Below are 144,179 nucleotides of genomic sequence, written 5' to 3' on the forward strand. Positions count from 1 at the left end.
GTATTATACTTGATTACAATATCCAGTATAAAAAACTAGAACATATAATAGCTAGACATTGGCCCATTCTTAAAGGGGACCGGACTCTTGGACCGGTTCTCCCCGATCACCCTCGGTTCATATACCGTAAGGCCCCATCCTTACGCGATTGGGTAGCACCAGGGGTTATTGATCCACCCAAAACAGGGACCAACAGAATATTTGGGTTTCTATCTGGCTTCTACGCATGTGGTAAATGTGCCACATGTAGGAAGGCCAGCAGAAATATCAAAAGGCGGAAGGATTTTGTTTCAAATGTCACACAAAAAAGCTATCAAATTGAAGGTTTGATTACGTGCTCATCAGTGGGGGTGGTCTACATGCTGCAGTGCGATTGTGGCCTCCAGTATGTGGGCCGGACCTCAAGAGCACTACATGTAAGAGTTGGAGAACACATCAGTAACATTAAGCGGGGGGTTAAAAGCCATAGTGTGTCCAGGCATTTTCGCCTTTGCAATCAGAGGGACCCCAAATGCCTCAAATTTTGGGGGATAGAAAAGGTTCCCCGTCAGTGGAGGGGTGGCCATTATATCAGGCAACTCAGCCGTAGAGAATCATTCTGGATCTACGAGACCAAGGTTCTCTCCCCCGCTGGAATGAATGTTGATTTTGATTTGAATTGTTTTATTTCTAATAGATAATTTTAGTTTATCCTTTTGTAATTATAAATTCATTATGTACATGTGATCGCATCTAGTCGATGCCCGTGGTCTGACGTTTTTTTTATATGTTTTATATGGTTTACTATATATTTTATCATATGCGATTTTTTAGCATGATTATATGCGTTTTAAAAAATTAAAATTGCTATTTTCCACATTTGGAATTGATATTAAGCCAGTCAACTCTGCATAAGGATACATATATCTTGGGGTTGTATGTAAGCTGCTTAACATTAGAATTTGTTTATCTATGGAACTATCTGTTTATTGGTCGGCAGTGTCTATCTCTCTTCACTCCTATGGAGGCTGAGTGTGATGCTAATCACTAGTTCAGATGCAGCGGTTGGGACGTGCTGGATTCTTGTCCCTCTTTGATCTGTGTGCCCGCGCCTCTGATTGGTGCCGCCGTTACCATGGCACAGTACATATACAATGCGGGCCGTCATTGCGCATCCCGCCCCACGCTGATGAAGTCCCGCCCATAGGACGTAACGCGTACGGGGGTCAGGAGCGCATGACGTCACCCGCGGCCATTGGCAGATATGATCACAAGCTTTCTAGCCGGATCTGAGTGCCGGTCTCTGTGAGTGTAACATTTTATCATTTTTTATTCAATAAACTGGCTATGGAGAGCACTATGTTTTTTGCCTTTTCTATTACATATGCAACATCTGTTTTCATATGCTGAATGCTGAAATGTGAAGGGGATACCACCATTATTAGGATCGATCCATCCAGGGTATGCTGTTCATGCTGTATGACCTGTTTCAGGTTGAGTATCTAAGGTGAGGGGCCATCCATGTCCGGTGGAGGGATCTTAGTCACCATTCAGATATTTTTGTCACCCTGAGTGTCCACTGGTGGTTCCTGTCTTCCAATTTACTCATCACATCTGATATATGTTGTTTTAAGGACTTTTATTTGTGCAGCACTATTTTTTAGTATTTATGTCATTGAGGTATTGTTGAATTAGCCTTAGTGTCTGCTTGCATTTATTCTTTTGTGTCCGTTGATTAGTCAGTGCTGAATTTATATATATCATTCCAGATGGATCAGCAGACATTCACCTTCAGTGAAGGTGGAGAATCCATAGGGTGTATTCTGGTAGGAGAAGTTAAAGGGGTTGTAAAGTTGTTTTTTTTTTTTTTTTAAAATAACAAACATGTTATACTTACCTTCACTGTGCAGCTCGTTCTGCACAGAGTGGCCCCGAACCTGGTCTTCTGGGGTCCCTCGGTGGCTGTTTCAGCTCCTCCCCGCAAGCATTTACCACCTTCATGCGAGCTCCCTCGCACGGTGGTGAGTGCTTGCGGGCGCGCTCCCGTGATACAGCCGGCGGCTATAGCCGCTCGCTGTATCACTCGGCCCCGCCCCCCGGCGCGCCGCGTCATCGGATGTGATTGACAGCAGCGCGAGCCAATGGCTGCGCTGCTTTCAATCCATCCACTGCAGCCAATCAGCGACCAGGCTGAGCTGCAATGAAGCTGACGAGGACGAGGAGCGAAGATTCGAGGCGTCAGGTAAGTAAAACGGGGGGGCTGGGGGCGGTGGTACTGTCAAAAGTTTTTTCACCTTAATGCATAGAATGCATTAAGGTGAAAAAATTTTTACCTTTACAACCCCTTTAAGGCGAAAGGGGAAGGCCCATCTGTAGGTGATTTCTTTTAGCATTAGTATCAGCAGTAGAGGTTTCAGCGATTGTCGTTTCTGGACCGTAAAGGAGGAAAGGTCCGCAAATATCTGTATTTGATGCTCCCTTATAGTAAGCTTGGTGGTCGATCATGCAGCTCTCATTACCTCTTCTTTAACTGAGTAGTTGTGTAGCTTCACAATAATATCCCTGGGAGGCCATCTCTATATGAAAATTAAGTTTTGAATTACATTTTCTCTCTAAACCTGGCAAAAGAGAGGTTAATGTGAGGAAAGTTGGGGAGGTAACACACACAGAATTGAGGAATGCATCCCTGTTTAACCACCCTGGTAATCCAGGGCCCAATTTGGAGCTTTTTAAAAACCTGGTCCTGAAAGATTTACATAAAAGTCAATTTCATTTTGGATCAGATGTGGATTTTAAATCAGGGATACAGTCCTTATGCAATTGGAAACATTTAATAAGTAGGCCAGCTGACAAGGGAGGGGGTTGGTTCTCCGTAAAAAAGATGACTATTTAGTAGAAATGGATTGCTTACTCTCTGATAGTGACACATATGAAATCCTGAGAAAAGACCCTTTGGTTTTAAGAGGAAATTAAATAAGATCATTGAGACAGGATTTATTAATAGGGTCCTAGATAAAAAGGAGAAAGAATACTTGGTACCTTTGTCAACCCGGAACCCCAATTATTTATTACCTCCCCAAAATACACAAATGTCAGCCTCAACCCCCAGGTAGGCCCATAGTTAATGGCATTGACTGCACGTATGGGAAATACATTAATTTCTGCTTACAACCCTTAGTGAAAGATACACCAGCTTATTTGAGAGACACTACTTATATGATAAACAATGTGTCAAAAATGAGGTTGGAGGATGGGGCACTACTTGTGACGGCAGATGCCTCATCTCTCTACACTATCATACCCCATTAAAAAAGATATGAGGCAGTCAAACATTTTTTGGAAAAAGATGCAAAGATCCCCCCATTCAGAAAGAGTTCATACTGGAATTATTAAAATTCAGGATGGAACATAATTATTTCTTCCTTGGAGGTGAATTTTACTGACAGCGCACCAGTGAAGCCATGGGAGCAAAATTTGCTCCCAGTCTCGCCAATCTATTCATGGTGCTGTGGGAAGAACAGGAATTGTACCAGAATGGGAATGACAATTTATGCTTCTGGTGTCGCTTTATCCACTTCCCACCCGACCACTGCACATATACGGCTGGGTGGGCGCTTCCTCTTTCTGAGTGGATGTTCCTGAACTTCCTTCAGAAGGAGCGGGATCACACAGCTAGTTGCCTGTGCAGCCACATGATCCTGATGCGCTCACTTCCCCCGGACACGCCGCATCTCAGATCGGCAGGAGGGCTCTGTGATTTGCCCTCCTTATCACATGATGGCTGTGTCCAATCACAGCCATCATGTGATGTAAACAGCCTGGGGGGATGTCACAAAAGGTGAGATAGTGCAAGCACGCGCCCATGCAGCGGCACAATCCAGATGTGCCTGTGTCCCCCAGACACAGGGCAACATGCACGGTAGGAGGGCTCTGTGATTGGCCTTCCTGATCACACGATGCGATGGCTGTGTCCAATCACAACCATCATGTAATGTAAGCAGAGAGCCATTGCCAGGAAATCGGCTCTGCTTCTCCTCATACAGAGAGTCAGTAAGGAGGAGAGCGGATCTGGGGATCAGTGTGTATGAGCTGTTTTTTTTTACACACTGATCACCCAGTTAGTGTCCCCAAACAGTGAAAACACCAACACCTGTCTCAGATCTGTCCCAGTAAACACCTGTCCCACATCTGTCCCAGTAAACATCTGTCCCACATCTGTCCCAGTAAACACCTGTCCCACATCTGACCCACATCTGTCCCAGTAAACATCTGTCACACTGAACATCTGCCACACTGAACATCTGTCTGTGATCATCTGGCACATCTGTCACATCTATCCGTAATCATATGCTCACATCTGGCACACATCTGTATGTGATTATCTGCTTACATCTGGCACACATTTGTCTGTGATCATCTGCGCACATGTGGCACAAATCTGTCCGTGATCATCTGTGCACATCTGTCGGTGATTACCTAGCGCACATCTGTCCGTGATCATCTGCACACATCTGGCACACATCTGTCTGTGATCATCTGCGCACATCTGGCAAAAATCTGTCTGTGATCATCTGCGCACATCTTGCGCAAATCTGTTTGTGATTATTTACGCACATCTGGCGCACATCTGTCTGTGATCAGACAGAGTAATGACTGAGTAATTGTCATTGAAAGTGTGGAAGCATGGAAAGCTGAAAATTGGTCTGGGAAGGAAGGGGGTGAAAGTGCCCAGTATTGAAGTGGTTATAGATGACACTTTCTTTATTTGGAAAGGGGATGTTAATTCCCTAAAACAATTAATGGCAGATTTAAATTCAAATACATGGGGTATCAGGTTTACCTATGAATATAATCATTTGGCTATTCATTTCTTAGACCTTATGATATATAGGGAGGGTGATCAGCTTTTTACGAGGAAACAACAATAAATAAGGTTAAAACCGTGCTAGTGTACCAACAAAAGATCAAAAAGCAGCAGCTTAATGTGAGATACACAACAAGGTAAATAAATGAGATAAGCCGCGCTAGAATAGTCCCAATTGATGAATCAGGATAATTGATTGAATAACATGATCATATGTTTCCATAGTTGAAATTGGTGGGTGAAATCCTCATGATAATGACACCACAGTGATCATCTCCAAGAAGTGCACTGCCACCATAAGAAAAACTTGCTTTCCAGATAGCAAGCAAAATCAGGCATGTGGTATTACACTTACATTGATGGGTTTAAAAATTGCGTATAAATACAGAGCTGGCCGGCTTGCAACAAACTCCCGTCCTCCTAGTAAGACAGCATGGTGACGTCAACATATACCCTCCTCCAGACGCATTTCGTCATACGTGACATCATTGATTTAGCTTTTTACGAGGACTAATTTTAAAAGTACTGACCGAAATGGGTTTATACCTCAGGATAACTGTCACCATCCCACATGGCTTAAGGCAATTCCTAAGGGACATGTATTTTTCATGTTTACATACAACAACTTGTGTGTCCCCAAGTTCAGACAAGTACACACTGTCACTGTTCTAACTGTTCTAATAGGAGGACTTTTACTTTTTGATGCAGGCTGGGGTATTGAAATATAGATTTCTCCAGAAAGGATATTCTCGTGAAAGTTTAGAACTGGAGATTAATAATGTATCCAATCTTGAACATCAGACTCTTCTTGCTCCTCAAGTTAATTCTGACAGAATTAACAATCACTTTGAGTGGGCGTTTTTTACCACATTTTCTACCCATCATCATTGGATTAATAAGCTTTTAAAGAAACATTTGCAAAATGTTAAAGGAAGATAGAGTGTTAGGTTGTAGTCTCCCGGATGAACCTAAAGTGATTTTTAGGAAATCCAAAATTTTGAGGAATGTTTTAGCCCTCAATATTGTAGATCTGCCTTTAAAGTCCAAGATGTTTGGGAATTTAACTTTTTTTTTCTGTGTAGGAGGTACGAGGTTTGCAGGAATTACAAAACTGTATGTACAAAGTCTTTTAGTTCCACTACCACTACGAGAGAATATCCAATTAAAGACTTTATTACATGTAGTACTAAAGGGGTCATATATCTCCTAAAATGTACTTGTGGATACCAATATGTTGGCAGGACCACCAGGGCATTAACAGTGCATATTGGTGAACATCTAAACAATATACACAAAGGGTTTGATAAACACAGCTTGTCTAAACACTTTGTCTGTTGCCATAAGAAAACCCCCTCCTCCCTGGAGGTTATTGCTATTAAAAAGTACACTCCACATTGGCATGGAAGTAATCTCAGAAGGGAAATTAAAATTGAGGTAGTTGCGTGCTAATATGGTATGAAATGTGGAACTTAGAAAAACATAATAGTGATAACTTTTTACTGCAGCTGTCACTAATGTGCTCCCACAGAAATCAGTAAAAAACAATATAGGTGTGACAGCACTGTAAAAGTGAAATAAACAATTATAGTGATAAACACTGATATTGCAATAATATGAAAAAAGTCCAAAAACATAAAATGAATGAATCCATGTTGTGCAAAAAAAAACCAAAACAAAAACAAGCTTGTGTGATGTCTTCAGACAACCTTCATGAACGGAGTGCTCCCACCACCTCATGCAATGCTCTCTCACCTCCTTTAAACGGCCCTGCAAGGGGTCAAGCACACCTTGCACCCTGTGCAAACATTCCCTCCCAGGGATCGTCAGAGAATCTTGGTGGCTCAAAGGATGAAAGTAATCAAAAGCAGGTAGGTACTCCTTCCACTGTGCTGCTTCCAACTTTAAATCCACAATGACTACCGGTAGTAGTAAAATGAGAGAAAGTGCCTCCTATGGTGCAGTATCCGAGGGGTTAAAAATTAAACCACTCCACCCCAGCTAGCATTGAACTCACATTTACTGAAATTTTAAAAGCATTAAAAAATATTGAAAAATATGCTCTGATTATTCTGATTGAGCTTGTTAAGAAAGTGCATTAATGTAGTTTCCGTGCCTCTCCAGACTATGAGAACGTCATCAATATATTGTTTGTATAGATGCAGTTCCTTTGGTGTGTCTTCATAAATGGCCTTCTCCTCCCATTGAGCCATGAAAATATTGGCCACACTTGGGGCAAATTTTGCCCCCATGGTGATACCCTTAATCTGTTTGAAATAATTACTGTTATGCCAAAAGTAGATGTGCGACAAACAATATTCTAAATTATTCAACAAAAAAGCCTGTTGTTTCCTTGAAAGTTCACTTAGGTGCTTCAATGCCCATTGGGTCGCTTTAACTGCTTCCTGATGCCCTATAATTGTGTATAGAGAATTGACGTCCGCTGTAGCTAGTATACATGGACCTTCAATTTTGATTTCTTCCAATAATTGAATAAGGTGCTTAGTGTCTCTCAGGTATGCTTTGGTTTTCTGTGCTAATGGTTGCAGATGATAGTCCAAATATTGACCCAGCCTTGCCCCTACTTTGTATGGATTGTATTCCAATGACAATAGGGTGTCCGGGCAGATTCTTATTATCCTTGTGCATCTTGGGGACTGTATATATGATTGGGATTCTGCAGGTACTAGGTATCAAATATCTACTCTCTTTTTTGTTCAGCACACCTTTTTTTATGCCCTTGTCCACAAGATATTCCAATTCATTTTTGTAGCTTCTAGTAGGGTTACTTCTCAATGGAATATAAGTTTCACTATCTTCTAGTTGTCTTTTGAGTTCAGTGTGGTACATATCTTTGGTTTGAATGACTACCCCCCCTTATCTGCTGGTCTAATAACGAGATTTTTTCTCTTCTCTGGACATTTAATTCCAATTTCGATGTCCTTAGCATCCCTTACTTTTTTCAATTGCATACTCTGTAGATCCTGTGCCACCATCTTTTTAAAAACTTCAATGTGACCATTGTCACTCACCGGTGGGTTGAATATGGACTTATTTCACAATGTTGTGTATTGAGAGGTTCCTCCCTTATTCATGGTCTTCTTCTCTAATGGTTGGGAGATCATATATTTTTTGATGTTTAATTTTCTTACATATTTTTGGATGTCCACATATATGTCAAACTTGGTCATATTTCTTTCATGTTGCATATTTTAATCCTCTATTCAAAACAATCGTTTCCTCTCTGGTTAGTGGTACTTCTGTTAAATTAAAAATTCCTTCCCCTAATATTCTTTTTTCCGCTTTCTTCTTGTATCCTGCTCTGCATCCCCTCTTCCTGGAGGACTTCTTCTTGATCTGTCGTCTCTGTCTGTCCGTTTCTGGGTCCGCTCTTGAATTTGCTCCTCTAAAAAATGACTTGGGGTTCTGTTAGCATCCCAATCATCCCTCAGGGGTTCATATCTGTTTTGAGTTTGCAGGGGAGTTCTTCCTTGGTGATAATAGTTCGATTGCTGTTCCTATCTATAATATGTGGGTGGGGGGGTTCTGGTTTGATGTCCATGGTCATGTTGGTTGCCATGCCCCTGGTAACCCGGTTCTGGGCTTCTCCTGTCATTTCTTTGGTTCCCATATTGCTGGTATCCTTGATTTACATAATTGTTGGGTCCTCTGTATGGATAGTAGGGTCTTCCCCCTCTTCCTTGGTTTCCTCCTCTATGTCCTCCTCCTCTATGGTAACCTTGATCATCTCTTTGTCTCCAGGGTCTGATAATTACTTTGTTGTTGGTTGGGTTGGGGACCAGGGCGTCTTGTATCCTGAGAGTTGGTTCCACTTGTGCCATTCGTGACTATTCTAACTTCCTTTTCAGGTGTCGAGCTAGCTGAGGGCAAATCTCCTTCCTTCAGTTTGCTTTGCCATTTAAAAACTGAATTTGTGCTATAAACATTTATATCCTTTTGATATTTTTTCTTTTTACGATTCTTAATTTCTTGGTCTTTAAACTCCAAATCATTATTTAGCTGATTAGCTAAAGCTGAAACTTCTGGTAATTCTTTAAAAGGTTCTAGTGTGGCTTTATGCTCAGCTATCTGTTGCTCTAATTTGCGCATCTTTCTTTGTTTTCTTTTTAATAAAAATTGAAGTACATCTATTCCTTTTCTGTTAAAAAAATTGGAACCACTTATCAATAGATTCCTGATCTAAAAGACCATCATTGATGGGAACATCCCATCTAAGCCTCCTGGGTAGGGATTAGCCGAACACCCCCCAGTTCGGTTCGCAGCAGAACTTGCGAACAGGCAAAAAATTTGTTCGGAAAAATAAATTTTGGTGTGGACAAGAAAGTCCCCAGAAAACAAAAAAGGGAGGAGTCAACCACGGCTTAGGGTATGAAAATGTATAATAGGCTTTATTGAAAATTAGGGTGGGGTAGATGTCATACAAATACAAAGATTTAAAATATATGCAAGGAAAACATTGTGTCCTATTAAACACAGTGCATCTCACTATACCAAACCAAAAAATGTGTTAAAAACATGCTGCAGCAATAAATAAAAATGTAGAGCGCTCATGCAGGCAAAAAGACATAGTCCTCATTAATCCAGGGGGCAGAGAATAGTAGCACAATAATATAGCTTTTAATTTACTGGCTAAATGGTGAAAAAAATCAAATATTGGCATGTATTGAAGAGTGTCAGCATCAGCAATGATAATATAAGGATTAAACCAAATATATCCAGAGCAGGAAAACTCTTCATGCAACTCAGTCAGTCCACATTGCAGAAACTACATGCTTCACAGGAAAATCTCAGTAAGACAATCAAATATTGGCATGTACTGAAGAGTGTCAGCAATGACAATATAAGGATTAAACCAAATGCATCCACAGCAGGAAAACTCTTCATGCAGCTCAGTCAGTCCATATTGCAGAAACTACATGCTTCACAAGTAAGTTAGCACGATAATATAGCTTTAAATTTACTGGCTAAATGATGAAAAATTCTAATATTGGCATGTATTGAAGAGTGTCAGAAATGATAATATAAGGATTAAACCAAATGTATCCACAGCAGGAAAAATCTTCATGCAGCTCAGTCAGTTCATATTGCAGAAACTATATGCTTCACAGGAAAATCTCAGAAAGTCATTAGAAACCTTAGTATACAGGGCTTATTTGTTGGCCAGCAGTCTCAGGTGAAAAAAGAGCATACCGTATATACTCGAGTATAAGCCAAGTTTTTCAGCACATTTTTTTGTGCTGAAAGTGCCCCCCTTGGCTTATACTCAAGTCAAGCACTTTTCTGCAGCAGAAAATTACATTTTCCGAACCAACTTTGGGGCCCCGTATCTTGGGGCCACTTGGTGCTAGGAACCCCATATTTGGTGTGTAAACTCAGGGGAACTACAACATATCCAAAACTGGGGTTCCTAGCATCAAGTGAGCAGAGATACGGGGCCCCAAAGTTGGTTCGGAAAATGTCATTCTCTTCTGCAGAAAAGTGCTTGACATTTTCTGAACCGACTTTGGGGCCCAGTATCTCGGGGCCACTTGGTGCTAGGAACCACTGCTTTTACTGAGTTTGAAGTTCGGGGGACCTATGGCTGCAAATGGGCACAGTGAGGCATGCAAATGGGCACAGTGAGGCTGCAAATGGACATTGTTGACCCACTTTTCCACTTACAGTAGCTGCGCATTTCTCACCCTAGGCTTATACTCGAGTCAATAAGTTTAGGTGCCTCGGCTTATATTCGGGTCGACTTATACTAGAGTATATACAGTACTAATTGTTTAATACATCCAGCTCATTGGCAAACGTCATTTTATCCAACACATTGACTGTCTCTGAGTATAGAGTGGAGGGTCTCTAAATGACATAAATTGCACCCATAAGCTGACCAAAGCAAAAAATAATACTTTCCACAGTTCACCAAACTCTCCTATAGTAATCAGCCTTCCATAGATGGAAGGAGGAGCGGCAGCAGATAGAGAGGCTGGAAATAGATAACAATATAAGTGCCCAGCTGAGCTCTTACTGCTTCAGACGTCAGTCTCTGCGGTCTGTCTGCTGAGCATTCAGTGGCTCTCAGGCCAATCACAGTGTTGCCCAGTGTGTAGATGTGTAGCACCAGGACGCCCTTCCACTCTGTTGTGAACGCTCCAGGAGAAAGTTCCTCATGGTGTGTGGTCACATGATCGGTCAGCTGATTGGTTAGCTTGTTCAGGTGGAGATCCAGTACTCTGTATTCCATTGGTTGTGCATGTAGTAGTCTATAAAGTGCAGTGCCACAAGTGTAAAAATCTCATAGAAAGCCCCCTATATTACCAGTTTAGAGGACATGCTTGAAGACTGCAGTCTGGCCCTGCAAGGGCTTTGTTGATGTTTCGTACACCTCTGTGCACTTCTTCAGAACAATCTGGCCTGGATCAAAGTCTTACCTTAAATAAGAAACCATGTCCAATTAGATCGACCCACGCCAAATGTCTCTTTACTGCCATCTAGTGGTCATATTGCATAATACGGTCTTTTAATAAAAAGGTGCCCATTAAATGCTCCGGAAGAAATTGTTTATAAAACAAGGAAAGACAGCAGTCTTCTACTTCGCCTTACGTCAAACCTTATGCATATTAATCATATTTTATTCAACCTGGCAGGGCGCTCTCTTGTCCCCCCTCTTTTCCTGCGGCCTGCCAGGTTGCGTGCTCGGATAAGGGTCTAGTATGGATTTTTGACGGCCCCCCAAGCCATTTTTTAAAAATTTTGGCGCGGGGTTCCCCCTAAAATCCATACCAGACCTGAAAGGTCTGAAAGGTCTGAAAGGTCTGGTATGGATTTTGAGGGGGACCCCATGCCATTTTTTTTTTAATTTTGGCACGGGGTTCCCCTTAATATCCATACCAGACCTGAAGGGCCTGGTATGAAATTTGGGGGGACCCCCATGCAATTTTTTTGTAGATTTTGGTTAGGGGTTCCCCTTAATATTCATACCAGACCCAAAGGGCCTGGTAATGGACCATGGGGGAATCCTATGCCTTTTTTTCAATTACTTTTATGTGTATTGCCGGGACCGACAATTCATTATAGTCGCAAGTACTTTAAATGACTTTTTTTCCTTTAGAAATGTCATTTTGTGCAGGAACTGTTGTAAACACAGGAAACATGCGCCACTTTACAGGCATACTATAGACACCCCCAGGTATGAAATTTAAAGGAATATTTCACTTTTATTGTTTCACTTTCAGCATTATTAAAATCATTGCTCCTGAAAAAAACGGCCGTTTTAAAACTTTTTTTTGACAATACCATGCATATAATCATTTAAAATTAGCTTTCGAATTTGCCGCGAACACCCCAATTTGTTCGCTATTCGGTGAACAGGCGAACACCCAATGTTCGAGTCAAACTTACGTTCGACTCAAACATCGGGCTCATCCCTACTCCTGGGTACTAGATTTTCCCTAATATACCTATCATGGGTTGTGGTGTCCCACCATGTGTTAATTTTCTTTTCCATTAGGTGTCCTAATTTCCTAAAAGTGCTTTCAATCGTGTCAGATTGATTAGTGTTTTGAGTGTTAAACACTTCATCTAAATTAATCTCCCATGTTTCTATAAATACAAAAACTTCCATAATTGCTGCATAACTTAAGTGTGAGATAAAGAGTACAAATGAAAATTGAGGTCGTTGCGCGCTAATATGGTATGAAATGTGAAACTTAGAAAAACATAAAATAGTGATAACTTTTTACTGCATTTTTTTCATGTGTTCCTGAACTTACAGGTAGTCATTGTGGATTTAAAGTTTGAAGCAGCACAGTGGAAGGAGGACCTACCTGCTTTTGATTACTTTCATCCTTTGAGCCACCAAGATTCTCTGACGATCCCTGGAAGGGAATGTTTGCACAGAGTGCAAGGCGTGTTTGACCCCTTGCAGGGTCATTTAAAGGAGGTGAGCTAGCATTGCATGAGGTGGTGAGAGCATTCCGTTCATGGAAGTTGTCTGAAGACATCACACAAGCTTGTTTTTGTTTTGTTTTTTTTTGCACAACATGGATTCATTCATTTTATGTTTTTGGACTTTTTTCATAATATTGCAATATCAGTGTTTATCACTATAATTGTTTATTTCACTTTTACAGAGCTGTCACACCTATATTGTTTTTTACTGATTTCTGTGGGAGCACATTAGTGACAGCTGCAGTAAAAAGTTATCACTATTATATGTTTTTCTAAGTGACAATTGTCACATTGAAGTTTTTAAAAAGATGGTGGCACAGGATCTACAGAGTACGGAATTGAAAAAAGTAAGGGATGCTAAGGACATCGAAATTGGAATTAAACATCTATAGAATAGAAATAGAAAAATCTTGTTATTAGACCAGCAGATAAAGGGAGGGGGTAGTCATTCAAACCAAAGATGTGTACCACACTGAACTCAAAAGACAACTAGAAGATAGTGAAACTTACATTCCATTGAGAAGTAACCCTACCAGAAGCTACAAAAATGATTTGGAATACCTTGTGTAGGGATGAGCTTCGAATTCGAGTCGAACTCATGTTCGACTCGAACATTGGCTGTTCGCAAGTTCGCCGAACAGCGAACAATTTGGGGTGTTCGCGGCAAATTCGAATGCCGCGGAACACCCTTTAAAAGTCTATGGGAGAAATCAAAAGTGCTAATTTTAAAGGCTTATATGCAAGTTATTGTCATAAAAAGTGTTTGGGGACCTGGGTCCTGCCCCAGGGGACATGGATCAATGCAAAAAAAAGTTTTAAAAATGGCCATTTTTTCAGGAGCAGTGATTTTAATAATGCTTAAAGTCAAACAATAAATGTGTAATATCCCTTTAAATTTCGTAGCTGGGGGGTGTCTATAGTATGCCTGTAAAGGGGCGCATGTTTCCCGCGTTTAGAACAGTCTGACAGCAAAATGACATTTCGAAGGAAAAAACCCATTTAAAACTACTCGCGGCTATTGCATTGCCGACAATACACATAGAAGTTCATTGATAAAAACGGCATGGGAATTCCCCACAGGGGAACCCCGAACCAAAATTTAAAAAAAAAATGACGCGGGAGTCCCCCTAAATTCCATACCAGACCCTTCAGGTCTGGTATGGATTTTAAGGGGAACACTGCGCCAAAAAAAAAAAATGGTGTGGGGTCCCCCCAAAAATCCATACCAGACCCTTATCCGAGCACGCAACCTGGCAGGCCGCAGGAAAAGAGGGGGGGACGAGAGTGTGGCCCCCCTCCTGAACTGTACCAGGCCACATGCCCTCAACATTGGGAGGGTGCTTTGGGGTAGCCCCCAAAACACCTTGTCCCCATGTTGATGAGGACAAGGGCCTCATCCCCGCAACCCTGGCCGGTGGTTGTGGGGTCTGCGGGCGGGGGGGCTTATCGGAATCTGGAAGCCCCCTTTAACAAGGGGACCCCCAGATCCCGGCCCCCCCTGTGTGAAATGGTAAGGGGGTACTTACCCCTACCATTTCACTAAAAAACTGTCAAAAATTTTAAAAATGACAAGAGACAGTTTTTGACAATTCCTTTATTTAAATGCTTCTTCTTTCTTCTATCTTCCTTCATCTTCTTCTTCTGGTTCTTCTGGTTCTTCCTCCGGCGTTCTCATCCAGCATTTCCTCCGCAGCATCTTCTATCTTCTTCTCCTTGGGCCGCTTCCCACCCATGGCATGGGGGGAGGCTCCCGCTCTTCTCTTCATCTTCTTCTTCATCTTCTTCTCTTCTTCCTTCTTCTCTTCTTCTCTTCTTCATTTTCTTCTCTGGGCCGCTCCGCATCCATGCTGGTATGGAGGGAGGCTCCCGCTGTGTGACAGTGTCTCCTCGTCTGACGGTTCTTAAATAATGGGGGGCAGCATTTAAATAAAGGAATTGTCAAAAACTGTCTGTTGACATTTTTAACATTTTTGACAGTTTTTTTGTGAAATGGTAGGGGTTTTTTTAGTGAAAAGGGGTACCCCCTTACCATTTCACCATTTTTACCCCCTTCCAGATTCCGATAAGCCCCCCGCCCGCAGACCCCCACAACCAACGGCCAGGGTTGTGGGGATGAGGCCCTTGTCCTCATCAACATGGGGACAAGGTGTTTTGGGGGCTATCCCAAAGCACCCTCCCAATGTTGAGGGCATGTGGCCTGGTACGGTTCAGGAGGGGGGGCGCACTCTTGTCCCCCCTCTTTTCCTGTGGCCTGCCAGGTTGCGTGCTTGGATAAGGGTCTGGTATGGATTTTTTGGGGGACCCCACAACGTTTTTTTTTTTTTTTGGCGAGGGGTTCCCCTTAAAATCCATACCAGACCTGAAGGGTCTGGTATGGAATTTAGGGGGAACCCCACGTCATTTTTTTTTTCAATTTTGGCCGGGGTTCCCCTTAATATCCATACCAGACCTGAAGGGCCTGGTATGGAATTTAGGGGGACTCCCACATCATTTTCTTTTAAATTTTGGTTCGGGGTTCCCCTGTGGGGAATTCCCATGCCGTTTTTATCAATGAACTTCTATGTGTATTGTCGGCAATGCAATAGCCGCGAGTAGTTTTAAATGGGTTTTTTCCTTCGAAATGTCATTTTGCTGTCAGACTGTTCTAAACACGGGAAACATGCGCCCCTTTACAGGCATACTATAGACACCCCCCAGGTACGAAATTTAAAGGGATATTACACTTTTATTGTTTGACTTTAAGCATTATTAAAATCACTGCTCCCGAAAAAAACGGCCGTTTTTAAAACTTTTTTTTGCATTGATCCATGTCCCCTGGGGCAGGACCCAGGTCCCCAAACACTTTTTATGACAATAATTTGCATATAAGCCTTTAAAATTAGCACTTTTGATTATTCATGTTCGTGTCCCATAGACTTTAACGGTGTTCGCGTGTTCGAACGAACTTTTTTCCTGTTCGCATGTTCTGGTGCGAACCGAACAGGGGGGGTGTTCGGCTCATCCCTAATCTTGTGGACAAGGGCATAGAGAAAGGTGTGCTGAACAAAAAAGAGAGTAGATATTTGATACTTAGTACCTGCAGAATCCCAATCATATATACAGTCCCCAAGATGCACAAGGATAATAAGAATCTGCCCGGACACCCTATTGTCATTGGATTACAATCCATACAAAGTAGCGGCAAGGCTGGGTCAATATTTGGACTATCATCAGCAACCGTTAGCACAGAAAACCAAAGCATACATGAGAGACACTAAGCACCTTATTCAATTATTGGAAGAAATCAAAATCGAAGGTCCATGTATACTAGCTACAGTGGACGTCAATTCTCTATACACAATTATGGGGCATCAGGAAGCGGTTAAAGCGACCCAATGGGCATTGAAGCACCTAAGTGAACTTTCAAGGAAACAACAGGCTTTTTTTGTTCTTTTTTGTTGGAGAGTTTAGAATATTGTTTGTCGCACAACTACTTTTGGCATAACAGTAATTATTTCAAACAGATTAAGGGTATTGGCATGGGGGCAAAATTTGCCCCATGTGTGGCCAATATTTTCATGGCTCAATGGGAGGAGAAGGCCATCTATGAAGACATGCCGAAGGAACTGCATCTATACAATCAATATATTGATGACATTCTCATAGTCTGGAGAGGCACGGAAACTACATTAATACACTTTCTTAAGAAGCTCGATCAGAATAATTAGAGCATATTTTTCAAATGGGAACACGATACAAAGTAAATCCATTTCCTGGATCTCACAATATCAGTGACAGAAGAAAAATTCAAACTAAAACCTTTTTTAAAACGGTGGACAGGAATGGTTATATACCTATGAAAAGTTGCCATTTTGCTCCATGGTTACTAAATGTACTGAAAGGTCAATTTATGAGGCTGAAGAGAAATTGTACCGATGAAGAAGACTACAGAGAACAGGCTGATGTAATCAGCAAAATATTCCTTGAAAAAGGTTACCAAGAAACCCAAATTAATCATCAATTAGTAATGGTGAATGCAATAGATAGGGTCTCTCTAACAAAAGATAAGCCAAAACTAAATATTTTCCAAGACCATATGCCCATTATTCTTAATTATGGAGTACAACACAGAAAAGTAGAAAAGATGTTCAAAAAGCATTGGCCCATACTTACCACAGATAAGCATCTTAAAGAAATATTACCATCTAACCCAAAATTTACATATAGACGAGCTTCAACTTTAAGGGACAAAATCGCTAAGACTGTAGTAGACCCTCCCAAAACACCAGATTTTACTTTCTTATCAGGTGAAGGTTTTTTTTCCGTGCAGACAGTGTTATGCTTGCGTTCAGACTAAAAGATTAAATACCAAAAAGGATACATTTTTAGCCACAGCGACAGGAAGGGAGTACAAAATAAGGGACTGTATTACATGCCGTACTGAGGGTGTAGTTTACTCCCTACAGTGCCCTTGCCAAATTCAGTACATTGGTCGCACAAAGCGACCTATTTGGAAAAGAATTCGGGAACATGTAGAAAATATAATTAAAGGGTATCCCAAGCATAGCATATCCAGGCATTATGCAGCCCACCATAATAAAGACCCCTCCTCCCTCTTATTTTGGGGGATAGAAAAATACCACCCACAATGGAGGGGCACCAAAAAGGTCAAGTCTTTGAGTCAGCGTGAGTCTTTTTGGATATATGAGATTCAAACATTACAGCCATTGGGACACAACATGGAGTTCGACATTAATTGCTTTATAAATGATTTTTAAGGTCATATTTTTTTTTTAAATTACCAGCATTTTTTAAAAAATTACCAGCATTTCTAAAATCGGTATTTTTATATTTTCCTCTATGTTAGAATGTATATATAAGTTTTTTTCACCTGCATATTATCCTGCTTTGTTATTTTAATATAGGGATTATGTACACTTTCGATTGGTGATCCTGTTATACATTGCTGTATCCTATTATATATTATGATCATATTACTAGATGCCGTGTTTAATATTTTTAGCCATTGATGATGCTAAGTATATTTTATTGTTATTGTCTATGTTTTTTTATAATTATCTGGTGAGTTTTATATTCCATTGAAGGTTTTACCTCTACTTTTGATTTTTATGTCCCCTAAATTCAGCCATTTTGTTGAAGCCCTTGTGTGTATATTCAATTTGTGACCGGAAGTAGTTGTGTTATGACCACTTCCAGTTTAACCTGGAAGTGTGTCATAATAGCGCAATGTAAGTTTTTCAATGAGCACTGCTAACATGAAGCCTTACACTGAGCATGTGCAGGCCTCTTTTAAATGCTGCAGCTGTATTCAAACAAGGTAATTGACATTTTTTTATATCTGACACTATAAATGAATCCCGCTATAGCCACACGGCTCATTCCTCCAGATGAAGCCACGTGGGAGGTGGTGAAACTAGTAGAGGTGGAGCCTGGCGGTGGACTACTACTACAACTGAGTGAGACTGTCATGTAATTTTTAATGCTTTTAAAATTTCATTAAATGTGAGTTCAATGCTAGCTGGGGTGGAGTGGTTTCATTTTTAACCCCTCGGATACTGCACCATAGGAGGCACTTTCTCTCATTTTTTTCATGTGTTGCTGAACTTACCGGTAGTCATTTTGGATTTAAAGTTTGAAGCAGCACAGTGGAAGGAGTACCTACCTGCTTTTAATTACTTTCATCCTTTGAGCCACCAAGATTCTCCGACGATCCCTGGGAGGGAATGTTTGCACAGGGTACAAGGCATGTTTGACCCCTTGCGGGGTCGTTTAAAGGAGGTGAGCAAGCATTGCATGAGGTGGTGGGAGCACTCCGTTCATGGAGGTTGTCTGAAGATATCACACAAGCGTGTTTTTTTTTTTTGCACATTGTGGATTCATTCATTTTATGTTTTTGGACTTTTTTCATATTATTGCAAAGGAAGCAGAAGGAAGATATCCAGGTGTGAGACCCGCTGGATATTTGACCTCTGTACTTTCCGTCCTCATTGCCTTAATGTGGAGTGGGACATTAATTCTTTGATAAATAATAGCTAAATATCCCACCTATATACTTGTCATTGATATATACGTTTAATTATTTACTATATATATTCATTTATATTTCCTATTAAAGTTTTTGCAATTTATTCACATAATTTTTCTGAATAGGCTAATGTATATGAGATCAGAATATTGGTTATTAATTGTGTGAATTTATACGTCTCTATAGATAACATTAACCAAGTGACTGATGATTTAATCAATACTCATCATCATTATTTTTTATATAAAACAATTTTACTTTTTTTTTTAAATAAAATATTTTTTAAATTTTTTTACTTTTATTATTATTATTTTATATAATTATATTATATAATTATATTAAAATATTAAATTAACTTTTGTGAAGTAGGAAGCGACCCCCTTATTAGGGTAATTCATTTCTATATGTTGGGGACTTCAAAATGTATGGTTGCACACTTGGATGTGATGTGACCTCGGTTAACATAGTTATGCAATTCACTTCCGATGTCATGGTTGCTTTAAAAATCAGTGCATGACATCCAAGCTCCAGCCTCCATTCCCAGACGTAGCCTGTTAAGAGGAAACTTGTTAGAAGGAGACGGGAGCTGTGACATAATGAGCATCCAAATTTGTTGGTGATCTCCATGTTGGATCATCCTCTCTCTAATGCCTAATATTATTATCTCTGTTGTAAGTGCATATTTTAGCTTAAATAAACCCCCTGTTTTTACATACTATGTGATGAGCCTTCTTTCTGTGTTCCTTATACTGCACACACACCTGAGTGAAGCACACTGATCATCCTGCGTTAGGCAAGCTGTGCTGGGATGCTGTGGAGTACACTTTCAGTGTAGAGTCAGAGTCCAGAGTGAGCGGTGTGTGGACGCTGAGCCGTGAGCTGTCAGATCCATCCATCCATCTTAGAGGTCGGGAGACACACAGAGGATGTGGCCAGGCATTGGGCATTTACTTACCTCATGTGTTTGATGATCTCTTATAATCTAGAGATCATCAGGAGTTGGTAAGAGGCCAATTTAATTTTCATTTGGATTGTTATACTTTATTATTACTGGGAATGGTGGATAGCACATCAAGTTGGTGGAATACCAATGGAATCATTTTTGATACACTTGTTTATTGAACTTTTTATTTATCATCAGTTGATACACTGTGTGTCAAGTACCTGGTGTGAAGAGCCTGGTTTATGCAGAGGAAAGCCTCTCTTGCACCACTGACACAGGGCCCCTGGTAGAGTATACAGGTAGCGCAGGAGTGCAGATTTACACGAGTGCCAGTAAACGTGCTTGCTGTTGGGCTGCTGATTCAGTAGTCTGCCAGATGGCAGCGGGTCACCGTTGGCAGGAACAGACTGGTACTTAAACGAAGAGCAGATCCCAAAGGTAGCTGGACAGGTGCTAGCAACTTGGTAGCTCTAGAGAGGCTGAAACGTAAGCAGTCAGACAATTTCCGCATATGCGTTAGCATGCACTAACAATCCTCCTCTTCTAGGCATTCGGGGAGCAGGGATTCTTCTGCAGCTTTTATTCTGTCTTCTGACAGCCTTCCTGACATGTGGTTGTTAAAAAGTTTTGATAAGAGTTTTCTTTGTTTATGGGACAGCGCAACCTTGTATATTTTCTAATCTTTTTCCATTATCTCCTTGTATCCAAGTAGTGGTAAAAGTGCAGCAGTCTAAACTTATAATTATCGTGCAATTTTCACACATATTTCAATGTTGATGTTTGATTTAAAGGTTTTTTGGTGTGTGTCCTGTTTAAAATGTAACCTTTTGAAAGTCCCTAAATGTTGTGCATAGAGTCACAATAGTTTGTCTTTGTTTTTTACTGTAAATAAATTAATTTTGCAGTGTATTTTTTAATACACATTGTGCTGGTGTCTCTCTCTGGATAAAAATGTGACCTAGTAAAAGTGAGACTGTGCATGGAGTCACTAAAATATGTATGCCTTGCTTCTGTGAAATTATTGCTCAAAACCTCCCAGGTAACTCTCCCTTAAAAACATGGCCCATCAAAGGTGAATTGCCTCAAGTCTGTACAATATATTGCTTTGTTTTTTTTGTTTTGTTTTTTGTCCTGTGCAATACCTTTTAGTTTATATTTTTTATGAATATCTGCCAAGTTTGTCCATCTTAGACTGCATTCTACCTAAAATATTTAAATAGACACTATGTAATTTGTGCGGTATGTCTAGTATTTTTAATTTTGTTTACCAACTTACTACCAACTTACTTTTAATAACATCAAAGTTTTATTAGGCATCCTTACAGCTTGGTAGACATGAGAAAATTGTAAAAGATATGTTCATAGAACATTTTTTAAGATACATCTTTAATAAACAAAGAAATTTCACAAAGACGTGTGTCCTGTATGATGTTTCAGAAACATAGAAAATGTCAGAAATGGAAAGAAAGGAAAAATTCAGAAGAGCTAAGGGAGAAGAGGTTATTTAACAGGTATCAAAGTTGGGCACAGCAGAGAGCTGTGAGAGAAAAGGTTATATAACATAAAATAGAGGTATTTAAAGTTGAACGTTAAAGTAAAGGAAGTCCATTACAGTAGTTTCAATAATCTGTGTATGATTTATTGAGATAATCCAATGCATTGGATCACTCCCGAAATGTGACTAAACTGCATATAGGAACAAAGGGGTTTATACGTAATCTTCAACATGTTGTCTTATTTTGGGCACACATCCAAGAGAAGGGAAATTCCTATCTATCACCAGTTGCTCTGCTCATGCACCTTAAACAGACCTAAAATGTCCTTCATTCATGGATCCATAAAAAACACATAAATAAGTATGAGAAAATATCCTTAGTATTTTTTTCATGTATCTTCATGAAAAACAAGCTAAAAAAGAAGAGAACTCCAGTTCACGAGAAGGCCACTTGGATCTCAAGGCTCCTTCAGAAAAATGTAAAAGTCAGCAGTTACAAATACTGTAAATGCTGACTTTTAATATTAGGACACTTACCTGTACAGAAATACAGCGATGTTCTCACCCGAGCCGATCTTTCAATCCGCTATAGGATGCTACCGACGCCATCTTCACTAAGGAAAACTGTCAGTGAAGCCTTGTGGCTTCACAACTGGCTACCTACTGTGCATGCACGAAGCACGCTGTGCTCTGTGAATGGGCCAGCTGTGGGGGAAGGAGGAGGGGAGCTGAACTTCTGGCTGAGTTTTCTGCTGCAAACTTAGCCCGGCAGTGGGAATGGGTACCTGTCAAAACCAGGTACCCACTCCCCCCAAAAGGTGCCAAATGTGACAGGGAAGGGGGGGAGGCAGACAAGAGGAGCTTCCTCTGTTGTGTGGAGCTCCGCTTTAATTTCAGATATTCATATCTGACTCATATCTGACATTCTGTCAGATATGTGTTATGTCAGAACACTTACAGGTACACTTACAGAGAGGAGGGATAAAGAAAAAAAAGTGAGGGGGAGTTAAAGGGGAGGGAGACAAAGGAGGGTCTGTAAGTGTTCCTCACTTTTGCATGCTGTTTAGTATACCTAGCAATAATCCATGTTAAAGACTCTGTCACAGCTTCAAGCTTAAGCAGCTTAAAAAAGAAGTAAACCCTAAACTTTTTTCTTTTTTTTTACATATTAACATCCAACAATGTATTGATAAGCCTTACACTTTAAAAGGTGACAAAAACAAGGTTTGGAAGTACCTTTTTTATTTTTTATAAAATTTTTTCCTCTTCCTGGTATTGGCGTCACCATCTTTACTAATGATTGCTGGCTCAGGTGCGGACGTAATTTCTACCCTTCCTTTACTTCATGTCGAAATCTCGAGCATGCGCGATCGCATTTAAACCAAGCCTTTATCTAGAACAGCTGCATCCTATGAACGTCTCTGTGCTGCTATAGTTCACTCCCCCTGTGTGACATTGTATACAGTCACAAGGGGAGAAACAGAAAGGAGAGGAGGGCACAGTATTGCAAGGCTTCCTCTGTGCGTTCTCACTGGAAGATAGTGAAGATAGTGAAATGGCACACATAGCGTGACGTTAAAGAAGCTACGGTCTGTGCATGTGCCGGTGAAATCATTACAGTTTGCAGGACGGATTATGAAGAAACAGAAAGAGTAAGTAAAATTTAACAGGCAGCAATCAACTGCCAGTACTATGCAGATTGTAATGAGCTAAAGTGAAAGTGGTGAGTTTACAACCACTTTAATTTCTGGAAGGTCTGAGCTATATTATAGGGTTTCCTTTAACTCTGCAGGGTTCGCCCTTTCCATTTCCCCTTTTTTCGCTTTTCTCCCTCCTTCCTATGCTGATTATAATGGTTTTGGGCTTTTTTCTTATCACATTCGGCTTTTTGATAAAATGTTTTGACTTATATTCTTGTATTTATGTTATGTAATAGGCTTGTATATATTTTGATGTAATTTTTATGTGTTTTTTCATTGTTTATTTTGCTAAGATTTTTTTGGGTCCATTATTGTCAAACCCGATCATTGCCTAAGGGTTCACTAGGAGGCAGCACCCAGTATACATGGGCCCCCCTCAGTGCCTTTTGACACAGTGCTTGGCCTGTAGTTCCCCCTATGTTGTGTAGGTGTTCCATCTTGGGAATAGGAGGGATCTGAGACAGCTATTTACCCTCTCTTGTCTTCCTTCCATCCATCTGCTGCATCAGTTGTCCCTCCTAATGCTCTCACAAGTGAGTGAAGATGAGTGGGGACTTTGCATGCTGTTATCACCCTAGACATCATGACACCACAGGGCAGAAGTGATAAGGATCACACGTAGGGCACCCAAAGTTTGGTTTCCTCCCCCCAAGAATAGCTTTTGTGTCATTTGGGATGGTTTGGCACAAGAGTTTGCACCTGATAATTGGCTGATTTGGAACACATGTGTGTTTAACCCCTTAACCATTGGATATTTATGACCAGGCTGGTTATAATGCTTTTGCTGATTGTATTCCATTTTGGCAACCATTAGAGATGAAAGGCTCCTTTATTTATTGGCAGTCATTTTAACAAAGAGAAATATGTTTGTTACATCTGATTATCCAGCTAGAAATGGCCTTACAATGAAAATTGTAATTCTCTATACAAAATTCATGTTCTTTCACTATCCCGATAGATCCCTATATTTTATATTATACTCTACGGCTTACAAAAGATGGAAGGGTCTCGTGTGATCCTTGTGTATGCCCCTTAGTGCCTTTGCGATAACAGTGGTGATGATTGGACTCTTGCTTTTACTTTTTGTCTGATTATTGTAAGTTAAGCACAGTTGGAAACCATGCTAGAGTGACATGATAACTACTATATTCATTTTACTGTCGTTTGCAAATTATAAGTGATGTGTATTTGTTACATACTGTATATATGGCTTCTCTAAACTCCTGAAGAAAGTTATTATTTAAATGCGTCTGGTTATTCCACATTATCCACTTGCCGACCGCCTCACGATGATATACGTCGGCAGAATGGCACGGGCAGGCAGAATCACGTACCTGTATGTGATCTGCCTCCCGCGGTTGGGGGGTCCGATCGGACCCCCCCGGTGCCCGAGGCGGTCGGCTTTGGTCTGGGAGCGATGAGAGGGGAGGGGGAGACCATCCGTTCGTGGCCCCCCCTCGCGATTGCTCCCAGCCAATGAGAATCTTCCTTTGCTGCTGTATGCTAAACAGCAGCAAAGGAAATGATGTCATCTCTCCTCGGCTCGGTATTTTCCGTTCCGGCGCCGAGGAGAGAAGACATCACTGTGAGTGTAAAACACACACACACTCAGTAGAACATGCCAGGCACACATTACACCCCCGATCCCCGATTTTTTTTTTCTGATTACTGCATGGTGTCAGTTTGTGACAGTGTGGTAGGGCAGTTAGTATTAGCCCCCTTTAGGTCTAGGATACCCCCTAACCCCCCCTAATAAAGTTTTAACCCCTTGATCACCCCCCATCGCCAGTATCACTAAGTGATCGTTTTTCTGATCGCTGTATTAGTGTCACTGGTGATGCTAGTTAGGGAGCTAAATATTTAGGTTCGCCGTCAACGTTTTATAGCGTCAGGGACCCCCATATATTATCTAATAAATGTTTTAACCCCTTGATTGCCCCCTAGTTAACCTTTTCACCACTGATCACCGTATAAGTGTTACGGGTGACGCTGGTTAGTTTGTTTATTTTTTATAGTGTCAGGGCACCCGCCGTTTATTACCTAATAAAGGTTTAGCCCCCTGATCACCCGGCGGTGATATGCGTCGCCCCAGGCAGCGTCAGATTAGCGCCAGTACCGCTAACACCCACGCACGCAGCATACGCCTCCCTTAGTGGTATAGTATCTGAACGGATCAATATCTGATCTGATCAGATCTATACTAGTGTCCCCAGCAGTTTAGGGTTCCCAAAAACGTAGTGTTAGCGGGATCAGCCCAGATACCTGCTAGCACCTGCGTTTTGCCCCTCTGCCCGGCCCAGCCCAGCCCACTCAAGTGCGGTATCGATCGATCACTGTCACTTACAAAACACTAAACGCATAACTGCAGTGTTCGCAGAGTCAGGCCTGATCCCTGCGATCGCTAACAGTTTTTTTGGTAGCATTTTGGTGAACTGGCAAGCACCAGCCCCAGGCAGCGTCAGGTTAGTGCCAGTACCGCTAACACCCACGCACGCACCGTACACCTCCCTTAGTGGTATAGTATCTGAACAGATCAATATCTGATCCGATCAGATTTATACTAGCGTCCCCAGCAGTTTAGGGTTCCCAAAAACGCAGTGTTAGTGGGATCAGCCCAGATACCTGCTAGCACCTGCGTTTTGCCCCTCTGCCCGGCCCAGCCCAGCCCACCCAAGTGCAGTATCAATCAATGACTGTCACTTACAAAACACTAAACGCATAACTGCAGCGTTCGCAGAGTCAGGCCTGATCCCTGCGATCGCTAACAGTTTTTTTGGTAGCATTTTGGTGAACTGGCAAGCACCAGTGGCCTAGTACACCCCGGTCGTAGTCAAACCAGCACTGCAGTAACACTTGGTGATGTGGCGGTCCCATAAGTGCAGTTCAAGCTGGCGAGGTGGCAAGCACAAGTAGTGTCCCGCTGCCACCAAGAAGACAAACACAGGCCCGTCGTGCCCATAATGCCCTTCCTGCTGCATTCGCCAATCCTAATTGGGAACCCACCGCTTCTGCAGCACCCGTACTTCTCCCATTCACATCCCCAACGAAATGCAGTCGGCTGCATGAGAGGCATTTTTATGTCCTCCCGAGTACCCCTACCCAATGAACCCCCCCAAAAAAGATGTTGTGTCTGCAGCAAGCGCGTATATAGGTGTGACACCCGCTATTATTGTCCCTCCTGTCCTGACAATCCTGGTCTTTGCATTGGTGAATGTTTTGAACGCTACCATACACTAGTTGAGTATTAGCGCAGGGTACAGCATTGCACAGACTAGGCACACTTTCACAGGGTCTCCCAATATGCCATCGCATTTTGAGAGACCTGAACCTAGAACCGGTTACAATTATAAAAGTTAATTACAAAAAAAGTGTAAAAAAAAATATATATATATATATAAAAAAAAAAATAATAGTTGTCGTTTCATTGTTCTCTCTCTCTCTATTCTCTCTCTATTGTTCGGCTCTTTTTTACTGTATTCTATTCTGCAATGTTTTATTGTTATTATGTTTTATCACGTTTGCTTTTCAGGTATGCAATTTTTTATACTTTACCGTTTACTGTGTTTTATTGCTAACCATTTTTTTGTCTTCAGGTACGCCATTCACGACTTTGAGTGGTTATACCAGAATGATGCCTGCAGGTTTAGGTATCATCTTGGTATCATTCTTTTCAGCCAGCGGTCAGCTTTCATGTAAAAGCAATCCTAGTGGCTAATTAGCCTCTAGACTGCTTTTACAAGCAGTGGGAGGGAATGCCCCCCCCATCGTCTTCTGTGTTTTTCTATGGCTCTCCTGTCTCAACAGGGAACCTGAGAATGCAGCCGGCGGTGATTCAGCCAGCTGACCATAGAGTTGATCAGAGACCAGAGTGGCTCCAAACATCTCTCTGGCCTAAGAAACCGGAAGCTACAAGCATTTCATGACTTAGATTTCGCCGGATGTAAACAGCACCATTGGGAAATTGGGAAAGCATTTTATCACACCAATGTTGGTGTGGTCAGATGCTTTGAGGGCAGAGGAGAGATCTAGGGTCTAATAGACCCCAATTTTTTTAAAAAAAGAGTACCTATCACTACCTATTGCTATCATAGGGGATATTTACATTCCCTGAGATAACAATAAAAATGATTAAAAAAAATGAAAGGAACAGTTTAAAAATAAGATAAAAAAGCAAAAAAATAATAAAGAAAAAAAAAAAAAGCACCCCTGTCCCCCCCTGCTCTCGCGCTAAGGTGAACGCAAGCGTCGGTCTGGCGTCAAATGTAAACAGCAATTGCACCATGCATGTGAGGTATCACCACGAAGGTCAGATCGAGGGCAGTAATTTTAGCAGTAGACCTCCTCTGTAAATCTAAACTGGTAACCTGTAAAGGCTTTTAAAGGCTTTTAAAAATGTATTTATTTTGTTGCCACTGCACGTTTGTGCGCAATTTTAAAGCATGTCATGTTTGGTATCCATGTACTCGGCCTAAGATCATCTTTTTTATTTCATCAAACATTTGGGCAATATAGTGTGTTTTAGTGCATTAAAATTTAAAAAAGTGTGTTTTTTCCCCAAAAAATGCGTTTGAAAAATCGCTGCGCAAATACTGTGTGAAAAAAAAAAATGAAACACCCACCATTTTAATCTGTAGGGCATTTGCTTTAAAAAAATATATAATGTTTGGGGGTTCAAAGTAATTTTCTTGCAAAAAAAAAAATTTTTTTCATGTAAACAAAAAGTGTCAGAAAGGGCTTTGTCTTCAAGTGGTTAGAAGAGTGGGTGATGTGTGACATAAGCTTCTAAATGTTGTGCATAAAATGCCAGGACAGTTCAAACCCCCCCCCAAATGACCCCATTTTGGAAAGTAGACACCCCAAGGAAATTGCTGAGAGGCATGTTGAGCCCATTGAATATTAATTTTTTTTGTCCCAAGTGATTGAATAATGAAAAAAAAAAAAAAAAAATTACAAAAAGTTGTCACTAAATGATATATTGCTCACACAGGCCATGGGCATATGTGGAATTGCACCCCAAAAATACATTCAGCTGCTTCTCCTGAGTACGGGGATACCACATGTGTGAGACTTTTTGGGAGCCTAGCCGCGTACGGGGCCCTGAAAACCAATCACTGCCTTCAGGATTTCTAAGGGCGTAAATTTTTGATTTCACTCCTCACTACCTATCACAGTTTTGAAGGCCATAAAATGCCCAGATGGCACAAACCCCCCCCAAATGACCCTTATTTTGGAAAGTAGATACCCCAAGCTTTTTGCTGAGAGGCATGTTGAGTCCATGGAATATTTTATATTGTGACACAAGTTGCAGGAAAAAGACAATTTTTTTTTTTGCACAAAGTTGTCACTAAATTATATATTGCTCAAACATGCCATGGGAATATGTGAAATTACACCCCAAAATACATTCTGTTGCTTCTCCTGAGTACGGGGATACCATGTGTGAGACTTTTTGGGAGCCTAGCCACGTATGGGACCCCGAAAACCAATCACCGCCATCAGGCTTTCTAAGGGTGTACATTTTTTTTTTTTAAATTGTTTATTTATATGTAGAACCCGGCCCACATGGACCAACAAGTTACACAGTATCACATTTATAACATATTTTGTACAGAGTGACAAGAAAAAATATACATTGTGCATTGCAGATGCTCATTTCCGTGAAATCTTCTAACAATAACAGATATATCTTGTAGAAACCGCTGCCCTAAGGGATATGCACTCTTGCATTTTAACTTAACTGTTTTTATGATGTATTATTGTCCACAGGTTTGGTCCTTTTTTCTTTAAAAAAGAATTAGGAAAAGTATATAATAAAGAATAAGATAATAGCAGAGAGAGGAAGGTATGAAAGGGAGAATAGAAGGGAATAGAAATAAGGGATTAGAGGGGTGAGGGTTTGAGGGTCGGGGGGTTAGAAACCCACGAACATGGAGCGTCATGTGTTCTGAATTTGTCAGAGAGCTGAAATCTCAGCCTGGGAGGTATCGGTTGTGCGTTGTGAATTTTGCGATCATGGGGCGTCGTCTGTCCGTCTTAGTGCCTGGCCTGCAGATGAGTAGATGAACATGGTCCATAATTGCCAGGTCTTAGAGAATGTTTCTTCTCTGTATTGTGCCGTCAGGATGAGGTCTTCCATTTTCCTTATTTATTCTACTTTCTCCAGCCACATATCAATAGTCGGCGGGAGAGGTGATTTCCAACAAAGTGGAATGCAAGCTTTGGCCGCATCCAGTAGATGGCGTATCACCGACTTCTTGTAAATTCTGTCGGGGGTGTCTGTAGCGTGCAGCAAAAAGAGTGCAGGGTCGTCGGTTATTGTCCTGTCAGTAAAATTTTGTACTATTTCTCGTATCACTTTCCAGAAGTGTGCTAATTTGGGACAAGTCCAGAAGATGTGCAAGAGGGTTCCCTTTTCCCTCTGACAGCGCCAGCAAATTTCTGATGTCGTAGGGAAAATTTTATTCAGTAATGCTGGGGTTCTATACCATCGGGAAAGTATTTTATAGTTTGTTTCTTGGATCTTGGCGCAAATAGATGATTTGTGCGTGAATCCAATAATATGTTGTCTCTTTATGGTGTTAAACCTACAATCTAGTTCTATTTCCCATTTCAGGGGGAATAGGGGGGAATATTTATGAGATTGTAGGCCAGTGATAACGTGTGTGGTAAAGCTCCCGTCTCTGTAAGGAGTGTCTCCAGGGTCGTAGGAATTCGATTGTTTTCCACGGGTGGGTGCGGAATAGAGTTAAGGAAATGTCGCAACTGGAGTGTTCGCATAAAGTCCAGTCGGAATAAGCCATTTGGATCAGAGAGTTCTCTATGTGTTCGCCAACGTCCCCCATTGCTATAGTGGGATGCTAGGTGAATTCCCGCCTCTCCAAGTTTCTGGAAGATCCCATCTTCTAGTCCCGGTTTGAACAAAGGGTTGCCTATTACGGGATATAGAGGTGAATTTTGGGATGTGAGAGTCGTCTGGGAAAATAAATGTGAGCATATTCGTGCCGTGTTTCCTATCAGCGGATGGCGTCTGAGATCTGTAGGTATGCCCTTATAACACCATGGAATGCCCCCCAGTGGAATATTAGTCTGGGATTGCTCTATCTGAGTCCACATCTTGGTCTCTTGATGGCGACACCAGTCAATGAGCCTTCCTAAGTGTATCGCGTGATAATATGCACGGATGTTTGGTAGTCTCCGTCTTTTTTGGGGAGTACTAGCAGTTTTTTAGAGAGTCTAGGTCTTTTCTTTGCCCAAACAAAGTCTGTAAAGGCCGATTGTACCCACCTAAAAGAGATAGAAGGGATGTGTATGGGGAGAGCCTGCATTAGATATAGAATTTTTGGTAATATGGACATCTTCAAAATATTGCATCGGCCTAGCCAGGAATGGAGACCAGTTTGCCAGTTGGTCAGAAGCGTTTTGATTTTTGCTAACAATGGGGGGAAGTTGAGTGCGTATACTTGGGATAAAGATGAAGGGATATATGTACCTAAATATTTTAGGGCTTTACTCGTCCACTTCAGCTTGAAGCTGGATTGGAGATGCAGAAGTTGTGTAGGTGGAATCCCCACCCCCATCGCCCCTGATTTTGCAAAGTTGATTTTTAGGTGAGAGAGTGCGCCATAGACAGTAAATTCTTTTAATAAATTTGGGAGTGAGAGTATCGGGTTTGATAACGAAAACATCAAATCATCCGCATAGGCGGAGACTTTATGTTGGGATTGGTTGATAGATACCCCAATTATGTCCGGGTTTAGTCTTACATGGCACAGGAAGGGTTCTAGAGACAGTGCGAAGAGAAGAGGTGAGAGTGGGCATCCCTGGCGCGTGCCGTTCGCAATTGCGAAAGTATTCAAAGATACTCCATTAACCCTGACTTTTGCGGACGGCATGGTATAAATTGCAGAGATCCAGTTCAGCATATTACTTCCCAGGCCTATATGTCTTAAAGTAGCAAACATAAATGACCAGTTTACCCGGTCGAATGCCTTCTCGGCATCTGTACTAAGGAAGACCGTCGGTGTGTTAGTTGTGATGGTTTTATTGAGTAAGTTCAAGACTTTAGTAGTGTTGTCTCTTGCTTCCCTCGATGGGACAAAGCCCACTTGGTCGAGATGTATCAGACTAGGTATCTGTTGCTGTAATCTGGTGGCCAGTATCTTGGTAAATAGTTTTAAGTCTGTGTTCAGGAGGGATATTGGACGGTAACTCCCGCACTGCGTCGGAGCTTTACCTTCTTTGGGGATCACTGTTATTTGGGCTTGTAATGTGTCATGGTGTAGCGTATTACCTTTGCCTAAGTCATTAAAAAGTTTGAGCAAATGTTGTCCTAGTGACTGAGTAAGGTCTTATAGTACTGAATGGTCAATCCGTCCGGTCCTGGAGATTTTTCTTTTTTAGCATTTTTTATCGCCAGTTGTATTTCTGATAACGTTATGGGTTCGTCAAGAAGGTCTCGCGTCGTGGACTGTAGAGTAGGCATATGAGAATTTGTTATATAGTCCGTTATATGTTCGGTGGGGGGGTGCTGTCATTTGTAGATTATATAGTGTCTTGTAGTAAGACATAAATTCTTGTGTAATCTGCTGGGGTATTGTCTTCTTCTGTCCCGTAGGGCTGTATATGTGTGGGATATATGACGTTGTTTTCTGTGCTTTTAGCGATTGTGCGAGTAGTCTACTGCATTTAGTACCCGATTCGTAAATTCTCTTTCAGGAAATTTGGAGTGCCGCCTTCGCTTTATAGTGTAAGAGGTCTGTAATCTGTGTACATATCATGTCCAGTTCACTTCCCCTCGCTCTGGTCGGTGTCTGTTTGTGGTCTTTTTCCAAGCTACGTAGCTTAGCTAGCAGTGCTGTTAATTGTGCAGTTCTTTGTTTTTTCAACCGTGCTCCATGCTTTATTAGCACCCCACGGATCACCGCCTTATGTGCTTCCCAAATCAGACCCCCGTCTCCATCAGCTGAAGTATTAATGTGAAAGTACTGTGTGATTTCTTTAGTCACGTCCGCAACTACATCTGGATTTTGTAAGAGGCTTTCATTAAGTCTCCACGGGTTCCTTTGTCCCCTAAAAAAGTCAGCTATAGCATATTGCATTGAGACCGGGACATGGTCTGACCATGTGGTAGACCCAATTGCTGAACCTTTGACAGTGTGTAATTGGTTTTGAGGGATTAGGAAAAGGTCTATGCGTGAATACGCTTGATGAGGGCAGGAGAAAAAGGTGTAATCTCTTTCGCCCGGGTGAAAAAGACGCCAGACGTCTACTAGTTGTGATGCGTGGAGTGCAGAATGTATCTTCTTACGTGTACCTCTGGTAACTGATGAGGACCCTGTAGAGGTGTCCTCTGTGGGAAGTAGGGGGATTTTAAAATCACCCCCAATGATGAGTTGGCCTTCAGCAAATTTTTGGAGCGAGTCTAATTGTCTCTTCACAAAAGAGTCTTGTTGAACATTTGGGGCATAAAAGTTAGCGATGGTCACCTTAGCGCCACCTATGAGTCCCTTTAAAAACATAAATCTCCCTATCGTGTCTGTCTTTATGTCTGTCAAGGTCCACGGGATTTTTGCTGAAATCTGAACAGAGACCCCCCTAGATTTGGCTACTGAATGGGTAGAATGGTATACTGTCGGGTAGTGTCTGTTTTTAAGTATCGGTAGTTTGTTGTCTTTAAAGTGTGTCTCCTGTAGCAGCACAATGTCTGCTTTCATTCGCTTCATATCGTTTAATAACATGCATCTCTTCTCAGGGACATTGAGCCCTTTCACATTAAGAGTGATCACATTTAGTACCTCCATGTTCGTGGGCGAATTAGAGGAGGGGGGGAGGAAAGGATTAAGTAGAGTGAGAGAAGGTGTAGTAAATATAGAAGAGATAATTAGAAAGGTGGAGCTTTTAGCGGTCTGCTGTGTCTCGAGGGTAGCACTCTCAGTCGGCACCAGGCCACAAAGTTGAGACTAGAGGTTTTAGCAAGTTAATGCTTCAACGCCCACCAGGGGTACCCAGGTTAAAGCGTTTGCCTATGTGGAGGTGAGTCTAGTGGGAGCCAAGTGTGGAGGTCCCTGCCGTCCCCCAACCCCCACAAACCTATAGTAGCATTTAAATAAGTGAACAAACATAGTATTCTTGTATAAACCAGGTGGAAGTACTGAAATATAATAATACAGAATTTTTAGTACCTCTTGTTTATGCCTGACATGAACCAAACTGACAACACAGGAACATCATAGTAGTTATTTCAACCAACTATTCTTGCATTAATATCAACTTAGCCTGTCTGCCCCTTTTGAAATCGACAGCCCTGCCACTCCCCATCCTTCTAAGGATGACATGACCATGGGTATGGCTATAGATTTCTTTATCGTGAGAGAATGCATAAGGCCCCAGAGGAGACGCCCATGGAGACCACGTATTGAGTGGGCACAATACCGCCCAACTGTCTATCGCTTCTACAGATTCCCTGCCACCACCTCCAAGTCCCCCATGGCCACATGTTGTTATAGTACAGTAATACAGTAATACAGTAACCTCCTTGACCCCCCTCCCCCCCGCAGCATAAACACATCTCAGTTATCTGCCTGGCTGCCATCAATCCCTTCATCAAACCTCGCCAGTTCCCCCTCCCACCACCCACCACATGCAACCATCTAGTGGTCCGCATAGCCCTCCGAGGAGAACCCGCGTCCGCACTAGATATTGAGTCAGGAAAGCTGCACTCACGGTCCCATTCATAATCTCAGATGAGTAGTTTGTGATGGTCCATAACCCAGCCGTCGGCTCGATCTCCAACACTCACTCGCATCTCCTTCGAAAGTCTCCGGGAGTTGTTGTTCGTGGGTTGAAGCACAAGGGGGAGCAGAGCTTCTCTCACCTCCCCGGCGGATATAGTTTCGAGCAAACGGGGAGGGGGAGATTCACCAAGGGGGCTGACAGTCACAAATTCACAGTTAACCCCTGCCGCCTACTGTGTTCTCCACAGCGCATAAAAAATGCTAGAACCAATCATGGCAAGGTGGCGGCAAGGCCCGGTGTATTGCTGGCAGAACAAGGGCACAAATACACTCCTGCTGCGGGGACAGAAAAAAGGGGAGGGGGGGGTCACATCACAAGTGGATTGGCGTGAACGTGTTGCATTGGATAACTCCTTTAGGGCTGTCTTTAGGGTAATGCAAGCATTCGTCAGTGAAAGTAGAAAAAACAAAAAAAAAGGAAAAAGACTTAAATCAATGAACAAAGTAACTAAACAGGTGTAACATCTTAGATCTCCACTTTGCCTTTAAGACTCACGGGTATTATTATTTCTGGGCCTAATGCGGGAGTGACCCCTGGATCGTTGGGTGCGTGCCGGTGGATTAGATCTACCCATAGCCGGGCCAGGGCGGCCTGTAGGTCGAGGTATTCTCTGAAGCCAGTTCGGCACCGGGATTGGTTCTGCCTCCATAAAGGCAAAAAGAGCAGGGAGGTCCGCTGGAGTGCGCAGCGTGAAAGATGCTCACTCCGTCCGGAAGGTGACCACCAACGGGTATCCCCACCAGTACGTGCATCCTTGCCTTCTCGCCACCTCCAGCACGGGCTTCAGCATGGCGCGTCGCTGTAATGTGGCTCTGGAGAGGTCCGGAAGGATTTGAATGTGGGCACCTTCAAATTCGATGTCTCCCTGGTCCCAGGCTTTCCGCAGGAGAGTTTCCTTCTGTGCATATCTGTGTAGTCTGCACAATACATCTCAAGGTCTGGCTGGATCCGTAGATTTGGGCCCCAGGGTGCGATGTATCCTGTCGATTTCCAGGTTAGGAGGTGGGTCTGCCAGGAGCCTGTGGAAGATTGCCGTCGCTGTTTCTGCCAAGTCTTCAGGGCCTGTGGCCTCCGGGATCCCCTGTAACCGTAAGTTGTTACGTCAGCTGCGATCCTCCATTTCCTCTAAATGTAGTTGCATCTCCTGGGCCTCGAGAGAGTGGGTATGATGTGATTGTTCCAGAGCTTGCACTTTTTCTTCCAGAGTGGTAAGTCTGTTCTCTCCAGAGGTAACACGATTCTCCACAACATGGAGATCTGCTTTTACCTCCTGAATGTCTTTACTGTGTGCCTCCTCTATTCTCAGGATGAGGGCCTCTATGTCCACTCTTGTAGGGAGGGCTCTGAGCATGCTGCGGAGATCTTCCTCTATGGGGGCCTGGGTCGATGAGGAGCCCTCCATATCTGAGCAAAATATTGCCGGCGTCCCCGTGAGGGACATAGGCGCCTGTGTGTAGGCGTGAGGGAGACTCTGCGATCCCACAGAGGTGGCAGCCATTGATGTTACACGTGGTGCAGCCACTATGGCGCCTGGGGAGAGGACTGTTTTTCCGTTAAAGAAGTGCGATATCCCAGGTTGTATAGTCCGGTGATTAGATCCCCGTGTAGATGATCGTGCCCTGTATCGTTTGACGCTGTTCATGCCTTGTTCACATGAGTTTAAAGATGTTTTTCGGTCCGTGCGGGCAGGTTCGAGCAGGGAGCTCCGACAATGCACGTCTTCACTCGGCTATCGCTAAGTCACACCCCCCCAGGGCGTAAATTTTTGATTTCACTCTTCACTGCCTATCACAGTTTCGGAGGCCATGGAATGCCCAGGTGGCACAAAACCCCCCAAATGACCCTATTTTAGAAAGTAGACACCCCAAGCTATTTGCTGAGAGGTATAGTGAGTATTTTGCAGACCTCACTTTTTGTCACAAAGTTTTGAAAATTGAAAAAAGAAAAAAAAAAGTTTTTTCTTGTCTTTCTTCATTTTCAAAAACAAATGAGAGCTGCAAAATATTCACCATGCCTCTCAGCAAATAGCTTGGGGTGTCTACTTTACAAAATGGGGTCATTTGGGGGGGGTTGTGCCACCTGGGCATTCCAATGTATTTTGGGGTGCAATTCCACATATGCTCATGGCCTGTGTGAGCAATATATCATTTAGTGACAACTTTGTGCAAAAAAAAAAAAAAAACTGTCACTTTCCCGCAACTTGTGTCAAAATATAAAATAGTCCATGGACTCAACATGCCTCTCAGCAAATAGCTTGGGGTGTCTACTTTCCAAAATGGGGTCATTTGGGGGGGTTGTACCATCTGGGCATTTTATGGCCTTCAAAACTGTGATAGGTAGTGAGGAGTGAAATCAAAAATTTACGCCCTTAGAAATCCTGAAGGCTGTGATTGGTTTTCAGGGCCCCGTACGCGGCTAGGCTCCCAAAAAGTCCCACACATGTGGTATCCCCGTACTCAGGAGAAGCAGATGAATGTATTTTGGGGTGCAATTCCACATATGCCCATGGCCTGCGTGAGCAATATATCATTTAGTGACAACTTGTTGTTATTTTTTTTTTTTGTCATTATTCAATCACTTAGGACAAAAAAATTAATATTCAATGGGCTCAACATGCCTCTCAGCAATTTCCTTGGGGTGTCTACTTTCCAAAATGGGGTCATTTAGGGGGGGGGGGTTTGTACTGCCCTGCCATTTTAGCACCTCAAGAAATGACATATGCAGTCATAAACTAAAAGCTGTGTAAATTCCAGAAAATGTACCCTAGCTTGTAGACGCTATAACTTTTGCGCAAACCAATAAATATACGCTTATTGACATTTTTTTTACCAAAGACATGTGGCCGAATACATTTTGGCCTAAATGTATGACTAAAATTGAGTTTATTGGATTTTTTTATAACAAAAAGTAGAAAATATATTTTTTTTTCAAAATTTTCAGTCTTTTTCCATTTATATCGCAAAAAATAAAAATGGCAGAGGTGATCAAATACCATCAAAAGAAAGCTCTATTTGTGGGAAGAAAAGGGCGCAAATTTCGTTTGGGTACAGCATTGCATGACCGCGCAATTAGCAGTTAAATGGACGCAGTGCCAAATTGTAAAAAGTGCTCTGGTCAGGAAGGGGGTAAATCCTTCCGGGGCTGAAGTGGTTATACTATCTGTCCAATATGACAAGAACTTGTGTTTCTGGATTCCATGTGGAAGCTGGAATTAATAGATGATATGTACAGTATGTCTAGATGAGTGCTGTATCATTTACACCACTTCAGCAACCAATTTTTAACAACATGGTTTTTATATTGACTTTTGTAATAAATACATATTGTGTAATTTTTTTGTGCCTTGAAAGTCCCAACTATAAACATTGCCTATTCTCTATTTGGGGAAGTTGGCACCACACAGCACACATACTTTAACTCTGGGAGTATTTGTATAAAAGATAATTGGATATAGGCACATTTGCAACACATGTGTAAGGTTCTATATTCGATTATGATGTTGAAGGATCAAACAACAGACTGTGACAGTAATAAGTTGGGATGGGCTGACTGTTCGAGTCGAACATGAGTTCGACTCGAACATCGGCTGTTCGATCGTTCGATGAAGATTGAACATTAAGGGCCGTTTGTGCCACATTCGAGAGGTGCGTCACAGCCCATAATGCACAGCGTCATTGCAGTGCTTTGCTGGCTGATGATTGGCCAAGCATGCACTATGGCCCGCATGTTTTGGCCAATAACAGTGCCGTAAGCAAACTGAGCCATAATTGGCCAAAGGCAGGGTGCCTTTAGCCAATTATGGCTCAGGAGGTTAAGTACACGCCCCACACTATATAAGGCCACCTGCACGTCGGCCCTGTGTAGTGTGTTGCTGGCGTTATAGAGAGATAGAGAGAGTGTGTCATTTCATTTATTTTGAGCAGGCAGTTTATTCAGTTAAATAGATCTCCCTGCAGACAGTTCCTGCTGTACTATTTCTAATCTACTTCAGGCAGGCAGTTGATTCACATCAGACTGTGATGTGTATATATATATATATATATATATATATATATATATATATATATATATATATATCAACTGTATCCAGTTTAGCAGTTTAGCTAGATCTAACTGCAGACCATTCCTGCTGAACTATTTCTAATATACTTCAGGCAGTCAGTTGATTCAGTTAGCTGCAGAGTATTCTATATATATCTATATATATATATATAGATATAGATATATATAGATATAGATATATCTATATCTATATAGATATAGATATATCTATATCTATATAGATATAGATATATCTATATCTATATATATCTATATCTATATATATATATAGATATATATAGATATATATGTACAGGCTTGTATCAGGCTTGTATATATAGTCTAGCCAAGCTTATACCTCACTGTAGGCCATTCCTGGAGTATGTGTTCAAGGACACTTTCAGGCAGGTGACTCAGTGAGCTGCAGTTCATTTTTTATATATATATATATATATATATATATATATATATATATATATATATATATATAGTGGGGACGGAAAGTATTCAGACCCCCTTAAATTTTTCACTCTTTGTTATATTGCAGCCATTTGCTAAAATCATTTAAGTTTATTTTTTTTCCTCATTAATGTACACACAGCACCCCATACTGACAGAAAAACACAGAATTGTTGACATTTTTGCAGATTTATTAAAAAAGAAAAACTAAAATATCACATGGTCCTAAGAATTCAGACCCTTTGCTGTGACACTCATATATTTAACTCAGGTGCTGTCCATTTCTTCTGATCATCCTTGAGATGTTCTACACCTTCATTTGAGTCCAGCTGTGTTTGATTATACTGATTGGACTTGATTAGGAAAGCCACACACCTGTCTATATAAGACCTTAGGGTCGGTTCACACTGGGGCGACTTGGGATCCGACTTGTACGCCCTCAAGTCGCCCCAAGTCGCCCCAAGTCGCTTTGCATTTAGATTATCATGGTAGGCAATGGGAGCGTCTTAATTGACACTACTGAAGTCGCTCCGACTTCAGAAAAGGTTCCTGTACTACTTCTATCCGACTTGTAGGCGACTTGTACCCATTCAACTCAATGTAAGTCGCCTGCAAGTCGGATCTCTCAAGCGACTTTGCAGAGAAAACCCCTCCCTCCCCCCTCCCTCCCAGAGAGGTGATTGGCCACAGGCGAAGTCGCCTGTCATGGAGGCGACTTCAAGTCGCCTCGTAATTTGCCGAAGTCGCGCTGAAGTCGCGCTAAAGTCGCGCTGAAGCCGCGTTGAAGTCGCGGTACAAAGTCGCGCTAAAGTCGTGTTGCCCATGTGTGAACCGACCCTTACAGCTCACAGTGCATGTCAGAGCAAATCTGAATCATGAGGTCAAAGGAACTGCCTGAAGAGCTCAGAGACAGAATTGTGGCAAGGCACAGATCTGGCCAAGGTAACAAAAAACTTTGTGCTGCACTCCATGCCGTTTTAATCAATGAACTTTTATGTGTATTGCAGGACTGACAATTCATTATAGCCGGCGCTAGCGATAGTAGTTTTATATGACTTTTTTTCCTTTAGCTGTCTGACTGTTCTAAACACGGGAAATATGCGCCCCTTTACAGGCATACTATAGACACCCCCCATGTATGAAATTTAAAGTAATATTACACTTTTATTGTTTCACTTTAAGCATTATTAAAATCACTGCTCCCGAAAAAACCTCTGTTTTTAAAACTTCTTTTTGCATTGATACATGTCCCCTGGGGCAGGACCCAGGTCCCCAAACACTTTTTATGACAATAAAGCCTTTAAAATGAGCACTTTTGATTATTCGTGTTCGTGTCCCATAGGCTTTAACGGTGTTCGTGTGTTCGAACAAATTTTTTGCCTGTTCGCATGTTCTGGATGCGAACCGGGGGTGTTCAGCTCATCCCTATTCGTGAGTTGTGTATTCAAATTCCAGTGTGTTGCGGTTTCTCCATTCGTTGCTTTTCGCCGATCGAGTCTTGCTCACTGTTGCAGGTAGGATTCGTTACCATTTCTCGTATCAGGTATAGTTCTTTTCGATTCGTTATGTCCCCCATTTCATATTTTTGGCTTTAGCAGCGGAACTTACAAATCGTTCGTATGTCTCCATGCACATTCATTATATTTAAAACTCCGTACCAACCACGAGATTCTTTTCAGTGCGTCATGCACACCGTTACACCACACATGGCCAGTCACAGGCCTTTTATTTCGCTAAAACCATTGCATGCTCTCCATAGCCCGCTTCGAATCTAGTCATGTCAGTGGCACGATTCGTGTCGGTTCCATTTCATACACTTACTACCGATTCGTATAAGATTAATTTCATGCACTCTACAACTGATTTGTTTTGGATTCATTTCATGCACTCTACAACTGATTCGTATCAGATTCATTTCATACACTTTACAACCGATTTGTATCGGATTTATTTCACACACTTTACAACTGATTTATATCGGATTCATTTCATACACTTTACAACCAATTCAAATCGGATCCATTTCCTGCATTTTACAAGCAATTTGTATCAGATTAATTTCATACACTTTACAACGATTCGTATCAGATTCATTTCAAACACCTTACAACCAATTTGTGTCGGATTCATTTCATGCCCTCTATAACCTATTTGCACCGGTTTAATTTCATACACTTTACAACAGATTCGTATTGGATTAATTTCATACATTTTTCAACCGATTCGTTTTATGCACTCTATAAATGATTCGTATCGGATTCATTTCATACACTCTACAACCGATTCAAATCGGATTAATTTCATTCATTTTTACAACCTATTTGTATCCGATTCATTTTCTTACAACCATTTCGTGTCGGATTGATTTCATACACCTTACAACCAATTCATATCAGATTAATTTCATGCACTCTACAACCAATTTGTATCGTATTCAATTCATACACATTACAACCGATTAGTATCGGATTAATTTCATACACTTTTCAACCGATTTGTATCGGATTCATTTCATGCACTCTACAAATGATTCATATCGGATTAATTTCATAACTTTTCAACCGATTCGTATCGGATTAATTTCATGCACTCTTCAAATGATTCATATCATATTCATTTCATACAGGCATGGTTACAATTTTTCATGGTTATAGTTCATTCCTACATACTTAATTTTCTGCTATCCTTTTCTTTCTTCACCTGCCAATAAGGCTACTTTCTTGCAATTGTTGCAAGCATCATTTCTCCAGTGGCACACAATCCGAGTAAACATCATTTCTAGTGGCACACAATCCAGCCACACATAATTTCTCCTGTTGCACACAATCTGGCCACACATAATTTCTCCAATGGCACACAATCTGGCCACTCATTGTTTCCAGTGGCATACAATCGAGCCACTCACCGTTTTCTGTCTGTCATATCTCATGTAGGTCAGTCGAGTTTAGGTTGTTCCATCTTGCACCAGGTTGGATGTTATTTCCTCAGAAAAAAAAACACAGGGTTCACATCTTCATTAGGAGGCCAGTCACCTTCCAAGGGTTGGGGCAGGTCAGTTTAACAGAAGAAAAAAGAAAGAAAATTGGACTTCTATGTCACCCTTACTACAAGTTCTCGGTCGACTGAATTCACAACCTCAACCAGGACTTCGCAACTAGGGCATTGAGTCAGAAGTAGTACACGGGTTTCACTCTCATATCAACCTGCATCACCCTTTCACTAAACGTTCACTTCACTTACATGATTTGGGCCGCTCATCGGGCGTTAGTTACTGTCTAATGTCTGATTTCAAAGGGTGACCCTTCTCCTATGCAGACAAGTTTGCCAAACATTGATCTTGCTGACAGTGCAAGCGTTGGAATGCCGAGCATACGTCACTAACTACAGAACGCAACATTCCTACTTAGGCCATACCAGACTTCATCTTCTCACCCCAGTATGCCCCAGGGCTCTGGTTCACAGGTTTGTGCTCCTCACAGACGTGCACCTGAGCTATCAGTGACCTGGCCAGTCACCTCATGGTGCACCTCGGTTGTCATACACTCTTTAGAGTTTTCAAAATTTTCACTCAGCAGTGTTCAACGCTTTGGAACTCAAACTGGCTTCCCAACTATGCCTGTCGTTCATTTTCCTGTCCTTCTCATTTTCCTTCTTATATGTATTTCTGTGTCCTACTCCACTCACTATCCTATTGCTACAACTCCTCTTCACACATGCACCCCCTCTCCTTTTCTTTAGCTGGAGCCGTGTTGCAGGCCAGCAGTGTAGACTTCACTTCCGCCCCTCTGTTACCCTCCGCGGGTTCAGAGCGTGGAAGCGTGCTGTCCCTCAGGGGATGGGCCATCCCCAAGCTCACAGCAAGCTGCGTCAGAGGGGCATTCCCTACCCCGTCACAGCCAGGAAAGTCGAGCTCTTCAGGCTGCTTTTCTCACCACCAGTGACAGCCATAAGGTACTAATCATTACTCAGACCAATCGATTTGTATGTATTCCTAACTCAGATGATAGTCTGCTATTAGGGATGAGCTTCGAGTTCGAGTTGAACTCATGTTCGAGTTGAACATCGGCTGTTTGCCAGTTCGCTGAACAGCGAACAATTTGGGGTGTTCGCGGCAAATTCGAAAGCAGCGGAACACCCTTCAAAAGTCTATGGGAGAAATCAAAAGTGCTAATTTTAAAGGCTTATATGCAAGTTATTGTCATAAAAAGTGTTTGGGGGGGAGAGTGCGCATGCGTGGCACTCTGTGATGGCCGCTTAATCACGGAGCTCCGCACTGCTCCGTCCATACCACGCACCCTGCAGCAGCTATTTTAGCCCCCACTCAGCCAGACCAGGGGGGTCCGTAAGCATCCGGGCACGCTCCGATGCAAGTAGGAGCAGCAAGGAGAGGATTAAGGGCACAATTTGAAGCACTCCCAGGAGCGGCCAAAAAATCTAAGATGGCGGCGGCCGCCTCACGAGGCCCTCATATGGATCCCAGGCTCTTCTCCATGGCAGGACACACTACAGGAGGAGGTATGAGGAGGGGCCCCCTCACCCACAACATGCGGAGGTCCACTGTCACCAGCCTCCACAGTCTCCCTCCTGAACCAAACCCTGGATGACATGCAGATGCACATGTCCCCCACAGGAGCTCACAATCCCAGGCCTGATGTCTCATATCAGGAGACAGGCCAGTACACCTCACAGCTCCAGCACACCTCACAGCCCCAGGACATTACACTCATGTTCTCAAAATTCGCAGAAATGCTGGATAAGGGCTTGCTCAGACTGCATCCAGAATCACTGCTGATATTAAGGCAGATCTCCAAATCCTAGGATCCCGCATTGAAAGTATTGAAAACAAAGTATTGAAAACAGTATTGAAGAAAAAAGTATTGAAAACACCAATCGCTTTCAGGAACTGCATGACCAACTAGAGGGGGCCATGACAAAAATTGATGGCCTGGAGAACAGAGGTCTGCCTGAGTCTGTAACTAATGTTCCAGATGCGGTACAATCTCTCATTAAAAACATCATCCCAGACATCCGAGCCCACAAACTAGAGCTTGACCGTGCGCATAGAGCCCTGGGACCCCCCCGCCAGGACGGCCTACCACGTGACATTGTGGTCAAACCACACTACTACAGTTTCAAGGAGGAGGTCATGAGGAGAGCCCACATCTCCCCACAGATCCAGCTGATGGCACACCAGATACAAATTTACGCAGACATCTCACCTTTCACTATCCAGAAAAGGCGGGCGCTCAAACCCCTTCTGACGGTTCTGACTCAAAAGAATATTAAGTATTGGTGGCTTTTCCCTTTCAGTCTGAAATTCTAACTTAACGGCAAGCCTTTTTCGATTCTCTACGTTCCAGGAAGGAGAACTACTACTGCAAAAGCTGGGCCTTCTCCCAAAGGATCCACCTTCTCCCATGCAGACCTCTTCATCCGGCATGTCCAAACGCCCACCTCCATCTAGCCCTCTGACCTCCCTCTGGATGACACCCAGAAACAAGAAAGCTAAAGATGGTCTCCCCCCTGATCTTGAGGGCATCCTCTCTCTATCACCACAACATTTCCCCCTTTTTTTTTGGGTCAGGAACCTCCTAGACCCCTGGCATCTATGCCCACCTGAAACTTACCCCCACATGGTCTATTTTTTAGGGTCTATTGCTCCTCTGGTTGCTTCTGCTATGCCCCCTCAATGAGTCCCTAGACCATGCTATGATTTTTCTGAACTTCCACAGATCCGGTGATGACCCCCCTTCACCTTAATACTCAGACGACCAGCTGGACTTTATGGACTGCTAGCATAACTTCCAGGATTACTCCTCTGGACTCGACAAGTCTGCTTTACTACACGGTCTGCACCTACGCCAGGGGAACTTTTTTCCACTTGATTATTACTTATTCCCTTTCTAGGTCCACTGGTGCTGTCATGGAGCACCCAGAGGGAACTGTTTTAGCCCCTCCCCCCTACGTAAGGCTGGAGTCATATCAGGCCCATTAGGCTCCTCTCTTCCCCTTCCCCATCTCCCTCCTCTTAGTTAGTATTCTTTATCCAGGCCTCCTAGGCTGATTCTACACCAGACTGGTAGTTTGAGGTCCCTCGTTATCATTTTTGCACTTCCCTCCTTTCTCTCCCATTTCCTACTATACCCAAAGTCGCATTCATTCCTATTTTAGCCTATAAGGGACTTATGTTCTGACTGTTTTTGTATATTTTTCATTTGTTATGAGCAGTTAGTTGGGGGTGCGGTGGACGGAGCGGGTCCATTGTGCCCACTCCCGTACTCAGAGTAGTTAACCGCAGTGGTATCATTGCTCCTGGCCCGGGAACTCCCTCACTGGTTGGGGGATACCATGATTGTTTCTCCGGGTGGGGTGGACTTGTTCTCACCTCTACCTCGGGGCTCAATTCTTCCTGTATTTCATACTGTCTTCTTATTCTTTCTTCTTTCCCTCATCTCTCAAATTTTTTTTTCCGTGATGGAAGTGGTCTCTCTCCTTCGCAGGAATCTAACGGATGTCATGGTGAACCCTCTCGCAGCATTTGCAATGAGAACAGCCTCTGCAATGAAGGCAGGTGGTCGGGGATAGCCCGCTTTCTCCCCTACACTGCTCCATGGCTGACCTCACCACACATAGACTAGCTGTACACATTGCCTCCCACAACGTTCAGGGACTTAACTCCCCTATGAAACGAAGGAAAATATTCCAATATTACCATGCCCAAAAAATAGATATACTGTTCCTGCAGGAAACACATTTCCCTAAATCCTATACCCCTTCATTCATTCATGCCAAATTCCCCAGATTTTATTTAGCGAACTCTGACAATAAGACCAAAGGCGTAGCCCTGTTCTTCTCTCGTAAAACTCAGTTCTCCCTGGTATCAGAATTCAAGGACCCGGAGGGCAGATTTTTGCTGGTAAAAGCCCTTATAGATGAAAAACTTTACTCTCTCATTTCATATTACGTGTCAAACAAGGGGCAGGCAAAGTTCTTTACATCCCTTTTTCGCGCCCTTGCACCACTCATCGAATGCCTGGTCATTTATGGAGGGGACTCCAACCTAGGCCTTGATGCGGGTATTGATAAAACGCACCCCCCCAGGCAAAACCCGGGCCATCCTACCAGCTAGAGCCTGAATGTAGCCCGACAGTTATTCCATCACGGTTTGGTGGATATCTGGAGGGAAATGAATCTGAGGGCACGGAACTATACGCATTACTCCAGCCCGCATCAATCTTTTTCTAGAATTGATCATTTGTTTCTTCTACAACAACATATTCCACTGGTGCAGTGGTCGGACATTAGGGACTCTGCCTGGTCGGACCACTCCCTTCTCCTACTGACACTAAATGGCGGACCAACTCATTGTCTGGGATATCACTGGAGACTAAACGCCTCCATCCTCAGCAACCCCACTCATGTTCACGAAATCAAAAAACACATTCAAGAATACTTCCTTTTGAATGATGTGGACACCGTCTCCCCTTCCACTCTGTGGGCAGCTCATAAGGCCACAATCAGGGGCAGCCTAATCCAAATCTCTTCCAGAATTCGCAAAGCTCGCAAAATGGACATTGACAGGCTAGAAAGGGAGTTTTCCTCCCTAAGCAAACTGCATAAACCCAAACCCTCTTCAGGTTCTGCAAGGAAGCTGGATTTAGCTCGCACAGCCCTGAACTTAGCTCTCACCGCAATAGCGGAAAATAATCTCAGATGGGGGGGGGAGACGGTTTTACCACCAAAATGATAACTGTGGTTCTTTCTTAGCGAGACGGTTGACCCCTAAAATTAGAACCCATGCTCTCCCTAAAATAAAATTAAGTGACGAATCCCTCACACAGAACCCCAAAAAAATATTGGAAGCCTTTCATAACTTTTATCGAACTCTGTATAGTAAGATGGGGAAGGAACCCTCCCCCGACATTATAGATTCCTTTTTGGGACCTTTGAAGATCCCAAAGATCAAGAAACAACACAGAGACGAGTTAGAGACTCCGATCTCAATGGAAGAAGTAGCACGGGTCATTAAAAACCTTAAAAATAACAGCACCAGGCCCAGATGGCTTCTCTGTTCCATATTATAAGTATTTCTCCCCAATACTCTCCCCACACTTAGCTCGCTTTTTTAATCATCTCCGGTCCGGAGCGCCCCTTGATAAGGCATCAAACTCAGCATTCATTACAGTGGTCCCTAAGCCAGGAAAGGACCCCAGTTGCACTTCCAATTATAGGCCCATATCCTTGATCAACAACGAGCTTAAAATACTAACTAAAATTATAGCGAACAGGATTTCCAACTTTATTGGCCTTTACATTCATAAAGACCAAGTGGGCTTTATTCCTGGGCGACAGGGGCCAGACCAGATCAGGAGGGCAATTGATGTCATTTCGCTCTTGGGATCAGGATGGGACGGGGGCCCCCATCAAAAGGGTTTCCTGCTCTCGCTGGATCTCATGAAGGCATTCGATTCCGTCTCCTGGTCTTTTCTGGTCCCTACCCTGCAAAAATGGGGATTTGGTGAGTTCTTTATGAACATAATAGGTCCTCTCCTTTCTAATCCGGAAGCGAAAATTAAGATGCAGGGATATCACTTGGATTCCTTCCCAATCCTCTGTGGTACGAGACAGGGGTGCCCTTTATCCCCGTTAATCTTTGCCATGATCATCGAGACCCTGGCTATTTCCATCAGAGACAACCCTGATATACAAGGGGTTCAATGTGGACCTCAATCTCACAAATGCGCTTTGTTCGCTGATGACATCTTGCTCTTTATATCCTCGATAAACACCTCCCTTCATATGCAGGGTGCTGGATGATTTTGGCAAAGTCTCGGGACTCATGGTCAATTATTCAAAATCTTTAGCTCTCAATATTAATCTACCTGCTCAGCTGGTCTCTCAGCTTAAAAACAATGGGCCCTAATGGAGTGGCACACGGCTTCTTTTGCTGCTTCAAAAGGCATTCTAAACACAGCATTAGTTGAAGCTAACCTAAAAGTTTTAATGAGATGGTATATGGTTCCCTTGCAGATAGCTAGATTCTACCCGAATGCATCCCCCTTATGCTTTCGTAACTGCGGACATATTGGTTCATGATCCATATCTGGTGGGAATGCCCCAAAATCAGGGATCTGTGGAAAAAAAATTTCCATATTATTAGAAAATTGCGAATTTACCTATCTCAAAAACTCGACAATACGCCTTATTAAACTTCTCCAACCCGGGAGTACCAAGATTAGCTCAAAATCTTATCAGGTTTATCCTTCTCGGAACTAAATTAACAATAGCCCGTGCTTGGAAACAGCCCACAGTCTCACTTCTGCTAGTTAAAAGAAAGATATCCTGGATTATGGCTCAGGAAAAAACAGTCAGCATCCTGGTAGACAGAAATGACGCAGTTTGGGAACCCCATGGCCAAATATATTTCTGGGTCACTGAACCATCCTTCACCACCGGATTAACTGCGGAGGAGCGAGCACCACCCCGTCTTATGTCGCCTTCTCAACGCCTTATTTTATTTTTAATTTTTTTTTCTCTCTCTCTACCTCTTTTTCCTCCCTATATTGTTTCTGATTTCACTAACCCTTTCCTGCTTTGGTTTGATCATTAGTTACAGCATGGTTCTAGACAAGGTCACTTATTCTAGGTGCAGCAAAGCTATATGTAATATTCTGGGGATGTATCAAAACATTCTTCTATAGGCTCGTCAAACTGGTCCTCTTCAAAGGAGCAGCCCTTGCTAGATAGCCAGGAAACAAACAATAGTTGGGCGACCGGCTCCGGGGGGATGACTCTCCTTGGACCCCAACACAGTTAGTTCCCATTAGGGGTGTGTTGGGACTGAGGAGCTCCTCCCTTCCCCGGATAATTTTGAAGACTGCTCAATGTTTTTTTTTTCTATAAGTAGGACCATGTATGTTATAGCTCGAGTGCACTTCTGAAACACGCTGTCTACGCTGTACCATGTCATTTTTCCATTGTCGAAACCTCAATACAATATATTGAAAAAAAAAAGTGTTTGGGGGGTGTGTCCAGGATGGCAGAGGGAGCAGACGTGCTTGTCTGAGCTCCCTGAGACCGGATCAAATAATCCTATTTTACTGGGTGTAGACCCCACAACACTGACCTTACTGGATCCCTCCTGACCAGGGGACCGTCTCAGTTCAATTGGGAAAGGAATCGGCCGGGTGGAATCTTAAAAAAAAGGACAAGGCCGGACATCGCAGACTAGGCTGAAGCCGCGGCCTTGCCTAGAAGATCCTGCCCGCGGCCTTACACGGCCGGCATGGTGCCCGTTCGGACGCCGCAAATGGAAGTTCCAGTGGGCTCTCCTTGTCCCTCCTTACCCCTGGTGCCCTCCTTGGGGTATGCAAAGGCAGAAAAGTCAGCCTAGATCCCGGAAAAAGGCCTCAAAACTCAACATCATAGACAAGGCCGCAGCCGGGGCCTCGCTTAAGACTCTTCCCCGGATGGAGAACCAGACTGAAGATCCTGACAGGATGCCTGCCAAGGCGGCTGATTTTAAGGCAGTTCTACAGGCCATAACCACCCTGACCGGTAAGGTGGATCACATACAAGCTAATGTAGAGTTTATTAGGAAGGACTTTGATGCCTTTCGGGGACGAGTATCTGAGGTGGAGCAAAGGGTCTCCCAGGCTGAGGATACGGTGCGTGACCATGGGGCTAATATTCATGCACTTAAAGCCAGAGTAAAGACGCTTGAGTCCCGCGCAGAAGATGCAGAGAACCGCAATAGAAGGAATAATTTGCACATATTTGGACTCCCTGAGGGGGCAGAGGGCACGAATTCTACAGCCTTCGCTGAACAGCTATTGCAACAACTACTCCCTTCAGCACATTTCTCCCCATTCTTTACTGTGGAAAGGGCCCATTGCATACCCACCACCAGGGGGCCCCAGGGAGCACTGCCCCGTACCTTTATCTTCAAACCTCTTCATTTTCAGGACAGAGAAATTGTGATGAGGGAGGCCAGTGCCCAAGACGAACTCCGCTTCGAAAATGCTAAGCTCCTAATATTCCCAGATTATTCACTGGAAACCCAAAAGCAACAGAAATCCTTTGATGCTGTTAGAGCGAGGCTTCACTCCCATCATATTAAATACAGCATGCTGTTCCTGGCCAGGCTGAGGGTGGAAGACGGGGAGTCTGTAAGGTTCTTTGTGTCCCCAGAGGAGGCCTCCCCCTGGATTGATACACTCCCGCCCAGATAAGTGAACTACCTAACTGCCCACTTAAGCGGACTGTTATTGTCTAATGTTCTTCCTGAACCGTGCCTTTTCTCACCCGTCGGCCTGGATCTTCCTACTGGAAGCCAGGTGGCGCCAGGTCTGTATCCTAATTCTCCTTCTCCCCCTTCCCCATCTTTGCACATCCTGGACCCAGGCCCACTACCGGTTCCGAATGTAAAACATTTACTCAGTTACCACTATCTCTATGGATGGGGATCTGGCCCCTAATTGCCTTAGCCATGTGTGGCCTTAAAGATGTGCCTCTCTTATACACTGGCCCACTTAGGGCCTCCCGACCTGCATTGTCCACTGCCACTCTGTTGTTTCTCCTTTGGCAATGGCTGAGATATTTGAATTCACTTTGCAACGTTAATTTTTAAGTTTGCACCCCTGGCGGCTGCTAGGAGCCTGCACCTGCTTTTTTACTAGTCCAGTCTCCAGCAAGAGACTAGATTAAGATCTAACTTAATCTAACTTGGGACAGCAGGACCCAACACAATTCCCCAACACAATTCCCAATGTGTTGGGTCCTGCTGTCCCACTGATTCCGCTTGAGCGGGTGAGCTTGTCCTCAATTTTATCTTTTATGTATTATGATTTGTGACTACCTTTGTGATTAATTATGTTTGCTGCATTTGTCTAATGTATCTATATATTAAAGTTATCCTAAATTACCTTATAGATTTATTTTATCCTGAAGAAGTGGTTCCAACCGCGAAACCGGTCGAGATAAAAGTTTTACATACATCCCCCGTAAAAATTTGCGGGTTCCACTCACTGTATTCAGTGTGGTATATTTTCTTGATTTTATGACTGTATGTAGATATTTTGTTTGTAATCCTGTATTTTCAATAATTAAAATTTATACATTTTTTAGATTTCTGCAACTGTATATCATTATCGAGTACCGTGATAGTCCCAATTTTAATTTTGGGGGTGCACACGTGAATAGACAGTAGCAGCAACTGCTGTCATGTCTCCACCCCCATATCCCCGTTTACTATACAATTTCGGGATGATGGTACCTATACCAGCTTTTTACTGAACTGTAACTGAGGCCTTACTATTCTCTCTGGAATATTGTGAAAGCCGATCGACATCTAGGAACAATATTACCGGAAAAACCTAGATTCACATATCGAAGGGCACCAACTTTAAGGGATCGTATTGCAAAAAATGTGTTGGATCCCCCCTTTTAAAATAAGTTTTCTTTCTTTGATGGAAAAGGATTCTATCCCTGTAAGACATGTTATACATGCAGACACACAAAGGAAACAAAGAAGAAAAAAAATGAATTTTAAATCGACTGTTACCAGTAGAGAATATGAGATAGAAGAATTTATATCTTGTCGAACAGAAGGAGTGGTGTACCTGCTGGAATGTCCATGTCAAATTCAGTACGTTGGACGAACTAAGAGAAAAAGAAATAACCCCTCAGAAAATGGTGGGACTTTAAAGGCAACAAAGTAATAAAAACAATTTTATTGGTACAAGTATACAAAAATACACATAAGAAAAAGTCTGATGCAATAACATTGAATAAACAATAAAGTAGTAAAATAAGGAATATACTGATGTAGGAATCGAATGTATATTCGTGTAGTCTTCCACCTGGGCCTACGCTTTCGGGACTGCTCATAGAGTCCTTTCATCAAGGGCAACTTGTAGGAGGAATTTACACTACATAATGAAATATAAATTGACGTAATTAGAGATCAAATGCATTGTACATATTGCCTGTATCTTAAACCATTCTGTATAGTTTGACATCAAGAAACAGAAAAAACAAAAAAATAAACTATATAAAGGAAATGATACACATACCCAAGTATATTCAGGAAAGAAGGCTCACTGTCAGAGTCTCGGGGGTAGATACGCACAAGGCGCCACAAGAATCCAAAAAAGGAAACAGGCGTATATCTGGCCCGGCCTTATCCACACTGGTCCCAATGTGTCGCCCCAGGAGAGCGAGCTCAAGAGGGGCAGCACTATCCCGGAGGGATCCAAAAAGCAAAAAACCAAGCGGGGATTATCTGAAACCCAAAAAGTGCCGAGTAGGCTGATGTAACACCCATATGTTCAAAATTGTCCCTGCATGGACGCAGGGCACGGTATTCACCGTGCAGATCCGCGTACAGGCAGGGCATAAGAATGAAACAATTTAAATATGCATAGCTTACCCTAGTGCTGATTCGTGAAGGATTTTATTAATAGATGTAAGCAGGTACCCCCAAGGTGTGAGCGGGGGGAGCAGAGGTCCCTTAAGAACACAAGCAGCTCCAAAAGTTGCAAAGGATAACAGCTTCCTACACAGGCAGGATCTGTAAAGTAATGCAAGAGAGGGGGAGGCTTAGTCACAAATACTGGGACAGGAATATTCACTGTGTATTGCAATATATAGTATGTATTGCATGGGAACTCCATCAGAGGAGGCAAAGCAGAGAGCCTACAACAGGTTGGGGTTGCCAAACAAATAAAAACACGAGGAGGCAAAGGGCAGCATTACCGTGTCTGTAGTGATGCTGTGCTGCAGTGTGCTCAGGAGCTCTGTTCGTCCGGTCTGTAACCACCGCCGCCGAGCAGGACAGTGACACTGACTCGGCGTCCGGTGGCTTAATATGGAAGGGAAGGAGAACAGATGCGGTGCTGATTGGCGTATAGGTTCCGCCCATTATGCCGCCGCTCCAATAAGGGGATAGACACCATGGTAACGCCATGACGCCACTCCGCCTAAGGAAGCTAGGAGATGGAAGTCATGGTAACGTCATGACACCGCTCTGCCTGGGGGAAGGAGGAGACAAGAACCATGACAACAGGGAGGGAGCGTCCTATGCTAGGGCGCTCTCCTAAAACTTAGTTAACACTTTATAAGTGAAGTAGGAAGTATATATCAGCCTGGATATTGCAGCCTTATCCACAGAGAAGGCTGCAAAGTAGGGGACTGTACATGCAATTCCGGTGTGCATAATAAAATGGCAAGTAGATAGATAGAGAGGAGGGCAAAAAACTATAAGTAAAAACTGACACTTAAATGGTCATTGGACCTAGCGAAATAGTAGTACAACAAAATCACTGACCGCCTAGTACCCACAAGTGATTGCTAATAGACACCGCCGGGGCAGAGGGACCCTGAGCAGGAACTGCACGGCACCCCCCCACAGCGGACTGTGGGAAGGGTCATGCAGCAACCGCCCACCGACGCAAAAAAAGGCGACTGGGTCCGCAGGCACGGACAAGCAACAAAACAGCTGCCAGTCACCCCGTGGCATGCTCCGGGCGCCTAACAAAAGGCCCCCCAAGGGAAAGTGAATCCCGGGAGGCCCCCGTGCGCCGGGCGGGACAAAGAGGGGCAGGAAGACTGTGGTAGAATGGTACTCCCCGAGTGAGACCGGCAGTGTACCTCAATGCATGACACAGTGCCTATATATACAGGGCTAAACTAGAAAAGCGAAAAGAAAACAAAAATATAGCATAATAAAAGGGTGACGAAACATAGCAGACAACATAAATCCAGAAAATAATTAAAAAAAACAAACAATCGGGCAAACAGCCAGCCATCATGTATCAAACCCCACTGATTGGTGTAAATCGAGAAACATGAAAGAGGGGGAAACCCAGATGGTGTGGGCACCTTATAAATCTTTCTCACATACCCCAGAGGAAAAACCCTCTAAAAAGGGCCTATAACTCAAGTGATCGTTTAGGCCTGGGGGTGAGGTGGCAGCAAGGTCCATGATCCATCGGGCTTCCCGCTGTAACAGGGCCTTGTTCCAATCCCCACCCCTCGGGCTGGGATGGACTCTATCCAGGATTAAAAAATAGATATTGGGAAAGATGCCATGATGTTCATTGGCCACATGTCTCCCCAATGGGAACTCAGGGTTTGCTTTCCTCATGGATGGCGGCAACCCATATGACCTAATTGGATGGTATTCCCTTCTTTAATAATTGACGAACTAAGAGAGAACTCTGGAAGAGACTCATGGAACATACCCAGAACATTAAGAATGGCTACCCAAAACATAGCCAATCTAAACATTATGATCAGTTCCATAACAGAGATCCCTCCTCTTTAAAAGTATGGGGAATAGATAGATACAAACCCCATTGGAGAGGTGACAACAAAGTAATTAAACTTAGTCAGTCAGAATCTCGTTGGATTTATGAGCTTCGTACTTTAGCACCATTAGGACATAATGTGGAATTTGATCTTAACTGTTTTATCTCAGATTATTGAATGTCTTATATTAAAACCATATTTCACTTCCTTTCCACTATCACTATTCTCTTTCCCTTTTGGAATTGTATAGAAATCATTTAGCTCTTTCTCTGCTACTAGACAATTTTTAGATAATATGAAATAGGAGACTTGAGGAAGTTTTATAGTTATACAATTGTTTTTAGTTATTATTGATTATGTGTACTACAGGAGATCTGATTAATGAAATATTTATGCATTTTAAAATTTAGGTGATTTATGAAATGCTTTCTGTATTGATTGATTTTAGAATTATTATCAGAAATATATATTTTTTCTATGGTGTGATATGTTAGAAATTAATATAACTTTATTTAGTATTTTGCTTTTTTGCTGTAATATCATAATTGGCTAGTAGATGGCAGTCCTGGTATCAAGGGATAAAAAAATCAATTTATGTGGTCATTTGTAATATTCGTTTGACCACTAGATGGCGCTGGTCTATTGAAGATAGCCATTACACCATGATCCTTGTTTTATATATATTTTTATTTATTATTTATAGTTTTAGGGAACTTACCATTGTTCGTTTTATAAAATTAATATGTCAGTATCTTTTGTTGCTATTTGCTTAAAATGTAAGGCATAGGATGTTTTAAGCTCAGAGGTTGCCGTGGTAACCCTTCTGCTATAAGAGGAATCTCCGCTTTACCCGTCTCCATACCCTTTGAAAAAGTGACAGTCACGCAACGCGTCAGGGAGGAGAGGCGGGTCCTCTCTTGTTCGGCTTTTCCCGATCACGGCCGGGATCGGGAATCAGCTGTAGTGTGTGCTCGTTTTCTTTTACTAATAGAGCAGTATTATAACAGGAGATCCTTAGGAGAGTCCTTTAGGGGAGGATCGTGGAGCTGTCCGTCCATCTGGACTGTATTCACTGGGCTGTTATCGATCAGCCTTAAGGTGAGAGGCTGGGGGGACTGCACTGGGGAGCTGCTGCCGGTACTACTATTTTCACCATTTCCTGGAGATTGCCACAATCCGGATTGCACAGTGTATGGGACTTGTTATCGGGTGCACAATTTTTGCATGAATTTAAACATTTTTATTATTTATTTGGACTACTACTTTATATACACTGATTATAATTATTTAATACACAGAATCTATTCGTCACTATTTTCACAGATTTTCTATACTTTGCATTTTATTTAATGTCTATACTTTATATATATATTGGGTCCTGTTGGGATTCAGTCGCTTTTTGGATTTATTGGTATGGATTTATGTATTCGATTCATTTGTGATTTACAAATAGGGATATCCACACCTATTTTTGTTGTATCGATGGTTCATCATAACCTTTTGGTACACATTATGATGGTAGATTAATTGCTGTTGACACAATTATTATTTGGATTTTCGTGTAGAATCTCCATTTACGTGGTTGTTTCACAATATTATTTGATTATTTACTGATTTTTCATATAATTGTTTTGCATAATTTTTGGATTTAGCACCACATTACCTATTATTATTATTGTTCGTTATTTCGGGGTGTGGGAACACCTTTAGGGTGGCAGCTTTATCACCGATATTTATTATTCTATTTACAGTCTAGTTGGTGGTTTGCGCACAAGTATTATTATTATTATTATTATTTTCAATCTGTCCTAGATGTGGTCAGAGTTCCACCACTTTCTTTCATATGATATGGTCCTGTCCCCACCTCAAGGATTATTGGCTGGAGATAGCTGACACCCTTAGTTGGGTTACCTCTCTAGAGCTGGTAACAGACCCCAAACTGATGCTGCTCAATGTTTTTGACTCTAAGGTAAGGGGTAAATATACTAGATTATTTTTGAATTATGCCACATTTTACGCTCGTAGAGAGATATTCCTTCACTGGAAGGATAATGCCCCACCCACAGCATCCTCATGGCACCTTAAATTGAACTTGGTGCTACCATTATATAAACTTACCTATGCTAACCAAAATTGTCCTGCTAAATTTGACAAGATATGATCGGGATGGATAGATGTGTGGGGCATAGTGGGGGAAGATGATCACCGAGATGTTGCTGTTGGACCCACCCTGCAATAGTTTACCACTGTTTTGATCTTCTGAATGTCTAATCATTGTTTGAGCTCTGTGAACTTAGCAGGATGGATGTGGTCCCTTCTCCGACCCCCCCCCCCTCCCTTCCCCCCTCCTTCCCCCCCTCCCTTCCCCCCTCCTTCCCCCCCTTCCTCTTCCCTCCCAGTCCCACCCTTCTCTCCTCCCCTCCCTCCCATCTCCAAGACCTCCTCAACTAGTACTACTGGAACCTATTATCTCTGATCTCATCTCCTAATGTGATGGAACTCAACATCTCTGTACTTCTCTATCCTGTTTCAAGATGTCGCTCATTCGTCCTGTGACAATTCATGTAAAAGTACTTCTGTGTACACCTGTGTATATACATTGCTTGTATTGTAAAATTTGAATAAACATTTCTTTTCTTGTTAAAAAAAAAAATGTGTTTGGGGACCTGGGTCCTACCCCAGGGGACATGTATCAATGCAAAAACAATTTTTAAAAACTGACGTTTTTTTTCGGGAGCAGTGATTTTAATATTGCTTAAAGTGAAACAATAAAAGTGTAATATTGTTTAGAACAGTCTGACAGCAAAATGACATTTCAAAGGAAAAAAGTCATCTAAAACTACTATAGTAAATACACATAAAAGTTCATTGATAAAAACGGCATGGGATTTCCCCACAGGGGAACCCCGAGCCAAAATTAAAAAAAAAAATAACGTAGGGGTCCCCCTAAATTCCATACCAGGCCCTTCAGGTCTGGTATGGATATTAAGCAGAACCCCGCGTCAAAATAAAAAAAAAAAAATGGCGTCGGGGTCTCCCTCAAAATCCATACCAGACCCTTCAGGTCTGGTATGGATTTTAAGGGGAACTCCACGCCAAACTTAAAAAATAAATGGCGTGGGGTCCCCCCAAAAATCCATACCAGACCCTTATCCGAGCACGCAACCTGGCAGGCCACAGGAAAAGAGGGGGGATGAGAGAGCACCCCCCTCCTGAACCCAACCAGGCCACATGCCCTCAACATTGGGAGGGTGCTTTGGGGTAGCCCCCCAAAGCACCTTGTCCCCATGTCAATGGGGAGAAGGGCCTCATTCCCACAACCCTTGGCCGGTGGTTGTGGAGTCTGTGGGCGGGGGGCTTATCGGAATCTGGAAGCCCCCTTTAACAAGAGGACCCCCAGATCCCGGCCCCCCGCTGTGTGAATTGGTAATGGGGTACAAATGTACCCCTACCATTTCACAAAAAAAGTGTTAAAAAATTTAAAAAACACAAGAGATGGTTTTTGACAAGTCCTTTATTAATTTCTTCTTCTTTCGGGCTTCTTCCATCTTCTTTCTTCTGGTGTTCTTTCAGTGTTCTTCTTCTTCCTCCATCTTCTTCATCTTCTTCTTCTCCATCTTCTTCTTCCACTCTTCTCGTCCCACATCTTCCTCCAGGCTTCTTCTCCGCTCCAGGCTTCTTCTCCGCTCCGTCTTGTGTTTTTTAAACTTTTTTACACTTTTTTGTGAAATGGTAGGGGTACATTTATATCCCATTACCAATTCACACGGGGGGGCGGGATCTGTTGAGGACATGTGGCCTGGTACGGTTCAGGAGGGGGGGGGGGCGCTCTCTCGTCCCCCCCTCTTTTCCTGTGGCCTGCCAGGTTGCGTGCTCGGATAAGGGTCTGGTATGGCTTTTTGAGGGGACCTCATGCCATTTTTTAAATAAATTTTGGCGAGGGGTCCCCCTCAAAATCCATACCAGACCTCCTGGTATGGATTTTGAGGGGGACCCCATGCCATTTTTTTTTTTTAATTTTGGTTTGGGGTTCCCCTTAATATCCATACCAGACCTGAAGGGCCTGGTATGGAATTTAAGGGGACCCAATGCCTTTTTTTTTAAATTTTGGCGCGGTGTTCCCCTTAATATCCATACCAGACCTGAAGGGCCTGGTATGGAATTTAGGGGGACCCCCATGCATTTTTTTTTTTTTCATTTTGGGTCAGAGTTCCCCTGTGGGGAAATCCCATGCAGTTTTTATCAATGAACTTTTATGTGTATTGTCGGACCGACAATTCATTAATAGCCGCGAGTAGTTTTAAATTACTTTTTTCCTTTGAAATGTAATTTTGCTGTCAGACTGTTCTAAGCACAGGAAACATGCGCCCCTTTACAGGCATACTATAGACACCCCCCAGGTACGAAATTCAAAGAAATATTACACTTTTATTGTTTCACTTTAAGCACTATTAAAATCACTGCTCCTGAAAAAACGCCCGTTTTTAAAAATTCGTTTTACATTGATACATGTCCCCTGGGGCAGGACCCGAGTCCCCAAACCCTTTTTATGACAATAACTTGCATATAAGCCTTTAAAATGAGCACTTTTGATTATTCATGTTCGTGTCCCATAGACTTTAACGGTGTTCACGTGTTTGTACAAATTTTTTGCCTGTTCGCAACTTCTTTGGGGGGGTGTTCGGCTCATCCCTATCTGCTATACATACTCTGACAGCTCATTTCACACACCCTACTGCCCGATTCGAATCTAGCCACGTCAGCGGCACAACAATCCAAATCTTCGGCATGACACAACATGATTCCATTTTGTCATACAGCTACCTGTAGCCTGGTCTCCATCAGGAGGCACCTGCCACCAGCTGTCAGTTGTTACTCCGTCTATCCTTACATACATTCATACGTACTTACAATCTTAAACAATCTGAAACTCAAATTCAACTATGGTCCAATGCTGGCTGCTTCACATTTAAATCACAGGCCTTAGAGCGCATTCTTAAGTCATGTGCAACCTCAAGCAGCACATCACTTTATGAGTAGGCTGAGTGGAGGTCCAGTGACTGGGGATATACCTTTCCTCACACCCGACTTCCTCACTGGCCGCCTTCCTGGTGCACAGATTTATGTCAGGGTTCCACAACTACCCCACTCAACCCACGAGTGCAGGAACCTCCCCTCAGCTGCCACCGATGGGCTAGCAATAGATACTTTATTACAGTTCAAACTGGACCGGGGATTCATCATCGGTTCTTTTGCTGAATCACCTTTCACTACTTTGAGAATCAGTCCTATTGGGCTTGTCAAGGGTATGTTTTAAAAAAAAAAAAAAAATTTGGTTGGTGTACGACTTGTTTGCACCTCATTCTTCTTACATTCCAAGTTTAAACCCTAACTTTTTCCGAGGAGTTTTCCCTTAAACATGTATTGGTTGACCAGCCTACCTCCCGACATTTGGCCCCAATCGGGTTGGTTATTCACGACTTTACCCTTTTACAAGGGTGTACTAAGTGACCGCTACAATCCCTGCTAGGGATGCTTAATTTGCCATGAGGATTATCCCTCAGGGGCGGTCCTTCATTTCATGACTCTGTGTTTTCCTTTCTCAGGTACAAGACCCCCGATCAAGTTCTCAGGCTGGACCCAGCAGCTATAGCTGATTTGACAATGTCGGTCGAATTTCTCACAAACTGGACCTGCATATCCATGTTTATTCCGTCAGCTTTATCACCTTAGATAGTCACGGATACCACAGCCCCCACAGGCTTCACTGCAATTTTTGGCCATCACTGGTTCGCAGGACCATAACCACCAGAGATCCTTCTAATGCCCGGTTTTGTCAGTCATCTTCACATTTCGAACTATATCCCATTGTGGCAGCTGCTCAGGTCTGGGGCCATACCTGGACAGCACAAACAATGGTCTTTTCCACAGACAACCAGGCCACGGCCGAAATTATAAATAAAGGCAGGCCCAAGTCGCTTGCCGTCATGTCCTTCCTATGCAAGCGGGTGTAGTCATCCCTGCAGCATCAATTTAACCACTTCCCGACCGGCTCCCATACATATACGGTGGAAGGTTGGCTCTCCTGCGTGAATTGCTGTGTATGTATGGCGGCTCCTTTAAGAGCCATAGCAGGCGCGTGCACACCCGCTATCACGGGCACGAGAGCCAGAATGGGGATTTGTGTGTAAACAGTCCCATATCCTCACATTTAGAAACACACCTAGGGAACACACTTATCCCTTTGATCGCCCCCTAGTGTTTACCCCTTCCCTGTCAGTGACATTTATACAGTAATCAGTGCATTTAAATGTCAGTGGTCTCTAAGAAGTGTCAAAAGTGTCCGATATGTCCGCTGCAATGTCGCAGTCCTGCTAAAAATCGCAGATCGCTGCCATTATTAGAAAAAAAAAATAAAAATGCCATAAATCTATTCCCTTTTTTGTAGACACTATAACTTCTGCGCAAACCAATCAATAGACGCTTATTGCGATATTTTTTTTTAGCAAAAATATGTAGAAGAATACATAATGGCCTAAACTGATGAAGAAATTCATTTTTTTTACATTTTTGGGGGATATTTATTATAGCAAAAAGTAAAAAATATTGTTTTTGTTTAAAAATGTTGCTCTTTTTTTGTTTATAGCACAAAAAATAAAAACCACAGAGATGAGCAAATACCACCAAAAGAAAGCTCTATTTGAAGGAAAAAGGACATCAGTTTTGTTTGGGTACAACATTGCACGAGCGCGCAATTGCCAGTTAAATCGGCGCAATGTCTTATCACAAAAAATGGCTTGGTCATTAAGGGGGCAAATCCTTTCGAGTCTGAAGTGGTTAATGTTCACTGCATTTATATCCCGGGCAAGTGCAACGTTGCAGCACATGCAACGTTCCTGCGTTAACTTACTTTCAGCAGAAACCCGGAGCCAACCCAACCATTTCTCCTACCCCACCTTGGTGGCAGCGGACGATGGGTTAAAGACACACCTTCAAAACGCGACCCATCTCATTAATCAGTCATTATCCCGCAACACACTGAAGGTCTATCACACCACTGGGAATTCTTATTGCAGGTTTCTAGCCTCATGCCTCAGAGCAGGGGTCAAGCACGTCCTAGCTTTTAGATTGTATTATAACACGCAGCTGGCTCAGATCTCATAACACCATCAGGCAATACTTAACCAGCATCCTGCATTTCTTATCCTTACAGGGCCCCGTATAGCCATCCTTATTCGCAGCCCATACAGTCAAATCTATCCTGCATGGCTTTGAGAAGCATCACCCAGTAGCCAACTGCAAACACTTACCCGTCACAAGTGCCATCTTTAGGGACATGTCGAACATCCTTTCACATTCCCTGTTTGGGCTTCTACCCATCCTAGCGGCCATGTACCTGGCCTTCTATGGCTTTGCGGACTAGCGAGTTTACCTTTAGTGGCCCCGGCGGCCAGATACTGTGCTAACGCCACCTGGCTTTCAAGGCCATGTCACTCCGTATCTTGTAGTGTCCAGAACACAACAATCCAACCCAGGGGTCAACATCATCCCCAATAGCGATACTCGACTGTTACTGTCTCACCTACCTAGCCAGTCGAACTCCAGCCCGTTGCTACCTTTTCTGACCAGCCCTCTGAGTGGCAGTCAGTTCATCAGGCACGTTAGGATCCTCCTTGTTAACCTAGGCCTTGACCCCGGCCAATATTCTGGTCACTCCTTTTGGCAGCATCTCAGCACGGGGTACCAGACCATGTCTTAAGAATTGGGCCAATGGAAATCAGCCCGCTTTGCTCAATACATTCCGAACCCTCAAGTAGAAATAATGCAAGCCTTCACTTACCTTGCTCAATAAATATCACAGGACCAATAAAGAGGTACTGCCTTATCTGAGTATTTTTGCCCCCTTTTTTGGCATACCGACCAGCAGACCAGGGCACACCTCAGGTCTATGTTATGTTGTAAGTCTTGACGCATGTTTATGTGGTTCACATCTGTTTCGGATGAAGGGCTTCGACCATAAATAGGAAGGCCAGTATGGTTGCCTGAATTTATGGGAGGAGTCAGGGGGGTATTTAAGCAGACCACTCACCTGTGGTCTTTGTCAATTCCATTGCACGACACCCTCCCTCCCCATTTTCCTTTTCAGGGCACTTCTCAATATTACTATTAAAGTATTGGGACATCTGCCTTTACACGCACATGAATTTTAATGGCATCCCAGTCTTACTCCGTAGGGTTCAATATTGATTTGGCCCACCCTTTGCAGCTATAATATCTTCAACTCTTCTGAGAAGACTGTCCCCAAGGTTTAGGAGTGTGTCTATGGGAATGTTTGACCATTCTTCCAGAAGCGCATTTGTGAGGTCAGGAACTGATGTTGGACAAGAAGGCCTGGCTCACAGTCTGTACTCTAATTCACCCCAAAGATGTTCTATTGGGTTGTGGTCAGGACTCTGTGCAAACCAATTAAGTTCCTCCACCCCAAACTCACTCATTCATGTCTTTATTCACTGGTGCGCAGTCATGTTGGAACAGGAAGGGGCCATCCCCAAACTGTTCCCACAAAGTTGGAAGCATGAAATTGTCCAAAATGTCTTGGTATGCTGACGCCTTAGGAGTTTCCTTCACTGGAACTAAGGGGCCAAGCCCAACCACTGAAAAGCAACCCCACACCATAATCCCCTCTCCATTAAATGATTTGGACCAGTGCAAAAAGCAAGGTCCATAAAGACATGGATGAGGAGTTTGGGGAGGAGGAACTTGACTGGGCTGCACAGAGTCCTGATCTCAGCATGATAGAACACCTTTTGGATGAATTAGAGCAGAGACTGCAGGCCAGGCCTTCTCATCAAACATCAGTGCCTAACCTCACAAATGCGCTTTTGGAAGATGGTCAAACATTCCCATAGACACATTTCTAAACCTTGTGGACAGCCTTCCCAGAAGAGTTGAAGCTGTTATAGCGGCAAAGGGTGGGCCAACTCAATATTGAACCCTATGGACTAAGACTGGGATTCCATTAACCAGTTCCCAACCAGCTCACGCAGATTTACTGCGGCAGAGTCACTCTCCTGGACAAAATCCTGTATGGGTACGTCCTTCCCTTTAGTGGCCACCAAAGGGCGCGCCCATTGTGCAGCGGGGGACCGATGCGCGTGGCTGGCAGGCAAGATCGCTGCCAGCCACGCGCGATCGCTTGCACAAGCGCCAGCACAGGAATTTGTGTGTGTGAACACACAAATCCCTGTGCTGTCAGGGGAGAGGAGACATATCATTTGTTCCTAGTAAGTAGGAACAATGATATGTCTCCTACCCTAGTCAGTCCTATCCCCATACAGTTAGAGCACACAGAGGGAACACACATTTAACCCCTTGATCACCCCCTAGTGTTAACCCATTCATTGCCAGTGACATTTATACAGTAATCAGCACATTTTTCTAGCACTGATGGCTGTATAAATGTCAATTGTCCCAAAAATGTGTCAAAAGCATCTGGTCTGTCCATCGCAATGTCGCAGTACCGCTAAAAATCACAGATAACCGCCATTACTAGTAAAAAAAAAATAATAAAAATACCATAAATATTTCCTATAGTTTGTAGACACTATAACTTTTGCACAAACCAATCAATATACACTTATTGCGATTTTTTTTTTTTTTTACCAAAAATATGTAGAAACTGTAGTACTGATGAAGAAATTTGTTTTTAAAAAAAAACTTTTGGGGTTATTTATTATAGCAAAAAGTAAAATATATATTTATATATTTTTTTTTTTTTTGTCGCGCTTTTTTTGATCAAATAACACCAAAAAAAAGCTCTATTTGTGGGAAAAAAAGGATGCAAATTTTGTGTACAGCATTGCATGACTGCACAATTGTCAGTTAAATCAACGCAGTGCCAAATTGTAAAAAGTGCTCTGGTCAGGAAGGGGAATATATATATATATTGTTTCTTGATTTTCTAAAAAGATGGCAAAAAATGTAATATTCAAGAGACTCGCAATGCCTCTTAAAAAAAGTTTTGGATGTTTTCATTCCAAAATGTCATCATTTTATGAGTGTTTCTATGTGATAAATAGTCAGGAAATAAGATACATAATATATACTCCTTAAAAGCCTGGAGTGATCCTTGCATTTTGGGTCACTCTTTACAGATAGGCTCCGAAAAAGTCCCACACATGTCATATCCCCATACTCAGGAGGAGTAGTATAATGTGTTTTGGGGTGTATTTCTTAGTATGCATATAAAGCGTGTTATAAATATATTACTTTGTGTATAAAATAAGTTTTAATTTTCTTTACTCCTTTTTAAATGACTTGTGGCATAAAAATTTAATCTTCAGAGGACTCACCATACCTCTAATCAAATACGTTGGAGGGTCTACTTTGGAAAATGTGGTCAATTAGTGGGTGGTTTTTCCTATCTTGGAACTTCAGAGCCTCCAAAAATGTGATAGTCAAGAAATCAATGCATTCTTCTTAAAAGGGTGCTCATTGGATTTTGGACCCCTCTATGCATCTAATTAGCAAAAAGGTCTTACACATGTGGTATCCCTATACTCAAAAGGAGTAAAATTATGTTCTTTGGGGTATACTTGTGATTATGCATATGCTGTGTGTGAGAAATAATTTGTTAAATTAACAAAAAATTACATTCTTCACCCCCCCCCCCAAATGTGGCTAGAAATTAAAATTTAAAAAACCTCACCATGCTTTTTACTAAATACCTTGGAGTGTCTACTTTTCCAGAAATGAGTCATCTGATGGTGTTTTTACTGTCCTGGCACTTTAGGACCTCAAAAAATGAGTAGGTGTTTAGGACATAAGGGTTGATACATTTCAAATATACTGTATATATACCATAGTTGTAGACAACATACTAAATAATATAAGCATATTATTTTATTAAATAAAAACAGCAGAATATATTTTGGCTGAAATTTATGAATAAAGATTTTTATTTGCAATGTTTTATAGTAGAAACTATGATATAAATATGTTTTTTTCTTTAAAAAATGTTGGTCTTTACTCCTATAGTTGTATAGTAAAACAAAATGAAATAACACCAGAAGAAAGCTCAATCTGTCAAAAAATTATATAAAATCCACATGGGCATATTGTTGCATGAGAGGGTAATTGTCAGTCAAAGTATCGCAGTATTGAAAACTGAAAGATCACCTGGACAGGAAGGGGGTTTAACACACTGATCTTCAAGTAGTTAAACATAACATTTAAAGGAAGGCTATTGACATTTTAGAAACATTTATATGGCATTACTAAAACTCAGATATTTCTTAACTACTTGCCGACCGCCTCACGACGATATACGTCGGCAGAATGGCACGGGCAGGCAAAGTAACGTATGGGTATGTTACTTTCCTCCCACGGGCGGGGGGTCCTGTCGGACCCCTCCGGTGCCCGAGGTGGTCAGCATTTTTCCCTGAGTGATCAGAGGTGAGGGGGAGGCCATCCATTCGTGGCCACCCCCTCATGATCTCTCCCAGCCAATGACATTCTTCCTCTGCCTCTGAAATGTAAACAGCGGCAGAGGAAGTGATGTCATCTCTCCACGAGTCGGAGAGTGAAGAGGTCTACACATTTCTGAGCATGACAGATAGTAAAGAGGAAATCACTCATCTGTCAGATTCAGGCTCAGAATACGATCCTGTAGAGGACAGCGGCTCCATGACAGATAGCTCTGACGACGGAGTTGTGGTCCCTGCCAAGGTCAGGCATACCAGACCCCGAACTTCTTCTGCTGTTGTTGAGGTGCAAGAATCGCAGGTCCCTCATATGGAGCAGAGCAGTACTAGCGCCGCTATTCGCTATTCCTTCTGGTGAACTGGCAAGCACGAGCGGCCTAGTACACCCTGGTCGTACATCCAGCATTGCAGTAACACTTGGTGACGTGGCGAGTCCCATAAGTGCAGTTCAAGCTGGTGAGGTGGCAAGCACAAGTATTGTTCTGCTGCCACAAAGAAGAAGATGAGCACAGGCCCGTCGTGCCCATAGTGCCCTTCCTGTTGCATTTGCCAATCCTAATTGGGAACCCACCACTTCTGCAGCACACGTATTTCCCCCATTCACTGGCCAACCCGGCATTCAGGTGGAAACAGTTGATTTTACGTCACTTGATTTTTATTCGCTGTTTTTCACCGAAGATCTCTATAGATCTATCGTGGACCAAAGCAATTTGTACAATATGTACCACTATTCCCCAGTCCTCCCTTGCCAGAGATTGGAAACCAATTACGGTTTCCGAATTTAAGATCTTTCTGGTCCTTTCCCTCAACATGGGCATAACTAAAAAGAGTGAGTTGCGGTCATATTGGTCAACTGACCCAATTCACCATATGCCTTTGTTCTCTGCCTCCATGACCAGGGCACGATACGAGCAGATTTTGCGGTTCATGCACTTCAACAACAATGAACTCTGTCTTCCTCATGGAGACCCTGGATACGATTGGCTCTACAAAATTCGGCCCCTCGTAAACCACTTCAACCAACGTTTTGCAGACTTGTTTATGCCCCATCAAGTTGTCTGTGTTGATGAGTCCCTGATTAAGTTTTCTGGCCACTTGTCATTCAAACAGTACCTTCCCAACAAGCGTGCCAAATATGGGGTCAAGATGTATAAGCTCTGTGACAGGGCCACAGGCTATACATGTAGTTTTATGGTTTACGAGGGAAAAGATAGTCACGTTGAGCCGACAAACTGCCCTGGCTACATAGGAAGCACTGGCAAGATTGTGTGGGACTTGGATTTGGACTTTGGAAAGGGGTACCACTTGTACATGGACAATTATTACACGAGCGTGCCACTTTTTAGTCACCTGTTTGATCATCAGATTGGAGCATGTGGCACCGTGCGACCTAATTGCCGGGGCTTTCCCCAGCGGCTTGTAGATTCCCATCTTAGGCTGGGGGAGAGAGCCTGCTTGCAGTGTAATAATTTGCTCGCTATGAAGTGGAGGGATAATATGAATGTTTCATTCTTCATGCAGACATGACGGTCCAAATTCCTACGGCGACTGGTCTTGTGGAGAAACCCCTCTGTGTCCACGAATATAACCTTAACATGGTAGGGGTGGACCTCAACGACCAGTTGTTGGCGCCGTACCTAGTCGCCCGTAAGGCCAGACGCTGGTACAAGAAAGTGTCTGTTTATTTCAATTGGCTTTACTGAACACTCATGTGCTATACAGAGCTTCAGGACGGACTGGATCCTTCCTTAAATTCCAGGAAGTGATCGTCAGAGCCCTTCTGTTTCCAGATGGTGCTCCACCTCACCTTCCCCAACCAAATGCAGTAAGCCGGCTGCATGAGAGGCCTTTTCCTTAAGTCCTCCCGAGTATCCCTACCCAACGAGCCCCCCAAAGAAGATGTCATGTCTGCAGCAAGCACGGATCTAGGCGTGACACCCGCTATTTATGTCCCTCCTGTCCTGACAATCCTGGTCTTTGCATTGGTGAATGTTTTGAATGCTACCATACACTAGTTGAGTTTTAGCATAGGGTACAGCACTGCACAGACTAGGCACGCTTTCACAGGGTCTCCCAAGATGCCATTGCATTTTGAGAGACCCCAAACTGGTACCAGTTACAAAAGTTACAGTTGAAAAAAAAGTATGGTAAGTCTTACTGTTATACTGTAATGTTATTTTGTTTTATTGTTAACCATCATTTGCTTAGCAGGTACGCCATTCAGTTGCAGCGCGAATTTATTTATATTGACAACAACATCGTTTGCTCCCACGATACATGAAGCCATGACTCCAGTGCTGTAGGAGGTAATTTCACCACCACAGTTAAAAAAAAGAGCATATATGCCGAAGCATGGGGGCGAGGAACGATTTGCTCCTACCTTTTGGGGCGGATGCCCCCATGCTTCAGCATATATAAATGGCACATGTATGCCCATCATTAGAAGTGGGTGGATGAAGGGAGGTATTCTAATGGTGGGCATACCCACCGATCAATCTCTTTTTTTCATGCAGCCCACAGGCTGCATGAAAAAAAGTTTACCATATATGCCCAACAAGCACCAGCAACATACTGGTTTTAGTTTTTTACTACTTTCCAAAATGGGGTCATTGGGGGGGTTGTGCCATCTTGGCATTTTATGGCCTTCAAAACTGTGATAGCTAGTCAGTAGTGAAATCAAAAATTTTCGCCCTTAGAAATCCTGAAGGTGGTGCTTGGTTTTCGGGGCCCCATACCTGGCTAGGCTCCCAAAAAGTCCCACACATGTGGTATCCCCATACTCAGGAGAAGCAGCTAAATGTATTTTGGGGTGCAATACCACATATAACCATGGCATGTGTGAGCAATATATCATTTAGTGATAACTTTTTGTAATTTTTTTTTTTTTTATCATTATTCAATCACTTGGGTCAAAAAAATGTAATATTCAGTGGGCTCATCATGCCTCTCAACAATTTCCTTGGGGTGTCTACTTTCCAAAATGGGGTCATGGGGGGGGGGGGTTGTACTGCCCTGCCATTTTAGCACCTCAAGAAATAAGATAGGCAGTCATAAACTAAAAGCTGTGTAAGTTCCAAAAAATGTACCCTAGTTTGTGGATGCTATAACTTTTGCGTAAACCAATAAATATACGCTTATTGACATTTTTTTTACCAAAGACATGTGGCCGAATACATTTTGGCCTAAATGTATGGCTAAAATTTAGTTTATTGGATTTTTTTTATAACAAAAAGTAGAAAATATCATTTTTTTTCAAAATTTTCCGTCTTTTTCCGTTTATAGCGCAAAAAATAAAAACCACAGAGATGATCAAATACCATCAAAAGAAAGCTCTATGTCTGGGAAGAAAAGGACACAAATTTTGTTTGGGTAATGCATTGCATGACCGCACAATTAGCAGTTAAAGCAACGCAGTGCCAAATTGTAAAAAGTGCTCTGGTCAGGAAGGGGGTAAATCCTTCCGGGGCTGAAGTGGTTAAAAGAGAAGTATGTTTTTTTTTTTTTTGGAATCATACTTACCTAGCTGGATGCAGCATCCATCCGATTCTGCATCTATCCCCCGCCTGCTCTAACATTGAGAACTAAGAAATCAAACACCGCCGATCGCTTGTCTCTTAGAGCTCTCTGCTCTGCCCCTCCTCGCTCACTGGAGCGCTGGGCTGTGAAGGGGTGGGAGCGGCAAGCTCAGGCTCTTGGCGGCTCACTGAGAGGCTGAGCCGGGTGCCGGTCCATGCGTGTGGGCAGTTCCCGACCATATGGTCGCGATTCTTCCTGAGCCTGGACCGGCTCGCTGACATCAGCCAACAGCGGACTTCAGTCCGCTGTCTGTTGAAAACGGGTCACAGGAGTGCAGAACGAACTGCACTCCTGTGATCCCCAGGAGAAGTACAGTCAAACAAGCTTTTCTTCTGCTGAAGAGCAAGTGGTTTTGTGCACCTTAAAGCATCTCCTTAGTTACTGTCAAATTGGGGAATTTGGGGGAAAAGTTGTTAATTGAAGATATGTAACACAACATTTAAAAAATATTTAGAATCCACTTTTGATTGTATGGTGTAATGTGTCAAAGCAAATGTTCTTTGTCCAAGAACATGATTTAGAGATGAAAAATTAACCATGTTCTATTACCACAAACCAGCCCCACTGTTCCATGATGTTGTGCTAATTATTAGTCAAATTACAGGGATAAAGGTATGAATTTGTGACAAATTGTAAAGTTAAGGTGTTAAACTAAACTGTATATGTGGGAGGTAAATGGGCCTCACTCCTGTTTAGGGATGATTGTTCCAATTTGATGTAGGTGGCCTTTTTCACACTTCTTGCAAATGAGTTTTCCTCACTGTCCAAAATGTGCACTTCACTGCCCTCAAAAGAATGTTCCTCCTATTTAACCAGTTATGGACATTATGTGTGCTACACATGTTCAAAAAAACATAGTCAAAAAGATTTAGGTATGTGTAGTACAGCCAGCCCCACCATCTCCAGCACAACTCTCAGACTTTATTTACTAGCAGATCCCAGCTGTCATTTTGTTTTATTTGCACAGAACAGAACATATGTGAACAGACATAACATCTGCAGTGTCAACAGTAATAAAAATGAAGCTAGAAACTATGTTATTGTTGCTTTATTGTAATGCCCTGGTTTATTTATAAAAAATTAAAAGGGTGGTCTTTGATATGCATATCATGTCGGGTAAAGCAACCTTGTAAGTTGAAAATAAATAGACATTGGGGGAGATTTACTAAAATTAGTTCACTCTGAATCTGGTGCATCTGTACATGGTAGCCAATCAGCTTGTAACTTCAATATATCCTGGGAGCTGATTGGTTTCTATGCAGAGTTACACCAGATGTTGCACTCTCCAGTTTTAGTAAATAACCCCCACAGTTTACCATTAATATTTTTTTCATTTTCATATATTTCCTTAATGCAATTTTTAATTCAATAGGTTTTTATTGAGTATTTCAAGAAATAAATACAGAAAATGAGAAATGAAAGTAAATGGGTTGCATAACATAAAGTAGTGTAATAAGTGAGCTACGTCTTATGCCCCGTACACACGGTCGGACTTTGTTCGGACATTCCGACAACAAAATCCTAGGATTTTTTCCGACAGATGTTGGCTCAAACTTGTTTTGCATATACACGGTCGCACAAAGTTGTCGGAATTTCTGATCGCCAACCACGCGGTCACGTACACCACGTACGACGAGACTAGAAAAGGCCAGTTCAGAACCAAGCACCCTTTGGGCTCCTTTTGCTAATCTCGTGTTAGTAAAAGTTTGGTGAGAGACGATTCGCGCTTTTTCAGACTCGTGGCTTTCAGATCGTTTTCTGCAGTTCAGTTTGTGCTTGTGGGTTTGTATCTGCTCTTCAGTGCATGCAAGCAAGTTCCGCGTGACTTATAGTCATTGTGTTCTTGTTCGTTCGTTACTGTTTTTCAGGTCGCTCTTGACAGGCCTTGCTGTTCTTCAGTGCGTTCTGTTACTTCGTTCTGATCAGCTGACCGTTTTCTAGCCATGTTGCGTATACGTACTCCTCGTAGAGTTTGTGCTGTGCGGGGGCTTGGTGTTGGGGTCCTGACCTTGACACAAGTCCAGTCCATGAACAGGGTGGGGAGGAGTTCATGGACCAAGAATTGGTTGCTTCAGAGTGACCAGTTCTCTCATATGCCTTTGCTCCGTGAGATCCGTGAGAATAATCCTGATGATTTCAGGAACTTTCTCAGGATGACGGACCCCGTATTTCACCGTTTGTTGGCTTCACTGACCCCCTATATCAGCAGGCAGGATACCTGCATGAGGCAAGCCATCACTCCGGAGCAGAGGCTCGTCGCTACCCTGCGGTACTTGGCAACAGGGAGAAGTCTGCAGGACTTGAAGTTCTCGACAGGCATCTCCCCCAGGCTCTGGGGATCATTATCCCAGAGACCTGTTCTGCCATCATCCAGGTCCTGCAGAAGGAGTATATGAAGGTAAGATTTATCCTTTAATATCACATTTTATTGTATTTAATGTTTGATAATATATTGTATTTCTTTCCTCATTCCCTAATTACCATGATTGGAATATGCTGTGAATGTCCTATTTGTCTTCATGCATGCTGGATTTTTATGTAATTATTTTTTTAGTCCTTCATACATATTTGCCTTCAATAACCTCCCCAGCATGCTCTCCTGCCCCTATATTCATCTCATGTAGTCACTTAACAATGTATTTTGTCAGCTCCATAGTAGTGCTTTACCCCAAACAACCCCTAAAATGTTTAGAAATGTGATTTGTGCTTTAAATTCAGGCAGAGTGCCAGAGGCTTTTTTTGTGGTGTCCCCAAATCATTTTTAGTAACCCTCCCTCCCCCCAACTGCTAAGTCAGCTGATCCCAATTCTCTATCTATCCTCAATCATCTATCTGCTGACTTTGCCAAACCCATACACACTATACCCATCTCTTTTGTGCTCAGATGTATGGATGAATTCCCCAAAGCATGTAGTGCAAGGGCCTCCCTGTATACTTTCAAATGGTACTGTTTAAAGTTTTTGTATCCTCCTATTATCTTGACAGGTAATAGCAGAATGCCCAAATGTCCTTAAATGTGTACAATGTGTATTTATATCTTTGTATTATGACACTTCTTACCTGTCCAGTGGGCTGCCAATAGTGTAACTAAGGAGGGGCTGTTCAAAGTAATACCCTGTATTTAGGCATTCATCTCTCAATGAAGTGGAGAGGGTTACCTGTCCAAGATTCTCCCCCTATAATGTTAGAAATGACCCATGAGGGGGGGGATATGATAGGTGTACCTTATACTTTGGTGTTGTTAAATTCCCCTTAATAAATGCTATCTGGAGGTTGGCCAAGAATGTTTGTGTCTAATCTGCCATGTTTATGTGCAAAAAAAAAATAATTTATTTTTGTTTTCCTCAACGGTTTCCTTCCACGCCACAGGAATGGCAGACTATGGCCTCCCACTTTGCCCAGCGGTGGAACTTTCCTAACTGCGGAGGGGTAATTGATGGGAAACACGTCCACATCGTCCCACCACCCAACTCGGGGTCATACTATTTCAACTATAAGGGGTTCAATAGTATTGTGATGTTGGCGGTGGTGTCGGCTAATTACGTCTTCCTGTATGTGGACATGGGGAAGAATGGCCGGATGTCCGATGGTGGAGTCATCGCCCAGACAGAGTTTTGCAGGCGTCTCCAGAATGGCAGCTTGGACTTGCCACCTCCAGAGGACAATGTGGAAGGACTCCCATTCGTCTTCATTGCTGATGAAGCGTTTGCGCTGGGGGACCATCTTATGCGGCCATTCCCTATGAGGACCCTCACCCCGGAACAGAGGGTTTTTAATTACCGGCTGGCCAGTGCCAGAAGAGTGGTGGAGAACACATTTGGAATCCTGGCCAGCCGGTTCCGCCTATTTCTGACACCCATCCATATGGCGGAGTATAAACTTAATCATCTAATCCTGGCGTGCTGTATTCTCCATAATTTTTTACGCCAACATTCGGCCAACTATGCTGGCTCAGTTGGGCCTGAGGCCGGAATGATACATGAAACCACACTGACGGCGCTTGAAAGTGGCCGTCCTGGCTTGCCCTCCCTGAGTGCCCGTGATGTCCGGTTACGATACCTGGAGTTCTTTGCGGGTAGGGGGGCCATCAATATGCCAGCAAATTTGTGAAGCCTTTATCAAATAAAAAAACAAAAAAAAGAAAATCTTTGTTGACATTTACTGCTTGTGTTTGTTTTAGATGACTCTGACAGAAATGTGGTGTGAAATGGCGTGATTGTGTAAGCTTATACAAAGCACTGTTGGGTGTTATTTACTAAAGGCAAAGACACTTTGCACTACAAGTGCACTTGAAACTGCACTGAAACTGCACTTGTAGTGCAAAGAGGATTTGCCCTTACGAAATAACCCCCATTTTCAAAGAAAGCAGCAATTAGAGCCCCACAAAAGTGTTGTAGCGTTGAGACAATAATCCACATATTCTTGATGAACAATCTTTTTAATACCTGCACAATCACATGTGCATTTAGAAAAGGTTTTTAAAACAAACCAACATGTTTGTTGTATAACAATTTTTGGGGTAGCATTATAAAAAATAGAAATGTCCATTTAAGCTATTACAGGCATGTGTAAAACCAACAAAAAAGACACAAATCTTGAACTTACAAAGTTTACATTTGCTAGAATTTGAAGGTAATATCAGACATGAGTATTTAGGAACTGTGTTTGATATTGCGTTCAGATGGGGTGAAGTCACCCCAGGAAAAGCCAAATTTGCAAGATGCACACAAATTTCCCAATATCAACATGTGCTAGCTGCCATCACGGGGGATCAAGGGACGTGTTTTGGGGGAGCAACCCCTTCCTCTCAGCTACTTTATTATTGAGGAAGGGGTTGCACCCCCAAAACGCGTCCATTGATCTCCCGTGATGGCAGATAGCACATGTTGGCACACTGTGTGCATCCTCCAAATTTGGATTTTTGAAAAATCGCTAAAACATTTAGAACATTGTAGCACACCAAAAAACAAAGGGATTTGGAGGGTTTTTAAACTCGCCCCAAAACATCAATGATGTTTTTATTTTTTTTAATAACATCATTTATGTTTTTCTGGAGGTTTTCCAATTGTAAATTACAGCCCATGATCTCCCCGATCAGGATCTGGGCACTTTCTGATGTGAAAGGATCTGGATCCACAACATCATGATCACCTAAAAAGAGAGAAACACAAAAATGGTATCAAAAAGGTATCAAAAATATGTCGGCATCCATCTCTTACCTGAGCCTGTGGCCGCAGACACTCACCTGTTGTGGTGACTAGTTCCACCACATCTTCCTCCTCCTGCTCTTCTTGGGTTGGGGGGATTTCCCCTTCTTCCAGAGGTGGGGCGTCTGTGGTCTCCTCGGATGAGGGGTGTCCTCCGAGTCTTTTCTCCCCTACGTAAAACAAAAATGGTATACTTAGCACACAGATATTTGATGGCAGAACTAGAAATATGAAAGATTGCTTGGAAGTGGGGTACATTAGTCTATTTTGGCAGAGTTCCAAAATGTAGCATTTTCAGTGTCCTTTGTCAAGCTGCAATACTTTACCTGTTTGGTACAAGCTTCACAGATGGAGAACCCTCTATAGTATACACTGGAGCACCTGTGTGGCCCCCTAATAAAAATGGTGTTCTTGTGTCCCACACTAGTGCTCCAGCATCCAGATGTGAAAACAGCTGCTGAGTGTCCTCTCCTTACACAGAATCTAGTGCATTTCATTCTAGTAACAAAGCCATCTACACAACCAAATTAGTTTCAGACAAGTAGGGCGGAAAAATTGTGGCCAAATGCATATGGCCTAAACAATAGTGTTTTATAGGCCGAAAGAAAAATGTTTGATACGAACGAATAATGTGCCCATGAACATGAAAGTTGTCATTTAAAAATGTACACTTGTAAGAAAAGCACATGGAGCAGCACGAACGTAAGAAACATAAAGAATAGGAACACAGGACAACTACTTACTTTTTTGTAGCACTCTCCGGATCTTTCTGTACTGCTCGTGTTCTCGTAATTTCAGGTCCGACCACCGCTTCCTGAGCTGATCTTTCGATCGTCGTACCCTGAAATTCCGGTGCAGACTCCTGACCACTTTAGCAATTATCTTGGCCTTTCTGACATTGGGGTTGGGGTAAGGTCCATACTTCTCATCATAGTCGGCCTTCTTCAGGATGTCCACCATCTCCAACATCTCCCCAAAGGACAAATTTGAGGCCTTAAATCATCTCCTTCTGGATTGGGACGTTTCTGGCTCCGGGCTGGTCTCCCCCTCCTCCTCGTTGCTGTAATTAGCACACACCTGCTGTGTATCCACCATGTGCTCTTCCCCCACTGCGCCGAACGAAAAGGGGCAGGAATAGACTAGAAAGAACGTCAGGGGTGGGCGGAGTTACACGCATGCGCAGTGTGTATAAAGCGTAACACGCGTGCGTATTACGTACGATCTGTGAGCGGAGGAAGGAGCATCGGAGGCGCCGATCGTGATAACAAAGGTAAGATCTAAACTTGGGCCTATACTGCTGGAAGCCTATATTGTAACAAGATTAGGGGAGTTTGGCCTGACCTTAGGGTTTGTCTTGTGTTGTGTCTTGCAGAGAAAATAGATGGCTTCAACGACCACAATTTCCTCCCCCTGTTCATAGACAAGTACAGGGAGCTGCCCTGTCTGTGGCAGGTGAGACACCCCCATTACAATAATAAACAAAAGAGGCAGGCAGCGCTGGAGAAACTGCTGGAGTTGGTGAAGTCGGTGGTCCCCACAGCAACCATCCCCTATTTAAAAACCAAAATTGGTGGCCTGAGGAGCACTTATCTTAGGGAGCGCAAGAAGGTGACAGATTCCCAGAGATCCGGAGCTGCAGCAGATGACATTTATGACCCCAGGCTGTGGTACTATGAGAGACTGCGATTTCTGTCAGACCACACTGAAGTCAGGGAATCCCTCTCCACTCTTCCTTCCACTCTTCCTTCCACCCCAGCTGAGGCTTCCGATGTCCAACCTGGGCCTTCCAGCCAGGAAGAAGTGGAGGAGCCCAGCTGGAGTCAGGTATAGCATTGTTCTACAGATTTCTGGTCAATAAATAAATGATGTTTATTAGATGTTATTATTGATCACTAATTGCTGATTGAAAAAAGTGTTTTACATATCAATAGACAGTAGTGGAAACACAAAATTGGGACAAAAATGAAAAATGCTGGGCTCAGAAGGATAGTCTGTTATATTTGATAACATTCAATTTGCAACAGTCAGGAGGTGAAAATTGTGTGTGATTGATGAATAAAAAACTAAAACTATGTCCCTTTTTCATACACAGGAAGACCTCAGCCAGGAGGAGGTTGTGGAATGTGGGAGTCAGGAGGAGGCGGGGATTAGTGGCAGCCAGGAGGAGGCGGGGCTAAGTGTCAGCCAAGAGAAGCCTGGGACCAGTCGCAGCCTGACTGAATTGCAGGTTCCTCCCCTCCGCCTTCCATACAAAAGAGCGAGGAAGACGACTCCCATGCAGGATTCAGTGCTCAGGCTCATTCAGGAGGCTTCTGCTTCCCTCCGAGCCTTACCCACTCCTGAAGAGGCCTTTGCCTGCATGGCTGCCACAAAACTGCAGGGCACGCAGGAGGGTCAACGCAAGCTATGTGAGGACCTGCTTTATAAAGTCCTAACTAAGGGGGTGAGTGGGGAACTAACACCCAAGACCAATGTGATTGAGTTGGACCATCCTCCTCCTCCTCCTGCCACAACTCCACCACCAGAGCCACCACGTGGAAGGAAGCATGGAAGGAAGACAAGAGAGTGGTGGCCCTGGGTTCAGTCTGGTCTGACAAAAGCTGCAGTCTCTTGTATGACCCCAGCCTGGGGACACTGATGACATCTGTTGCTTTCCGGATCTCTGGGACTCCTGGACCAGACTGCACTCCCTTAGATAAGGACTCCTCAGGCCACCAATTTTGCTTGAAAATAGTTGATGTGTGCCCTGGGGGTCCAAGGCTTCACCCATTTCTGCAGTTTCTCCAGCATTTCCTCCCTCTTTGTTTAGTTGTGAGCCCTTAATAAATGTTTTTTTGGGGGAAATTATACTCTCCTATGTGTGTTTTCATCCAAAAAGGACAGTTTGTTGGTGACGATTCAGGTACATTTCTAAAATACAATGTGAAATTAACAAGGGACAACAATACCAAACAATCTCCTACAGATCAAATAGAACAACATATCAATGGTGTTGTGGTAACTTGACACAAAAAACACACACAAAAATATTCTGGAGTAAAAATAAAAATCCAAAAAAACAAAAATCAGCCTTGAAAAAATACAAACCAAAAATAACTAATCTGCCTTAAAACCAAAAAAAAAAAAAAAAACCACCAAAATAATGTTGTCAGATGTGACAAATCAAAATATATTGAGGGAATCCTGATAAATAGTAAATAAATAAGTTTGTGAGAAGTCTGTGTGAATATGAGCAGCAAAACAACTTCATTCTTCTCACATTATAAAGAAGAAGAGAGTGCGCTGTATTAAACCATTTTTGACATTGCAACGTGACGAAAGTGCTCTATTCATTGCGAACCCGAAGTTTACCAGACCGAGCTGTTCCGTTTCGGAATTTCTTCTGAGCATGCGTAGCACTTTGTGCGTCGGAACAGGCCACACACGGTCGGAACTGACGCGTTTGGATTTTGTTGTCGGAAAATTTTATAGCCTGCTCTCAAACTTTGTGTGTCGGAAAATCCGATGGAAAATGTCCGATGGAGCCCACACACGGTCGGAATCTCCGACAACACGCTCCGATCGGACATTTTCCATCGGAAAATCCGACCGTGTGTACGGGGCATTAGTATGATATACATTCAGAAGTTACAATCCTGAGATAGATATATAGGTATAGTATTAGACCTACTGGTACTGTTAATACAATAAAGTCACCTCATGTAACAATTAAATCATAACCTATATGGCCATATAGACCAAGATTTGTCGAAGGTCGCACATTTTGATGAGTTTAATGCTATAAGACGTTCAAAAGTATAGTTCCTCTTAACAGCTGTAACTATGTCTGTCATATTTAAGGCTGTCGTGGATTTCCAGTTATGTAGGATCATTGATCTTGTCTCTAGCAGTATATGAGTCACTACGGGTCTGAAGTCCGTATGATTTTTATCTATGTTTAAGTGTAAGATTGCTAAGGTTGGGTCTGGGGGTGTGAGCATTCCTGTTATAGAGGAGATTAGGCAAAATATTTGATTCCATGTGCTTTTAACTGTGGGGCAATACCATAGCATGTGTAGTAAAGAGCCCGTGTGTCCATATGCTCTCCAACAAAGTGATGATGTTCCAGGGAATAGTTCGCCAATCTATATGGAGTGTAATGCCATCTATTAGCCAGTTTAATTGCTAGTTCCCAATGCTAAACACAGTGAGAGGTTTTATGTATTTCTTTGAATGACTGTCGCCATTGTTCCGGTGAGAAGATAGTGCCCAATTCATCCTCCCATTTTCTCATTGCTGTAGTTTTGAGGAATGTGCTTTTATCCCTTATTTTATGGTAGAAAAAGGATATGCCCTTTGTGTTACTATCAGCATTTGAGTAAAATTGCCATATTGTGTTTGGTATGGAGATAGTCGGTCTAGAGCAGGATTTAAGAAAGTGTATGATCCCCAGGTATAAGAGTTTCCTATTATTCGGGAGGTTATACTCGGACATGACCTGATTAATCCTTTTTAATTGTGTTCCATTATAGAAATCTAAGATGTTAGTTATACCTTTGCTTGTCAAGTGATTTACCATCAGTAACGGAATCTTTGTCTCTAGTAGCGTCATGGGGCAGGGTGTATTGCATTTCTTGAATATCATTGTGTTTCTGTTTGAGTATGAATCTCCATGCTCTCAGTGAGATCTGCATAGGGTGATTAAAAGTTGACAAATTCCATGGTATCGCTTAGCAATAGTAAGGTTAAATCTTTTGTTGGGGCTACCCATAGTGGTGTGTCCTCGGTTTTGAACCATAGTTTGGTCTGGTCTAGTCTGACTGCCCAGTAGTAGTCATATAAGTCCGCTAGGCCTGCCCCTCCTATTTTTTTATGAAATGTGAGGTTGTTTCTGGAGCACCTAGCTTTTTTGCCATTCCATATATATTTCCAACCTAATTTTGTCATGTCATGGATATAGTGAATAGGTATGTGGATTGGTAAGGAGCGAAACATATATAGTATTTGCGGTAATATCATCATCTTATATGCTGTAATTCTTCCAAACCATGAGATTTCCTTATTGGACATATTCCTGATTTGGGCTTCCAGTGTGGCCATCAGTGGGATCATATTGGCTCTGACAAGCGTGGAGGTTTTATTAGTAAGTGTGATACCAAGGTACGGTATGCCTCCTGAGCTCCACGTATAAGGCAATTATGACTGAAGCAGTTTGCGTTTGTGGGGTGGGACTCCTAGATCCAATATTAATGAATTGGTGAAGTTAACTTTATAGTATGAGACTTCCCCAAATGTGCTGAGAATTGCATGAGCTTGCGGTAATGATGTGGCCGGATTGGTCAGGAGGAGGATTACATCGTCAGCAAAGAGGTTTATGGTGTGCGAACTGGAGCCAAACTGGAAGCCCATAATCAGGGGGAGAGACCTTATGGTTTCAGCTAGGGGTTCAATCATTAAGTTAAAGACTGTTGGGGATAGGGGGCACCCCTGCCTTGTTCCATTGGTGATGTTGAATGATTTAGATAAGAACCCAGAGGAATAAACCTGTGCCAACGGGCATGAATAAAGAGCTAGAATGGCTTGCAGTATGGGACCCTTGAACCCAAACTTGGTAAGAGTCATTTTCATATAAGTCCAATGGACTCTGTCGAACGCCTTCTCTGCGTCGATCGACAACAGCAGAGAAGGCGTTCGAGTTCTTTCAGCAAAATTTATCACATTCACAATTCTTCTGGTTGCATCAGAGGTTTGTCTCCCCCTCACAAAACCCATCTGGTCGCGCTTTATAATGTTTGGGATTATGTCTGTTAATCTTTTGGCTAACAGTTTGGCGTAGATTTTTATATCGGAGTTTAGGAGAGAAATAGGTCTGAAGTTTGCTGGTGTGGTGGGTTCTTTGCCTGGTTTTGTTAATGTCACTATGTAAGCTTTCAACATATCTTGAGGAAGAGTTGCCGTCTGTATATGGTTGACATATGTGGTGATAGAGTATCTGCAAATGTTTTGAAGTATTCGTTGGAAAATCCATCCGGCCCTGGAGATTTTCCATTAGGAAGAGTGTGTATTATATGTTCTATTTCCCGTATTGTGATTGGTGCGTTCAGGGTTTCTAACTGGTGTGTGGAAAGAGTTGGGAGATTAATATTCTTTAGGAATGTTTCAATCCGTTCCTCTGTTGGTTGGTATGTGTTGGGATCTGTGTGCAGGTTGTATAGTGAGCCATAGTAGTCCGCAAATTGGTCAGCTATAGCTTGAGGGTTTATAATTTTGTGTGGTAGTGTAGGATGCGGAAAGCTATTTTCGTTTTGGTGCGAGCCGCTTTTAATCTATTCGCTAGATATTTGCCTGCTCTATTAGCATTTGCGTAATAGTTTAGTTGAAGGCGTCGGAGATGCATGTCATAATGTTGGCAGAGAGTATTTCTAAGTTTTTCTCTGAGAGAGTTTAATTTTGCAGTTAGTGGTAATGTAGGGGATTTTTTGTGTTGAGTAGTAGCAACATGTATTTCTAAAAGGATATTGTTAAGCTGCTGAGTCCTCCTCTTTTCTCTGGCTCCCGTTTGAATCAAAACCCCTCTCATGAAGGCCTTGTGTGAGTTCCATAAGATGTATGGGTCATTGACTGATCCAGCATTGTCTAAGAAAAACTGGTTTAAGTGTTGAGATAATAATGTTTGGAATTGTGGGTCGTGGAGAATGCGTGTATTGCAGCACCAGATGGGGGGTGAGGAGGAGATTCCCCTCTCCGCAATAGATACAGAAATAGCAGAGTGGTCTGACCATGTAATATCATGGATTATTGTTGTTTCAATATTTTGTAGAAGCCATTTACCCGTTAAGAATAAGTCTATGCGGGAGTATAAGCAGTGTCTGCTTGAAAAAAAGGTGTAGTCCCTTTCATTGCCGTGTAGACATCTCCATGTGTTGAATATCTCCTCTTTGTGTAGTAATGATTGGAGGGACAAGGTTCCTTTACCTGACGATGTATCTATAAGTGGGTCCGGTGTCACATTAAAGTCTCTGCAAATCAGAAGGTTGCCATAGTTCAAGGCTTTTGCTTTGTGGAGCACTTTTTTAATGAATCTTATTTGGTGCGAGTTCGGAGCGTATAACGTTACGATGGTGTAGGGATTGGAGTTAATGTTCCCTGTGGCAATGATGTATCTGCCCTCTTCGTCAGTAATGATTTGGGTTCAAAGGATATGGAGTTTTGGAAGGCTAAGAGGACACCCCCTGTTTTGCGATGCGGCGTACAGGCCACGTAGATGTGTGGGTAATCCTTGTGAGCGCAGTGGGGAGTATTATCTAGTTGAAAGTGCGTTTCTTGGACGCTAAATATGTCCGCCTTTTGCTTGTGAGCTTCCTTCCATAAGGAAAAGCGTTTAGCCGGGTGATTTAAACCCTTGGCATTGATTGAAAGGCAGGTTATCGTCATTTTATTCGATGTGTTTTAGATCGTGAGGCTGAGTAGTGGGGGTACTCACTGCGACCATAGATAACATCCAGTGTTGCATGACTGTTGATGGGGACGACAGGCTGTAGCGAATCCTCTGCTGGTTCAGAGGTGTAATTAATTCTGTGAAGCTGCGTATATCACTTAGAAAAGGAGATAAAAAAAAACTGGCATCCAAACGGAAAGTTAACATAAGTAACATAAGAAATGGATCTCACAATTGATCCTCGTGCAGACGTAGCTGCTATTGGTGTTATAGGGGTGAGGGAGAGATTCTAAAACAGAAACTTAGCCCTGGAGATAAACCATTGATAACTTGAGTTTCAATTATGAGCTTCCACCTGCCTGTTTCTTGTTGGATCTCTTGTAAGACACTACCTGTCAATCATTTTGAATGAAAGAGGGCCCTGCCGGGTAGGCTTGATGTATAGGTTGATCTACAATGATGTTCCATCTCTTTAGGGCAGTGAGCCCTTCTTCCAGGGTGGATACTGAGATAGTGACCCCATTGTGGGTGATAGAGAGCGTAGCAGGATACTTCCATTTATGGAGGATTTTGTGGTTCCTCAAGGCTTTCGTGACCGTTAACAGGTTGCGGCGACGTTGTAATTGTGTGCCTGGAAAGATCTGGGAGCAGTCTGATGTTCACATACTGCTGAGGGATATTCTCTTGTTTGCGTGAGGCCTGGAGTACCCGGTCTTTTATGTGGTAAAAGTGCATCCTTAACAGGATATCTCTGGGGATATTGGCAGGGGGAAAGGACGGTTTAGGGACTCTATGTATTCTGTCCACGAGAAGGTCATGTGCTGAAGCATCAGGCACCAGTGTGGAGAATAGGGTCTGGGCAAATTGTAGGAGCTGGTTAGGAGAAATATCTTCTGGGATTCCTCTCAGTTTGAGGTTGTTCCTCCTGGACCTGTCCTCTAGGTCGGCCATTTTATCCTTTAACCACGTAATGTCCTCCCCCTGAGCTGTATGGGCCTCCACCATCACATTGTATGCTGAGGTGTATTCCTCCATTTTATTTTCCACCTGATGTACTCTGTGGCCTATGGCTTGTACCTCCCTCTGGCACTCTGTTATCCCCCTGACCATGTCTGCTTGTAATGAGAAGCGTAGTGACAGGAGCATGTCTTTTAATAAGGTATCTGAGACAGGCCTGTCTGCGGTGGGAAATTCCCTGATAGGGTCTCCTTCAGTGCTGCTCTGGTGTGTGGGGTCGCTGTGAGGCCCGCTTACCTCCATATCCGGCGCGCTTCCTTGTCTGATGGGAGAGTCTCTCCGCGGCTTCGATTTGGCCGGGCTTCTTGTGGAAGGGCTGGATGGGCCTGAGGAGGACACGCTGGGCGGGTTTGAGGAGTGATTGGAGGCGGATGCTGGTCCTTGTCTGCCACCGTTCGTTTTGGGCCTTAGCTCTGTCCTGTTGTCAGCCGCACTGCCGCCATTTTGTTGAGGACCGCGAGCAGCATAATAGCTCGTCATTTTTTGCGGTTGTTGTGGGTTTTTGCTGCGTCTAGGCATCTCCAACGTGTGCAGCGGGACCTCACCTGTCAGATGGTAGTTTTGTGGGTCGTTAGGTGTGCTGGTGGGCTCTGATAGCTGTGGATTATCTCCTGAGGCGAGCAGAGCTCCTGGATTACGCGTCCATCTTAGAGCCCGTTCGGCCACGCCCTCCCTTAATGCAATTTTGAAAAATAGCTTTTATTTTATTTGTAAATGACTTTGTTATGCATTTATAATAGAAAAGAGAGATTATAGAATAAAATGTGCTTTTTCTTGAGAAGGATTATTTGAAACACGCATAGTTCAATATATGTGCTCAGACCCATGCAAACTATTCCACAGTTCATACTGCATTCTGTGAACCGATTTGGGGGTGTCATTAACTTTACACTGACACCCACAGCAGTTCGCAGATGTCAGTGTGAACTGCCTGCAATTCAGATGCAATGCGGGAATCCACACAGGAATCACAGAAGTTCCCGCATCGCACCAGTGTGAACTGAACCTTATTGAAACAATACCAGGTGGCTATAAAAAGTTTTGCAGGAGACACATGTTATGAAAGAAGCAGTGACTTATTTACAGAGGTTTACTTACACTCAGGGTATACATTCTTGTTGTTCTTCATATTTATGTGGTGTTAGTATATTTATATACAGGCTGGTATAGATTACTTGTATTTAGAATTAAATTGATTTTAAAGGTAGGTATATATTTATGGGGGCGTGGCCTGGACATGGCTGAGTAAAGTCACATCTTGTGAGAGCTCCCGGCCTTACCCTTCCTGGCTAAATCAACTATTTACTACCGATATGCTATCAGCAAAACGAAATATAATAGGAGCATCTACCCAGGTAGCCTGCTCCAACATGTCCAAGGGCGATATACAGCAATTTTTCTCGCAACGACAGAGACTTTTTCACGGGCGCTAGAGTGGCGGATCCACGTGGCTCCCCTCAGGAGGACCAGGCTCCAGACATGCGTCCTCCATCTCCCAATCCCTTGGCTGCCTCAGACTGCTTCCCAGAGACTCTGACGGCCTTTTGGCCAGAGATGTCTGCCTCCAGACAACCACCAGGTGCAAGTCAGCTTGAACAAGACATTCGGTCATTACTGCAGGCCCTCCCCACTAGGATGGCCATCGAAGCCCTGATCCTTTGGCTGCAGGAAACCCACCGCCGAGACTTCCAGGAGGTCAGAGATGACATGACCACACTCACTGACAGGGTGGCTACAGGAGAAGCATCTTTCTCCATCCTGGCACACTGGGTGTTGGCTCTGGAGCAGTTCTGAAACACTCACAGAGACACGGCCATTATGCTACAGCTCCACCTCGAGGACATTGAAGATCAGAGCCACCACAACAACCTTTGGCTCCATGTTCTCCTGAAAGCAATGGGCACTGATAACCTCAGGGAGACTGTCATAGTGATCTTCCACAAGGTCTTGGAGACCCCCCTTGTGAAGCTAGAAATAGACAGGGTCCATAGGGCCATGGGACCCAGGTCTCTAGCTCCCACCAGACCGTGAGATGGGGTGTGTAGACTACACTGCTACATGCAAAAAGAAGACATACTATGTGATGCCTGGGAGCAGGGAAATGTGGAATTTGATGAGGCTCCAATCAAGATCCTACCCGATCTCTCCCGGGCAACTCGAAAAAAGATGCAGGGCTCTCCTACGCCCTGTCTTGGAGCTGGCGAAACAACGAGGATGCACCTACCACTGGGGCTACCCGCTGGAAGTCACCTTCAGAAAGGATATGGCCTCCTTCACCCTGCTAACACCAGAGGTATTGCCAGCGTTGTTCTCCTTCCTTGACACCGATCCAATACAGGTCCTGGATTGGCTCCAGTTCCTCCTGCGTCCCACCGGCAGATTGGGCCTCTCTACACACAGAGGCCCACCCGCAAAGATCCAGGAGAAGATCCCAGGTGCCCTCTATGATAAGCTCACGTGAGTCCTGAGCAAGATGTAATTTTCTGTTTTCTCCCTGACCACCTTTGCCCTTGTAGCTGACCTGCCTTGTGAATGGCCACTGCCTGCCAGTAGCAGACGCTTTACTGCGGACCCCCTCCCCTTGTGCTCCCCCGAGTTCACTCTCTCCCCGGACTAGCAGGGTGTTTTGACCCCACAATGGCAGAACTTCCTACACTGTGCATGGACGCGCGCTGTGGGAGAACCCGAGCACCATCCTGTCTTCTGACTGCCCGTTGACCTTCATATGTGCACATATTTCCCACCTCCACTGTGGGGTGATCTATTGGGGGCTTTTGTTCCCTAATGTTTTACCCCTGCTGCAGATGAAGTATTGCTTCCTTGCAGGTAGCAGGGGTCCCGAACTTGCAAGCTCCACCTGCTCCACGGTACGATAAAAGTTATCTATGCTACACTAATGCCATTTTATGTTTTTTACAGTGTTACACTTAATTCTCCTAATGAAGGACTTTGCGCCCTAAAGTTTAATGTTTGCTTTTGCATGCAGAATAGATAGATGGTATCTAGCATGTTGTACACAAGACAAATGTATGTACAGTATCTCATAAAAGTGAGTACACCCCTCACATTTTTGTAAATATTTTATTATATCTATTCATGTGAAAACATTGAAATAATGACACTTTGCTACAATGTAAAGTAGTGAGTGTACAGCTTGTATAACAGTGTAAATTTGCTGTCCCCAGAAAAATAACTGAACATACAGCCATTAATGTCTAAACCACTGGCAACAAAAGTGAGTACACCCCTAAGTGAAAATGTCCAAATTGGGCCCAATTAGTCATTTTCCCTCCCAGGTGTCATGTGACTCATTAGTGTTACAAGGTCGCAGGTGTGAATGGGGAGCAGGTGTGTTACATTTGGTGTTATCGCTCTCACTTTCTCATACTGATCACTGGAAGTTCAACATGGCACCTCATGGCAAAGAACAAAAAAGGTATACGGCGCTGTGTAAGTAAGGTAAAATTAGCAGCCAACACAGCTATAGACCAAAAAGCGATTTGTGTAATTATAAAAAAAATGTGTAACGCTAAAAAAAAAAACCTTGTAAAAAGTATGTTAAATATACTCATTAAAGTGTAAGTAACATCAAGTGTGAAAAAAATTCAAAAATGAATGCTATATCCACAATCTGAGTATGGATAATAATATTAGTGCTAAGAATATCTCAGATTGTAGATTAAACAAAACACAATTTTGTATAAACCAAAATGTAAAAATAAATAACAAAATATAAGAATATAATTATAAATATTTTCAGTGAAAAAATTATACAAAAGATAGTGAGAAAAATGACAGTGAAAAATTATATATATTTTCTCTTATGGCTTGAATTTTAGGAAAAAATAAAGTCCATATATGGAAAAAATAATCAGATATACAATAGAGCAGACATTCATCCCATGCCAAAATTCCAAAGGAGCCAATAAAGTGAAAAAAGCCACCACCAAATGGACAAAAGGGAGGCTTACCAGAGGACGATGACTTGGAGGGGCTTATACCACCCAAGTCGTAAAGTCTTTAGATCAATTGGTTTGAAGACTATTCCCAATATTCCAGGTTAAGCAGGTCCAAGGAATCCTAGGGGCAGGACAACAGCTGGCCACAACCGTTATCAAGCATCCATGTATGAATGAAAATCCAATGGGAGCCAGAGACTCAATATGCACAGACCATGCGGGAAAACAAATAAAAGGCTCGCATAGTGTAATAACGTTTAAATAAGGGATTTATTAAGGATGACAGCTTTTTAGCGGAAACGCATCGGGTGGACCCACTCTCATTCACTGCTCTTGCCTTTTTGTACTATATGAAGCCTGTGATGATCTTTTAAAATGTGAGTTTACACTCTTATTGACCCCGCCCCCCTCAGACGCACGGTGACTTCCCTGTCTGCCCCCCCTCTGACGTCACGGGAAATGCCACAGGGAAGTCCCCGTCAAGTCCCCGTGTGTCAGAGGGGGGGTGGGGTCACCGGGTGGCCCCACCCTCTATTATTTAAGAACTGTCAGAAGAGAAGAAGCATCATACAGCGGGAACCTCCCATCATGGTGGATGCGGAGCGGCCCGAGAAGACGAAGGGAAGAAGATGCCGACGCCGCGGAGGAAGATGCCGGACGAGAACACCGGAGGAAGAACCAGAAGAACCAGAAGAACAAGAAGAAGAAGAAGATGGAGGAAGAAACTGAAGGAAGATAGAAGATAGAAGATAGAAGAAAGAAGATAGAAGAAAGAAGAAGCATTTAAATAAAGGAATTGTCAAAAACTGTCTCTTGTCATTTTTAACATTTTTGACACTTTTTTTGTGAAATGGTAGGGGTACTTTTGTACCCCCTTACTATTTCACACAGGGGGGAGGGCTGGGATCTGGGGGTCCCCTTGTTAAAGGGGCTTCCAGATTCTGATAAGACCCCCGCCCGCAGACCCCCACAACCACCGGGCAAGGGTTGTGGGGATGAGGCCCTTGTCCTCATCAACATGGGGACAAGGTGTTTTGGGGCTACCCCAAAGCACCCTCCCAATGTTGAGGGCATGTGGCCTGGTACAGTTCCGGAGGGGGGGGCGCTCTCTCGTCCCCCCTCTTTTCCTGCGGCCTGCTAGGTTGTGTGCTCGGATAAGGGTCTGGTATGGATTTTTGGGGGGACCCCACGCCATTTTTAAAAATTTTGGTGTGGGGTTCCCCTTAAAATCCATACCAGACCTGAAGGGTCTGGTTATAGATTCTGAGGGGGACCCCACGCCATTTTTTTTTAAAATTTTGGCTGGGGTTCCCCTTAATATCCATACCAGACCTGAAGGGCCTGGTATGGAATTTAGGGGGACCCCCACGTCATTTTTTTTTTAGATTTTCATTCGGGGTTCCCCTGTGGGGAATTCCCATGCTGTTTTCATTCATTAACTTTTATGTGTATTGTCGGACCGGCAATTCATTAGTAGCTGCGAGTAGTTTTAAATTACTTTTTTTCCTTTGAAATGTCATTTTGCTGTCAGACTGTTCTAAACACGGGAAAAATGTTCCCCTTTACAGGCATACTATATACACCCCCCAGGTACAAAATTTAAAGGAATATTACACTTTTATTGTTTCACTTTAAGCATTATTAAAATCACTGCTCCCGAAAAAACAGCCGTTTTTAAAACTTTTTTTGCATTGATCCATGTCCCCTGGGGCAGGACCCAGGTCTCCAAACACTTTTTATGACAATAACTTGCATATAAGCCTTTAAAATTAGCACTTTTGATTATTCATGTTTGTGTCCCATAGACTTTAACGGTGTTCGCCTGTTCGAACAAATTTTTTGCCTGTTCGCGTGTTCTAGTGCGAACCCAAACAGGGGGGTGTTCGGCTCATTCCTACTGACCTCCTGCATTTTACAGCCAAGGCGGCTCTCCAGGTCTGTTGTAAACGATCATACGAGTCAGGTAATCAATGTGGTAGACTATTGGCCCAGTCCCTTCGCTCACAGAAACTAGCGCCTTACATACCTCACATTATGTCTTCCTCTGGCCATAAAACTACCCTACCTAAACATTTCACACGAGAATTCCAACTTTTCTATGAGTCACTCCATATACAGTGGGGATGGAAAGCATTCAGACTCCCTTAAATTTTTCACTCTTTGTTATATTGCAGCAATTTGCTAAAATCATTTAAGTTCATTTTTTTCCTCATTGATGTACACACAGCACCCCATATTGACAGAAAAACACAGAATTGTTGACATTTTTGCAGATTTATTAAAAAAGAAAAACTGAAATATCACACGGTCCTAAGTATTCAGACCCTTTGTCAGTATTTAGTAGAAGCATTCTTTTGATCTAATACAGCCATGAGTCTTTTTGGGAAAGATGCAATAAGTTTTTCACATCTGGATTTTGGGATCCTCTGCCATTCCTCCTTGCAGATACTCTCCAGTTCTGTCAGGTTGGATGGTAAACGTTGGTGGTCAGCCATTTTTAGGTCTCTCCAGAGATGCTCAATTGGGTTTAAGACAGGGCTCTGGCTGGGCCATTCAAGAACAGTCACTGAGTTGTTGTGAAGCCACTCCTTCATTATTTTAGCTGTGTGCTTAGGGTCATTGTCTTGAGTCTGAGGTCCTGAGCACTCTGGAGAAGGTTTTCATCCAGAATATCCCTGTACTTGGCCGCATTCATCTTTCCCTCGATTGCAACCAGTTGTCCTGTCCCTGCAGCTGAAAAACAACCCTACAGCATGATGCTGCCACAACCATGCTTCACTATTGGGACTGTATTGGACAGGTGATGAGCAGTGCCTGGTTTTCTCCACACATACCGCTTAGAATTAAGGCCAAAAAGTTCTATCTTGGTCTCATCAGATCAAAGAATCTTATTTCTCACCATCATGGAGTCCTTCAGGTGTTTTTTAGCAAATTCCATGTGCTTTCATGTGTCTTGCACTGAGGAGAGGCTTCCGTCGAGCCACTCTGCAATAAAGCCCCGACTGGTGGAGGGCTGCAGTAATGGTTGACTTTCTACAACTTTCTTCCATCTCCTGACTGCATCTCTGGAGCTCAGCCAAATAGATCTTTGGGTTCTTCTTTACCTCTCTCACCAAGGCTCTTCTCCCCCAATAGCTCAGTTTGGCTGGACGGTCAGCTCTAGGAAGGGTTCTGGTCATCCCAAACGTCTTCCATTTAAGGATTATGGAGGTCACTGTGCTCTTAGGAACCTTAAGTGCAGCAGAAATTTGTTTGCAACCTTGGCCAGATCTGTGCCTTGCCACAATTCTGTCTCTGAGCTCTTCAGGTAGTTCCTTTGTCCTCATTATTCTCATTGGCTCTGACATGCACTGTGAGCTGTAAGGTCTTATATAGACAGGTGTGTGGCTTTCCTAATCAAGTCCAATCAGTATAATCAAACACAGCTGGACTCAAATGAAGGTGTAGAACCATCTCAAGGATGATCAGAAGAAATGGACAGCACCTGAGTTAAATATATGAGTGTCACAGCAAAGGGTCTGAATACTTAGGACCATGTGATATTTCAGTTTTCCTTTTTTAATAAATCTGCGTGTACATTAATGAGGAAAAAAATGAACTTTAATGATTTTAGCAAATGGCTGCAATATAACAAAGAGTGAAAAATTTAAGGGGGTCTGAATACTTTCCGTCCCCACTGTATTACATACAACAACCCCATCCCACGAGCTGTACTGATGGGCACTGACAAGGAAGCACCAATGAGATGGCACTGATGAGGTGGCACTGATGGGCAATGACGATGAGCACTGATAGGGGGCACTGATGGGCAGCACTGATGGGTGGCACTGATATGCAGCACTGATGGGCATTAATAGGTGGCACTGATGGGCACTCATAGGCGACACTTGGCACTGAAAGGCTGCACTGATGGGTAATTATGGGTGGCACTGATAGGCGGCACTGCTGGGCACTGATGGGCAGCACTGATGGGCACTGATGGCTGGCACTGATACATTGCACTGATACATTGCACTTATGGGCATCACTGATGGCACTGGCAGGCATTTTAATGGGCACTGATTGGTAGCTGCCTGGGCACTGATTGGCATACCCCTGGTGGTCTAGGGTGGCATACCTGGTGGTCCTGTGGTGGCCATGCCTGGTGCGCCTGGCGGCATTCCTAGTGGTTCTGGATGTCTGTCAGACGCGAGTGAGTAAAAGCCGATAAACGGCTCTTCCTGTTTACATCGTGATCAGCCGTGATTGGACACAGCTGATCACGTGGTAAAGAACCTCTGTCAGAGGCTCTTTATTGAGATTGGTGTTGCAATGTGTCAGACTGATACGCTGCACCACTGATCGTCGCGCTGCACACCCCCACGGGCATGCACTGGCAGTTATCCTGAAAGATGTCATATGACGTCCAGTCAGGATAACTGAACCATTTTGCTATAGGCCAGCGGGAAGTGGTCAAAGAATTGGTAAGCAGCACAGAATCTAGAAAGGGTTGCAGTGAAGTTTTTTTTTTTATTATTAAAGCTGCATTATTTTGTAGAGGAAGATAAAGCTGGACATGTATTAGATGCTGGGTCTGTTGGATGTGCAAACAGCTGCCTTAGTTTGAAAAAGGCATGAAAAGACAGAAATTTAATTTTGAGGGTTTGTTTTCACACTTCAGCCTTATATGAGAGGAGTTTATTGATTTGCATGTCTACCTAAATTTTTATCCAAAGAAGTGGTCCAAAAACAAAAAGAACCAGTCACACAAACAGGGTGACTTGTAGTTCTGCCTATTGATATAGGGCAATGCATGCTGAAGAAAGAACTTATGGGAAAAGTACAACAGCACACTTTTGTACTGTTTTTTTTATGAACATTTTAATGTTTCAAGAACGTAATACAGAGTTTTGCATACTTTGGGGATAATTTAAAGTGGTTGTAAAGTCACATGTGTTAATTACTTTGATTCTCTCTGTTTTAGGTCCCTGTTTATTACAATATGTGTGTTTTCCGAAAATTATAAGGCTAAATACCGTCTTTGCAGAGCCCTGCTGACCTGTCATCAGACCTACCTCTGCTTCCCTTCCCAAGTAAGTGAGTACAGTGGGAGAAGCTTAGTTTTCCCTCTGATGAATGAAATCTAGCAGAGGGAGGTCACATGTCTGCATAGCAGGGCTCTGGAAAGAAGGTGTTTAGCATTATAATTTTAGGAAAACACACACACTGCACTGAACAGTGATCTAAAACAGAGAGGATCAAAGTAATTAATACACGTTTCTTTATTTACAAGCACTGGAGCAGCTACAGGGAATATAATTACACATAAGAGGAGAGGAGAGGGGAAGGGCGGGGAGGAGAATACTCTCACACAGACTACGGAAGAGAGAGGGAGAGAGGGAGGGGGAGATGCAGAGATGCTGAGGATGGAGCTGGATGAAGGAGGCACATAAACTGACCATGCTATCAGAGATCAGCAGCCATGATAACCATGGTTACTTTACAGAGAGGAATACAGGAACTGGCAGGATCAGTGAGGTTTTGTAGAACATAAAAAGGGACAATTGACATGGGAAAAGCACTGTGCTATATCTCATGCCTTAAAAGGACAGGAGCATTTTTTGTAGTGTTACAACCACTTTAATATAAGTGAAATGTGTATGCTAGCCCAATAAACATATGTGCACAAGCTGAGATCAGAAAATGTTTACTATCCTCTTGCTTGACTAGTTTAAAGAAAAAATGTGTGTTTAAAGATTAGCTCCATATGTTATGTTTTTGTGGCATATAGTTCCATCCTTCCATAACAGTTCACTAAATTGTGATCTAACACATCCCTCCTATAAAGATAGACTGGAAATGTCTTTTTATATTTGTATAGTAGATAACAAGATTAGTTTGCATAAAATCATAGGCTACATTTCTGAATTGCATGTAGATCATAAATTAGCATTATATCCTACTGTTCTCCATTTACCACATTCTTCCTGAATGTTTTATTATATCAGAGCAAGCATATTTATGGTGTTTCTACCAGTTGCAAATAGCCTTCCTAAAATTACATGTGTTCAAAAATTCGTATTCAAAAATTCATATTTTTCTGTGCACAACAAGGCTTTAAACAGGGTAACAGCAGAAATAAAATCGTTGTTGCAGTAGCAAAACATGTATTTCTTCTTTGCCTATTAAAAAAGCACAGACCTGAGACGAAAATGATGACTTGTTTTTTCACATTCAGATTTCTCCTTAGGGAACTGGTTTGTTGCTTCAGTACTGGCTAATATAACTGTGTGAGCTGCTGTTTCGGTCAAAAAGGATAATTACATGCCCAGTTTGATTTCCTGTTGATCCTAAAGCAGCTGAATCTCAACCATCAAAGGGCAATATAAACAAAAGATGTGTTCGTTGCTGTGACAAGTTGTATACATTTTTCCACTAAACATTATGCCCTTGTACTTCTCTCTGCATCCAATTAAAACATTTTATAGGATAGGTTACTAGTCAAGTGATGGTGAACCTTGGCACCCCAGATGTTTTGGAACTACATTTCCCATGATGCTCATGTGCTCTGCAGTGTAGTTGAACATCATGGGAAATGTAGTTTCAACACATCTGGGGTGCCAAGGTTCGCCATCACTGCCCTAGTCTGAAGAACCCAAAAGCATGCTCTGAAAAGGTAACTGTGCAAATAAAAAAAAGTGCAAATAAAGTATCACAGACAGTACTTAAGTCTAAAGATGAATCCCTACACAATGGCCTTGTGTTTACATTCATCTTTGCTGTAAATAAACTGATCCTAAACACCACTAGAGGGTGCAGTTTGAAGACAAGGGACTTGCCCTGTCTTGACATGTAAGTAATCTGTCTCTATGGAGTATATTTTCAAAACAAAAGGAAAAAGGAATTATATTCAGTTTAAGCAACCCACATTTTTCCAAAACTGCTGGTACAAGAATATATGTATATTTTAAGTAAATGTTCAATTAGAATTTAGTCAAATGTTGATATCAGAGATATTACTATACCTTTAGGCTGGGTTCACACGAATGCAAATTGGACGTGGGTTGTTCCAATTCGCATGACAGGAGATTGTGACCGGCTCTCAATAGAGCCAGTTCACACAGCTCCGGGACAGCTGCAGTCTGCATTTAAAAATTGTCCTGTGCATCTTTGGTTCTGATTCAGGTGCAAATTCAGGCAAAAATTCTGACTTAATTCACACCTGTATCTGTGAAGAGGGTTGAACCTGACCCCATGTTGTGAACTGCGGCCACAGCATATGTGAACCCAGCCTTAAAAAGAACCTGTCACCAACTTTAAACTAAAATGCAGGTAATTCTACCCATGGCCATCTTGAGTAAGGGTAGATTCATGTAGCATTTACGTCCTGGAATCCATTTGCCCCTAGCTCAAGCATGCAGGCAGGAGGATGTGCTTATCTGAGAGCGTGCCTCCTCCCCTCCTCCAGATAAGAAAAATATGCATTAAGACTCCTGGGATGCATAGAATAATTAAGGCCAAAACCAGAAGCCAAGAAGCAACTGAAGAAATGTAAAAAAAAAAGATTTAACCACATGCCGACCAGGCCATAGCTGAAAGACAGCTACAGCGTGGTTGGCTTTTTCTGGGTGGATGTCCATGGGACGGGCACCCAGGAACATCTGTGACCGGACTGGGCGCATCACAGATCACGGTAAATGGCCGCTGATAGCGGGCGTTTACCACGTGATCGCTCCATCAAATGACGGAGCAACACTTGTAAACAAACCGGCGTCATGTCATGATGCCAATTCCTCCCTCCCCTCTCTGTACAGATCGGTACAGTGTGAGAGGAGAGAGAGAGAGATCATTTGCAGCGCTGTGGGCACTACAGATCCAGCCCACAGCGCTGCTCGGTGCCCATACTCTGCCAGTACTCTACCATACTATGCAATACTCTGCAATACTCTGCCAATACTATGCAATACTCTGCCAATACTATGCAATACTCTGCAATACTATGTAATACTCTGCCAATACTCGCCAATACTCTGCCAATACTCGCCAATACTCTGCAATAAATTTTAACAGAAACAAAGATTTTTTTTTTTTTTATTACCAAATTTTCAGTCTTTTTTGATTTATAGCACACAAATTAAAAACCCAGCGGTGATTAAATACCACCAAAAGAAAGCTCTATTTGTGTGAAAAAAGGACAAACATTTCAAATGGGTACAATGTTGCATGACTGAGTAATTGTCATTCAAAGTGTGAGAGCACCGAAAGCTGAAAATCGGTCTGGTTAGGAAGGGGTTTTAAGTGCCCAGTGGGGTACTTTGACGCAGTAGTAGGCTTAGCACTATATGGTCATATGGTGTAACCAAATCTCCATATCTTTAAATATGTTCAGGTGTTTTAAATAGCCTTGCGGGATTTAAATGTCATTTTTGTATGTGTGCGTGGTATACTATTTTGTTTTATTACTATTATAGCAGCACCATTTTGAATGTAAATGCATTTTTTGGGTGTGCCCCCCAAGTGTGTTGTTAGCCTATGCAGGTCTTGGCTGACCTCTCATCCTCCAAAATTCAGAGGCGGAGGTCCCTCAAACCCCTGCTTACAATACTCCCACAGAAGGACATCAAATATTTGTGGCTTTTTCCGTTTAGTCTGAAATTTGAATACAGACATAAAGCCTGTACGCTCACCACATTTACAGAGGGTGAATGCCTACAGCTGAAATGTAATCTTATCTTGCAGGAACCCCCCCTCCTGGATCAGCTTTGGGTGCATCCAAATGTATGCTTCCTTTTAGTCCTTTGACACTGATGTGGCAAATGTCCAAGACCAAGAAATCTAAGGACGGTTGCCCTCCTTGATAGGAGCTCCACATGAACTTACTGGACTTCCTCTTTCTTTGCTCCTGGAAGGCCTTCTGTTTTCAGTGCTTCTACACGGGACTGTTTACATCGTTATATTTCAACCTTTTAATTGATTCTAGTTAGACCCACAGGTCTGTAGGTTCTTCATGTCTGTTTACTGTTTGTTTACAGGTCGCCCAGTGGTGGCAGGCGCGGGTCTAAATTCTTCTTCCTCTTTGGGTTAGTTTTCTCTGTCCTGGGGGGAAGCAGACTCTCAGTTTTATGGGACAAAGTTGTTATCACCTCGCCACATTAAGGCCCTCGCCTGTACTATTCTTCCATTATGTTTGCTGGTTTTGCATATGTTAAAAAAATTGTTGAACTGTATTTTTTTCAGCTGATATACAACTTTGTCGGGGCCTTGGCCCCTGATGGCAGCCTAAGATCAAGGTTCCCCCTTATTGTCTATTCCCTCCTCTTACCCCATGACCCCTGCCCTATCCCTCCCCCCTCTCGACTCCCTTCCATTTCTATTCCCCTCCTTACCTCCCCATTTACCCTTCCCGGTTTGAGTCCCTAATATCCCGGTTTGAGTTGTAATATTTGTTGTTAACTGTGAATCTTCATTATTTTGGGATGCCATATGATTCACTTTGGCCTTAGGCCTATCACTAGCATACCTTGTTTAGGGGGAGTTTGGTGGCTGGGGTGGTATTCCTCCTCCTCCTTTCCCAGGCAGGAAAGCCCCCGCTCTGGTAGGGGAAGCATTTCCGATCAGTTATGAAGGTAATGGGGATGTATTCCCTCCTGTCTTCAGGGTTGAAATTTGGCCCCCTGCTTTCTTTATTTTTTATTGTTGTCTTCCTTATTTGCCTTATTTACTAACCTTTCCTCTCTTCTAGTGACCAATTTGGACATGAAGGCCTCATGCCCTTTAATTACAGTAGCATCCATACAAGTCTCAAGGCTCCTAGCTTCCAATCATTGGTGGTCTGGGTTGAGACTTTGCCTTATCCTGGCTTTTCCTCCCTGCATGCTCCATGGCTAACTGCTACTCTACGTCCCCTCTGTGGGTAGTTTCTCATAACACTCAAAGCCTTAACTCGCCACAAGGAGGAAAATCCTCCAGTATTATCATGCTCAAAAAATGGATGTAGTCCTGCTTCAGGAGACCCATTTTCCTAAACGATATTGCCCTTCATTCATCCATAATAAATTCCTTTCTTTCTGGCCAATGCGGAAGATAAAACTAGGGGGGTGGCAATCTTCTTTTCCCACAACTGTAAATTTACGCTTTTACTAGAGTATACATTTTTACTAACTAAAGGAGTTATTGAAGGTCAAATTTACTCTATTATCACCTATTATGCACCAAATTGGGTACAGGCTCAGTTTTACCGATCTATGTTTAAAACCTTGAAACCCTTACTGGAGGGTACGGTAATCTACGGTAGGGATTCTAATGTCGCTTTTGATCAAGGTCCGGATAAGAAAAGACCTCTGAGAGGTCACCTTCACTCGCCCCTGTGAACAGAGTTTATGTATTGCTAAAATGATCTATCAGCAAGGGCTGGTGGATGTTTGGAGAGAAATCAATCCAACAGTAAATGATTTACACTCATTTCTCTAGCCTACATCAATCCTTTGCTAGGATCAATTATATTTTTATTTCCACAGTTCTAGAGGTAAGAGGCAAGGGTGTCCCCTATTTCTTCTTATGTTCATTATCACAATCAAATCCTTAGCTATTGCAATCAGGAATCATCCAGATATTCATGGGGTACAATGTGGCCCCAAACACATAAATGTGCCTTATTCGCGGATGATCTCCTCCTATTCGCCATCTCCGTTCCTCCCAAGACCTCCTGCTCTCTAGCTCCCTCATCACCTCCTCCCATATCCGCCTCCGGGACTTCTCCCGAGCCTCGCCCATCCTCTGGAATTCCCTACCCCAATCTGTCAGACTGTCTCCAAATGTATCCACTTTTAGGCGATCCCTGAAAACATTCCTCTTCAGAGAAGCCTATCCTGCCTCCATCTAATAACTGCACTATTTTCTCCATTAACTCATCCCCCACAGCTACTACCCTTTTGTATAACTTGACCCTCCCTCCTAGATTGTAAGCTCTAACGAGCAGGGCCCTCTGATTCCTCCTGTATTGAATTGTATTGTACTTGTATTGTCTGCCCTAATGTTGTAAAGCGCTGCGTAAACTGTCGGCACTATATAAATCCTGTATAATAATAATAATAATATTCATCTCTTCTCCTTTGATTTCGCTCCCTAACATTAGAGGAATTTGCCAAAGTCTTGGGTCTACGTGTAAACTATAATAAATCGCAAGCCCTAAATATTAACCCGCCATGTCCCTTGGTTACAACCCTCGGGGAAAAATTTGGATTCACCTTTGTTTAACAAATTAGAATCCAAACTCTCCCAGTGGGCCCACTTGGACCTGTCTTGGCTAGGGCTCATTAATTTAATTAAGATGATGTTGGTCCCTTAAATTATTATTTTTTTAAATTTACCTGTTCCAGTAGTAAAGACGTTTGTAAACTAAAATTCATTTGGGGTAAGAAAGGGCATATATCAGTCCTCTTCTGCACTCGTAAACAAGGAGGAATAGGATTGCCCAACTTTTTTTGGTACTACCAAGCAGCTCAGCTTGCTCAAATTTCAGTGGTTTACTCACATTCTGCACTCCTGGATTGGGTACGCATGGAAAGGCAAGCAGTACCGCTCACTACCCTAGACTACTAACTTTGATGCCTTCTCAAATTGAGACCCCTAATTCTTGCTTCGACTCTCTCTCACTCCTTTGCCCTATGGGACACTCTCAGAACTCACCCTCATCTGGTCTCCTATACAAGTCCGTTGGCCCATATTTTTAGAAACCCTCAATTCCTGCCTGGCCTAGAAATAAAAGCATTTAAATAGTGGTTGGACAAAGAGCTTTATAGGATTGGTTACTTTTTTTCTTCCCTCTGATCCAATATCCAAAGGGTACTGTGCCAGTAAACTGGAAATGCCAGCCTCTGAAAAATTGTTTTACTCCCAAACTTCACATTTTCATCACAAACTATAGTTCTCAAAGTCGAAGCTGTGAACATATTGGAGATATGTTGCATGTCTGGTGGGATTGCCCCAAAATCAGAAGCTTCTGGAATAAAGTTTTCAGTATGCTCTGGAAGATCACTGGCCTCTCGATCCCAAAATCCCCACATATTTCTCTGATTAATTTCCCGGTAGACTCAGCTTCTAAAAGTGTGCAACGTCTTATTCTATTTATCTTCACTGGGGCTAAACTAACCATTGCCAGTGCATGGAAGCAACCATTTGTTTCCTTTTTTTTTTCAATAAATGTTTATTAAAATTTTTCAGATATACATAAAATCACAGTTATCAGGTATACATTGAAACAGAAGCTGTCAATACAATCAATAAGTCATACAATCAACATATAAAGCAGAAATGTTATAATAAGTTCAAAATATGACCAACTGAGCCTCTTACTAGGTCACTTCTGCAATAGTGGTGCAGGTGAAATTCCGACCCAGTAAAGTATGCCAATGGCAAAGCGGGAATACCTTAATTAACAAGTGTATTAACTAGGGATCATTAAGTATCTCCGTGTGAGGGAGAAGGGGTTGGTGTGGGGGTAGGGGTCCAATCAGGGTAATGTTATGTACCGATCGAAGCCACCCTTGAACCCACTCACCCCTAAAGGGTTCTAACTGTGAATGGGTGGGGGCCGTGTGTAGTAATTTATGCGGTGTAAACCTATTCAGTACCCATATGATTGAGAAGAAGCTCTGTAGTAATAATATGTTATCTAGGAGTGGGGAGGGGAGTAAGGAGACCAGAAACCATTAGGGTGTGTGCACCTTCTGGAACAGTGAAGGAGTTATGTTGGTATCAGGTTGAGAGGGTGTGGAGATCGCCTAAGTAGATTCAGTCAGAATCAATTGGGTAAGAGGAGGGGTATGGACGGAGGGGGGCACTATAAGCCAGACACTATGACGTTTCTGCAACAGATCAGTATCTATCATGGCTGAGAGGCTGGGTCACCCGGCAGAATGATTTGCGTCAAGGAAGCTCTAAATTGCAACCAGCAAGCCCATGTTGTACTAAATTTTGTCAGATTGTCTTTTGCTTGGTAAAATAGTTTTTCCATCTCGGCCGTTCTATCGACTCTTGAACCATTCAGCCACTCTGGGTGGTGTGGAGCTCCTCCACAGAGGTTGGCTGCATTGATAAGGTGTAGGGTAAGGGATTTTTTGTAGGAGGAGAGGAGCATGGAGGTGTGATGGAGCATTTATTGGACCGGAGTGAAGTCTGGGGCTCAAGAGGTAATTTGGGTGATAAGGCAGTGAATTTCCGTCCAGTACGGTAGGATAAGAGGACACTCCCACCAGATATGAAGGAGGGTGCCATGCACCGCATTGCAATGCCAGCATGTCGGAGAGACCGAGGGGTGCATTTTGTGGATCTAATCAGTTGTCCTATACCAGTTGGTGAATATTTTGTATCTGTTTTCCTGGGAGGAAACATTAATGGAGCCCTTATAGATATGATTGTGTATACGTTCCCATTCAGTGGAGGTTAAGTCTATAGACAGTTCTGATTCCCAACGATGGATAAGCTTATCAGCTTTGATTTTTCAAGTTGAAAATAAGAATGTGTAAACAGTAGAGATCAAGTGACGTTGGGGTTCTGTACTATCACATAGCAATTCAAAGGGTGTACGCTCCATAGTGAGATGGATTTGGCGTCAGCAAAAAAGTGACTTATTTGTAGGTACTTGTAAAAGGGGATGTTGTATTCAGTGAGTTTGGCTGACATGGCTTGGTGGGGGAGGAGATCACCATTTTGGAAGAAGTGGTGTGCCCTGATGGGGGCTGTGCATGATTCCCTGTGCAGATCGCTTAAGGCAAGGCCTGGCAGGAAGTCAGGAGTATGGACCAAGGGGGTCATAGGGCCTGGGTGAGATGTGAAATCAAGTGCTTTGCCGGCTAATTTAAGGTGGGACAATGTGGCTCCAATAAAGGGAGGTGTCACCAAATCTCTAGGAATGGAGTTGTGATTGATCCAGGGTAGATGTGACAGCAGGGTTTTAGCGAAAGAGTCCTCAAGTGTAATTCAGGCTTTATTGGAATGATGCAGATGCCAATCTACAACCCTAGTTAAATGACATGCCCAGTGGTATTTTTGAATGTCAGGGAGGCCAAGACCCCCCAGTAATTTGGGGAGTACCAGTCTATCCCAGCTTAGTCTAGGGTTCTTGGACGCCCAGACAAAAGTACTGCACATACGCTTGTAAGATGTAAAAAAGGAAGTGGGTAGCTTTATGGGGATTGCCTGAAAAAGGTAAAGAAGTCTGGGCAATACATTCATTTTTAATATGGCTGTCCTACCCAACCAGGAGAAGGAGCCGAGATGCCATTTATTTAAATCAGCTTGTATGTTTTGAAGAGCGGGTTGGAAGTTTCTCACGTAGAGATCCTGTAATCTAGTGTTTTTTTTGATGCCCAGGTATGTACTATCCTGTGATTCCCAGGTAAAGGGGAACTTCTGCTTGCATTGGGTGACCAGTGTGGCTGGTAGGGTGATGTTCAGTGCTTTCGATTTTGTAAAGTTAATTTGAAGGTTTGACAAGGTTTTGAATAATGATAAATCTTAAGAAGATTGGGGATAGTGATGATAGGGTCCGTGAGGAAGAGCAAAACGTCATCCGCATAGGCTGCTAATTTATAGTGGTTATCACCAATTTTAATGCCTTTGACGCCCGGGTTGTCTCTTAATCTGCGGAGTATTGGTTCCATAGTAAGGATGAATATGAACGGGGATAGGGGGCATCCCTGACGGGTTCCGTTTAAGACAGAGAAGGCATTCGACAGGCAGCCATTGATCCTAAGTTTAGCTGTAGGTGCAGAGTATAGCGCCAGGATCATTTGGAGTAGATGCGATGGGAAACCCATTACTCTTGAAGTCGCTTCCATATAGTCCCAAGCCACCCTGTTGAGCGCCTTCTCCGCATCCAAAGACAGGAAAAAACCTTGTGTGGTTGTTTTGGAGAGCCAGTGATGGATATTTAGTGCCTTAATAGTATTGTCCCTGGCTTCCCTGCCAGGGACAAAACCCACTTGATCAAGAGAGATTAATTTGGGTAACAGAGGGAGAATACGGTTTGCCAACACTTTGGCATAGAGCTTTAAGTCTACGTTCAGGAGTAAAATCGAGTGATAGTTAGAGACCAATGAGGGGTTTTTGTCTTGTTTGGGAATGAGAGTGATGTGTGCTTCAAGGATGTCCCTCATAGTATTAGAGGTTGGTGATAGATTATTTATATAAAAGGCAGTACAGCGCTAAAAGATAAAAACTAACTGGTACATTCACAATAACAAATAGAGATTATAAGAAAGTCCTTAAAAAGTCCTATAGAAACAAAATTCCAAGAGCACTAGTGGGTTTCCAGTGATGAGAGTGAAGAGTTAAACATAAATGGTGACTTCTGTGACACCCTCCACCAGCATATGGAATGGCCCCTCATCTCATGTAGTGAACCCTTGAATAAATCAGTCAGGTCTCAAACAGCATTCCCACAGAATGAATGGGTCGGTAAGCACAAACAGCAAATGCAGTGGGATGACAGTAAGAGTGTCTGGATGAGATATCCTCTTCAACTCCAAAGTACAGGTACATGAAATAGAATTAACAATATCTAGTGCTCTCTGAATGAAATATCAAACTGATGTTTATTAAAAATAAATAAATCTCACAAGACTTGCACTGTACCCCAGTGCTAAGAATGTATATCAAAACGTGTCTGCAAGGATCAGCATGGAGAGATATCACAAACAGGTCATGTGATGTCCAAACATTGCTATTGTCCACAGGGCCGCCTCAGAATCCTGAGAGTATGAGTGTCTGTGGTGGGAAGGTGCCATGTTCCCTCTGCCGGTACGGAGCATTTAAGGAATATTATGTTGACCCCTGTCCCCTATTTGTTTGAGGGGGAACGAGAGCGGGAGGCGGAGAAATTCCGCGATGCAGTCCCCATGATCTGGAGGTGTTCAGGGGAAATTTTACCTCTGGTTCCAGTCAGCTTTTCCCTGTGGCAGGGGGAGCTCAGGGATTAAGCGTCCATCTTTCTGCTAGGTCCGGCCACGCCCCCACCATTTTTTTCCTTTACTTATGGCCCAAGAGAAAATGTCAGCAAGCTCTTAGACTCGTTGAGGAAATTTGAGGCTATTTGGGAACCATGGGTGACATATATGCACATATCCATAGATTGCTCTGCTTCCCCTACCTTAACAAACAAAAAAATGGAGAATGTGCAGCGCTAACAAATGACTGATGTCAAAAACATGAAATTTACATGTGAAAAAATATTGACATATACAAAAATGTTATAAAATATAATAGCATATATTCAATAAAGAATAATGTCCATATGTAGGCATAACAAACCTTTGAGAGGTCCTAGTGTTTTCCAAAGTATGTGATCCAATAAAATTAATGACAGTTACTGAAATCTTAAGTGTGCATCAAAAAGTAATGTTAATGACATAGAGAATCCACCACCAGAAGCACCAGTCACTTACCAGAAAGATTGAACTCATACAGGTGTACACTAGGGGTGAGCCGAACACCCCCAGTTCAGTTTGCACCAGAATCTGTGAACGGACCGAAAGTTCGCGCAAACTTTAGAACCCCGTTAAAGTCTAAGGGACTCAAGCGTTCAAAATCAAAAGTGCTAATTTTAAAGGCTAAAATGCAAGTTATTGTCCTAAAAAGGGATTGGGGACCCGGGTCCTGCCCCATGGGACATGTATCAATGCAAAAAAAGTTTTTTTCGGGAGCAGTGATTTTAATGATGCTTAAAGTGAAAAAAAAAAATGAAATATTCCTTTAAATATCGTACCTGGGGGGGTGTCTATAGTATGCCTGTGAAGTGGCACGTGTTTCCCATGTTTAGAACTGTCCCTGCACAAAATTACATTTCTAAAGGAAAAATAATTTAAAACTGCTTGAGGCTTTAATGTAATGTCTGGTCCCAGCAATATGGATGAAAATCATTGAGAAAAATGGCATGGGTACCTCCCCTCCAGCCCATTACCAGCCCCTTTGGGCCTTGTATGGATATTAAGGGGAACCCCGCACCCAAATTAAAAAAAGGAAAGACGTGGGGCACCCAGGCCCTATATACTCTGAACAGCAGTATACAGGTGGCGCAAACAAGACAGGGACTGTAGCTTTGTTGTTAAGTAGAATCTGTTTGTAATTTTGAACTGGTACATTTTTAAAGTGTAGCTCCAGCCAAAAAATCTATTTTTAAGCTTTTTGGAAAACATAGGGAAGGGTTATCACCCATGTGACATTTGTTTTGCTGTCTGTGCACCTCTTCAGAAGATTTCACCTCACTTTCTGTCCCAATGACAAATGTTTTTTGAAAATTTGGGGGTTTTAGTGAAACAAGGATTGGTGATAAAGCATCAGTGGAGAGGAGACACGTTTTTCCCATATTAACTCTTACAGGAGAGAATTCCCCTTCCTAGGGGTAGATTTCATCTCACTTCCTGTTGTCTCCTTTCATTTGCAAGTAGGAGTGGTTTGTAAGTTGGATGTTTGAAAGTAGGGGCCTGCCCTATATACTCTGCAGAAATTGGGGCCTTAGGTGTTGGTGTTTTGCCACAACACTGTTAGCCCTCACAGTTACTCTTGGTGGGCGCAGGAACGGGCCCTGCTGTGAAATATTAGATCAAGAATTGTAATTACATACCATTGTTGAACAGTGGTAGAAAAATTGGGCCTTTGGTGGTGGTGGTGGTGGTGCTGGTGCCACAACACTGTAAGTTCTCACAGTTACTCTTGGTGGGTGCTGGAACGGGCCCTGCTGTAAAATATTATATCAATAATTGTAATTACATGCACCTGTTGAACAGGGGCAGAAAAATTGGGCCTTTGGTGGTGGTGGTGTTGCCACAACACTGTAATGCCCCGTACACACGGTCGGATTTTCCGATGGAAAATGTCCGATCGGAGCGTGTTGTCGGACATTCCGACCATGTGTGGGCTCCATCGGACATTTTCCATCAGATTTATGACACACAAAGTTTGAGAGCAGACTATAAAATTTTCCGACAACAAAATCTGATCGCGTCAATTCCGACCATGTGTGGCCTGTTCCGATGCACAAAGTGCCGCGCATGCTCAGAAGAAATTCCGAGACGGAACAGCTCGGTCGGGTAAAATTAGCGTTCGGAATGGATACAGCACTTTCGTCACGCTGCAATGTTAAAAATTGTTTAATACAGCGCACTCTCTTCTTCTTTATAATGTGAGAAGAATGAAGTAGTTTTGCTGCTCATATTCACACAGACTTCTCACAAACTTATTTCTTTACTATTTATCGGGATTCCCTCAATATATTTTGATTTGTCACATCTGACAACATTATTTTTGTTTTGTTTTTTTTTTGTTTTTTGGTTTTAAGGCAGATTATTTTTTTTTGGTTTGTCTTTTTTTCAAGGCTGATCTTTGTTTTATTGTATTTTAATTTTTACTCCAGAATATTTTTGTATGTGTTTTGTGTGTCAAGTTACCACAACACCATTGATATGTTGTTCTATTTAATCTGTAGGAGATTGTTTGGTGTTGTTGTCTCTTGTTAATTTCACATTGTACTTTCAAAATGTACCTGAATCCTCACCAACCAACTGTCCTTTTTGGATGAAAACACACATAGGATAGTATAATTTTCCCCAAACTTTCTTTTATTAAGGGCTCACAACTAAACAAAGAGGGAGGCAACGCTGGAGAAACAGCAAAAATGGGTGAAGCCTTGGACCCCCAGGGCACACATCAACTATTTTCAAGCAAAATTGGTGGCCTGAGGAGTCCATATGTAAGGGAGTGCAGTCTGGTCTAGAAGTCCCAGAGATCCAGAAAGCAGCAGATGACATCTGTGTCCCCAGGCTGTGGTCATACAAGAGACTGCAGCTTTTGTCAGACCAGACTGAACCCAGGGACATCACTCTCTGGTCTTCCTTCCACGCTTCCTTCCACGCTGTGGCTCTGGTGGTGGAGTTGTGGCAGCAGGAGGAGGAGGAGGATGGTTCAACTCAATCACGTCGGTCTTGGGTGTGATTTCGCCACTCAACCCCTTAGTTAGAACTTTATAAATAAGTTGCTCACACATGAGGTGTTGACCCTCCTGCATGCCCTGCAGTTTTGTGGCAGCCATGCAGGCAAAGGCCTCTTCAGGAGTGGGTAAGGCTCTGAGGGATGCAGAAGCCTCCTGAATCAGCCTGAGTGCAGAATCCTGAACGTGACTCCCCTTCCTGGGTCTTTTGTATGGATGGCGGAGGGGAGGAACCTGTGATTTGGTCAGGCTTCGACTGGTCCCAGGCTTCTCCTGGCTGCAACTTAGACCCGCCTCCTCCTGGCTGCCACTAACCCCCGCCTCCTCCTGGCTACCACATTCCACAGCCTCCTCCTGGCTGAGATCTTCCTGTGTATGAAAAAGGGACATAGTTTTAGTTTTTTATTCATCAATCACACACAATTTTCACCTCCTGACTGTTGCAAATTGAATGTGAACAACTATAACAGACTATCATTCTGTGCCCAGCATTTTTCATTCTTGTCCCAATTTTGAGTGCCCACTACTGTCTATTGATATGTCAAACACTTTTTTCAATCAGCAATTAGTGATCAATAATAACATCTAGTAAAGATCATTTCTTCATTGACCAGAAATCTGTAGAAGAATGCTATACCTGAAGAGTGGAAGGAAGAGTGGAGTGGGATTCCCTGACTTCAGTGTGGTCTGACAGAAATTGCACTCTCTCTCATAGTACCAGAGCCTGGGGACATAAACATCATCTGCTGCAGCTCCGGACCTCTGGGAATCCGTGACCTTCTTGCGCTCCCTAAGATAAGTGCTCCTCAGGCCACCAATTTTGGCTTTTAAATAGGGGATGGTTGCTGTGGGGACCACCGGCTTCACCAACTCCAGCAGTGTCTCCAGCGCTGCCTGCCTCTTTCGTTTATGATTATAATGGGGATGTCTCACCTGCCACAGACAGGGCAGCTCCCTGTACTTGTCTATGAACAGGGGGAGGAAGTTGTGGTCATTGAAGCCATCCATTTTCTCTGCAAGACACAACACAAGACAAACCCTAAGGTCAGGCCAAACTCTCCTAATCTTGTTACAATATAGGCTTCAATTTCGAAGCAGTATAGGCCCAAGTTTAGATTTTACCTTCGTTATCTTGATCGGTGCCTCCGATGCTCCTTCCTCCACTCACAGATCATACGTAATACGCACGCGTGTTACGCTTTATACACACTGCGCATGCGTGTAACTCTGCCCACCCCTGACGTTCTTTCTAGTCTATTCCCCGCCCCTTTTCATTCGGTGCAGTGGGTGAAGAGCACATGGCGGATACACAGCAGGTGCATGCTAATTACAGCAACGAGGAGGAGGAAAGCTCGGATCCGGAGATGTCCCGATCCAGAAGGAGAAGATTTAAGACATCAAATATGTCCTTTGGGGAGATGTTGGAGATGGTGGACATCCTGAAGAAGGCCGACTATGATGGAAAGTATGGACCTTACCCCAACCCCAATGTCCAAAAGGCCAAGATCATTACGAAAGTGGTCAAAAGTCTGCACCGGAATTTCGGGGTACGACGATCGAAAGATCAGCTCAGGAAGCGGTGGTCAGACCTCAAATTACTAGAACATGAGCAGTACAGAAAGATCCGGAGAGTGCTGCAAAAAAGTTGTTGTAGTTGTGCTGTGTTCCTATTCTTTTTGTGTTTATTACATTCATGCTGCTCCGTGTGCTTTTCTTAAAAGTGTACATTTTAAAATGGCAACTTTCATGTTCATGGGCACATTATTCGTTCATATCAAACATTTTTCTTTCGGACTATAAAACACCATTGTTTTGGCCATATGCATTTGGCCACATTTTTGACGCCCTACTTGTATGAAACTAATTTGGTTGTGTAGATGTGTTTGTTACTAGAATGAAATGCAAACTAGATTCTGTGTAAGGAGAGGACACTGAGCAGCTGTTTTCACATCTGAACACTGGAGCACTAGTGTGGGACCCCAGAAAACCATTTTTATTAGGGGGCCCACACAGGTGCTCCAGTGTATATTATAGGGGTGTCTCCATCTGTGAAGCTTGTACCAAACAGGTAAAAAGTATTGCAGCTTGACAAAGGACACTGAAAATGCAACATTTTGGAACTTGGCCAAAATAGACAATTGTACCCCACTTCCAAGCAATGTTTCCTATTTATAGTTCTGCCATCAAATATCTGTGTGCTAAGTATACCATTTTTATTTTACATAGGGGAGAAAAGACTCGGAGGACACCCCTCATCTGAGGAGAACAGAGACCCCCCACCTCGGGAAGAAGGGGAAATACCCCCAACACAAGAAGAGTGGGAGGAGGAAGAAGATGTGGTGGAACTAGTCACCATAACAGGTGAGTGTCTGCGACCACAGGCTCAGGTAAGAGATGGATGATGGCATATTTTTGATACCTGTTTTTGTTTGGTTTCTCTCTTTTTAGGTGATCGTGAGGTTGTGGATCCAGATCCTTTCACATCAGAAAGTGCCCAGATCCTGATCGGGGAGATCATGGGGTGTAATTTAGAATTGGAAAACCTCAAGAAAAAAATCAATGATGTTATTCAAAAAACTAAAAACATCATTGATGTTTTGGGGCGAGTTTAAAACCTCTCCAAATCCCTTTGTTTTTTTGTGTGCTACAATCTTAAAAATGTTTGAGCAATTTTTAGAAAAGCCAAATTTGGAGGATGCACACAGTGTGTCAAAATGTGCTATATGCCATCACGGGAGATCAATGGACGCGTTTTGGGGGTGCAACCCCTTCCTCAATAATAAAGTAGCTGAGAGGAAGGGTTTTCTCCCCCAAAACACGTCCCTTGATCCCCCGTGATGGCAGCTAGCACATGCTGACATTGGAAAAATTGTGTGCATCTTGCAAATTTGGCTTTTCCTGGGGTGACTTCACCCCATCTGAACGCAATATCAAACACAGTTCCTAAATACTCATGTCTGATATTGCCTTCAAGTTCTACCAAATGTGAACTTTCTAAGTTCAAGATTTGTGTCTTTCTTGTTGGTTTTACACATGCCTGTTTTATCTTAAATGGACATTTCTATTTTTGATAATGCCACCCCAAAAAATGTTATACAACAAACATGTTGTTTTTTTTAAAAAACCTTTTGTAAATGCACATGTGATTGTGCAGGTATTAAAAAGATTGTGAATCAAGAATGTGTGGATTATTGTCTCAACGCTACAACACTTTTGTGGTGATGTAATTGCTGCTTTCTGTGAAAATGGGGGTTATTTCCTAAGGGCAAATCCTCTTTGCACTACAAGTGCAGTTTCAGTGCAGTTTCAAGTGCACTTGTAGTGCAAAGTGTCTTTGCCTTTAGTAAATAACACCCAACAGTGCTTTGGATAAGGTTACACAATCACGCCATTTTCAGGACTACCCACATTTCTGTCAGGGTCAGCTAAAACAAACACAAGCAGTAAATGTCACCAAAGATTTTTTTTTTTTGGTTTTTATTTGATAAAGGCTTCACAAATTGTCTGGCATATTGATGGCCCCCCTACCCGCAAAGAACTCAAGGTATCTTAACCGGACATCACGGGCACTCAGGGAGGAAAAGCCAGGACAGCCACTTTCAAGCGCCGTCAGGGTTGTTTCATTTAGAATTCCGGCCTCAGGCCCAACTGAGCCAGCATAGTTGGCAGAATGTTGGCATAAAAAGTTATGTAGAACACAGCACGCCAGGATTATATGATTAAGTTTATACTCCGCCATATAGATGGGTGTCAGAAATAGGCGGAACCAGCTGGCCATGATTCCAAATGTGTTCTCACCACTCTTCTGGCTCTGGCCAGCCGGTAATTAAAAACCCTCTGTTCCGGGGTGAGGGTCCTCATCGGGAATGGCCGCATAAGATGGTCCCCCAGCGCAAAGGCTTCATCCGCAACGAAGACGAATGGGAGTCCTTCCACATTGTCTTCTGGAGGTGGCAAGTCCAAGCTGCCATTCTGGAGACGCCTGTAAAACTCCGTCTGGGCGATGACTCCACCATCGGACATCCGGCCATTCTTTCCCACGTCCACATACAGGAACTCGTAATTAGCCGACACCACCGCCAACATCACAATACTATTGAACCCTTTGTAATTATAATAGTACGACCCCGAGTTGGGGGGTGGGACCATGTGGACATGTTTCCCATCAATTGCCCCTCCGCAGTTAGGAAAATCCCACCGCTGGGCAAAGTGGGAGGCCACAGTCTGCCATTCATGTGGCGTTGAAGGAAACTGTTGAGGAAAACAAAACCAACTTAGTATTTTTGCACATAAACATGGAAAGCAGATTAGACACAAACATTCTTGGCCAACCTCCAGATAGCATTTATTAAGGGGAATTTTACAAAACCAAAGTATAAGGTACACCTATCATATTCCCGATCCCACCCCCTCTCATGGGCCATTTCTAACATTATAGGGGGGGAATCTTGGACAGGTAACCCTCTCTACTTCATTGAGAGATGAATGCCTAAATACAGGGTATTACTTGGAACAGCCCCTCCTTAGTTACACTATTGGCAGCCCACTGGACAGGTAAGAAGTGTCAGAATACAAAGATATAAATACACACTGTACACATTTGAGCACATTTGGACATTCTGCTATTACCTATCAAGATAATAATAGGATACAAAAACTTTAAACAGTACCATTTGAAAGTATTCAGGCAGGCCCTTGCACTACATGCTTTGGGGAATTCGTCCATACATCAGAGCACAAAAGAGGTGGGTATAGTGTGTTTGGGTTTGGCAAAGTCAGCAGATAGATGATTGAGGATAGATAGAGAATTGGGATCAGCTGACTTAGCAGTTGGGGGGAGGGAGGGTTAATAAAACTGATTTGGGGACACCACAAAAAAAGTCTCTGGCACTCTGCCTGAATTTAAAGCACACAATCACATTTCTAAACATTTTAGGGGGTGTTTGGGGTAAAGCACTACTATGGAGCTGATAAAATACATTAAGTGACTACATGGGGTGAATATAGGGCAGGAAAGCATGCTGGGGAGGTAAGTGAAGGCAAATATGTATGAAGGACTTTAAAAAATAATTACATAAAAATCCAGCATGCATGAGCACAAACTGAACCACAGAAAACGATCTGAAAGCCACGAGTCTGAAAAAGTGCAAATCGTCTCTCACCAAACTTTTACTAACACAAGATTAGCAAAAGGAGCCCAAAGGGTGCCGCGCTTGGTTCTGAACTGGCCTTTTCTAGTCTCGTCAGACGTGGTTGACGTCACCGCGTTGTTGGCGATCGGAAATTCCGACAACTTTGTGCGACCGTTTGTACGCAAAACAAGTTTGAGCCAACATACGTCGGAAAAAATCCTAGGATTTTGTTGTCAGAATGTCCGATCAATGTCCGACCGTGTGTACGGGGCATAAGCCCTCACAGTTACTCTTGGTGGGCGCAGGAATGAGTCCTGCTGCAAAGTATTGCATCAAAAAATGTTAAATAGGGGCAGAAAAATTGGGCCTTAGCCACTGCTGCCACAACACTGCAACCCCTCACAGATACTATAGTTGGAGCACAGGAATGAGCCCTACTGCAAAGTATTGCATCAAAAATTGTAATTATACGCCCCTGTTAAACAGGGGCTGAAAAATTGGGTCTTGGGCAATAGAAGTTGTAATAGAAGTAAAAATGACACTTTTTTTTTTAAAACAGTGTAAAAATAAAAAATAAAAAAGTAAAATAAAAAGATAAAAAAAATTTTAAACGCGCCCTGTCCCGCCAAGTTCGCGCGCAGAAGCAATATTAAAATGGTGTTCAAACACACTCCTCTGTAATGCAAAACATGCAACCTGTAGAATTTTTTAAATGTCGCCTATGGAGATTTTTAAGGGTAAAAGTTTGTCACCATTCCACGAGTGGGCGCAATTTTGAAGCGTGACATGTGAGTATCAATTTACTTGGCGTAACATTATCTTTCACAATATAAAAAATAATTGGGCAAACTTTACTGTTGTCTTATTTTTTAATTCAAAAAAGTGTATTTTTTTTTTAAAAAGTGCGCTTGTAAGACCACTGCGCAAATACGGCGTGACAGAAAGTATTACAACGACCGACATTTTATTCTCTAGGGTGTTAGGGAAAAAAATGTATAATGTTTGGGGGTTCTAAGTAATTTTCTAGCAGCTTTAACTGCTAAATGCGCGGTCATGCACTGATGCACCCAAATTAAATTTGCATTCTTTTCTTCCCACAAATAGAGCTTTTGATGTTATTTGATCACCTCTGCGGTTTCCATTTTGGAAAGTAGTCACCCCAAGGAAATTGCTAAGAGGCATGTTGAGCCCATTGAATATTAATTTTTTTTGTCCCAAGTGATTGAATAATGACAAAAAAAAATTACAAAAAGTTGTCACTAAATGATATATTGCTCACACAGGCCATGGGCATATGTAGAATTGCACCCCAAAATACATTCAGCTGCTTCTCCTGAGTACGGGGATCCCACATGTGTGGGATCCCCGTACTCAGGAGAAGCAACAGAATGTATTTTGGGGTGTAATTTTACATATTCCCATGGCATGTTTGAGCAATATATCATTTAGTGACAACTTTGTGCAAAAAAACTTGTGTCACAATATAAAATATTCCATGGACTCGACATGCCTCTCAGCAAATAGCTTGGGGTGTCTACTTTCCAAAATGGGGTCATTTGGGGGGGGGGGTTTGAACTGTCCTGGCATTTTATGCACAACATTTAGAAGCTTATGTCACACACCACCCACTCTTCTAACCACTTGAAGACAAAGCCCTTTCTGACACTTTTTGTTTACATAAAAAAATTATTTTTTTTTGCAAGAAAATTACTTTGAACCCCCAAACATTATATATTTTTTTTAAAGCAAATGCCCTACAGATTAAAATGGTGGGTGTTTCATTTTTTTTCACACAGTATTTGCACAGCGATTTTTCAAACGCATTTTTTGGGGGAAAAACACACTTTTTTTTTATTTTAATGCACTAAAACACAATATATTGCCCAAATGTTTGATGAAATAAAAAAGATGATCTTAGGCCGAGTACATGGATACCAAACATGACATGCTTTAAAATTGCGCACAAACGTGCAGTGGCAACAAAATAAATACATTTTTAAAAGCCTTTAAAAGCCTTTACAGGTTACCACTTTAGATTTACAGAGGAAGTCTACTGCTAAAATTACTACCCTCGATCTGACCTTCGCGGTGATACCTCACATGCATGGTGCAATTGCTGTTTACATTTGACGCCAGACCGACGCTTGCGGGGTGCTTTTTTTTTTTTTCTTTATTATTTTTTTGCTTTTTTATCTTATTTTTAAACTGTTCATTTCATTTTTTTTTTTTTTTTAAGATCAGACCAAGATCGGTGATCGGTGTGATAAAATGCTTTCCCAATTTCCCAATGGCGCTGTTTACATCCGGCGAAATCAAAGACATGAAATGCTCATAGCTTCCGGTTTCTTAGGCCATAGAGATGTTTGGAGTCACTCTGGTCTCTGATCAGCTCTATGGTCAGCTGGCTGAATCACCGGCTGCATTCTCAGGTTCCCTGTTGAGACAGGAGAGCCAGAGAAAAACACGGAAGACGGTGGGGGGTCATTCCCTACCACTGCTTGTAAAAGCAGTCTAGAGGCTAATTAGCAGCTAGGATTGCTTGTACATGAAAGCCGACCGCTGGATGAAAAGAATGATACCAAGATGATACCTAAACCTGCAGGCATCATTCTGGTATAACCACTCAAAGTCGTGAATTGCGTACCTGAAGACAAAAAAATGGTTAACAATAAAACACAGTAAACGGTAAAGTATAAAAAATTGCATACCTGAAAAGCAAACGTGATTAAACATAATAACAATAAAACATTGCAGAATGGAATACAGTAAAAAAGAGCAGAACAATAGAGAGAGAATAGAAAGAGAGAGAACAATGAAATGACAACTATTGTTTTTAATTTTATATATTTTTTTTGTTTTGTTTTTTGTTTATACTTTTTTTTGTAACTAACTTTTATAACTGTAACCGGTTCCAGGTTCGGGTCTCTCAAAATGCGATGGCATCTTGGGAGACCCTGTGAAAGTTTGTCTAGTCTGTGCAATGCTGTACCCTACGCTAATACTCAACTAGTGAATGGTAGCGTTCAAAACATTCACCAATGCAAAGACCAGGATTGTCAGGACAGGAGGGACAATAATAGCGGGTGTCATGCCTATATCCGTGCTTGCTGCAGACACGACATCTTTTTTTTGGGGGGGTTCGTTGGGTAGGGGTACTCGGGAGGACATAAAAATGCCCTCTCATGCAGCCGACTGCATTTGGTTGGGGATGTGAATGGGGGAAGTACGGGTGCTGCAGAAGCGGTAGGTTCCCAATTAGGATTGGTGAATGCAGCAGGAAGGGCACTATGGGCACGACGGGCCTGTGTTTGTCTTCTTCTTGGTGGCAGCGGGACACTACTTGTGCTTGCCACCTCACCAGCTTGAACTGCACTTATGGGACTCGCCACGTCACCAAGTGTTACTGCAGTGCTGGTTTGACTAAGACCGGGGTGTACTAGGCCTCTGGTGCTTGCCACTTCACCAAAACGCTACCAAAAAAAAACTGTTAGCGATCGCGGGGATCAGGCCTGACTCTGCGAATGCTGCAGTTATGCATTTAGTGTTTTTTAAGTGACAGTGATTGATCGATACTGCACTTGGGTGGGCTGGGCTGGGCTGGGCCGAGCGGAGGGGCAAAACGCAGGTGCTAGCAGGTATCTGAGCTGATCCCGCTAACACTGCGTTTTTGGGAACCCTAAACTGCTGGGGATGCTAGTATAGATCTGATCGGATCAGATATTGATCCGTTCAGATACTATACCACTAAGGGAGGTGTACGGTGCGTGCGTGGGTGTTAGTGGTACTGGCCCTAACCTGACACTGCCTGGGGCTGGTGCTTGCCAGTTCACCAAAATGCTACCAAAAAAACTGTTAGCGATCGCAGGGATCAGGCTTGACTCTGCGAACGCTGCAGTTATGCATTTAGTGTTTTTTAAGTGACAGTGATCGATCAATACTGCACTTGGGTGGGCTGGGCTGGGCCGGGCGGAGGGGCAAAACGCAGGTGCTAGCAGGTATCTGGGCTGATCCCGCTAACACTGCGCTTTTGGGAACCCTAAACTGCTGGGGACGCTAGTATAGATCTGATCGGATCAGATATTGATGCGTTCAGATACTATACCACTAAGGGAGACGTATGCTGCCTGTGTGGGTGTTAGTGGTACTGGCGCTAACCTGATGCTGCCTGGGGCTGGTGCTTGCCAGTTCACCAAAATGCTACCAAAAAAACTGTTAGCAATCGCAGGGATCAGGTCTGACTCTGCGAACGCTGCAGTTATGCGTTCAGTGTTTTGTAAGTGTCAGTGATTGATCGATACTGCACTTGGGTGGGCTGGGCTGGGCCGGGTGGAGGGGCAAAATGCACGTGCTAGCAGGTATCTGGGCTGATCCCCCTAACACTGCATTTTTGGGAACCCTAAACTGCTGGGGATGTTAGTATAGATCTGATCGAATCAGATATTGATCCGTTCAGATACTATACCACTAAGGGAGGCGTATGCTGCGTGCGTGGGTGTTAGCGGTACTGGCGCTAATCTGACGCTGCCTGGGGCGATGCATATCACCGCCGGGCGATCAGGGGGCTAAACCTTTATTAGGTAATAAACGGCGGGTTCCCTGACACTATAAAAAATAAGCGAGCTATCCAGCATCACCCGTAACGGTTATACGGTGATCAGTGGTGAAAGGGTTAACTAGGGGGCAATCAAGAGGTTAAAACCTTTATTAGATAGTATATGGGGGTCCCTGACGCTATAAAACGCTGACGGCGAACCTAAATATTTACCTCAGTAACTAGCGTCACCAGTGACACTAATGCAGCGATCAGAAAAATGATCGCTTAGTGACACTGGCGACGGGGGGTAATCAAGAGGTTAAAACTTTATTAGGGGGGGTTAGGGGGGTATCCTAGACCTAAAGGGGCTAACACTAACTGACACAAACTGACACCAATGCAGTAATCAGAAAAAAAAAAACTGCTTGGTGTCAGTGTGACGGGGGGGGGGAGCGATTGGGGGGAGATCGGGGGGGTCGGGGGTGTATTGTGGGCCTGGCATGTTCTACTGAGTGTGTATGTGTTGTGCACTCACATTCCAGTCTTCTCTCCTCGGCGCCGCAACGAAAAATACCGAGCCGAGGAGAGATGACATAATTTCCTTTGCTGCTGTTTAGCATACAGCAGCAGAGGAAGAACCTGATTGGCTGGGAACGATCGCGAGGGGGGGGCCACAAATGGATGGTCTCCCCCTCACCTTTCATCGCTCCCCAGACAGAAGCCGACTGCCTCGGGCACCAGGGGGGGTCCGATCGGACCCCCCGCCCGCGGGAGGCAGATCACTTACAGGTACGTGAATCTGCCTGCCCGTGCCATTCTGCCTCAGTATATCTGCGTGAGGCGGTCGGCAAGTAGTTAACCAGCGGTTCACACTGACATCTACGAACTGCTGCTGGTGTCAATGCAAAGTTAATGACACTCCCAGATTGGTTTGCAGATCGCAGAGCGAACTGTCAAATGGTGCAGGAATAGGATTGCATAGGTGTGACACTCATGCAATCCGATTCCAGTGCGGACCAGAAAAAGGGTCCTGCACCATTTTATTGTGAATACAATACAATTTCAGCCAAACATTTTGTAAGGCTGAATTTGCATTGCACAGACATCGCATGTGATATGCACAGCAATGTGGTGTAAATCACATGCAATGTTTGTGAATGCACAAGTGTAAACCTAGCCTTACAGACATTATTTTATCATTCAGAATCATTTATCAGTTTACTTGTTTTATCAATCTCATGTACTAATACATTGCTGTTGATCCCCTTCTTTGCTAATTCTCTGCTATTTGTTCATGAACCCTTGGACTTTGTATAATGTCATGTTGTTCACAATTGTTGACATTAGACACAACCACTTTTGTACTTTTTTCACTTTTGTACAAGTCAATAAAAATGTAAAAATAGTAAAAAATAAAAAAACAGTGTCACCTGGTGGCACCGCCACCCTTCATTATGGACTGGTGCATGCTGTAGTGTTACAACGGAGCTGTGCCACCAGGTGACGTCGCCAGGTGACCCCGCTCTTAGCTATATGAGAACTGTCAAATGGCAAGCCAGGCATTTGGCAGTTTGCCTTAGTTGACAGTGGAGCGATTTATTTTTTATTTTTTGGGTCGGCAGTGGTGGCAGGCATCATGATTGATGGATTCACATTGGGGGGGCACTATTTTAATTTTTAATTTTTTTTTAATAAAGGAATTGTCAAAAACTGTCTCCACATTTTTATTACTTTTTGACACTTTTTTGTTTAATGGGTAGGTGGTACTATGTACCCCATACTCTTTCACATAGGGGCGGCCAGGATCTGGAGGCTCACGTCTTAAAGGGGCTTCCAGATTCCGATAATCCTTCTGCCGCAGACCCCAACAACCATAGCCCAGGGTTGTCGGGAAGAGGCCCTTGTCCCCGCTATGTTGAGGGCATGTGGCCTGGTATGGTTTAGCAGGGGGTCGCTTGCTTGTCCCCCCCTTTCCTGGTCTGCTAGGCTGAGTGCTCAGATAAGGGTCTGGTATGGATTTTGGGAGGGACCCCACACTGTTTAAAAAAAAAATTGGCATGGGGTTCCCCTTAAAATCCATATCAGACCCGTATGTTTTTTTACATTTTTCTATTGCCGGCAATGGTATTGTATTGCCAGCAATTTAAATTTCATTCCATGCATTTTTTTTCTTTAGAAATGTCATTTTTGGTGCAGCATGTTCTATACATGCTACAGATGTGCCACTTAACAGGCAGTCCAAGGGGACCCCCAGGCACTATAAATAAAGGAATTTTTAATTTTTATTGTTGCACTTTAAGCATCATTAAAATCACTGCTCCTGTAAAAACAATCATTTTTAAAAAAAACATTTGCATGGATACATGCCCCCGGGGCAGTACCCAGACCCACATATACTTTTTTTGGCCAATTACTTGCATATATATGTCTTCAAAATGGGGACTTTTGATTTGTTAAGTTTTACTCCCATAGACCTCAATGGGGTTCGTCGTTTGGGTCCGAACTTTTTCTCTGTTAGGGAGTTCTGGTGCGAACCAAACAGGGTGGTGTTCGGCCCATCTCTACTCAGGATGATATCCAAAAAATGGTATTCCTTTATTGAGATGTTATGTGGGAAGGTTGTAGCGCCCACACACATGTTTTCCGGATGGGTGCTCCCTTTTTGTGAGGATTCTACCTTCAAACATTTGAATATACTGATCATGTCAGCCCTGGACACCAAGGATTCCAGTAATAAGGATATAAGCATGTACTCTGCTTAGGGACAAGTGCTATTGACAGATCCTTCCCTGAGCAGGACCATGAGCATAGGTGTGCACAGCCTATTGCATTAGGGTGTGCACCCCAAAGCGCAAACACACATGCCTTTCTCTGCAGCCTCAGCTGCACGGGGGAGTAAATGAATAGGAAGTGCTCTGTGCTGAGTGGCTTCCTATTCATTCACAAACAGAAGCATAGTAAATACAGTTTACTATGCTTCAATTGTGAATGGACACATTAAGCGAGTGTTTACACTCGGTTCAGTTCATTTAGAAAAGGTTGGGCCCGGTAAATTACATATTTACTAGCCCCCTCCCCAGCTCTCCATCCTGAAACATTCCCCTCAGAAGCTGAGGGGAGAGGAGAGGAGTAGGGGGAATTGGCAATTCACATAGTGATTAGGGTGTGCCCAGGCACACCTGGCACACCCCCTGCGCACGCCTATGACCATGAGTGAGGACTACCAGGCAAAAATGTCACAAGTCTTTAACAGGGATGTGAGTATGTTCCCCTCTGATACTGCTTGTACTGTGGAGTTTAAGAACTGATTTCATGCTAGCAAGAATTAAACGAGGATTTGGTGGGACTTGATAGGCCCTAAGCAGTATGTTTATGAGAAAACTATCTCTCATGGCTTAAGTTTGAAAGTTTGAAAAAGATACCATCCACTGTTTATTCAGATTATTTTGTAAAGGGATGGAACAATATATTGTTAGACTGTTCTTTGGAGTTAATGAAATTCATTAAGAGGAGACTGCTTTTCAAACAGCAACTTTAGAAGTGCAAAGATATAGAGCCTCTTATGACGAATATATACATTTACCTATATGTGAAGATCTGAATAAAAAAATTACAAGATACAGTGGACAATTTGGAGAAAGAAATCGTGGACACTAAACAATCCAAGTATTTGCGTGATGTAAAGGACGATCAGAGTGATTGTGTCTATGAATGGGGTAGATGGGATCAGAATGTTACTTCCAATACTAATTTAATTTTGAAAAAGAGGAGAAAATATAAACCTAGGAGAGATGGTAATAAAAGAAATGACAGCTTTAGCTCACTGGAGGTATCTGATGTACAGTTTGAGGTATCAGACCAGGAATCATGTAGACAGTGTTAATTTTGGCAGCAAATTTCGATTTAGTTTTAGTCTTGGGACTAAAATGGCATTTTAGTTTTAGTCCCATTTTAGTCTTCTGCAATTGTTTTAGTTTTAGTCGTATTTAGTCGACTAAATCTCCAGTACATTTTAGTCGACTAAAACTCATTTTAGTCGTCTGAAATGGAATGGGGGTAATTAAATTGTAATGCATTATTAAACATTTCTCTACAATCTCCAAACTCATTATATACTGCTGGAGTGAAAAATCTCATATGTTATTATTTAAGGTATTGAGGTATGAACATGCACTAAAGGCCAGTGTTAATTTTGAAGTCAAATTTCAATTTAGTTTTAGTCTTAGTCTTTTGACTAAAATGCCATTTTAGTTTTAGTCATATTTTAGTCATTTCAATTGTTTTAGTTTTAGTCGTATTTTAGTCGACTAAAATAGTATTCATTTAGTCGACTAAAATGTTTTAGTCATTTTAGTCGCCGAAATCAACACTCAATGTAGACCCCTTTTCAGATTCTAGAGGTTCAGCCAATACATTTTTTTCTCATGAGGAGGATATTAGACAAGCCTCAAAAAATGAAGACCCCCTGGAGTTAAAGCCAAACAGAAAAAAGGGCAAAAAGAAACAATGCCGGGGAGGCAGGAGAAGAAAGCAAAAGAAAGAGATACCCTGTACGACAAATAGTGCAGAAAAAATAAATAGTGATTTTCAAGCTTCTAATTTGGTTAATATTTCAGGCTTCTGTTTGACAGATGCAAACATGTCTTTATTGTCCAAGGGTCTATCCTTTTCCCCCACTTTTCATTTTAATTTATTTTCCACACTACTGGACAATCAACAGAAACCTATTACTACAAAAGCCTTTTGCAGATATGGATGCAAGTAGTGTGGATATTTTGGATGATAGTGATTGGGGGTAGGGGTTTAGATGTCCCTTTTCAGAGTGAAAATAACAAATTGCTCAGGAATATGCATGCAAAACTTGTTTTGGAGCAAATCCAGTCAAAGTCTTCACAAGGCATGTTTGGTACTTCCAGCAGTGTTCTAACGAGAGGGGATAAATATTTTTACCTTATTCAGATGCACTGGTGTGGAAGTGTTCCAAGACATTATGGAAAAAGAACTGATTTTAAGGGATTCTTGTTATAAATATAATAAAGAGAATTTAACCAAACAGTAAAAAAAATTGCAATTATGAATCTAAAATAAAATCAAAATTTAGTTATACAGGAAGCTGGTAAAGGGGGTATGGTAGTCATGCTTAACACCACACAGTATTGTCAGGAATTTTTAAGATAATTAGCCAACACTAATGTAGATCACCCATTAAAACAAAACCCTATACGGGGGGCATGCGCAGCGCAAAGCTTGACGGATGCTATTTACAGGAGCTCTGAGGGAAGCGGAGACTTAAACCTGTTCCCCAGGGCCATTTTTCACAGATTTTTCGGTCACTACATCCTAGCACCCCTGCAGGACCCGACAGTGCATGCCAACCTCCATAAATCGCAAGAAGAAGCCCGTCAAGTGGTCTTTAACAACATACCTGCTCCGCGTGTGGGAAAAAGTAACGATGTCCCAATATGGTGGTCGGCTGTTGCAGACACGTGCAAATCCTTCGGATCCAGCAGCTTCACTCTCAGCAACCTCTGAAAACAGTAAGTAAACCCCTCAACTGTCAGGGCTGGGCTCTTAGCCCTTCCTTCTCTGTTCTCAGGTTGCTCATCTGTCAGTTAATTGCCAGAACTCATCGCTTCACAGTGGCTCACCTATTGATCATCTCACGCTCGTCAGTCAAGTGCACAGCCAGCCCCTCTTGGCTTATTTAAACTGCCTGGTTCATTTCATCCATTGCCTTTGCCTTGGTCAAACATATCTAGAGACTCTCTGCTGTGTTCCTGTTGAAGACTTGCCTGGCTGACGTCTCTTCTGGTTCCTGATCCTGTCTTCTGCCTCTGACTACACTGATCTCAGGCTCCCTAATTTCCTGGCTACCCAATTTGGCTACCGAACCTTGGCTATGTTTTGACTACGGTTACCAGTTGTACCATTTTTACCATTTTATTAAAAGGTGTGATTTTTACTGCATTTTCTGTCTCCATCTGTTTTATGGTTCCTGACATCTCCTCACTAAAGCAGACTTGGAGGATAGCCTGTCCTCCATGTATGATAAACTAATTCATAAATTTCAGGCTGAGCTGCATAAATCCACCAGCACACTGACACAGGAGATAGCTACACTGGGAGGTTGCACTGACATGTTGGAAACAGAGCATGATGAGCTCCATTTGGCCTATGTAGATCTATGCAAAGAACATGAGGTACTCTCAGATATGGTCCTCCAACTACAATCCCACCTGGAAGACCTAGATAACCGTAATAGGAGAAATAACATCAGAGTGAGAGGGGTATTCCTGAAGTGGTGGTAGATCTACAATCAGCATGAAAACATTTTTCACTCCTTGCTCCCAGATCATGCTGAAACCTCCTTCACTTGTGATAGGATCCATAGGGCCCTACGGCCAAAACCACCTACCAGAAAAAACCCCAAAGGACATAGTGATGTGTCTGAAAGACTTTCTGGTAAAAGAGGATATCCTCCGTGCCTCTCGCAACACCCCCTTAATTAAACTTGAAGGGGTCACAATTCAAATCTAGCCGGGTATTTCTCCGGTGACGCTGGCCAAAAGGAGATGAATGATAGAGGTTACATCTATCCTGCAATCCACTAGGATCCGCTATAGATGGGGATTCCCTTTCAAGCTCTCAGTCCCCCACAATGGCACAACCTACACGGTGACCAACCTCTCAGAAGGAAAAGACCTGGTTGTCAAGTTGGGCCTATTGGATCAGCACACCACTCCACGGCTCCCTTCTACTCCCCGTCCAACCCCAATTTGGGCCACTCCATCGCCCCAACAAGATCGGAGAAACCGGAGATGACCCAGGGACTGAGAAGCTTGATCCAAGCTGGTCAGAAGTGTTCCTTACCCAGCCTACCTATTAGCATTTAAGTTGGAAGGTTGGCATACACTCAGTCTGATCTTGAAGCTTCAGACACCTCGGTTAAGTCTCTTTTCGCCCATCTGCATTGTCCCCCTGACATTAGGGTTTGTCTTGTGTATTGCAGATAAAATGGATGGCTTCAATGACCACAACTTCCTCCCCCTGTTCATAGACAAATACAGGGAGTTGCCCTGTCTGTGGCAGATCAAACACCCGCAGTATAATCATAAACAAAAGAGGCAGGCAGCTCTGGAGAAACTGCTGGAGTTGGTGAAGCCGGTGGACCCCACGGCAACCATCCCCTATTTAAAAGCCAAAATTGGTGGCCTGAGGAGCACTTATCTTAGGGAGCACAAGAAGGTCCAGGATTCCCAGAGATCAGGAGCTGCAGCAGATGATGTTTATGTCCCCAGGCTGTGGTACTATGAGAGACTTCGTTTTCTGTCAGATCAGACTGAAGTCAGGGAATCCCTCTTCACTCTTCCTTCCACTCTTCCTTCCACCCCAGCTGAGGCTTCTGATGTCCAACCTGGGACATCCAGCCAGGAAGAAGGGGAGGAGCCCAGCTGGAGTTAGGTATAGCATTGTTCTACAGATTTCTGGTCAATAAATAAATGATGTTTACTAGATGTTGTTATTGATTACTAATTGCTGATTTAATAAAGTGTTTTACATATCAATAGACAGTATAGTGGGCAAAAATAATTGGGACAAGAATGAAAAATGCTGGGCTCAGAATGATAGTCTGTTATATTTGTTAACATTCAATTGGCAACAGTCATGAGATGAAAATTGTGTGTGATTGATGTAGGAAAAAATAAAATAAATAAAATAAAAATAAAATGTCCCTTTTTCATACACAGGAAGACCTCAGCCAGGAGGAGGCTGTGGAATGTGGCACACAGGAGGAGGCTGTGGAATGTGGCAGCCAGGAGGAGGCGGGGGTTAGTGGCAGCCAGGAGGAGGCGGGGCTAAGTGGCAGCCAGGAGAAGGCCAGGCCCAGTAGGAGCCTGACAGAATCAGAGCTCCCTCCCCTCCGCCTTCCAAACAAAAGACCCAGGAAGGGGAGTAACATGGAGGATTCAGCACTCAGGCTGATTCAGGAGGCTTCTGCGTCCCTCAGAGCCTTCCCCACTCATGAAGAGACCTTTGCCTGCATGGCTGCCACAAAACTGAAGGACATGCAGGAGGGCCAACGCCTCATGTGTGAGGACATTCTTTATAAAACACTAACTAAGGGGGTGAGGGGCGAAATGACACCCAAAACACACCTGTGTGAGTTGGACCATCCTCCTCCTCCTCCTCCTGCCACAACTCCACCATCACAGACACAGCGTGGAAGGAAGCGTGGAAGGAAGACCAGAGAGTGATGGCCCTGGGTTCAGTCTGGTCTGACAAAAGATGCAGGCTCTTGTATGACCACAGCCTGGGGACACAGATGTCATCTGCTGCTGTTCATGATCTCTTGGACTTCTGGACTAGGTTGAACTCCCTTAGATAAGGACTCCTCAGGCCACCAATTTTGCCTGTAAATAATTGATGTGTGCCCTGGGGGCCAAAGGCTTCGCCAATTTCTGCTGTTTCTCCAGTGTTGCCTTCCCTCTTTCTTTGGTTAAGACCCCTTAATAAAGGATTTTTTTTCAATTACACTCGCCTGTGTGTGTTTTCCTTCAAAAAGGAAACAGTTTGTTTGTAAGGAGGCAGGGACATTTCAAAAATACAATGTGAAATTAACAAGACACCAACACCAAGCAACTTCCTTGAGATTAATAAATAATACAAGATAATAATGGTGTTGTGGTAACCCAAAAATATTCTGGAGTAAAAAAAAAAAAAAAAAAAAGATAAATAAAACACAAGATCAGGCTTTAAAAAAATCATACAAACAAAAATTTTATATAAAAAGATCACAAAAAATATTTTTTAGATAGATGTGACAAATAAAAATATTATATTGATGAAATTACGATAAATAACTAGAAAAGGTACAATTTCTGGGGAAATTGTGAAAGTGTTCTTGCCTCTACAACTGGAGTGGGCAGAGTAACTGGGTGGGGTGGAGTGGCTTGAGTAACTGTGAAAAGTGTTAAAAAGCTTAATATTTTAAAAAGTATATATAGTAGTAAAAAAGTTCCATCATTCGCTGAAAGAGCTGAACATTTTTTTCAAAAGTAATTTTTTTTTCAAAAATGAATTTTTTTTATTCAAAAATGATTTTTTTTTCTTCAAAAATGAATTTTTTTTTCTTCAAAAATGAATTTTTTTTTTCAAAAGTAATTTTTTTTTTCAAAGGTAATTTTTTTTTTCAAAAATGAATTTTTTTATTTCAAAAATAATTTTTTTTTCGAAATTATTTTTTTTTAAAGTAATTTTTTTTTCAAAAATAATTTTTTTTTTCAAAAATATTTTTTTTTTTCAAATATATTTTTTTTTTCAAAAATAATTTTTTTTTTAAAAGTAATTTTTTTTTCAAAAATATTTTTTTTTTCAAAAATAATTTTTTTTTTTTTTCAAAAATATTTTTTTTTTTTCAAAAATATTTTTTTTTTTTCAAAAATATTTTTTTTTTTTCAAAAATGATTTTTTTTTTTTTTCAAAAATTATTATTTTTTTTTTTTCAAAAATTTTTTTTTTTTTTTTAAATATTTTTTTTTTTACATGGGGCGGTCATAATGTTTTGGCTGATCATGGGGTGGTCATAATGTTTTGGCTGATCATGGGGTTGTCAGCTTTTGTCACCTCCCACTCTAGTTTTGAACATTTCGCCATTCATTCCTATGGGACCAATTTTGCCGCAAAAACGTCATTTCGTGGACCATTCGGCGAAACATTCCACAAAGTAATAACACACCAATCGGAAACAATCCGCTCGTTTCGGTATATTACTTGTCTCTGTAGTGTAAAAACTGTGGGAGGAGTCTACAAGCATTATCAAGTCTAGCAGATGAAGTCACATGCATTTGGGGTGTCTCAGCATCTTGTGTTTACAACCACTGTTTCCTAGCAACGCTCATGCCCTGTTTATGCTTCCCAAATACTACTTCATCAAAACTGCCCCATCAGAATTACCCCATCAAAACTGCCCCATCATATTCCTCTATTATAAATCAGTACATGGTGTGTCTGTCCCCTCCCCCGGGCTCTGTAATCAGAGCTGAGATGCTCCAGCCACCTCCCCCCCTGTGTATAACAGAAGCTTTGGTAACCATGGCAACAAAACAAACACAGTACACGCTGATTAATGGCTAAAATTTCCTGAAATGACCTCTAAACAAATGGCCGTATTTTAAAAACTATACATCCTACAGCAAAGATCTTTATATTGTGAGAATCACAAGACCCAGACCTAGATTTTGATACATAGTATGTCTCTGAAATATTAAAATTGAAGGCACGGTCGCAGTTTAGAAATTGCCCTTCAAATTTGAAGGGGCTAGAGTGTAGTTTCAATGAATGTCAATGGACGGCGTGAGTTGCAAACAAATGGTCATATTGTGAAAACTATCAGGACTATGGCTTAGCCGTGGACATGTTTAGTGGCAGCAGGGATAGCTGAACGTTTTGATATAAGATTTGTGTAGGTGGGTTTGAAAATGAGGGAGTAGCGGCAGTTTAGAAATCATGTTCTGATTTTCCAGCTTTTGCCATCTCCCACTCTAGTTTCCCCATTCATTCCTATGGGACCAATTTCGCCGCAAAAACGACGATATTTCGTGAACCATTCGGCGAAACGTTCCACAAAGTAATAGCACACCATTCGGGAACAATCCGCACGTTTCGGTATATTACTTGTCTATGTAGTGTAAAAACTGTGGGAGGAGTTAGGGTGGTAAATTTGGCTATAATAATAATAAGAACTAGAAAAGGTACAATTTCTGGGGAAATTGTGAAAGTGTTCTTGCCTCTACAACTGGAGTGGGCGGAGTAACTGGGTGGGGTGGAGTGGCTTGAGTAACTGTGAAAAGTGTTAAAAAGCTTAATATTTTAAAAAGTATAAATAGTAGTAAAAAAGTTCCATCATTCGCTGAAAGAGCTGAACATTTTTTTCAAAAGTAATTTTTTTTTTCAAAAATGAATTTTTTTTAATCAAAAATGATTTTTTTTTCTTCAAAAATGATTTTTTTTTTCAAAAGTAATTTTTTTTTTCAAAGGTAATTTTTTTTTTCAAAAATGAATTTTTTTATTTCAAAAATTATTTTTTTTTCGAAATTATTATTTTTTTTAAAGTAATTTTTTTTTCAAAAATAATTTTTTTTTTCAAAAATATTTTTTTTTTTCAAATATATTTTTTTTTCAAAAATAATTTTTTTTTTAAAAGTAATTTTTTTTTCAAAAATATTTTTTTTTTCAAAAATATTTTTTTTTTTTTCAAAAATATTTTTTTTTTCAAAAATATTTTTTTTTTTTTCAAAAATGATTTTTTTTTTCAAAAATTATTTTTTTACTTTTTTCAAAAATTATTTTTTTTTTTTCAAAAATATTTTTTTTTTTACATGGGGCGGTCATAATGTTTTGGCTGATCATGGGGTGGTCATAATGTTTTGGCTGATCATGGGGTTGTCAGCTTTTGTCACTTCCCACTCTAGTTTTGAACATTTCGCCATTCATTCCTATGGGACCAATTTCGCCGCAAAAACGTCATTTCGTGGACCATTCGGCAAAACATTCCACAAAGTAATAACACACCAATCGGGAACAATCCGCTCGTTTCGGTATATTATTTGTCTCTGTAGTGTGAAAACTGTGGGAGGAGTCTACAAGCATTATCAAGTCTAGCAGATGAAGTCACATGCATTTGGGGTGTCTCAGCATCTTGTGTTTACAACCACTGTTTCCTAGCAACGCTCATGCCCTGTTTATGCTTCTCAAATACTGCTTCATCAAAACTGCCCCATCAGAATTACCCCATCAAAACTGCCCCATCATATTCCTCTATTATAAATCAGTACATGGTGTGTCTGTCCCCTCCCCCGGGCTCTGTAATCAGCTGAGATGCTCCAGCCACCTTCCCCCCTGTGTATAACAGAAGCTTTGGTAACCATGGCAACAAAACAAACACTAACAGTACACTCTGATTAATGGCTAAAATTTCCTGAAATGACCTCTAAACAAATGGCCGTATTTTAAAAACTATACATCCTACAGCGAAGATCTTTATATTGTGAGAATCACAAGACCCAGACCTAGATTTTGATGTATAGTATGTCTCTGAAATATTAAAAATGAAGGCACGGTCGCAGTTTAGAAATTGCCCTTCAAATTTGGAGGGGGCTAGAGTGTAGTTTCAATGAATGTCAATGGACGGCGTGAGTTGCAAACAAATGGTCATATTGTGAAAACTATCAGGACTATGGCTTAGCCGTGGACATGTTTAGTGGCAGCAGGGATAGCTGAACGTTTTGATATAAGATTTGTGTAGGTGGGCTTGAAAATGAGGGAGTGGCGGCAGTTTAGAAATCATGTTCTGATTTTCCAGCTTTTGGTCATCTCCCACTCTAGTTTCCCCATTCATTCCTATGGGACCAATTTCGCCGCAAAAACGACGATATTTCGTGAACCATTTGGCGAAACGTTCCACAAAGTAATAGCACACCATTCGGGAACAATCCGCACGTTTCGGTATATTACTTGTCTATGTAGTGTAAAAACTGTGGGAGGAGTTAGGGTGGTAAATTTGGCTATAATAATAAGAATAATATATATGTGAGATAACAGTAAGTGGTCTTGCTATGCAAGAACACTTAACTAGAAAAGGTACAATTTCTGGGGAAATTGTGAAAGTGTTCTTGCCTCTACAACTGGAGTGGGCGGAGTAACTGGGTGGGGTGGAGTGGTTTGAGTAACTGTGAAAAGTGTTAAAAAGCTTAATATTTTAAAAAGTATAAATAGTAGTAAAAAAGTTCCATCATTCGCTGAAAGAGCTGAACATTTTTTTCAAAAGTAATTTTTTTTTTCAAAAATGAATTTTTTTTAATCAAAAATGATTTTTTTTTTCTTCAAAAATGATTTTTTTTTCAAAAATGAATTTTTTTATTTCAAAAATAATTTTTTTTTCGAAATTATTATTTTTTTTAAAGTATTTTTTTTTTCAAAAATAATTTTTTTTTTTCAAAATTTTTTTTTTTTTCAAATATATTTTTTTTTCAAAAATAATTTTTTTTTTAAAAGAAATTTTTTTTTCAAAAATAATTTTTTTTTTCAAAAATACTTTTTTTTTCAAAAATATATATTTTTTTTTTTCAAAAATGATTTTTTTTTTTTCAAAAATTATTTTTTTACTTTTTTCAAAAATTTTTTTTTTTTTTCAAAAATATTTTTTTTTTTACATGGGGCGGTCATAATGTTTTGGCTGATCATGGGGTTGTCAGCTTTTGTCACTTCCCACTCTAGTTTTGAACATTTCGCCATTCATTCCTATGGGACCAATTTCGCCGCAAAAACGTCATTTCGTGGACCATTCGGCAAAACATTCCACAAAGTAATAACACACCAATCGGGAACAATCCGCTCGTTTCGGTATATTATTTGTCTCTGTAGTGTGAAAACTGTGGGAGGAGTCTACAAGCATTATCAAGTCTAGCAGATGAAGTCACATGCATTTGGAGTGTCTCAGCATCTTGTGTTTACAACCACTGTTTCCTAGCAACGCTCATGCCCTGTTTATGCTTCCCAAATACTGCTTCATCAAAACTGCCCCATCAGAATTACCCCATCAAAACTGCCCCATCATATTCCTCTATTATAAATCAGTACATGGTGTGTCTGTCCCCTCCCCCGGGCTCTGTAATCAGCTGAGATGCTCCAGCCACCTCCCCCCCTGTGTATAACAGAAGCTTTGGTAACCATGGCAACAAAACAAACACTAACAGTACACTCTGATTAATGGCTAAAATTTCCTGAAATGACCTCTAAACAAATGGCCGTATTTTAAAAACTATACATCCTACAGCGAAGATCTTTATATTGTGAGAATCACAAGACCCAGACCTAGATTTTGATGTATAGTATGTCTCTGAAATATTAAAAATGAAGGCACAGTCGCAGTTTAGAAATTGCCCTTCAAATTTGGAGGGGGCTAGAGTGTAGTTTCAATGAATGTCAATGGACGGCGTGAGTTGCAAACAAATGGTCATATTGTGAAAACTATCAGGACTATGGCTTAGCCGTGGACATGTTTAGTGGCAGCAGGGATAGCTGAACGTTTTGATATAAGATTTGTGTAGGTGGGCTTGAAAATGAGGGAGTGGCGGCAGTTTAGAAATCATGTTCTGATTTTCCAGCTTTTGCCATCTCCCACTCTAGTTTCCCCATTCATTCCTATGGGACCAATTTCGCCGCAAAAACGACGATATTTCGTGAACCATTCGGCGAAACGTTCCACAAAGTAATAGCACACCATTCGGGAACAATCCGCACGTTTCGGTATATTACTTGTCTATGTAGTGTAAAAACTGTGGGAGGAGTTAGGGTGGTAAATTTGGCTATAATAATAAGAATAATATATATGTGAGATAACAGTAAGTGGTCTTGCTATGCAAGAACACTTAACTAGAAAAGGTACAATTTCTGGGGAAATTGTGAAAGTGTTCTTGCCTCTACAACTGGAGTGGGCGGAGTAACTGGGTGGGGTGGAGTGGCTTGAGTAACTGTGAAAAGTGTTAAAAAGCTTAATATTTTAAAAAGTATAAATAGTAGTAAAAAAGTTCCATCATTCGCTGAAAGAGCTGAACATTTTTTTCTAAAGTAATTTTTTTTTTCAAAAATGAATTTTTTTTAATCAAAAATGATTTTTTTTTCTTCAAAAATGATTTTTTTTTTCAAAAGTAATTTTTTTATTCAAAAATGAATTTTTTTATTTCAAAAATAATTTTTTTTTCGAAATTATTATTTTTTTTAAAGTAATTTTTTTTTTAAAAAATAATTATTTTTTTCAAAAATATTTTTTTTTTTCAAATATATTTTTTTTTCAAAAATATTTTTTTTTTTTAAATAATTTTTTTTTTCAAAAATATTTTTTTTTTTCAAAAATATTTTTTTTTTCAAAAATATATATTTTTTTTTTTCAAAAATGATTTTTTTTTTTCAAAAATTATTTTTTTACTTTTTTCAAAAATATTTTTTTTTTTTCAAAAATATTTTTTTTTTTACATGGGGCGGTCATAATGTTTTGGCTGATCATGGGGTGGTCATAATGTTTTGGCTGATCATGGGGTTGTCAGCTTTTGTCACCTCCCACTCTAGTTTTGAACATTTCGCCATTCATTCCTATGGGACCAATTTCGCCGCAAAAACGTCATTTCGTGGACCATTCGGCAAAACATTCCACAAAGTAATAACACACCAATCGGGAAAAATCCGCACGTTTCGGTATATTACTTGTCTCTGTAGTGTAAAAACTGTGGGAGGAGTCTACAAGCATTATCAAGTCTAGCAGATGAAGTCACATGCATTTGGAGTGTCTCAGCATCTTGTGTTTACAACCACTGTTTCCTAGCAACGCTCATGCCCTGTTTATGCTTCCCAAATACTGCTTCATCAAAACTGCCCCATCAGAATTACCCCATCAAAACTGCCCCATCATATTCCTCTATTATAAATCAGTACATGGTGTGTCTGTCCCCTCCCCCGGGCTCTGTAATCAGAGCTGAGATGCTCCAGCCACCTCCCCCCCTGTGTATAACAGAAGCTTTGGTAACCATGGCAACAAAACAAACACTAACAGTACACTCTGATTAATGGCTAAAATTTCCTGAAATGACCTCTAAACAAATGGCCGTATTTTAAAAACTATACATCCTACAGCGAAGATCTTTATATTGTGAGAATCACAAGACCCAGACCTAGATTTTGATGTATAGTATGTCTCTGAAATATTAAAAATGAAGGCACGGTCGCAGTTTAGAAATTGCCCTTCAAATTTGGAGGGGGCTAGAGTGTAGTTTCAATGAATGTCAATGGACGGCGTGAGTTGCAAACAAATGGTCATATTGTGAAAACTATCAGGACTATGGCTTAGCCGTGGACATGTTTAGTGGCAGCAGGGATAGCTGAACGTTTTGATATAAGATTTGTGTAGGTGGGCTTGAAAATGAGGGAGTGGCGGCAGTTTAGAAATCATGTTCTGATTTTTCAGCTTTTGTCATCTCCCACTCTAGTTTCCCCATTCATTCCTATGGGACCAATTTCGCCGCAAAAACGACGATATTTCGTGAACCATTCGGCGAAACATTCCACAAAGTAATAGCACACCATTCGGGAACAATCCGCACGTTTCGGTATATTACTTGTCTATGTAGTGTAAAAACTGTGGGAGGAGTTAGGGTGGTAAATTTGGCTATAATAATAAGAATAATATATATGTGAGATAACAGTAAGTGGTCTTGCTATGCAAGAACACTTAACTAGAAAAGGTACAATTTCTGGGGAAATTGTGAAAGTGTTCTTGCCTCTACAACTGGAGTGGGCGGAGTAACTGGGTGGGGTGGAGTGGCTTGAGTAACTGTGAAAAGTGTTAAAAAGCTTAATATTTTAAAAAGTATAAATAGTAGTAAAAAAGTTCCATCATTCGCTGAAAGAGCTGAACATTTTTTTCTAAAGTAATTTTTTTTTCAAAAATGAATTTTTTTTAATCAAAAATGATTTTTTTTTCTTCAAAAATGATTTTTTTTTTCAAAAGTAATTTTTTTTATTCAAAGGTAATTTTTTTTTTCAAAAATGAATTTTTTTATTTCAAAAATAATTTTTTTTTCGAAATTATTATTTTTTTAAAGTAATTTTTTTTTTAAAAAATAATTTTTTTTTTCAAAAATATTTTTTTTTTCAAATATATTTTTTTTTCAAAAATATTTTTTTTTTTTAAATAATTTTTTTTTTCAAAAATATTTTTTTTTTTCAAAAATATTTTTTTTTTTCAAAAATATTTTTTTTTTCAAAAATATATATTTTTTTTTTTCAAAAATGATTTTTTTTTTTTCAAAAATTATTTTTTTACTTTTTTCAAAAATTTTTTTTTTTTTTCAAAAATATTTTTTTTTTTACATGGGGCGGTCATAATGTTTTGGCTGATCATGGGGTGGTCAGAATGTTTTGGCTGATCATGGGGTTGTCAGCTTTTGTCACTTCCCACTCTAGTTTTGAACATTTCGCCATTCATTCCTATGGGACCAATTTCGCCGCAAAAACGTCATTTCGTGGACCATTCGGCAAAACATTCCACAAAGTAATAACACACCAATCGGGAACAATCCGCTCGTTTCGGTATATTATTTGTCTCTGTAGTGTGAAAACTGTGGGAGGAGTCTACAAGCATTATCAAGTCTAGCAGATGAAGTCACATGCATTTGGAGTGTCTCAGCATCTTGTGTTTACAACCACTGTTTCCTAGCAACGCTCATGCCCTGTTTATGCTTCCCAAATACTGCTTCATCAAAACTGCCCCATCAGAATTACCCCATCAAAACTGCCCCATCATATTCCTCTATTATAAATCAGTACATGGTGTGTCTGTCCCCTCCCCCGGGCTCTGTAATCAGCTGAGATGCTCCAGCCACCTTCCCCCCTGTGTATAACAGAAGCTTTGGTAACCATGGCAACAAAACAAACACTAACAGTACACTCTGATTAATGGCTAAAATTTCCTGAAATGACCTCTAAACAAATGGCCGTATTTTAAAAACTATACATCCTACAGCGAAGATCTTTATATTGTGAGAATCACAAGACCCAGACCTAGATTTTGATGTATAGTATGTCTCTGAAATATTAAAAATGAAGGCACAGTCGCAGTTTAGAAATTGCCCTTCAAATTTGGAGGGGGCTAGAGTGTAGTTTCAATGAATGTCAATGGACGGCGTGAGTTGCAAACAAATGGTCATATTGTGAAAACTATCAGGACTATGGCTTAGCCGTGGACATGTTTAGTGGCAGCAGGGATAGCTGAACGTTTTGATATAAGATTTGTGTAGGTGGGCTTGAAAATGAGGGAGTGGCGGCAGTTTAGAAATCATGTTCTGATTTTCCAGCTTTTGTCATCTCCCACTCTAGTTTCCCCATTCATTCCTATGGGACCAATTTCGCCGCAAAAACGACGATATTTCGTGAACCATTCGGCGAAACGTTCCACAAAGTAATAGCACACCATTCGGGAACAATCCGCACGTTTCGGTATATTACTTGTCTATGTAGTGTAAAAACTGTGGGAGGAGTTAGGGTGGTAAATTTGGCTATAATAATAAGAATAATATATATGTGAGATAACAGTAAGTGGTCTTGCTATGCAAGAACACTTAATAATATATATGTGAGATAACAATAAGTGGTCTTGCTATGCAAGAACACTTAACTAGAAAAGGTACAATTTCTGGGGAAATTGTGAAAAGTGTTCTTGCCTCTACAACTGGAGTGGGCGGAGTAACTGGGTGGGGTGGAGTGGCTTGAGTAACTGTGAAAAGTGTTAAAAAGCTTAATATTTTAAAAAGTATAAATAGTAGTAAAAAAGTTGAAGTCTCATCATTAGCTGAAAGAGCTGAACATTTTTTTCAAAAATTATGATTTTTTTTTTCAAAAATTATGATTTTTTTTTTCAAAAATTATAAAAAATTTTTTCAAAAAAGATTTTTTTTTCAAAAATAATTTTTTTTTCAAAAATATCTTTTTTTTCAAAAATGATTTTATTTTTATTTTTTTCAAAAATTATTATTTTTTTTTTCAAAAATTATTATTTTTTTTTCAAAAATATTTTTTTTTTTTACATGGGGCGGTCATAATGTTTTGGCTGATCATGGGGTGGTCATAATGTTTTGGCTGATCATGGGGTTGTCAGCTTTTGTCACCTCCCACTCTAGTTTTGAACATTTCGCCATTCATTCCCATGGGACCAATTTCGCCGCAAAAACGACATTTCGTGGACCATTCGGCGAAACGTTCCACAAAGTAATAACACACCAATCGGGAACAATCCGCTCGTTTCGGTATATTACTTGTCTCTGTAGTGTAAAAACTGTGGGAGGAGTCTACAAGCATTATCAAGTCTAGCAGATGAAGTCACATGCATTTGGGGTGTCTCAGCATCTTGTGTTTACAACCACTGTTTCCTAGCAACGCTCATGCCCTGTTTATGCTTCCCAAATACTACTTCATCAAAACTGCCCCATCAGAATTACCCCATCAAAACTGCCCCATCATATTCCTCTATTATAAATCAGTACATGGTGTGTCTGTCCCCTCCCCCGGGCTCTGTAATCAGAGCTGAGATGCTCCAGCCACTTCCCCCCCTGTGTATAACAGAAGCTTTGGTAACCATGGCAACAAAACAAACACTAACAGTACACTCTGATTAATGGCTAAAATTTCCTGAAATGACCTCTAAACAAATGGCCGTATTTTAAAAACTATACATCCTACAGCGAAGATCTTTATATTGTGAGAATCACAAGACCCAGACATAGATTTTGATACATAGTATGTCTCTTAAATATTAAAAATAGAGGCACGGTCGCAGTTTAGAAATTGCCCTTCAAATTTGAAGGGGCTAGAGTGTAGTTTCAATGAATGTCAATGGACGGTGTGAGTTGCAAACAAATGGTCATATTGTGAAAACTATCAGGACTATGGCTTAGCCGTGGACATGTTTAGTGGCAGCAGGGATAGCTGAACGTTTTGATATAAGATTTGTGTAGGTGGGCTTGAAAATGAGGGAGTGGCGGCAGTTTAGAAATCATGTTCTGATTTTTCAGCTTTTGTCACCTCCCACTCTAGTTTCCCCATTCATTCCTATGGGACCAATTTCGCCGCAAAAACGACGATATTTCGTGAACCATTCGGCGAAATGTTCCACAAAATAATAGCACACCATTCGGGAACAATCCGCACGTTTCGGTATATTACTTGTCTATGTAGTGTAAAAACTGTGGGAGGAGTTAGGGTGGTAAATTTGGCTATAATAATAATAATAACTAGAAAAGGTACAATTTCTGGGGAAATTGTGAAAGTGTTCTTGCCTCTACAATTGGAGTGGGCGGAGTAACTGGATGGAGTGGGCGGAGTAACTGTGAAAAGTGTTAAAAAGCTTAATATTTTAAAAAGTATAAATAGTAGTAAAAAAGTTGAAGTCTCATCATTAGCTGAAAGAGCACAAACATTTTTTTTTTCAAAAATGATTTTTTTTTCAAAAATGACTTTTTTTTTTCAAAAGTGATTTTTTTTTCAAAAATATTTTTATTTTTTTCAAAAATATATTTTTTTTTTCAAAAAAAAATTTTTTCAAAAATATATTTTTTTTTCAAAAATATATATTTTTTTCAAAAATATTTTTTTTTTTCAAAAATATATTTTTTTTTTCAAAAATATATTTTTTTTTTTCAAAAATATATTTTTTTTTCCAAAAATATATTTTTTTTTTCAAAAATGAATTTTTTTTTTTCAAAAATGAATTTTTTTTTTTCAAAAATGAATTTTTTTTTCAAAAATGATTTTTTTTTTTTTTCAAAAATGATTTTTTTTTTCAAAAATATTTTTTTTTTAAAAATGAATTTGTTTTTTTTTCAAAAATGATTTTTTTTTTTTTTTCAAAATATTTTTTTTTTTACATGGGGCGGTCATAATGTTTTGGCTGATCATGGGGTGGTCATAATGTTTTGGCTGATCATGGGGTTGTCAGCTTTTGTCACTTCCCACTCTAGTTTTGAACATTTCGCCATTCATTCCTATGGGACCAATTTCGCCGCAAAAACGTCATTTCGTGGACCATTCGGCAAAACATTCCACAAAGTAATAACACACCAATCGGGAACAATCCGCTCGTTTCGGTATATTACTTGTCTCTGTAGTGTAAAAACTGTGGGAGGAGTCTACAAGCATTATCAAGTCTAGCAGATGAAGTCACATGCATTTGGGGTGTCTCAGCATCTTGTGTTTACAACCACTGTTTCCTAGCAACGCTCATGCCCTGTTTATGCTTCCCAAATACTACTTCATCAAAACTGCCCCATCAGAATTACCCCATCAAAACTGCCCCATCATATTCCTCTATTATAAATCAGTACATGGTGTGTCTGTCCCCTCCCCCGGGCTCTGTAATCAGAGCTGAGATGCTCCAGCCACCTCCCCCCCTGTGTATAACAGAAGCTTTGGTAACCATGGCAACAAAACAAACACTAACAGTACACTCTGATTAATGGCTAAAATTTCCTGAAATGACCTCTAAACAAATGGCCGTATTTTAAAAACTATACATCCTACAGCGAAGATCTTTATATTGTGAGAATCACAAGACCCAGACCTAGATTTTGATGTATAGTATGTCTGTGAAATATTAAAAATGAAGGCACGGTCGCAGTTTAGAAATTGCCCTTCAAATTTGGAGGGGGCTAGAGTGTAGTTTCAATGAATGTCAATGGACGGCGTGAGTTACAAACAAATGGTCATATTGTGAAAACTATCAGGACTATGGCTTAGCCGTGGACATGTTTAGTGGCAGCAGGGATAGCTGAACGTTTTGATATAAGATTTGTGTAGGTGGGCTTGAAAATGAGGGAGTGGCGGCAGTTTAGAAATCATGTTCTGATTTTCCAGCTTTTGTCATCTCCCACTCTAGTTTCCCCATTCATTCCTATGGGACCAATTTCGCCGCAAAAATGACGATATTTCGTGGACCATTCGGCGAAACGTTCCACAAAGTAATAGCACACCATTCGGGAACAATCCGCACGTTTCGGTATATTACTTGTCTATGTAGTGTAAAAACTGTGGGAGGAGTTAGGGTGGTAAATTTGGCTATAATAATAAGAATAATATATATGTGAGATAACAGTAAGTGGTCTTGCTATGCAAGAACACTTAACTAGAAAAGGTACAATTTCTGGGGAAATTGTGAAAGTGTTCTTGCCTCTACATCTGGAGTGAGCGGAGTAACTGGGGGGAGTGCCTGGAGTAACTGTTGTGTGGTTGGAGTAACTGTGGAAAGGTTGAACTGGGCAGATGGGCAGAGTAACTGTGTGGAGTGTTTGTAGTGAGTAAAGATAGTAAACATTACACTAACCAATTGATTGATCAAATTTAAAAAGTGCACAAGTGCTAATGATGTAGAAGGTAGAAATATCGGTAAATGACTTTGTCGGACACAGACTTAAGGGTTACCAGGATTTATTCCGCCCCAGCCAAAGCATAGCACCTGACGGACTCGCGTCCCAAAATCAAGTGTGTCAAAAACAGTTTACACAGTGTACATATAATTTCAATATATTGCATCACAAGCGAACTGGCGGTATATTTCCGTTATACATTAACATTAACATTAACATTTTGAACAGTCAACTTTTTGAACTTTTTGGATACAAGGCAATTCATTAAAGCATATACTTTAAACCCTTACAAATTTTCAGTTTCTCTGCAGTTTTGCTCCTTGCTGTTTCTTTGTCTTACTAATCAGCAAGCAGGCTATAGCACAGGAAGGAGAGGGTGAGTGTGATGAGGACAGTGTGATAGGGCGAGCTGACGTGCTGCATCTACCGTCTGTAGGACGGGTGATCGTTTTAGCCAGCCGGCTTCTTATGCTTATTTGAATCTGCTACACTGTAAGTGTTATTTTAATTCTTTTAATAAACCTCAAAACCAGGATTACGCTATGTTGTTTCCCTCTCTTTTCCCGGGGTACCCCTAAATGAGAACAACCCCCCAGCTAGGAGTCTTTTATTAATCTCCATGATAAGAGTGATTTCCTGTGACTTGGTGGACTAGTGGTATCATCACCCTTTGGCTGTATGAAGTGGCATGTCGTTTCCTAGAAGCCCATCCAATGAAAGGCCCTGACCGGGTTAAGGTCGCAAGCCCCCTTGTGCTTGCCGTTTGGTAAGCGCGCATTTTATTTTCAGCTACCACCGTGGTGCGGTGGAGGAATTTTTTCTATTTTACATTTCCTGCTTTAAAAAAATGGGGTCTGAGCCTATGTATTTTCACAACATTTATTTGGACTTTATTCACTGTGTTAGGACTGTCCAGTGAACACTTATTGATTTAGGTTTCAAGAACTGTGTTAGTTATTTAATTTGGGTTCTAACCAATTAGTCCTATTCAACACTGGTACTAGTATTTACTCCTATTTACAGCCCTGCTATATTTGTTATATTGTTGTATTAGTGTGTGTATCTCACATAGAGTGGCTGCTTTTGTTATTATGTAGTTTTTTTTAATTTTTTTTCACTAAGTTATTTTCATCACTATTTTGGTTATCCCCTATTTGGTCATTCACAATATTTCACGAACAGGTACCCTTTTTGGGTGCACTACAGCGCGGTATTCCTCTTACTATATGATGAGGACAGATGTCTGTGATGGATGGGGGGGAGTAAGTGAGTTCAGTGTCTAACAAGTACACCGAACATGAAATATAGAGAATGATGTTTAGCTAATTGTAAATGGTCCCACATAACTATGGCCACGTAAACTGACCCTCATTGCCACTTTATCTGTTTGATGACCACTGTCTCACAACCACTGTTTCCTGGCAACACTCATGCCCTGTTTATGCAGGCTCTAAGCGTGTTCACAACCACTGCTCAAAACACAATACACAGGATAATGGTAGCTGTAATAACTGTGCAGTACTCCTGACTGGAGACACTGCTGCACCCTGGAGATGTAAATGTGATCCAACAGTGTGTTTTTTTCTGTGGTGGCTGCCCAGACCAGTTGAGTATATCCTCTTGAGTGAAGAAGGTCAGATATTGGCTTCTTTTCTCTGCACAGAAAATCTTCATTGAAATCTCCACAGAGTATTATAGGTTGGCAATCCATTATTTCCAAAGATTCCAAGAGGCCCAGCAGGTTAGTAAGGAATTGGCCAATACTGTAATCCGGTGGCCTGTAAACAACAGCGATCAAAGCTTGTACAGGGGACTCCAGTTTGACAACCAAGAACTCCAAGTCAGTCACATTGTGATGATACTGCTTTTCATAGGCCTTGAAATGGTTTCTGACATACAAGGCGACACCTCCGCCACTTTTACTTGCAATGTCAGGAAGGTTTGTGTACGAGAGGTGTCTGTTGCGTTTGAACAGGTTGTAGCCCTCCAGCTGGAGACTTTCAGCAACAGAAGAGCCTGAGAGATGAGTTTCAGTGAAACATAAAACATCTCCAAGTGTCAACTCACGGTGAGATTTGATATCTTCAATGTGAGCTGGTAATCCTTCCGTGTTGTGATGGATAATTGTTAATGTTTGCTGTTTGTCTGTTGTCTGTAGAAACTTTAAGAGGGGCATAACACTTTCCAGTGATGCATTCTTCATTGAATCCAGGGAAGCTGTGATTTCGGGATCAGCAAAGATCTTCTTCTCATCAAAGTCGGTTATGTACAGTCCTTGTAGTGTAGTCGTTCTACTCAGAGCAACATAGGCCATTCCCGGTTGGAAGACCCGTTTCAATGAGACCACTGCCGACTGTATCGACATCCCCTGACACTTATGAATCGTACATCCAAAAGCCAACTTTAGGGGGAACTGCCTGCGAACAACTCCTTTCTGTCTCAGGTTTTCCTCTACCCTTTCTATGTACACCAAGTTGTCAGCATCACAAGACGACTTGTTACGGTATCTCTGTCCTGCATTTGGATTGTCCAGCACAAGCCCAAGCTTGTTTACCGTAGTAGCACCATTCTCAGTCTGGATGATTATTCTTGCAATCTTGCCAAATGTCCCGTTAACAAGCCCGTCTTCTACATCAATGTTTCTTGTGATCATGATACGGGCACCTTCAGCTGCTTGCAGTGTGTCAATCAGATTGTCTTTGTGTCCTTTGAAAGTTTGGTGTTGCCTCAGCATCACTCCTGTCTTAGGGTCTTTTCTGTAATCGTCGGCATCTATGTTGGTGACGTTTGAATGGAGAACAGACACAGTTGCAGCATTATGTTTGTGAACCTCTTTGTTGGTGGCAAATATGTGTAGCACGTCATTAGGGCAGTGGGTGTAATCTGTAAAAGCCTGAGCAAGCAGAGCTTTGTCATCATTGCTTAAGGTGCCAGTCTTCTGCTTGACTCTGATTCTATTCAAAAGCTCAGCAAATGAAATGTCTTCCTTCTGTCGCATGATCTCTGTCAGCGTGATCATCTGAAAGTTGTCTTTCCAGACGTCATTGGTATTTTCCTCAAACACGCAGAGTGGCTTACTTTTTCCCAGCGGGGGGACCTGGTAAAAGTCTCCTACTGCTAGTACTGACATACCACCAAAAGGTTTCTTACTGCCTTTGATTTGCTGTAATCTCCAGTTGATGTAGGCAAACAGGGGCTTTGAAATCATTGACACCTCGTCAATAACAATGATCTCCGCATTTGACAGCTGTGCCCTCACTTCATCTATTAGATTTCCAAGTCCTTGGTAGGGTGGCTTCAAGCTTCTTGGCAACTTCAGCAGAGAATGCAATGTGTTGCCTGAAATGTTGAAAGCTGCTGTTCCTGTAAATGCAGTTAGTAAAACGCTGGGCATGGATATGTCTGCTTCCTCACGTAGTCTGGTAAGTTTACAGAGTATCTTTGTCGCCTCAGCATAGATGCACTTTATCAGGTGTGATTTGCCTGTCCCTGCACCACCAGTGACAAAGTAATAGAATGGGTCAGGATTTAGGCCACGCACACGGTTAGTGCACCAGTCACAAACTGAGTAGAATGTCTGAGCTTGTGTCCGGTTAAGGTTTCTGTACATTTTCCGAAGGAAATCAGGGCACATTTGTGGGGCTTTCACAGTAAGCGCAATTCCACCTGTTTGTTTGTGACGTGTATACTCCGGAACATCATCTTGTTCATTCTCATGAAGTGGCTCCCCTTCTTTGCATTCCTCTACACATTCCAACCTATCCAACTCAGCTTCTGGGGCAAAGGTGTTCCAAGCATCTTCAACAGGTCCGTTTTTTACAAAGTCATCCAAGACTTGTTCCACAATTTTGTTGTGTTGTTCGAACTTCTTTTGGTTGCTGGTAACAATTGCAGACACTGCTTGGATTGCTTCTTCTCCTGGTAAGCTCACACAGGCGCCTTTGTAAAAATCCTGGTGTGTTGGGAACCTTACAGTTTTCAGTGATGACTCTGAACGGTGGGGGAGGTACAGTTTAAGCAGTCTGCCGTAGTAGTTCTCAGGGTCCTTCTTCTCTGAGAAGCGTGCGTACCTGATGATTGCAGGCTTCCCTCTCGTGCGTTTTTGAATCATTCCCATTTCATTCAATAGGCTGACACGCTTGCTGTCTTCCTTTTGCTTGCCATCTTCCTTCTGCTTGCCATAGACAACCCTGTAATGGGATGCAAAGTCTGCCAGACACATGGACTCAAACTCTGGTGTTTCAGGTCTGGCTCTGTATTTGTCGACAAAACTCGTCATCCACACATTAAGAGAATCGGCTGGTTTGTTCTGCAATGCACTGAGCGGGAGACTCATTTTCAGTGCGTTGTCACCAGTTGGCAGAAAAACAACCTCACGTGAGCAAGACTTCATTTTCAGGCTGCACGTACGGGCCACAGACTCCTGGGCGCTGACCTCTCTGTGTTTTGAATAAGCCTGGAGAACCTCTTTCATTTCTTCTCGTTCTGTCGCTGTTTCTGGGCTCATTTCTTTGACTATTGTTTTGAGATAGTCACTCAGCTCCCGTTCTGGCTTGGATATGTAGGACAACATGTACATGATGCAACCATACTCATCAAGAATGTACTGGATGTCCATGTTGGCGTTCCAGGCCGTCAGCAAATGTGGATTATAGTTGTTCACCCAGCAGTCCTTGACATCACGCTTCATTAGAATCACGCTTGAGGAGGTCAATGCCTGAATGTAGGAGTTGTACTGATTCAAAGTCATATCACACTGTGCCAGTAGCTGTGACATGTCTTCAAGCTGCACTTTTGGGTTATTAAGCAAATCCCAGACTGGTTTCAGTTTGTTTTTGGCTGCTTGTGGTTTCATTGCACAATCTCCTTGTTCTTCTGGCATCGGGTAAGTTATCCTCGTTTTTCTAATAGGTGGCTTTGGAAATCCAAATCTGCATACTCTGTTACCTTTCTTGCATGATTTTGAATGAGATCTGCTGTGCATTTGAAGTTCTGTTACAAATCTGTGAAGTAAGGCCTGTTTGGCTTCATCAGGCAGCTGGCATGAGATGTTATGATCTATAAAGGCACACACCTTGTCATCACTGTCTTGTCCAAATATAGGAGCTCCTGCTACCCAACAGAGACAATGTATATGAGGGCTCCCTCTCGCCTGAAATTCAACCCGGTAAAAGTAATCGATAACTTCACCAATTGGCTGTGCAGGACCCAACAGCAGCTCTCGCATCAGAGCATCAACCCGTTTGTCAAACATGCGCATGGTGGTCACTGGGTTGCCTCGAAGAATGTCACACTTTTCAGCCCAGTCTAGCCCCGCAAAATCCACCTTTTGACCTTGTTGTGCCTTTATTGCCGTTATTACCTCTGGCCATCTGAATTCTGCAGCAGAGAAGGTAAGAAAAAATGTTGGCTTACCCAATTGTCTGACCATGGCTAGCAAATTCTTCAGATTTTTATCCCAGTAAGCTGGACTCCCTCTCAGTGGTTACATGAACCTTGTGGCATCTCGGTTTCGCACCAACCTCTCAACCTCACACTTGTCCTGTAGCAGCTTGTTGGATATTTTCCGTCCATCCCTGGTATTGGGTTTTCCTTTCCTTAACTGGATGGACATGCTGCTTTTGGCCATGTGTGTTTCTGTGACAAACTGCACAAAGAAGAGGTAGCTTGTGTCTCTTGCAAAACGAGTATCAACACAAAAAAGCCTTGCATTGAAATACATGCTCGGGGACAGTTTGACTTGTCTTGCCTGGTCCAATGTATTCTGTCCAGTAGGGAACTGAACAGGGAAAGCCATTGCCTCAAGCCTAGGAACTTTAAAGAAGCTGACAGGTGTGTTTCCTTGTGCAGGTGCAATGCTGAATATTCCATCACCGTGTGTCAGTGCTTCCTCTCCAAGGTCAGATGGCTGCAAACAACTGTCTAGGCCAATTCCAGGTCTTAGTGTATCCTTCTCATCCTCTGCATTGGGAGGTTGTTGGTCATGGCCTTCCTGTTGCTCAGAAGCAGCCGGTAAACATGCAGACTGTACCTCTGATGGATCACAATTTTCGATGCGTTCAAGTATCTCCATCATTTCAGTTTCGTCACAACTGTCGAGTTCCATCCCATCATCATTATCATCATCATCAGCGATTGTCTCATCCACTCTAATTGAAATGTCACTGTAGTCGGGGTGTGTGTCAATGAGTTTTGACAGACCTGCTACTACATTTCCCATGTTGACATAATGAAACAGCTGGTGGCCTTTGTAAGTCAGACGTCTTTTCAGCTTGACTCTGTGTAACTGGGATTTGCTGTGCGATCTTGGTAGAGTATTGACCGTGGTTTCCACCTCGGATGGCACACACACTACAGCGCCATGTATAGCTGCCTGTCGACCTTTGGGAAGTGTGATGATCTTGGCAAATGGCAGTATTTTGGCCAAAAGTTGTCTTTCCAGCACATTCAAATCGCAGAGCTCTGGGGGAATGGGCGCCAGCTCCATGTTGTTAGCTACAGCGATGGATGATTTGTGTCCTGCTTTTAAATGTAAATCACAGTTGTGACAAATCCATTCTTTGGTCCTTTCATCTGGTACGGTGCATTGTTCAGGTCCTTGACAGTGATTGTTGCACACATGGACATATTTCCCTGTCAAACAGGCAGCAACAATGTGTAGATTCTTCTTGTAATTGCTGTGAATGCAATGTTTCACTTGGTTAGGGAAAAGGGTGCGATGACACATCGTGCACACAAATGTTGGCCCAGCTTTAATGCATTCATAGAAAGTGGATATAGCTGTCTGCATTAGGCTGTTGTCCACTGGTTGACTGCATTCCCGCATGACACGAGTCCATCGTCTGTATTTCATTCTTATTTTGAAGGCACATTGCATCTTATGGGTTATGCGAAAATCTGCTTGAGTTTGACGCTTCATTTTCATGTAACTCATGCAATGTTGCAAGTGACGTTTTCTGAAAGCAGGATCATTATGATATTTTCTGGTGATGTATTGCTTCTGCTTCAACTTGAAATCGACATTTGTGGCATATTTTCTGGTGATGTATTGCTTCTTCTTCAAGTTGTAATCTGCATTTGTCGCATATTTTCTGGTGGTGTACTGCTTCTGTTTCAAGTTGAAATCTGCATTTGTCGCATATTTTCTGGTGATGTATTGCTTCTGCTTCAAGTTGAAATTGGCATCTGTTGCATATTTGCGAATGATATATTGCTTCTGCTTCAACTTAAAATCAGCATCTGCTCTGTATCGGCTGGTGATGTATGTCCTTTTCTTATTGGTGACAGACATCTTTGTAGCCTTGAAATCACGCCTTCTTTCATTTCTGTGTCTTGTCTTCAGTTTTTGTCGTCTCTGTGCATT

Source organism: Aquarana catesbeiana, linkage group LG01 (assembly GCF_042186555.1).
Source record: "Aquarana catesbeiana isolate 2022-GZ linkage group LG01, ASM4218655v1, whole genome shotgun sequence".
In the NCBI taxonomy this organism is placed as follows: domain Eukaryota; kingdom Metazoa; phylum Chordata; class Amphibia; order Anura; family Ranidae; genus Aquarana; species Aquarana catesbeiana.